The 126,555-nt window shown below is 39.7% G+C and overlaps 2 protein-coding genes across 3 annotated transcripts; one reads left to right on the forward strand and one right to left on the reverse strand.

The window, feature by feature from the left end:
- Positions 1-1,563: 1,563 nt before the first annotated feature.
- Positions 1,564-26,955, reverse strand: MCOLN3 (mucolipin 3). The gene is made up of 13 exons (XM_032870275.1): positions 26,655-26,955; positions 23,147-23,376; positions 19,536-19,703; positions 15,118-15,271; positions 13,683-13,767; positions 13,506-13,602; positions 9,699-9,798; positions 6,602-6,714; positions 6,371-6,520; positions 4,562-4,663; positions 4,346-4,468; positions 3,340-3,546; positions 1,564-1,698 (listed from the first exon to the last, which is right to left on the reverse strand). The coding sequence occupies exons 2-13, from the start codon at positions 23,372-23,374 to the stop codon at positions 1,564-1,566; spliced, it is 1,662 nt and encodes a 553-aa protein (XP_032726166.1). The 5' UTR covers positions 23,375-23,376; positions 26,655-26,955.
- An 11,460-nt stretch (positions 26,956-38,415) lies between these two features.
- Positions 38,416-105,323, forward strand: WDR63 (WD repeat domain 63). 2 transcript variants are annotated; one of them, XM_032870276.1, is made up of 23 exons: positions 38,416-38,611; positions 46,246-46,341; positions 46,756-46,794; positions 51,700-51,881; positions 52,443-52,547; positions 53,113-53,262; positions 54,331-54,530; positions 57,915-58,031; positions 63,199-63,389; positions 63,909-64,033; positions 66,123-66,212; positions 68,607-68,693; positions 69,562-69,690; positions 72,099-72,172; positions 77,517-77,661; positions 79,240-79,327; positions 87,146-87,276; positions 91,312-91,375; positions 96,960-97,090; positions 99,110-99,314; positions 100,788-100,879; positions 101,964-102,086; positions 104,986-105,323. In XM_032870276.1, the coding sequence occupies exons 2-23, from the start codon at positions 46,260-46,262 to the stop codon at positions 105,124-105,126; spliced, it is 2,691 nt and encodes an 896-aa protein (XP_032726167.1). In that variant the 5' UTR covers positions 38,416-38,611; positions 46,246-46,259; the 3' UTR covers positions 105,127-105,323. The 2 variants fall into 2 exon arrangements, with proteins under 2 accessions (XP_032726167.1, XP_032726168.1); XM_032870277.1 differs by lacking the exon at positions 38,416-38,611 and adding an exon at positions 40,796-40,878.
- Positions 105,324-126,555: the final 21,232 nt, after the last annotated feature.

Consider the following 126,555-nt stretch of genomic DNA (forward strand, 5'->3'; position numbering starts at 1 on the left):
ATTCTCACCACACTGACACACTGATGGAGACATAATTAACAGTTACTGCCCTTGAATGGCTTTCCTGATCTGGAGAAGTTTCCTTAGTTTCACCAAGTGGAGAAGAGATACATGGGCCTAAATACCTGTAATTGGTGATACATACAGTATTGATAGGTATAAAGGTATTGTTTTTAATTTTTATAAAGGTATTATTTTTTTAAAAGACAGTAAGTAAATTCTTATCAAACACTGTAGAGGGAGAAATAGTTGCAGTGGGGAACTCCAAGTATCTCAAATTTCAATTTGCAAATGAAACACCAGGGGATCCAGAGACCTAGATTTTCCATTTTTTAAAGGTCATAAGTCCTGGAAGAATAGCTTATACTCATTGTAAAACCTCACATTTCAACACCTGGAGTCATTATTATGATTGTCATTATGTTAAATAGTAAGACTTCAGTATCTCAAGGTAATATGCATTTAGCCCTTAAGCAAAATAAAAAATTAACAAATTGGTTTCCTTTACAAAAAAAAAAAAAGGTGCTTTGAGAAAACCTTTATTGCACATCATTGAATTCATTTCTATTTGAATAAATAGCACACAAAAAGATGCATATTGGAAAAATCCCTGAAATTCCAATCAGCAGTATACAAGGAGTGGAGACTTTGTTTCTGTGTCTTTTTAAGGCATACATTTCCTGCTTATTTTTACATTTTCAGGATGTTTTTCAAAATATATTTAATGTGAGTTTTAGAACCTCTCCCCCTGAAACTGCAGTTCCTGACACTGAAACACTCTCTTCCGTGAGACTGAACGTGCCCGTGAAGGGCACAGTACATCACAGAGTTTGTGCAAGCCCACACAAGCAGTAAATTAATCTTTGCAGAATGGATAAAGTGTGCACTTTAATTTTTATATATATAGAGGATACTCTTTCAACTCTGTACTTTAACACTGAAGGAGAAAAAACTTATACATGAATACTAAGAAAACCTGATCCTTTGCAGAACTAAAAGCAGCATCACATAACAGTTGTCCTTCAGAACCAAATTTTGGACTGTTTGCTGGTGACAGTTGTCTCTTACTCTGTCCTTTAAGACAAGATTTTAAAATACAATGATTACTGATATACAGCAACCATATCCCCTCTCTCTCAGGGATGAATCTCAAGAGAGTGGTCAAGACCAGGGTGAGAGAGTTGTGTGAATTCCGACCAGGCATTGTTCTCCACTCATGATACAATCAACCCAGTCAGAAGAGCTGGAAGCAAGAGGTTAAGAGCTAAAGAGGGGATGAAGACTACATTTTAAAGCTATGGCAAAATAAACAAGAAATAACAAGAACCCAATAGCTTCTCTCATCAAAGTTAGTTTAAAAAAAAACAACACACACAAACCCAACACAAAGCTGCAAAAGACATTAAATATTTCTTTTAAAAATATAAATAGTTCTTGATGAATTACAAGTTTGCTCAAAGTAATAGTCTTTAAACCTATGACACTTGATCTTAAAATATCCATACAGTTTCCCAACTCAGCTACACATTATATTTCCCTCCAGGGCACAGATTAGCCTGATAGCTACTTTTTACAACAGCAGAATATAGATACTGGAGTGTCATCTTCTAATCTGTATTTTCCAGAATTGGGTAGATCTTTGCATTCTGATATAAATGTACGAAGTTCAGTCTCTGGAAAGCCATCTTGTTGGTAATGCTACACAGAAGAATTAGGAAAAAAAAAAAAAAACCTCTCATCAATAAGTCCCTTGAAAACAGCTATATTCCAAATTCAAAATGGATCATTTGGCAAGGGAGGGGGATCTTTCTGGAGGAATAGTTCAGTCACTTCCAAGTATTTTCAAGTAGATAAAGCCTCTAGAGCCATTCTTAAGTCTAGCTAAGGAAAAGTGAGTCTAGAACTCTGCAGTGTCCTCATAGGCTCTTTTGTGGGTCTGGTTCAACACAAAATGGGCATGTTGAGTCTGAGTGGTCTTTCCAGAGAGACTTCAGCTTCCATACCCTTTTGGAGTCTCTCTTCCAGACAGACAGGTTTGTTTAAGGGCCTTGTATTAACCTCAGTTTGGGGTCTAAGGTCTCTAGAACATGCCCTGACCAGAGAAGATCAGCCATCACTTGCCCACCTGACAGGTGCTCTGAGCTCATGGAAAGAGGTAAACATCTAAACTGTGAGTCTCAGACTTGTGTCATCAAGAGTTGTCAACTCATATTACTACTCTTTGAGACCTGGGATATCACCCTTAAATAGCGTATCGTTCTCTGCATGCAAAGCTAAAGGCAGTGAATTTTTAGAGCACAGGGGAGGGATTTGGACAGGTACAACTATACTCTTTCCCAGTGCTCTTGGTGACTCTAAGAACACGTCTGCCAAGCAAGTATTGAGGACACTCAGTTCTTGAAATCCGATTCAGTAAAAATGAAGTCATGGCCCTGGCTTCATTATCAAGGTATGTATAATTATCAACTCATAACCCATTGACCCCTGCTAACCTTTGCTCTATCCGTGGGATCATTTGTATGACATCATCTTTCATTACCCTTCTCATACCCAAAAGAAAGTCCCCAAGTGGAACACCTATGTCAATGGTATACCTAATAGTACAAGTTGTTAGAAATTTAAATGTACATGGATATTTACCCTGCCTTTCCATATTTCAAAGGGCTCAAACTTATTTTTAAAATATCCCATGTGAGTGACAATATAAATAACAGCTTTTCAAATCATATTTCTGACATGTATAAGGCATACATGGCTAGTACTTGATATACTAATCCCTTCATTCTTCTGGAGACTGGCCTCTAGGATGGTCCCAGGCAGGGCTTTGCAAAGAGTATGGGTTCAGTCACAGCACATTCTGAACTAAGAGGTCATTTTTTTCTTTATGAAAATTGGATTTTAAAACTTCACCATAAAATTTTGAAATGTCGTATGTTTTGCTCACTTAAAACCTACTAAATTTTAGAAGTATTTTTTAAGGTGGTTTTTTGTTTGTTTGTTTAAGTAATCTCTCTATACCCACCATGGGCTTGAACTCATGACCCTGAGATCAAGAGTCACACGCTTTCTGACTGAGTCAGCCAGGCACCCTTGATCTTTGTAATTCTAATAAAAGTTTAGAAAGCTTGTGTGAAAAAGCTTACTTGGAGACAAAACTTTGAACATTCTACAAATTCTAATTCTTCCTTTCTGTGTCTCAGTATCTAAAATTGAAGTCTTTTTTTTTCTACCCTGAAAAAATTGACATTCTATCAAGTCTCCTCTCTCTTAGGTACCATATTTTATTGCCATTCTACAAGTTCTGGAAATGTTGCTACTTACCACTCTTGATGAACCTACCTTAATTGTTTCATATGTATCAGTGATCAGTGCAATGAAAAGGCTTAGAATCATATATATAAAGAGGCTGATGAATGAATAGAGGTAAATTCTGCTAAATAGCCAGACCAAGTAACTTTTTTGTTGCATTTTTGCAAACGTGGCAAACATATCATCTCCATTTATCAGAGAGAAAAGGCACTCAGAGACCATGTTCAGAGAACGGAACTGGAAAAAGAAAAGAGAAAGTTTACTTTATTCCATGTTCCTTCATGTTCATGTTCATGACAGCATATTAAAAATAATGGGACCAGATATCCCAAGTTACCTCTGCAAACAATGTGCTTAATTTGACGAAACTGCAAGCATTTGCTGTGTGATCTGTACAGCCTGTATAACGCCTACTATTTTCCTGGGAACAAGCAGCTCTTTCTTGATGCTCCCCTTCATGGGATAGCCTGAACTGAAGCAGAAGGGGCCAGCCAGCACTCTTGGTGCTTTTCTGAGTCAAGTCTTACCATCTGCTTTACCTACATAGAAAGAGATCCTAGAAACACTTCTGTAGAGATACCCAAGTCCTAACCATGCGTGCTTATACTTCTCGTTTTAAAGCTCACTCCACTTAGGTTCATGGCATTATAATCCAGTTTATAACTCTGGTAACAAAATTTTCAAATATTTCTTCAACTTTCTCTCTATACTACCTTTTTAATAAAATCACACTTCCAAAAGTCTTGCCTAAATAGCTTACTCTAATATATATTGATGAATCCAATGGACTAATCTTGACCTCATAGGTGGAAAAAAAAAGATGTAATTATCTGATATATTCCACAAAAGAAGGTGAAGTAGTTGAGTGAATTAATTATTCTCTCCAGTTGGTCACACTGTACCACTTTTTAAACATGGCACTAGATATACTCTACCTTCAACATTTTCAGGCTGATATCACAAAATGGATGAGGCTTATTTTAAAAGGGTAATTAACATAATTAACAGAAACAGGAAAAAAGTTGTTTATCGGTACCTTATCATGGTACGGCCCCAGCACAATCCATCCGCAGAAGCAGTAGCCTAAGTAAATCATAGCAGCGCAGCAACAGAACCTGATGACATTGGGCAGCGCTGCCTGCAGGGTCAGAATGAGGAGCTGGGAAAGGAAGAGAGGCCGTTACAATCCGCTAGTCCCTCAACCAAGGAAAGACAGCAATACCAGCAGCACGGAGATCCACGGAATCCTTACATTGTACTTCTGAAAGAAGCCGAGGTATCGGATGACTCCAAGCCACACGAGCATGGTGGAAGTCCCAAGAAGTATGCTACAGACATCATAACTTGTTAGACTCTAGAAGAGTGGGGGCGGGGGGAAAGCAGATTATTCACTGGGGCCAAAAAATATTTTTTGGGTTGATGTGATTCAAGCACTGTTCTAGGTGCTAAGAACAAAGAAATGAACCAAGAGACAAAATTTCCTTCCCTTGTGAAGCTTGCGTTCTAGTCTGTGTGGGGGAGAGAGAACAGAAATACATTGACAAAACCCTCAGTACATTAGCTGATGGTAGTGCTGAGGAGAAAATTCAGGGGAGGGAAGAGAGAATGGCTATCCGGGTTGCATTTTCAATGGGGTGATTAGGAAGGTCTTCCTGAAAAGGTGGTATTTGAACAAAAAGACTGAGGGCAGTGTGGGAGCAAGCTAAGGAAAAATCTAGGAGAGGAGTGTTCTAGGCACAGAGAATAGCAGGGGCAAATGTCCCACAGCAGGAGGATGCCAGGCAAGACAGCGAGTCAGCCAGAGGGAGGGAGCCATGGGGGAGAGAACAGAATCATAGAGCTAAGGAGGTAGGTAGTTTAGGGCCTTGTGGGTAATTTAACAACTTTGCATTTTGTTCTGATAGGCTGGGGGTGGGGGGCATTGAGAGCTCTGAACAGGAGTGATATGATCCCATTTGGGTTGTTGTTGTTAAGAACAGACTGTCAGGGGTGCCTGGGTGGCTCAGTGGGTTAAGACTCTGCCTTGGGCTCAGGTCAAGATCCCAGAGCCCTGGGATGGAACCATGCCACAGGCTCTCTGCTCAGCAGGGAGCCTGCTTCCCCACCTCTCTCTGCCTACTTGTGATCTCTCTCTCTCTCTCTGTCAAATAAATAAAATCTTAAAAAAAAAAAAAAAAAGAACAGACTGTCAGAAGAGTGAGGCTATTGCAATAATACAGGTGAGAGCTGATGGTGGCTGGGACCAGGCTGGTCATGGTGGAGGTGATGAAACAGTTTCTGAAGATAGATGGATAGGATTTCCTCTTGGTTTAGATGGAGGGCGGAGGGGATTAGTGAAAGAGAAGAGTCAAGGATGCATCCGTGGCTTTTGTCTCCAGCAACTGAGAAGAGTTACCATTAACTGAAGTCAGAAAGGAGAAGCGGGTTTGGACTGTGGAGGTGGAGATTTGGGGAGCTTTGTTTTAGGTATGTTAAATTTGAGAGGCCAAGTAGACATCCAAATGAAAACACGAAATCAACAGTTGGATATCTGAGACTAGAGTTCAGAAAAGAATTCCAAGCTGGAGATAAAGATTTGGAAATGACTGACAGAGAGCTGCTATTCAAAGCCATGGCACAGGAGGAGATCACCAAGACAGTGGCAGAAAAGAGCACATGTTCAAGCACTGCACCTTGAAGCAGTGGCCCTTTAGTCAGTTAGAGATAGAAGGATCTAGCAAAGGGAGTCAGAAGACCAGCCTGTGATTTAGGGTGGAAACCAGGCAAGTGATAGCCTAGTGAAAAAGTGCACCAACAAAGAGGGAGCTCTCGCAGTGTTCAAACCTGCCGATAGGTCAACATGAGGTTCCCACATGATTCTGACGCAGAGGCTTGTGTATCATCTTTGGACAGTTCTGCCCAAGAGATTTCCTGATGAGATCTAAGAACCTTACTTCTATGGATTTTAAGTTTCTTTGATACAACGTTTGAAAGAAATCATTTACTCTGCAAATGTTCACATTCTGGAAAAATGTGAGTGCAAATCTGATACTAATGATGGCATAAGTAGGAAAAAAATTACCTTAGCTTGAATTTCCATTTTCAGAATTGAGCCAATAATTGTCAATATGTCACTAATAATAATCATAATGTACCATCCGTTGACAAATTCCATTCGATCAGAAACAGAAACTTCCTTCTTATAATGGAGGAGGAAGAAATTGACAAATTCCTTTAGGGAAAAGAGGGGAGGCATCGTGAATTTCTCTGTCAATCAGTGTCCGTAGCATTTCTAGAAAGCAGCAAGCCTTACCTGCTGAAGCTGAAGTCCTCTAACCACAGATCGAAGGCACAGGATTAGTGAGGCCAGGCAGGTCAGAATAACCAAGGCATCAAAGATCATCATGTAGTGAGTGTTCTTCTGAACTGGAAGGAAAGAGCGGGCCCTGCTTATGCAATGGGACATTAGTATGGTGAGTGCTACTTCTTTCTTTCTTCTTTTCATTCTTAGCCTCATGTGTTTGAACTGCTGCATTGCATACCACAGGATAGATGTATTAGATTTATAAGGACGCTCCTATTGTAATCTGTCCTCTCTGAGCACAGGTGTAAGTGATTCTTTAGACAAATGAATATCTAGAGATGGAATTGTTGGGGTAAGGCAAATACATGGTTCTAAAAAGAAATCCTAAGGAATTGCCCTCCAAAAAGATCACCCCAATTTATATATCCCCACATCTTCACCGTTGGAAATTAATAACTTTATTTTTGCCAATCAAAAGAGCCAATCTTATTCCCGATGATCTGAAATGCCGTCTCTATCAGCTGCCGAATTACTGTATGTATTTTGAGAACCATCTCTTACCCTTTTGATGTTTTTGTGTATTTTAATGCCTAAGGCAAACACCTCTTATCACTCTTTTCTGGAATTTGTGTTGGCTACTCTTGCTTGTTTATTTTTCCATACATTCTTTAGAATCAGATTGTTAAATTCCAATAAAAATCCTACTGGTAATTTTTTTTTAGGAGGGGAATCATGCTAAATTTATAAATTAATTTAGGGAGAATTGGCATATACATAATGTAAAATCGCTTATCCAAAAAATATGATGTGCCTTTCCACCGACTCGGGTCTTTCTGCATCCTTCAGAAGCATTTTCAAACTTTATCTGAACCCTTTACGCTGCTTTTTAAAATAATTTAGATTATTTAGACATTCTTTCTGCAAAGACAACAGAGTGAAAAGGCCTTGGTTAAGTGTTGTTCATGTGAGTATTTCAAGAAAGTTCAAAGTCCTTCTTTTAAAAATTATTATAGCCATCAATAACAGATCTTTAATTATCAGCCTGTGGTCTTTTGTACTTAATGCAGTTAGCCTTCCTGACATCCTATTAAAATACACTATCTGGATGTAAAATAGTTATTAAGATCCTATTGTGTCTCAAGTGTTTCTCTAGATGCTGAGGATAAAAGTGGTGACCAAGATAGGCCCCCGACTTGTGGAATTTCCACTAACGGCAGCACCGCATGTAGGGAAGTACACAAGTAAATGAACAGAAGACTCCCAGACAGGAGGAAGTGGTATGGAGAAAATAGGCATAATAGCTACCTTGTGTTGCTGTGCCACACACAGTCCTAAGCACTTTATGTGTATTAAGTCATATTATCCTCAGCCCAACCCCAACCAGGGTTGTGTGGTTATCCCCACTTGGCAGGTGAGAAAATGCAGCACAAAGAGGTCAGAGAAACTTGCCCAAGGTGACATAGCCAGTACATGGCCGAGTCAGGATTCAAACCTCTGCAGTCTGTCTCCAGCATCTGTCACTCTGTATGAGTGGTTCTGGGGACCCCTTGGGAATTGTTAGAAATGCACACTTTCTAGGGCTGCCCTAGACCCACTGCATCAGAAACTGCATTTTCACAAGCTTGCTCAGCTGGCATTGAAGTTGAGAATCACTGCCCTAAATGAGAGAGGCTGGTGTGGGGGGAATGGGGTGAAGAGGCTCGTTTATATGGCATAGTAATGGGCAGCAGGTGTCAGGCAAGACCTGAGTGCTAAGACGGAGCCACCCACGCAGAGAGTCTGGAGAATGGCAAGTACAAAGTCATGGCCAGCATGAGTGCAGCCAGGTGAAGGGAGGTGAGCAGAGGTCTCAGCCCTCATATGCTCTCCTACACAGCCTGTCTTTATTTGACAAGGTAGACTGCTCCCCACTGATGAAAAGACAAGCACTTAAGACTATAGTTCTATAGTTGAAAGTTCTATAATGAAGCATCCCATTAATACTGGCCAAGGGGCATCTAATTGTTATCAAAATGCCTGCATCTACTTTAGGAAAATTTTAAAACTAAGAAACAAACATTTGAAAGAAAGCCTCCATGCCAACATACTTTCATATGCTCTCATTTTCTCTATTCCAGAGTTTGTGGAGAAGTATTGTAGGGTTTACAGATGACAAGACAGGCTTGTGTTTCAAATAAGTAATTTTGTATTGAAATAAAATTTGTGATTCATGAGCCTCAAATATGTGAAGTTACCTCTTAATGAAAAGAATTCTAGAATGAAGAAATTTCATTTATCCTCACTATCTCATTACCACTTCTGAAATTTGTGAATCAACTAGTAGGAAGCCCTAAGGCAATGATTTTCCAAGTATTGCGTGATTGAGGGTGACCTGCACATTCCTAGGCCCCACCCCAGACCTACTGACTGCCTTGCAGGGAGCTAGGGAAACTGCATCTAAGCGGAACCTGGGGTGATTCTTCTTCTCACCAGAATCCAAGAACCCCTGACCTAATCCAGCACAACATACCAAAGGGACTAAAAAATGACAGATCAATTCTTTTCCAGTCAATTTCCCCCAAATTTCCAATCGTACTTAGTCTATACTTGAATTCATGTCCGTATTTCCAAAAATGTACCCTTTCCTCATTCCTAAATATAAAAATATTAGTGCAGGATGCTTCAGGGTCCAATCCCACCTGACTCTCCCTGGCTGTATGACCAGAGGCCCCAAGATTCACTTCTAAGCTGTAGTTTCTTCATTTGTGTAAATAGGGGTGCTGCCTATCTCAAGGATATTTTAAAAATATTAAAATGTAGGTGGATGTCCTTATGCAGTAAACACTCAGTAAATATTAGTATGGGCATATGTAACTTTCTTTCCTGGGGGCGTCCTGTGCATTTTTTGGTAAAAACATATAGGGGGTCAGCAAAAGTCATTTCAATTACTAATAACTTACTCATTGCCTGGAACACCAGACACCCACAATGAGCTGATCTATTTGCAGAGAGTTAGGAACTTGGGATTGATCTGATTCTTTCATTTGATGCTCCACATATCCCAGTAATTTAATAACTTATTTTATTTAATAACCATTTTTGAAAACTAGTAAAATTCACCACTTACTTGATCCAGATACATGCCAGTCTTTACATTCTCTGATGGAAATGTCATTATCTAAACTTATCTTAATTCTTCCACTATGGGCCTTATTGTCAAATGTTATCTGTGAAGAATAGGAAAAGGGTCAAAAACATACCTACAGTTCTTGAAACCAAGATGTCTCTATGCATTAATTAGGAGGCATATCTTTCAAGGTAACAGGATATCCACCCAGATTCTCATCCCAGACTCTCATCCTCGAGTTGATGCTAACTCTTTTCAACTTTGGGAAGTGCCCTTTACTTGTCTGTGAAATGAGAAAGTTGGACAAGATCTTCTGTCAAGAACTTTTAGTCTCTAAAACCCTGTATTTCTAGGATAGTATTCCAGCCCTGGACACCTTATAAAGCAAGAGATCTCTCTCCTTCCCACTCTGAGTACCTCCAGATGCCCTCTTGATAAGAGCAAGAGCAGGTACAAATGTGCTTTCCCTCAGCCCATGGGCTCGACTGGGGACAGTTAGTGCTGCTGTACTTCTTACAAACACAGAGATTCATGATCTCAGGCTTACAACATTTCAGGGGAAGCTTCCCTGATTTTTATTCTGGGCCTAGACTTCTTAGTTACTCTAGTACTGTATGTACCAGCAAGGATGGGGTGACAAGGAGTTAACAGCCATGTTTTGCTTCAAGGATCACCATTTCAGACACCAGGCACCAAGCCGGACAAAGCCACCAGAACACCTTCCATAGTCCTACTGTCTCCCTTCTAGCTCTCTCCACTTTGCTCAAGCAGAGACAGGGAAAGCAAGGAAATCAGATGTGGTTTTGTTTGGTTTGTTTTTAGTGCCTTCTCTCTTAAGTTTTAAAGAAAAAACATTCTTTCAAATGCCTGCTCTTTAGGGGTGCCTGGGTGTCTCCATCAGTTAAGTGTCTGCCTTCAGCTCAGGTCATGATCCCAGGGTCCTGGGACTGAGTCCCTCCTCCTCAGTGGGGGTCTGCTTCTCCCTCTGCCTCTGTCTGCCACTCTCCCTGCTTGCAGGCGCTCTCTCTCAAATGAATAAATAAAGTCGTTATAAAAAGAATTTAAAATGAAGGTGGAATAAATACTTTTTTAGGCATATAAAAACCTTTCAGCTGACCTGCACTATAAAAAATGTCAAAGGAAGCCCTTCAGATGGAAGGAAGACGATCCCAGATGGAAGCCTGGAGCTACACTAAAGAATGAAGCATGTTGGAAATGCTTACCTCATGGGCCAATATACTTTTTTTTTCTTATTATTTAAATTGCTTAAAAGATAATTATTTAAACAAAAACTACTAACCATGCATTTTATAGTTTGTATCACATCTGGAAATAAACTGTGTGACAACAATATAAAAACCAAGATACGAGACACAGAAATAGATTGTTATAGGATTCCTGTGCTCTACATGCAGTGGCATAATATCACTTGAAGGCAGATGGTAATAATTTAAATATGTGTACTGGAAACCCTAAAATAATACAAAAAAAGTTATAGCTAACAAACCAACACAGGAGCTAAACTAGGACCCCAAAAATACTCAATCCAGGCAGAAAAAGAGAGGAACTATATTAATAACCACATGTCATTTATATGGTCTACGCACCCCACTTCAAAGGTACAGATTATGAGGCTGGGTAAAAAAGCAAGAGTTAACTCTATGCTGCCTAATAAGAAACCAACTTTAAACATGAGATACAAGCAGGTTAATATCAAAAGGATGGAAAAAGATATACCATCCTAACACTAATTAGAAGAAAGCTGGAGTGGTTATATTAACATCAAACAAAGTAGATTTTAGAGAAAAGAATATTACTGGGGTGAAAAGTACCATTTCATAATGAAGTAAAATTTCCTCAAATGAACGCAAGAATCCTAGATGTTTGTACACCTAATAAAAAAACTTCAAAGTACATGATGCAAGAATATATTAACTTACTATGAATGAATGTTAATGCACTACTTTTACATTATAAATCCAAATTAGAGGCACATACAGGCAGGTTTCATAAATAGCTGTCACATAAATCAAATAACTGCTATAAACCAGATACCGAGGAAGGCCTTTAAATATCTTGTACATATGAAGTATGATAGAGCAGATGTTTTGACAACAACTTTGTTAGGTAGGTGATCATTAATTCCCTTTTACAAATGAGAAAACTGGAACTGAAACCAATTAAGTAATTTGCCTAAAGTTACAAGATACTACCTGGTGAGATGGAATTAAAATCTAGACTTGCCTGACTCCAAAACCCCTGCATTTTCAATCAGGCATATACGGGCCCAGCTCATGTTTACTTATAACCATAGGGTGGCACTAATTGCATTTATTATTAAACCACCCTATAGGGCATCATTTGCACTATAGTTCTGCGAGACACACCACTAAATCCACAAGGCACAGACATAGCTTGGGTGGAATCAGCAATGACAGGAGAAATAGAACATCCACATGCGGCTAACAGTCCAAGTTACTCTCGCCACTGTATCGAGTCACGGGAAAGAGTCTACATTTTATAAACGTTTCATTCTGCAAATATTGATGTCACCTACTATGTTCTTTGAGGGATGCAAAGATTAATAAACTGATTCCTGCCTTCAAGGAGCTTTCAGTCTAGCAGAATTGATGATAAAAGCCTAGAAAATCCTAAAACCAAAGAGAAGGTGGGTGAGTCTATACAAAATATAAAAACAAAACCAAAAATAAAACCCTGGAGTTCAGAGCACAGACTGTGTTCGTAACTGGAGCATCACAAAGAGGGTCTGGGAAGAAGATGTCGGATGAGCTGAGCCCTGAGGATTATAGAACTTCCGAATGGTGTCATTTCTTAGTTTGAGAGTGGTGTAGGCGGTGGTAAGGGAGAGAAGGGAGAAGAGACAAGACTGTGGATAATCGCTCAATTTTTAAAAAATCAATATTGAAAATTCATGACTTCCCAGTTAGTATTAGGATCAAAATTTGTAGCCTAATACAAAATAGTCTTATAGTATTAGTGCCTTTTCCTGCTAAATGATATGCATAATTATTAATTACATTCTATTCTGATCTTTTGAACTTCGACCTCTGAAGACTTGATTTCTCATAGCCAATTAGTTGAATATCATGGACAGGGCTCTGGTGTTAAGTAACAACAATCTGGACTGTGTGAAGGCAAGTTGTATCAAATGCTGTTCCACCTATGCCCCCATGCAGCATTGGATTGCTAACCTTTAGCCTCATGGGGTGAGGAGCTCACATGGGAGGCATCTCGCGCTCTCTAGAGAGCGTTCAGAGCTCCATTTGCAACTGGAATAAAGAGACCAGAGATGTGGCAGGGTGGGCTGAACAGGGAGGAACCAGAGCATCCAGAGGCAGCCCAAGGAAGGCACTGTGAGCAATAACCCAAAGGCTGCACACATCTACACTGAAGAGCCTCATCAGCCAAAACCTTGGCAATGACCATAAGCAGACAGCCACAGACTGGTAAGAGCCAACTAGAGAGGACCTACAAGCCTCTGCCGCCTTTATATTGAACACCTCCCCTATGCCAGGCACTGGTCTGAGCACTAGAGACCCTGCACTGAACCAGGCAAGGTCTCTGTCCTCACAGGACTTACACCGAGGTACAGAGGACAGATAATTAACAAGTAAACAAGTTATCATAACAAAGCAGAGCCAGCTATGCCAATGCTTCCCCTAGGCACAGGCAAATGGAAAGATCCTGTATAGCTGATCATGCTTTAATATGGGTAGGTAAAACATGTAACTAAATCAGACATTTTTCCCTTAGCCTGGGACCAAATTCAGCCCAGCCCACACTTACAGTCAGAGAAAAGTCATAACAGTCAGGGAGCTCATGATGACGAATGGTCTGCAAATTAATGGCCTTCAGTTTAAACTGCAGCTCCACTGTTAGGAGTCTAGGGAACAGAGGAGGCTTTAGTGCAGTGAAAACATACACACAGAGACACACAAGGTACACGCCCATCTGCTTCCTCACCTATGAAAGTCCAGAGTTAAGTTGAGTTTATTTTCTTCCAGTGCTCCAGTGTGAAAAGGTTCATCTGGCTCTACAAAGAAACATTCTGCCATAGAAAGGAAAAAAAAAACAAAAACCCAAAACACATTATGTTTATTGCCTAAAATAAATAAGTGAACGGTGTCTTGAAAGGATAATACATTTAAGACTAGATATTCAGATTCTACTGCTCTTCTGAATTAAGATTTAAAAGCTAAACATCTATATCACTTGGTTACAATGAGTCATTTGTCTTTAAGGCACAAGCGGCTACATTTCTGGAGTGGGTGAAGGGTAGGAGACCTGAACTCTGTCTCATTAGTCTTCTACAGAATGCGATCTTCCTGCCTGCCTTTGTGAGCCTAAACTTTGAGTCCCTTCTCCCTTTTTTGTATCCTAAGCATAAGTGTGAAGTGCTTGCAGTACCTAAGATAAAATTTTCTAAATTTAAAGGATCTATTTTTTTAATTCTATTTTATTTTAAAATTTAAAAAAAAAGGAAGACAGCATTTTAAAAGATTCCACTAATCTGTATTATAATCCTTTTACTATCCCTCTCCAAAAAACGTTCCAGTGACTATTGTTAAAAGTATCTGGATACTTAGTTTTTAACTCAAAGATTTAAGTTAAGGTTTAAGTACACATTGTAAATAGAACTTTGCTAATAAGAATAAGCCACTCAAGGGCACCTGGGTGGTTTAGTTGGTTCAGTGACTGACTCTTGATTTCATCTCAGATCTTGATCTCAGCGTTGTGAGTTCAAGTCCTGCATTGGGCTCCACTCTGGGCATGAAGACTACTTCAAAAAATAAATAAAAATAAAAATATAATAATAATAAGAAGAAGAAGAAGAGGAGGAGAAGGAGGAGGAAGAAGAAGAAAAAGGCATTCTATTCTAATTCTTCCCTGAATCCACCATCAAAGATACTAAGTAGAGAAGTGCAATTGAGGGGAGGGAGTTTTATATACGTGATGAATTCGCAAGTACAACATTTTGTAAGGATAGTGTAAGTTTATGTAACTGGCTTATCCAGCACAAGAGGAACTGGCATATAGAGGCTAACAATGTCATAGGGCTCAGAGCACAGACAGCCTGGGTCAAAGTTCAGCACTGCTTCTTACTAGCTCCGTCTGGACCGTATCACTTAACTCTCTGAGCCATCCTTTAGTCTTCTATAAAGTGAGGATAGCAATATATCTTTCCTTATTGGTTTGTTCTTGCTATTTTTTAAAAATCATGAGTTACAGTGAAGGGCTTGGGACAGTACCTGATACATAATAATAACTCCTACATAGTTTCTTACTATGATCTAAGAGGACAGACCAAATGGATGTTTTTAGAGATGAAATTACTGATTTTAAGAATAAATCAAGGAGTTTAAAAAAAAGGAAGCTCTAGTTTTTTGAAGAACCTCACCAGTTTCAATTTCTGGATCAATGTCAAAGGTATCATTTCCAGGACAGATGTTTCCTTGCCTGTAGAAGCGCTGACAGATCGCCATAGCAGACTGCTCCATACCCTTCTTCTCGTAAGCATGATTCCCAACCGAGGTATTGCGGAGCTGCAAGTACTTCACCCGAAAAGAGAAACAGAAAATGGGAACACCAGCCAGACAGAAATGAAGCCATGGTTCCCTGCCCACCCTGCCTGTGAAATGGGAGGTTCCAACCTGCTCTCTGGGCAGAGATATTCACGTTCACGTTCACATTGATATGCAGAGCACAGGACCTGCTACTGGGTGCCAGGACAGAAAGCACTCCCAAATTAGAGTTCTGGGCTGCAGTCTCATTTCTGTGAGTGTGAACACGTCACAAATTTTCTGAGCTTCCGGTTCCTTGTCTACAAAATGATAAAGCTTACACCGCATCAACTCTGCAATCTTTCCTTCTTTAAAGATCTATATTCAGGAATTGATTTTTGCATTCAGTGTGAATACAAACTTTATGTCTGAACCATTTCCTATAAGGTCAGAGTTCTTCTTTGCTGCTGTAGTATAGAAGAGGGATACAACTGTTCCAAGCTAACTTGCAAAACTTAAAAAAAAAAAAACCAACACTATTTCATCTTTATCATTACAAGAATACAGTTTAGTCACTTTCACAGCAATATTCCCTCATCCTAGGGAGTCCTATAAATAAAATCAAATATAATTTTACAAATGAGGATCTTATGGGACTATTGGAATAATCATCAACTTAAACCCTACATGGACCTCTGTAGAAGAAAATAAAATGCTTCAGAGCTTACCATGAACAATGCTGTTTAGCACAATTAGCGATACAAAGATAGTGCTATGGTATCCATCTCTTGGAATTAATGATTTAGTGGGATGGACACAGAGATAGATAATTCTACCAAACACTGCATGTGAAACATGCTAAATTAAATAAAATAAATCTTTTTATAATCTGAGCCTATGGCACGGATGCTGAGTGGGCCTTGTCCAGGCTGCCAAGAGCATCATTTTACCAGATCTGATGCACGGTTCTCAGCTCTCATTTAACTTAGCCTGCCCACGGTGTCTGATGCAGCCGAGTGCTTTCCCTTGCACGGGATACGTCCTTCACTTGACTTCTGAGACACTGGCTCTCCACCTCAGTCTCCTTTGCTGAATCCTGCTCTTGCCAACCTCTACATCTCAGAGTAACCTTGGATTCAGCCCTCGACTTCTTCATCTGCATTCTCTCCATAAATGATCTCAACCAGTCCCCATATTGAAACACTATCTGTACGCCGATGCCTTCTAAATTTATAGCTGCTGACCCTTCCACTGAATTCCACACCTGGGGAGCCATCTGCCTGCCTGACACCTCTCCCTGGTGTCTAAGAGGTATCTCAAACACAAACGTGCAAACAGAAAAACCAGCTCCTTCCACGAAAATGCCCTTCTCAGTCAGTGAATCCATAAGCCACGCGGCCTCACAGGCCAAAACTTAGAGATGACCCGTTAGCCTCTTTCTCTCACACTCTACTTCTGGTCCATCGGAAAGTCATACATTACTTTCAAATTATATCCCACAGTCCAGTCTCCATATGGAACTCACAGGACTGTTATAGGAGTAAGTGAATTATTGCATGTAATGCCTTAGGACAGTGATTCCCAAAACATGAACCATTCTATGTTCTGCTCATTCCCTCCCTTCTCCCTGAGACGGCTGCCTCCCCACACTCCGGTCTGCCCTGTCACCTGTCTTTAGCAGAGAGGCCTCTCCTGACCACCTCCATTCATTGCATTCATTCACTCTGCCTGTTGCTTCTTCTTCTTTTATTTTTATTTTTGTGTACATTTGTATACTTATGTATACTTATCACCAACTGACAAATGGTATCCTTATCTACTTAATGCTTATTCCTCCTTTTTAGAATATGACTACCTCAACTTTGTCCATTTGTCCACTGTAGTATCCAGGCACCAAAAGCAGTATTTGAGGGGCACCACTGTGACTCAGTTGGTCGAGGATCTAACTCTTAATTTTGGCTCAGGTCATGATCTAGGGGTCCTGGAACTAAGCCCTGCTTTAGGCTCCCTGTTCAGTAGAGAGTCTGCTCATCTCCCTCTCCCTCTGCCCCTCCCCCTCACACTTTCTCTCTCCCTCTCTCTCAAATAAATAAATAAATCTTAAAAAGAAAAAAAAAACAGTATCTGATACACAACAGATATTAACTATTTGAAGGAATAAATATTAGCCTTTGTTAATGTATATTAGCAATTAATGTAATATAATTACATTATATTACAGTCTTTCACCTACTGAAAGCCCTCCCATGGCTTGCAGTGTCTCTCAGAATAAATTTCAAAGTTTCTTTCCAGGGTGTATAAAACCCTGAGAGACCAGACCTAACCCAGCCAAACTCACCCCCTTCATACTTCCTCAAACATACTGAATGTTTTCTGGCTTCAAGAGCCTTTGTTGTTGTTACTCTCTCAGCCTGGAATATTCTTCCCTAGACTTCCAGTCCTCAGAGAGGCCTTTTTGGACCACCCTGAGGCAACTGTTAATGCTCTCAGGCTACTTAACTTTACTTCACAGCAATCCTCACTATCTGAAACCAAATGATTTTGGTTAAACTTATTAAAATCCATCTCCTCTGTTAGAATGTAAATTCCACAGGGCAAGGAATTTATCAAGGCCAATGCTCTAACCCCAGCACTTAAAGCAGTAGTAGGCATAGAGTAGGTACTCAAATATTTGTCAAAATTAAGGTAAGGTAAAAAAATTAAAATGCAATAGTTGGTCTTCATTACTAGAGCTAATCTAGTCACAATGAGATGCTTAAACTGCTGGGATGGGATATGTAATTACAGCACTAAGCTCTCTGTTAGCACTGGGTCTGGGGAAAGGGGCCAGAAATCTATGGTAATAAAAGGAAGCTGTATAAGTTGTTAAGTAGCATTACGTCTTACATGTAGGGGGCAAATAGTATAACAGTGGAGTTATTCGGCTTTGAGGTTTTTCTTCCCTATTCAAGGAAATAAGTGTATTAAGCCTTGCTAAAGCTACTCTGAGCCAAACTGGTAGTTTTATAGTGGAGGTAGGAGGGTGTAAGAGGTAAACTGTCCATTAAATGAAAAGATCTTGAGTTTGGTAAGGTCCCAAAGTAGACCAGTGTGCCTGCAATGGTGTGTGAAGGGAGGTAAAGCTGGAAAGACAGGCAGGGATCATGAGGTAGAGTCATACAAGTATGGGGTCCTATAGCCCTTCTGAGTGCCTACTATTTGTGAAGCAATCCTCACAGGACTTACCTAAAGATCTGAGCCTCCTGACGAACAGAAACTTGTGTGTCTTGAACTTAGTAGGATCTTGAAACATAGAAGATCCAAGGCTCAGGGATGCAAGTAACCTGCTAACATTATGAGAAATGCTCCAGCCAAACTTCCTTGCTGTCTTAATAAGACTCTGTGGAGGTCTGTGTAAGAGCTGGATGGTCAGGGGTAAGTGGTAGGACTATGTCCAACTAAAGGGCAGCCCTGGAGCTTGAGTCAGAGGACTCTGGGACAGGAATGAGGTGTGTGGGACTAGGGCCAGAAGGCAGGTGACCTATGGAACTGACCAATGGGGCCCCCAAGTGGCTGTGTCCTCTGAGGGCTTTAATCAGGCTGGGCATTTCTCCTCACTTGCCTCTGCAGCTCTACCTTGACAGAGGAATCCTTCACACAAATCCATGATTCTGTTTACTAACTTACACAGCTTACTTCCTTCACTGTAAATTTCTGGTCAATTTCACAATCCATGTGTTAACAGAAAGCCTTGGGCCATAAATACAGATGTCATCTTAGCAATTTACTACCTCACTGTGCATAGATTATCTCTTATAATGAAGAGCCATAATTTCACTGTAAGAATTTTTACTTTTTTTGGACAGTTAATCAATGTTACAATAAAATCATTGTCATGTCTGACATAAAGGCCTTCCTTATTTTTTAAATGAACGTTCAGGTTTCAGTTGCTATATATGCTCTCCAGAGTTAACATTCTCATTATTTGTTAAGGGTCCCTGAGCCAATAAACTCTGAAGACTTAATGACTACTTAAAATCAGGTTCATGGTTAATTTTAAATCTTTGAGGAGCTCATGCCAACGCTTAGCTCTGATTCTTTTAATTAAGTCTTTAAAGTTTCTGTCTCTCTGTTATTAGACAAAAGCTTTTCTCAATTTCTAGCTTCATGGAAGTTTGATGGCGTTTTTTTTTTTTTAATTTTAAAACGGTTTTGTACATATCATCACAGAAATGTTCACCCTTCTACAGTGGAATGTTGGTTTCTGTTATGTACATTGCTAATAGTTTTCCAGTCTGTTCTTTCTCCCATGTAAGAACACACATACTTGATTTACCTGGTTCACTGCAAAGATGATCTGATGGTATACGTCACTTTGTGTGTACACTGCGTACGTGTCATCCATTCGGTCCATATATCCTTTTAAGAAGAGGTGTTTGAATGCTATAGTGTTCTCTTCCTTGAAAGCTACAACCATCTGGTTACTTAGCCCAAAAAAGACCAGCTTAAAAGAAGAAAAGGAAAAGGGGTTGAAAAAGCAGTGAAATAAAAGGTCTCCATTTAACAATCAATTTAGCAATTCAAGTATGAATATTAATTAATCCTAAGTTAAGATCTTGACAAAATTCAATAAAAATTAAACTTTTTGTAGCTGTGAATTAATTTGGCCTTAAAGATAAAGTGGGCTTCCAGTTTTAAAATGAAAGAAAGTGGCTTTGCACATTTTCAAGTATGATCTTACTTATATCAGTGCCCCCCTCCAACACCACTTTCAGGGAAGTCCTCCATTAGGAGTTCAGAGAAGCAAGATCGCTTTGGCTAAAGAAATGGGAAGGTTTCCTTAAGAAAGAAATAATGATAGAAAACCCCTGAAGTATGTGCATAACTTAGGTGGGGATACTTGAGGAGCACAGCTAAAAGGCTAAGAAGGTAAAGTTGAACTTAGCACTTGGGGGTGGGAAGCTGAGGATCCCAACACAATCCAACTGAAGGAACAGCAAGAAAAAAAAATGTCAGCGGAAAAACTGGAGGCAGATGGTGCAGGGGCTTAAAAGGCAAGTACAAGATTTTTAAATGAATTGTGCAGGACACCAAGGTTTTGAAGCAGGTGTACAATGCAATATAAGAAGTGCCTTGGAGTGCCTGGAAGGCTCAGTAGGTTAAAGCCTCTGCCTTGGGCTCCAGTCATGATCCCAGGGTCCTGGGATCGAGCTCTGCATTGGGCTCTCTGCTCAGCAGGGAGCCTGCTTACCCCGCACCCCCAGCCTTCTGCCTGCCTCTCTGCCTACTTGTGATCTCTGTCTGTCAAATAAATAAAATCTTTAGGAAAAAAAAAAGTAGTGCCTTAAATAAATCTAAACCTCCAATCAAACCACTATAGTTGTCAGTTTGCCGAAACTGTGACAATAAGACCAAAAATAAAAACATCCTTTCAACTGACTTCTAAATTAAAGAATATTAACATAATATAGCCTTACTATTCATACAGGACTGACCCCAGAGTTTTACACAAAACTCAGTTATTCATGCACAAAAAGTTGTTTAACTGCACTGCTGTCTTATTAACACAAGCTCTTTCAATCACACCTGAGACTTTAGTCCTGGTACCTCTTTCACCTACTCTTCCCTCCAAAACTATCTCAATCTCTTGCTGTTTGCTCCTTTTGTTCCCTCCCTGTCTCTCTCTCTCTCTTGCTCCCTCTCTCTCTGTCTTCACACACACACACACACACACACACACACACACACAAACACACATGCTGTTAAGTTTAGAACATACCATTCCAATTTGGGATCTCAGAGTGAAACAGGGTGTATTTTATATGGAAAAGGGAAACGACACTGAGCACCTATGCGCCATACCAGGAATTTCCTCCCTACCAATCCCACAGTACAGCTCCTTAAATACCCATTTTAAAGATGGGTACAAAAAGGCCCAGAGAAGTTAAATAATTTTTTTCAAGTCACATCACTGCCAAGTGTGTAGTCAAAATCTGAACCCAAGTCTAACAGACTAAATGCAAGCTCTAGCCACCCTATCAAGCTACACAAAGTAGTGCAGAGACTGACTGGGGAAAAACTGAGCATGCAAATCTTTTCTTTTCTCACCTCTCCTTGTGATGTACGCCCTGCACCCTACACATACCAGCACCCACCAGCTAACTGGACTTCTGTTTCTGAAGAGCCTCAGTAAGCCAAGTGTCCTCTTTAAATCCCAAGAAGAAGACAGCTTCATGTTTACATCTGATGAAGCTGATGACCGAAAAGACTCCAGAGAATTCCTAAGGACCAATTACCAATGAGTACCCCCCTCCACGTGACAGCACTGAGCTGGGTCCCAAGGATACAATGCAGAAACAACGGTCCCTGCCCTCAAGGGTGTACCCATGGCAGAGAGAAACTCCCTGTAACTCAGAAACTGCACCAGGCCTTGGGGAAAAGGGACATTTAGCAGGGTGCCTATCATCGGAGACATCGTTCATTTGAGCTGCAGACATAAATTCTCCAAATGAACAGAAAGTCCACCTTCTTTCTCCTGAAAAGAGGGAGGCTGTCACCCAGTCACCCTGTTCTGCTCTGTTACAAAGTCTTTATGTCATATTTGCTTGGTGGCTCTAATACAGATGAAGGAAACATCACAATTAAGAAAAACCCTTGGGGAAACCTGGGTGGCTCGCTTGGTTGAGCAACAGACTCTCGGTTTCATCTCAGGTCATGATCTCAGGGTTGTGGGATTGAGCCCTCTGTCGGGCTTCATGCTTGGCAGTGAGTCTGCTTGAGATTCTCTCTCTTTCTCTTCTACTCTTCCTTCACTCACACACACACACTCTCTATTAACACTCTATCACACACTCTCTCAAATTAAAAAATGAATCTAAAAAAAGAAGAAGAAGAAAAGAAAAGAAAAATCTTCAGATGGGGTGCCTGGCTGACTCAGCCAAAGAGCATACGACTCTCTCGATCTCAGAGTTTTGAGTTCAAGTCTCACATTGGGTGTAGAGATTACTTAAAAATCAAATCTTAAAAAACAAAACAAAACAAAAAACCCCTCAGTTCCTTTTAGGAATGTACCTAAATGCCTTTTATATGCTTATTACTAAAAGGCTTAACATCTTAAACCATTGGTCACTTTTCCTCTTGACCACCCTAGGAAACAGAGGATGGTTAGATGAGCTCCCTAAAAAATGTGGGAGTAATTAGGAACACAGGTCTAAGAGTAAAATCTGAGTTAATTTTCGGCTCCATTCTTATAGTTTCCTGACTATGACAGATTTTTTTTTACCTTACTAAGCCTCAATATTCTCATCTTTGAAATGGGGATAATTACTCTCACCAGTAGGAAAATATATCTTCACAAGAGCAAATCATAATCAATATATACAAAGAATTGCAAAATACGGTTTCCCCCAAAAATGTCCACAGAAGTCAAGGAAATGAGATTCAAATTCTCTTAAAGTGAAATGTCATATTTCACTACCTATGCCACTCTTTTTTAGTTAACTCCACTTTTTTCCCCTGTAGTGTTGTGAGAATCCAAGCACTTGCCTTAACAGAGAATCTTTGAAGTTTCTGAAGAGAGAGAAATTCCCAGGAATCTAGGAAGGAAAAGAATCCTCTGGTTGGGTAACAGCTAGTTTTCACAGCTGATTTAGAAACCTTCAGCTTCTCTATTACAGACCAAATATTAAAATTTTCTTTTCCTAAAAACTGATTCTATTATGTGACTCAAATTGTAATTTAATAAGAGATGAGATGGGGGGGGGGAGTAAGGGGAAAAAAAGACCCAAAGGTTTCATTCACAAATATTAAAGAGAAAGGTTTAAGTTTGTGTGTTTCCTTATTTATTGTTCTCCCTTATACATACAGTTCAAAGATAGAAAAAACGACTGTCCTCACTCCTCTGTTACTAAAAGAGGCCTCATTAAACTCATGATTTGAGATGCTTACCTGTATAGTCACCACTGCAATTTTTAGAATTTGTATGGCAAGCTTCCATGGTTTTCTGCCTCGAGCCCAGAACTTCTCACAAGGATTCATGAAAAAAAATTTGAGTTTTCGCCTCATCTGGTCTTCTAACAGAAGCTCCTCAGAGAGCGATGTGTGCTGGTTAAAAGTGCCACGATTTTCCTCTTCGTGAGAGCTGCAGCTACTTACAACAACCACAGGACTTGCCATCTCTGGGGAGAGGGAAAAAAAGACTGTTTCCATCCTATAACTAAAGGCACAAATCTATATTCTTTGTGATAGTCGGAGAGTTGAGGAAGCCCAAACAAAAGATCTGGTTTCAAATAAGCACCATTGTTCTAAACTGCACTTCAGGTGTAGAATGTGACATGTCATGTTTCTTTTTGAATCAAGTAGAATGTGACATGTCCTGTTTCTTTTTGTTTCAGTTACTAAGGAAATTTTCACCCAATTGAAGGTTACTGAATTCTTGGGCTGCTTCTATTAGTAAAGGGTTATATGTACATATATGCAGTAATGTATACACTTTCTGCCTCATTTGGTAACAGATATAATTACAGCAGGGTGACCTGAAAGCTTATGCAAGGGTTTTAGAGGGTAGGTGGACCCTGGAATTATATGCAAAATCTTATATACATGAAAATATGACCATTTTTCCTGCAGTGATACTTAAAGTTTCATCAGCTTATCAAAATAAGTTTAAAACCACTGAGTTAAAGGTAGTGAAGTGTAGTGTAAAGAGACTAAGGCCGTGTTTGGTCCCTAATCCTGGTTCTACAATTTGACACTTCTGTAACCCTAGGCAAGTCACTCAGCCTCTCTGAGCCTGTCTTTTCTTCTGCAAAATGGTAATAACAATACCTATCCTCATATAATTTTGATCACATAAAAATGCAAAGCAAGCCCTGGCATAGGGTCCAACACTGAGCAAGCAGCCTCACTCTCCCTACAGCCCCAGCAGCCAGGGGACTTTCCTAAACAGGCAACAGGATTCTTAAGGGTCGGTGGAGGCTCAGGAAACTTAACTGTTCAACAAAGGAGAATACAGAAGCTCAGTATAAGCCCAAATCCCAATGAGCTACATCACTTGTATTTGATTTTTATTGGAGGCCTTATATTTATGTAGTACATTTTGCTTTTCAGAGTATATCATATCTGTTATTTCTTTTGTCTCTTTGAAAAGGATGGGGTTAGTTTTATTATCTTTGTAGCAACTTTTCCAAAATGACAAAGATGTCACTCCAGAAGTGGGGATTACCTTGGATTTTCACTCAGATTAATTAATATTATGGAAACCTTTTCAAAATAAAATACCCCAAATCACCTGGGAGAGTGGGGTGCGTCCAGGTAGATTAGAAAGGCTGGCTCTGTCGTGATATTTTTTTGCGGTGACTTCTACTCAGAAGTCAAGGTGGCGATAGGGGAGAATCAACCTATAGTAAAACATCTAACAAGTCACTGTTTAGGTATCACCCTGCTTTCCAAGCATAGAATCCCACATTTAGTTCTGATTCAAACATTCTTAGCAAACACAGCATCTCCAAGTAATTGATACTGGCTATAAAACTAGCTACAGGGAAAGTTTTTACAATATTGAAAAGATTAACAAGGATAGTGCTGAGTCAGTAAAGCATGAAACATATTTACAATGGCATAAAAAATAGCATATGTAGAATCTTCAAAATGAAATCATTATGATAGAACTCATTCAGGTATGGTTCTAATGTCTTAAAATGCCTGTCAAAGTATGAGTACAGAAACTCTTAGGTGAAGACATAAGGGAAAGAAAAAAGTTATTAATCCCTTACGATTTTCACTTAAGAACATTTTACTTCCTTCTTCAAAAACCAGCATTTAAAGAGTCCTTATCTGTGGGATGTAAAATGAAGGTGATTTTATGTTCATCAAAACTGGCCCATGAACACCAGCAATAGCAATGAAGCTGGTAACAATAAAGCATGTTGGTGAATTACAGATTTGAAGACACATCAAGCCCTTTCTATTTCCATACAGTGAAAAGTAAACTTTACCCAGACAAGACACACGCCCTGTAACAGTAACGCACAGGAACAAAGAGAAAATGAGCCAGCCACAATTAATTTATTCAGCACATGGCATCAAGTTGTCTCCGAAGCAAGCATTTCATTCACAAGGACTGACCACTACACTTGCTGTGTTAGCTTTACCAAGTCACAAAAGCCCTTCTGGAGTGCACTTTTTAATTTTATTTTAAAGATTTTATTTATTTATTTGTCAGAGAGAGAGAGAGAGAGAGAGAGAGAGAAAGCACAAGCAGGGGGAGTGGCAGCCAGAGGAGGAAGAAGCAGGCCCCCAGCTGAGCAGGGAGCCAGATGGGGGACTGGATTCCAGGATCCCGGGATCATGACCTGAGAGGAAGGCAGGCGCTTAACCGACTGAGCCACCCAGGCCTCCCGGGGCTGCACGTTAAAAAAAAAAAAAAAGCTGCACAGTGTCCAGACCCCTAGCGGCTGAAGGACTGCCAAGCACCCTTCACACAGGGCGGGAGCCGGGTGCCACGCGCGGTACGCGGAGATGCGGGTCTGGAGAGTCCCTCCACGGTGTTAGGCGCGCTCTTAGGATCTACAGACTGACACACACAGGTTATTTATTGACGGCCACGAGAGGCTTAATTGGACCGAGCAGCAGAAAGTTAGGGAAAACCGGGGAATATGTGTAAATAGAAAAACCTCATGGTTGATAAAGTAACACAACCTAATTTCTTCGGAAGCGCTTTCTCACTTCACCAGACACCAGACTCCTTTCCGTCTTTCCGTCTTTCCTTCCCCTCCTCCCTCCTCGTTTCTCCGGCTTCGGGACCGACTGCCCGGAGCGCGGCCGCGGGTGCCGGGAGGCGGGGAAGCTCTCCGAGAGCGCCGCCGGCCGCAGCGCGCCCCCTCCCCGGCCTCCGCGCCGCCAGCGACTTCGACGGCTCGGGCCGGCTGGAGGCCGCCCCCATTTCCATCCGCCCCCCACCCCCACGCCTCTAATAAAGACCCCTCGAGTCTAGAGAGGCTGGCTGCGCGACTTCAGGGCCATCTCTGAGTCCCCGGCCGCCCCCCGCCTCCCCCCCGCCCAGGTCTTCCGGGGCGAGGCTCTGCCGCAGTTGGCTTCCAGCTCCGGGGGTCCCTGCCCCAGGCTTCCCGATGGGCGACGGGCCGGGCGGGGTTGCGCGGCAGAGGTGCGGGCTGACCCCGGCGGCAGCGCCGACCCACCCCGGGGGCCCCCGCCCGTACCCCGGCCGCCACGAGCCGCCACTGACCTTGTGCGGGCGGCGGAGCGGACGCCGTGCCGAAACGCAGCAGCTCGCACCCTAGTCCCACCTGTGTCCCTTCCATGGCCCCGACGTCCGCGGGCCTGACCCTCCGGCTTTGTGTCTCCGACGGCTCGACACATCGCCCTCCCTCCCTGCACGCCGCGGGCGCCGCTCCCAAGACACCTGATGCTCCGGGCGGCGCCGGGCTCGACTCACCTGCGGCTCCCGGGCAGCGGCCGCGGGGCTGACGGGGGGGTGGGGGTGAGGGGCGCCGGGTCTTCTCAGCGGCAGGGGGCGCGGCAGCTTGGCCCCCAGCTCCAGAAGTCTCTGAGACTGGGCTCAACCCGGTCCAACCAGATCCCCGCGGCCGCGAGTTGCGGCCAGCGGCATCCTCCCCACTTCGGCCGCTTTGACTCGTGACCCGCTTCCCCTTTGCTCCCGCTCCTTTCCACGCCCTTCCTGGTAGACTCCAGCCGGCCAGTGGGAGCGAAGGAGGCCTGCGATAGAGGCCGGCGCTGTCCGAGTCTCCGGGCACCCCTTCACGCCCCTCCCTGTTCGCATGGGCGACCCGCAGAGCCCTACTCGGGTTTCTCCGGTGCTCAGGGGTGAAGCGCCGTGCTGTGCAAGTGCTAGGCTACGCGCTTCCGACCGCCGAGGGGCCACCCTTCCCGGCCCAAGCCTGTGGCAGGCGGGGGGCGGATAGACGCGAGGATGGAGCCTGGAAGGAGCCTGGCTTCGGGGGAGTGTGCAGTCCTCTCAAGCAGCAGTCCTTCTGGTATCTGCGTACAGGGGAAGTCAGCAAGTGTAGACTTTGCAAGCCTGAGTCCTGCGCGCCCTCCAGGCCTTCAGGCTTTGCAGAAATCCTCTGGACCAGGTGCCGGGACAGAAAGCCCTGGAAAGCCTTAGGAGAAATGTGACTGCCTATACTTGAGGTAGTGACAAAGATTCTCTTTACTTGACCAAACATTAGCCAAGCCACTAAACCTCCTAGGCTCATCTCTGCATTTCCTTGTAAAATCCAGTTTTAGCAAGAATCCTGTTAAGTCAGTTTGACCAAAACACTAGCCCCACATACACCCCTCAATATCTGATCCCCCTCAATATGTCATTAGGTTCCTCATCCTCCACGACCCCCCACCCCCCGGCCGCGGCGAAGTTTGATCACCCTGGGCTGCTTTCAGCAAGAATCCTGTTAGGTGGGTTTAGCCGAAACAACCTTGTCATTTTCCTCTCAGTAATTTTCCATTCACTGACCCCTGCCCTGCTCCTGGGCTATCAATTTCCACTTATCCATGCTGTATTGAGGAGTTGAGCCTCATCTCTCTCCCCCACTGTAAACTCCCATTGCAGGGGTTCCTATAACTGTCTTGAAGGTCCTAAACAAGGTCTGCCTTACAATCTTAATCGACTGTCATCCACTCTTCTTTTCCTTAAGAGTAGATCTTCAATTATAACTTTTCCGCCATAAATTCTGCTTAAAAATTAAACATAAGATTACTTCTTATCAGGAATAGATCAGGAACTTTGATTAATTTTAATTACAACCACTTCAGGTTTGTTTTAATTGCTTTTTTTTAATTATTGGGCGGCCACATGTAAGTTTGTAAATGTCACCGAATATCCATAACAGGTAATTCCCCCAAATTATATCAAAGCTGTCAGATCTTTTTTTTTTTTTAAGATTTTATTTATTTGACAGACAGAGATCAAAAGTAGGCAGTGAAGCAGGCAGAGAGAAAGGAGGAAGCAGGCTCCCTGCGGAGCAGAGAGCCGGATGTGGGGCTCTATCTCGATCGCAGGGTCCTGGGATCATGACCCAAGCCAAAGGCAGAAGCTTTAACCCACTGAACCACCCAGGTGCCCCGCTGTCAGATGTTTTATAAGACCTTTTTAAATTCCTAAACCAGTTTACTTGGATAATTTATAAATAGAAATAGATTTTCTTGCAATGGGGTACAGGAATTTTATGTTGTTCATAAACCTGAATTCCAGGTGCTTTGAACATGCTAAATATTAAAAGGCATGCAATTGGCACACTTGATTCTTAAGTGTAATTTGGAACATATAATTTAATCTCTAATGCCTGTATGCCTCCACGTGATTTAACACTATTTCCTTACCATAACAGTGAGGATTCTCACAACAGTGGGAGTTTGAAGTGCTTGATTGTTCAAGAACAATCTGAACTTTGGAGAGGTTCACAGGCATAAATGATGGCCCACAGTCAACCCTTGCTGGAGCCAAGTTAAGCAAACTGAACAAAAAATTGAATCTGACAAATGCGGCTCACATTCTCTTTAATTCCACTTACTGACTGTGCAGAATTACTGAGCCTCTCCCCTCCATATTTCCTTCTGTGTTTAATCTAATGAAAAGAATGACAAATTTTATTTAATAATATACATGTAAAGCACCCACTACTGTGCCTGGCATATTTTACCTGCTTGTAAATATTGATCTTTTTTATTTTTGGAAGATCTAAATTAATGAGAAGATCAACCGTGTTCATAGATTGCAAAGCTCAACACTAGTAATATATCAACTCTCATCAAAATCATTTATATTTTCAACCCAAGCTCAATCAAAATTCCAGAAAACTCTTTTGCAAAAATTAACAATATGTTTCTTAAATTAATATGTATGGGCGCCTGGGTGGCTCAGTCAGTTAAGGGGCTGCCTTGGTCTCAGGTCATGATCCCAGGGCCTAGAGGGATTGAGATCCAGCCCCACATCAAGCTCCCTGCTCAGTGGGGAGCCTGCTTCTTCCTTTGCATCTGCTCCCCCACATACACTCCTGCTCTCATTCTCTCTCTCTCTCTCAAATAAATAAATAAAATTAATATGTGAATGCAAAGAGCCAAGAATAAACGAAGCAATTTTTATTTTTATTTTTTTTAAAGATTTTATTTATTTATTTGACAGAGAGCTAGAAAGCACAAATGGGGGAGTGATGGCAGAGAGAGAGGGAGAGGCAGGTTTCCCACTGAGCAAGGAGACCAGTGTGATGCGGGGGCTGGATCCTAGGACCCTGAGATCATGACCAGAGCCTAAGGCAGGCACTTAACCAACTAAACCACCCTGATACCCCAAAATAATTTTTAAAAATAAAAACAAAATTGGAGAATTTATCTTACTTGATTTCAAGACTTATTATAAAACGTATATAAGGAAGACAGTTTGGTATTCATGAAAAGAGACATAAAATATATATAAACAATGGAACAGACTAGAGAATCCAGAAATAGATCCACACATACATATGGTCAATTTATTTATTTTCTTTCTTCTCTTTTGCTTTTTTAATATGAAATAAATTTTTCCCTTATTTGGTATTTTGTTACGTTTCCCTTTTTATTATTGAGATGTAGTTGACACACAATGTTATGTTAGTTTCAGGTGTACAACCTAATGATTCCACAATTCTATATCTTACTTAGTACTCACCATGGTAAGTGTAGTCACCATCTGTCAGCATACAATGTTATTACAAAATTATTGACTATTTTCCCAATGCTGTACTTTTTATTTTTTATCTCTGTGTACAGTCAATTGATTTTTGACAAAGATGTCAAACAAATGTAGAGGGCAAAATTAAACCTTAACATTCAACATAATAATATTGGTTCAAAAGAATATACTGACATCAAGTCAAAAGGAAGACAGGAAATGCTGACAGGCAGAGTCAAAGATTAAGGTCAACATTTCTGGAAAGCATGACAGGAGCACATCAGAAAGCACCAGTTAGGAGCTAATCAATCTTGCTTGTTATTGTTGTCATATTATAAGGGTGTGCTCATGGCCTTGCCTGGTGAGTACTTCTTGCAAATAAAATTAACATGACTATGCTTAACTGCTTGAGTCAAGCAGAGAGAGTCAATTATCATATGGTTTCACTTATTTGTGGAGCATAACAAATAGCATGGAGGACAAGGGGAGATGGAGAGGAGAAGGAAGTTGAGGGAAATTGGAAGGGGAGGTGAACCATGAGAGACTATGAACTCTGAAAAACAATCTGAGGATTTTGAAGGGGTGGGGGGTGGGAGGTTGGGGGAACCAGGTGGTGGGTATTAGAAAGGGCGCGATTGCATGGAGCACTGGGTGTGGTGCAAAAACAATGAATATTGTTAAGCTGAAAAGAAATTAAAAAAAAAAAACATGACTATGCTTATATACATAGAATACATGGCATGGTATTTCAAGAAATAACGTTTTGCAAGGAAAAATAACTCCCTAACTTGGCAGTGTCAACATATTTCTATTTAAGACTGCTGATCTTGCTAGGAGATCCAAATGTTACATTATTTGACTATTATCTAATCATACTTGCTGCAATTTCCAGTGTTTGACTATTTACTAAAAGATATAGTTCTTTATAGAACAGACAAAATATTTTTATTGCTAATAAAGTAAATGAACTTGTATATGCCCTAATGCCTGATCTGGTAATGTTTTGGAAGTGCTTCTAACAGCTAAACCAGTATCAAACACAAATAAGAGGAATTTTTCCTTATCTGGAATATTTGTCACAAAACAAAGATCAAATCCATTGAATAAGACAATTAGTGTCTTACGTGTTTTAAATTATCACTTGAAGAATAACTTTTTAAGTATTAAATTTTTTTATTTTAAAAATGATTTTTATTTAGAATTTATTTTATTTTATGAAATGTCTGTGATAGTGAACATTGTTGCATGTAACGAAATATACAATCTTGTCCAATATATTGGTTCATAATAATAATAAATCATGCTTTTATTATTATCTTTTTTTAAACAGAAAGAAAGCTCTGGAACTTTTAGTATCACCCTATGCAGGAAAATGATTCATTGTTCATTATAATGGTTACTCATTATATTTAAAAAACATAAAAATAAAGTGTTATGAAAAATACAAAACAACACAATTTTAGGAATTTCTTTTTTGTTTTTGATCCTGAATCCCAAAGGTTAATATTTGTTGGGCATCGGGAAACATTACCACAATAACCAATGAAACTCTACAGCGTTCTTTGCATCTGATGGGTTGAAGAGAGCTCTTTCACACCTTTGTCTTCTCACTGTATAAAAAATTCTGTTTCAGTGTAACAGAGCCTAGCTGAAAGTCTCAGGTAGCCTGAGTGTTAAGTCACACATATGTTAACCCCAAATATTTTTCACCTTTCTCTTTATATCTGTATCACTCATCTTCTTTCCCCCTTAATTCCTTCTTTGTTTTTAAAATTAAAATGTTTACTGATTGGGCACCTGGGTGGCATAGTCAGTTGAGCGTCTGACTCTTGGTTTCAGCTCAGGTCACTGATCTCAGGGTTGTGAGATCAAGCCCCATGTTGAGCTCTGTGCTCAGCACCCAGTCCACTACAGATTCTCTCTCCTTGTCCCTCTGCCCCTCTCCCTCTGCCCCTCACAGCCCCCAAATTCAACACATTTACATGCCATTTGATTTACTTCCAGTCTTTTTGTTTTACAAGAAACAAAACATTATAAAGTTAACCTCTATCCCCACAAGTAACCTTCCGTCATGAATTGGTGGAAATCATCTCAACAGTTCATTTGTGATATGAAATAATTTGTGCATCATGTTTTTGTTCACAACGATGACATTGCTCTGCACATAATCTTTAACGTTTACCTCACCGTTTTGGTTCTGAGCTGTATCCATGCAAGTTTGTTTATTTTGGCAGCTTTATGGTAATTTATGGATTAAAGCAAAACACCTTCCATTATCCTACTGAGGGACATTTAGGTTATTTCTGTCTTTAGCCATTACAAAGAAATTCTGCAGTAAACATCTATGAAGCATTCCCTCACACACATATGTAAGAGTTCCTCTAAGGTGAATATCCAGCAGTAGAATTGCTAGAGTATAGGATATGTACATTTTCAGTTTTAATAGGTACTTCCAAATTATTCCCCAAAGCAGTGTTCCAAGTCATTTATTGAATATTATATGGTGTATCATCTATACGCCAGGCAGAGATTCAGACATTGGGGATTCAGCAGTTTAAAAAAAAAAAAAAGACAAAAATTTCTGCCCTTGCAGAGTTTATATTTCAGTGGACAAAAATAGTCAATGACCATAATAAATTAATTATAGACTGTGTTAGGAGGCAATTAATGTTGTGGGGGGGGAAAATAACTCAGAGAGGAGTACGTGGGTGGCTTAGTCCGTTAAGTCCCTGACTCTTGGTTTCAGCTCAGGTCTTGATCTCAGGGTCATGAGATATCCCTCCTACTCCCCATTGTGAGCTCCATACTCAGTGCAGTAAGTCTGCTTGAGATTCTCTCCCACCCCCTCTATCCCTCCCCTCGCACACACACTCTCTCTCTCTCAAATAAATAAATAAAATCTTAAAAAACAAAACAAAACAAAACAAATCAGAGAAAGGAGAAGGAGGAATGTTGAGAAAATGCCATTATCAATTGGGTGGAGATAGACCTCACTGAGAAGTTAACATTTTAGCAAAAACTTGAAAGCTATCTGCTTTCAGTATTCCAGCAGAGGGAACAGCCAGTGTAAAGCAGATGTGTGCCTGGTCTGTTTGAGCAACTCCAAGGAGGCCAGTGTGTACACAGCAGTGGGAGCCACAGAGGCGACTGGTAGGAAATGAGGCTAGCAACAGGGGCCAGGTTATGCTGGACCACAACCGGAGGCCATTGTGTGGACTTGGGCTTTCATGTAGCATGAAATGGGAGCCAATGGACGGTTTTAAGGAGAGGACGGGCACGATTTGTCTTATGTTTTAAAAGTGTATCCCTCTGGCTGCAGTGAAAAAATATGTCCCCAAAGCATGAAAGATGAAAGCAAAGGAGTCAAGGATGACTCACAGATGTTGGCCTGAGCAGCCATAAAGATGGAATTGCCATCAGTGGAGGAGAAGCTGACTGCAGGACCAACACCTCGGTGGGGGAGAAACAGGAGTTGGTTTTGAAAGTGTTTGAGAGGTCTATTCAGTGCTTTTCAGACTGCTGGAGGCTACTTAATTTTGTTTTGTTTCCATTTCTCTCAAAGACCAATACTTCCATAGTACACAGCACAAATAATTTGCTAGAAAATGAAATAAAGACATTTAAAATATAAACTTCAGTTTTGTTTGTATGCAACATAAGTAGTTACTCTGTCAAATTAAAGTTTTCAAGTACTTTTTATTTCTGTACTTTTGTTGCAGATGGGTGGAAATTTTTCATGGACTAGTGGACTAATAACAAATATTTCCTGGCTGGCTGTGATTGGAGAGGCCATACTTTAGATGACCCTGTATTAGACATTCAAGTAGAACTGTCTATTAGATCATTGAATATCCAAATCTACTTTTAATCATCACCAAAGGGCAGAGGTAGGTAATGTCTATAAATTGAACTGAATTTAAGATTAATTCTGATTCAACAACTATTCATTGAGGATGTACCACATTTGAGTCACTATGTGGCCTTTTTTGTGGCAGTGCCAAAGAGAAGGGACAGATTAAGATCTGTGGGCAGTCTGGACAGGCATCCCTTCATACTAACAATATTCTTTAAAACTTTATTCACCGTATATCTAACGGAATAAAGCAAAAACTGATTTCTGTTAACAAACATGTATATTTTTTTCTTCACATTTGAAATAACTTATTAAACACAATTTTCCAAACCAAATAACTTCTAGAGAGCATCTTTAACTGTTCAAAATCTAAACATTCAAGCTGGGTGAACCCAGAGATGGGAGCTTTACCTTTTGGTTAAACCTTGTAATTTGCACCCAGTGACAAAAATATTCAACACAGATTTTCTTTCAAATCGAAAGCTGTCTTCTTGGTGGAGAGAAGAATCACTTTTCTCTCTCTCCGGGTATGGAAGAAGTCCCTTGTGGAAAGTTAGACTGACAATCTACTTCCAATTCACTACTGTGAAGTGTTATCTCTTTTGGGAAATGCCCCCATATGGCAGTAATGTGTTTGCTCTCAACCTTTATCTGGTTGGTTCTGAGGAAAGATTTGTCATCCCAGAGTTTCCAGAAGGACAAGTGAGCTATACAGAGTTTAATAGTTTGTCTGATGTCACTTATCCAGAAAGTGTCAAATTAAGCCTCCAACATAATTTTTTAACTTCAAGGATGGTATTATTTGAATGATCCCACTTTAAAAAATATTTATAGTGCCCTAACAGTAATACTCATTACACATCTAGAACTGATATTTCACTGGCTCTAGATGCCCGTTGATACTGTAGGACTATTACCACCAAAGACTCTTCCACCACCAACTCTTTCTGGGTGTAGAGAATGGAGTCTCATCTATACCCACAAATAAGACCAGTCTGTTACCACATGGCCTCATATTTTTCTCCTCAGTTCCTGCCTTGGTTCTTCCAGGGACATCTGCTGCCCACAGCCTACCAGCCATTCTGATGGGGATGGGAGGGAGGGGGCTAATCCTCTCTAGTCCCTGTTAGACTCAAGCTATTCTGTGTAGAAGTCATCAGAAATGCCAATCTCCTCACTTTAGTGTGACACATACTCCAATTTCTTTTTGAAGTCTTACCTCATTTTTTTCTAAAATTGCCACAACTGGTCCTCTCCTCCAAAAGCAAAAGCTTTGTGCCCAGGTCAGACTTGTGTTTCTTCATTTTGGAAGCTGAGTAGTCTACTAGGACGCTCCTCAGTTCCTCAGGCAACAGGTTGTGATAGTTTCCTCAAGCATGTTTGGAACATGTTGAATCCCAGTAGTTTAGGATTCAAACCTGGACCCTTCCTTGCCTGCGACCCTTTCTCCCTCCTAGGCATACTGACGCAGGCAAAAAAAAAAAAAAAAAAAAAAGCATAATGACTCCTATTCAGAATCCTCAACCCCTAGTTTCTGAATTAACTTAACTCTTAAAAAAAAAAATTCTTAAAAGGGGTGGGGGAGTAATTCACCAAAATAATAATTAGTAAAGAGCCACCTCATATCTAGTTTGTCAGATTACCTTTCTATAAATCCATTCTGAAACTTATCAAGATGTCCTTAAATAATCAGAGAAGTATTTTCGACTACAAATTCTTGACTCATTACATTTTCCCTCAACTATTAAAACTGAAACTAATTTTTAAATATCTTCAAATTTTAAGCAAATTTAATTCAGCATCCCCTGGAAAGCACATAATTGTTTATCAGCCACCATGGGGATGTTTCATTTCCTGAGCACTCCCATGAAAGAACAGATGTTCAGTCAATCATTTGTAACTTAAATTTGCAACATGAAAAGATTACTAAGTATTTTCCATTTAATTTCTAACTTTCTCAGTGTCATGGCTTATGACTCATTCCCCCAGTGGTCATTCCTTTACGGTGTCTCTAAAGAAAAATGTGACAGAAAGTCTTGATGTCTCATCCAAATCACAAGGTTATAGTCTTTATTTGCTTAAATCTGACTGCCACGGATTATGATTTTAAGAAAAGGAAATTCTTTGGAAGAAAGCAAAGACACTTCTGTTAGGTAGCTTTTTCTAGATGGGTTCTCAAGAACAGTCAATCAATTAAATAATTCTACATATATTTTACTAAATACCCATGTCAGATACTGTGCTAAACAACGGAGATCAGAAGGAAAGGGATACCAACTCCAATGGGGGAGTCCTGAAGCCCAGTGGGGGAGCCATCCATATAAACAAGTCATTGCAACACAGTGTCCTACTTGCTATAGTGGAAAACCAGAGAAAAGAGTGACTCATTCTTTTGGGTACCTGGATGGCTTTGCAGAGAAGGTGATATTTGAGCTGGGTGTTGAACAAAGATGAAGATAGAGGTGGAGATAGAAGTAGAGGGATGAACAGATGCAGCTATTAAAGGGCATGGCAGATCGAGGGAGCAGTAGTAGAGAGCTCTGTGTAACCAGAGCTCTGCCTCTCATCCTGGGACAAGTCCTGGGCCTATGCAGCACTATGCCAGGGGCTATGGAAAACCACGGGACAAGCATGTCCCAGCTGCCTGGGGCTTCTTTGTGTTTATTCAACTTTATGTCAATTTTAGTAAATAGTGATTTTAGACATTTTCCCCAGTTCTATTGGAATATGATTGACATACAACATTGAATAGGGATTTTAGACATCTTAGAAAAGAAAACAAACATGAACACATCTGGGAAGAAGAATGCAAAAACTTCCATGAGTTCTTCATATGAAACAAATATGCCTGAATTTCAGAAGTCTGTTTCAAGCTGTAACTCTCTTACCATCAGCCTATTATCACCAATCCCTGTGTTTTTAAGCCCCTCGGCTCTTAGGGGTTTTACTTGAGGAATCTTTAAGGCATCTTTCAGAACCCTGTATGTACTGGGTTTCACATGCCAAATTGAAAACATTTAAGCAAGCTGATGTCCAGATTGCATCTCTGTTGTAGAATGCTGTGGCAACTTGGCATATAAAGAAGAGGGAAATAAAAAGAATCAAGAGACTATTACCACCATGTAGGTGAGAAATGAGGCCTTCCTGAGATAAGGCAGAGGCAGTGAGGATGGCTAAGAAGAGATTAACTATTTGACAGATAATTTAGGAAAGGAAAATGACAGGACTTAGTGACCTGTTTACTGTGAGCAGTAGGAGTCAGGCATGACTCTCAGATTTCTTGCTTGCAGACCAATGGACAGTGAATATTTTTACCTAAGGTAGAAAATAAAAGAGGAATAAAGTTTCCAAAAATATCTGAATGATATCTGAAAGACAATGAACTGACTTTTGCCTCTGCTGAGTTGTGATGCCTGTGATACAGGAATTATTCATTCAATATCTTCATGTGGCAACTATTAAACATGATGAACTAAGTGAGAGATGCATTTGGAAGTATCCAGTAGTTGATAGAAATTCAGTTCTGAATGAAATCTGAGAGATGTATGAGGCTGAAAATATAGAAATGGACGTCACTGATGTGCTTTGCACGATGGCTAAAGCTAAGGGGACTGACTATGCCACCAGCAAGGTGCAGAATAAGAAAAGAAGACTCGGCACTGAGCCCAGGGAAAACTAACCTTTTGGTGTCAGGGAATAGAAGAGCCTGGGAAAAGGTTGTCACAATGTCAGACTGGTAAGTCCTCCTTCCAGGTTTTTTTTTTTTTTCCTTTTTTAAAAAAATGATTTCTTCAGTAAAATTTATTTGCATTTTGCAAACACAAATTCTTCAGAAATTTTAAAGAATAAACGTGATCTTTCTACACATCATGTCAAGTCATGCTATTTAGGATCATATATTAAATATATCGTGAATCTATAAGCCTCTTCTCAATTAAATATTTTCATTTAAAATGGGTTGTAAAAATTAATTTGGAATAATTGCAGCAGTCAATTGCATACTTTATTAAATTCTGCCAGCTTACAAATTAGGCAGTTTTAATTATTCTTTAGAGGAAACGATAAACAACGTTCAGGGAGATGAGCTTCACTGTATGAATCCCATAGGACCCATAACCACCGATAGAATGAACAACAGAGTTACTAAGGGATTTAATCCTCCTCCCCTGAGACTTCTGGTATGAGTGACACTATACAAAAATTACTTTGGCAAGAGGAAAATGTAACACATCAGAATTCCGGGACACTCACGACATCTAATCCAACTAGATTTTATCTCCTTCACACTGGAATCTAGGACAGGTTTTTGGCATTGTCCCCAGACCCCACTGCCAATGGGTAAGCAGAGCTGTCCCAAGGGATTTTAAGCCAGCGATCCTCTTATCATCCTTCACTCCCTACTGCTAGACACCACGCTCTAGAAAGATTCATCTTTGGGTACTGTTGCTCTGTCGCATCTTTGGGTGCGAAGCGTGGCTGTGGGTCCTGGGGTCAAGCCAAGCCACCGCCCTCTTATACACGAATCTAGATTGCACAACTCCTTCCCTGCCAGTGGAAAACTCCCGGACCTCACCGCGGCTCAAGTTGCATGACGTCAGCATGATAGCAGCCAATCATAAGTATGCTCTTGAAGAGACGGCTGGAGAGTGGACACTGTACTGGTGGTGGTGTTCTGTCAATCTCAGCAGAGGAGCCGCCTCTTTCCTCTTAGCAACGGTTGTGTCATAGCAACAGCTTGCCAGGGCAGCTGCGGTTGGAGCTCTTGGGACCTGTTTTTCTGCGAAGAGAGTCAAACTTTCATCCCCAGCTCCCAGAGGAGCTTTCTCCAGGGTACTGCAAAGAGGCTTCTTTTCCCGTCCGTTAGCAGTCTCAGGTAAGGGAAGGTCTGAATGGGAAAGGAGGCTTGGAAAACAAGTATTTTACTCCTTTTAACGGCATTTAGAACACTCGTGGGGCCAGCGATGTGCTTGATGCAGTGAAGACTGCAAAAAGCTACAAAACTTTCTCTGATTTCAAAGAACGTCCGGCCTTACCAGGGGACACAAATAGCAGGGAGAGAGCCGTTAAAGACCGTCTAGAAATTGTGAGGGCGGGCGCTGTGACCCGTTCACAGGTCGTCCAGTGCATTGCCCAGCGCATTGCCGCGCAACGGTAGGAGCTCAGTAAATGACGGATGGAGGGAGGAGCGGATAGAGGCCTGAGGAGGAAAACAGCATGATTCTGGCACAGAGGATCAAAGAAGAAGAGATTAGCGTGGGCTGAGGTTGTTAGGTGACTTCGGGACTGTTAGAAAAGGGCTGGAGTAGATGAAGAATGAAGATGAATGGGAGAACATTACATCTTTGAAAGTTAAGGGCCTCATCGAATTCCTGTTGACCACCGGTGCCTAACTGCTGCTCAGTAATTTCTCTCTCCTTCTCCACGGTGTACGCCGCATGCTGAACGAATTCACAGCAATGTTCAGGAAGCTCTTGAGTTCGAAGCCTTCTGCTTTTGCAGAGGCCTGGCATAATTACACAGAACGTGATTAGAAAGTGTCAGGGAGAACTAAGGTTGTTTCAGCCAGAGTGAGAAAGCTGGGGAGGCTTCAGAGAGGAGGTCACATTGGAGCTGAGCCTTGAGGAATGAGTAGGATTTAAGCAAGCAGAGAAATGTGCGCAAGGCAGGGAGAAGTGATGGAGAGGAGCAGGGCTCCCCAGAGAGGGAGATGGGAGATGGGGACTGTTTACAGAATGATGGCAATCCTGTGAGGCTGGACTAGAACTGGAAGGGAGAACGTGATGAGGCAGACGGTGAAGGGTGTTCAAGGTGAAGCTTACACTTTTGCACTCTATCCTCTTTACCGAAGTCTCGTCTGTCTACCACTAGCGCAAAGAGGCCTCCTAGTGATTTTTAAAATGCAGCTTCCCAGGCTCACCCCAACATGCAGAATCACCATAGGTCTAGAAACTTTGCTTTTCAAATGAGCTCCATTTGTACAGTTCTGGATGAGAATGCCACTGTGAGCAATTGGGACCCACATTATATCCCACAGTATACACAGAAGTGACTTGTTAAGATCTGTGTTTTAGAAAGAGAACTCTGAAGGCCTGCCCTGTGGGTGACTGTTCCGCTTGGAACAGAGGCAGGGAGGCAAGTTGAATGTTCATAACCTACACAGGGGGTGAGAGGAGGAGAATCTGTGGCTAAAAACAAAATCACCTGTTTCTTTTCCTTAATCCTTAATTGAAATATATGCATTTGGTAACAAACCATAGCAGTATTAGCAGGATGTGTGACTATCACCAAAAGAAGTTACGGTTCTTTTCATATACCTTATGGATATTATAGATGTATTATTTATGCTCATCATTTCTTCAAAATCAAGGTAGTAATTAGAACCACTGCTAGGCCATGTTATTTAATGTGTTAATAAATAAGCACATGAATTGTTATATCATAATTTTAAAAAGAGCTTGATAACTGTCTCCCTTGTAAGCTCATGTTTTTATTTGATGCATGGGTTCGCCAAGCTGCCAAAGGGGTTCTTGGCACAAAGTAGTTAGGAGCTACTGGTATGGGAGGACATGGTGAAGGCCTGAACCAGAGGAGGCAATGGAGAGGAGGGCATGGAATTCAGGAGAAATTTCAAAGGCAGAAGTGAGGGAGAGCATCGACTTAAGTAAGTAAAATATCCAATCTTGGGAAGAGGTAAAAGTTATTTGGAAGGAGAGAGACCAGAGTAGTAGACTAATGGGAAACACTGTAGGAACAGTTCATCTCTGGAGGGTGGGTACTGTGAACTTGTCAGAAAATGTCTGAAGAGCTGAGCAGAATCTTAAAGCTTAGTCAGAGTCTTGGTGGAGATCAACCAGGAAGCAGCAGTTCTTGGAGACACATCTACCAGGCTCCCAAGATGTGAGTCCTGGATCTTATCCCAAATCTCTTTTAAAAGAGATGGGACACAAGCATCATGAGCTTACAAATACTTTGGGAAGAGAAAAAGAAGATCCTGACCACCCAGACAAGTCAGCTAATTGAAGTACACTGGAGAAGTAATACTTTCTAAGGAAGACCCTCGGTGAAGAGAAGGTGCCAGTTCCACAGGCCTTCTCAGAATTAAAAATCTCATGGCTAGGCCTAAGCCACACATCCATCCAGGTAACAAATGAGAATGTGTAAACAGGTGGTGTGTTTTACAGCAAAATAGTGTGAAGAGAGGAAGCTTAATTACTGTTTATATCACTGCTTTATGTCAATCATCATTTGTCACTCATCCCTTCACCTGCAGTAGTTGCCTTCCTGAATAACAGAAGCACCATAAAAAGTCATGAACAAGTCTTGGAAGTTAGTTTGGAACCAGGTCAGAGACGGCTCTGAACGCAGTGCTCTCAAAATCAGTGGCCTGCAGTCACAGCTTTTGAACCATTACATGGAGAGCTGACTCAGTCCTTACTTCTCTTGTCACTCCCTAATGCCTTTGCTCCTAACATGGAAGGTAAAAAAAATGTGTCCTTTGTTACACTGGTAGTAAAAAGATATTCTGGGATGGGTGGATTAATTTACAAAGAATATAAGTGGCTTTAATGTTAAAAATATGTAAATGAAAGGCTTAAATATTTATTAGTATTATAGTTCACACATTCTGTTTTGAAATTCAATCAGCTATAGTGGCTTTGAAAACCATATGTAATACAAGCTACTGGAGTAGTCTAACTTTCTTCTAAGGAGAGATGAAGCGTGTCGTCTGCTCTTAATAATAAGAGTTGAGAACAGGAAAAATGTGGTGAGCATTTCAGAGACATCTCAATAAAGTGATGTCTGGGGGCACCTGGACAGCTCAGTCAGTTAAGCATCTGATCCTTTTTGTTTGTTTAAGATCTTATTTATTTATTTGACAGACAGAGATCACAAGTAGGCAGAGAACCAGGCAGAGAGGGGGGGGGAAGCAGGCCCCCACTGAGGGGCTCCACCCCAGGACCCTGAGATCATTACCTGAGCCGAAGGCAGAGGCTTAACCCACTGAGCCAACCTGGCACCCCTAAGCGTCTGACTCTTGATTTCTGCTCCAGTCATGATCTCAGGGTGGTGGGACCGAGCCCCAAGTCGGGCTCCACAATGGGCATGGAGCCTGCTTGGAATTCTCTCTCCCTCTGCTCTTCTTCCCCTACCCCATGTGCTCTCTCTCTCTTCAATAAAAAAATCTTTATAAATAAACAAACAAACAAACAAACAAATAAATAAAGCGATGTCTGTACTGGAAAATTCTTATGACCTTTTAGTAGGGAAAAGATTTGGAAAATATAGTATAGCACATTCACTGAATGAGATATGGAATTGATTTTATACAAAAAGTCTTAGTAAGACCTGCCATAATTTTAAAGCAACATCTTTTATTTGGGATTTGCTTTTTAAAAGAAAATCTGCATAAAAAATAAACAGTGAATAAAAAGTGGATTTATTGAAATTGTATAGAGTACATTACTCATTTGATCTTGATATCTTCAATTAAAACTGATTTGTTTTCTAGACACAATATTGGTAGGTTTTCTATTATTTGAAGTTACTAAAATAAGCTATGAAATTTTGCCTGTAACACAAATACAATGTAAAGTAGTTACTCCCCTAATCATTTTCTTTTCAGTTGAGAATATAGTTTTTAAATCTACGATGCCTAGCAACTTAAATACTGTGTTTTAAATTAAGAATAAAAGCCTATAGAACAGCCTGGTCTTCCTTTTTCCTTGGTCACTAGTCACCATTTTAGACAGAGGGGTTAACATTTGTGAAAATAGTAAATGAGGGGGTGCCTGGGTGGCTTAGTCATTAGGCGTCTGCCTTTGGCTCAGGTCATGATCCCAGGGTCCTGGGATGGAGCCCCACATCGGGCTCTCTGCTCAGCGGGAAGCCTGCTTCTCCCTCTCCCACTCCTCCTGCTTGTGTTCCCTCTCTCACTGTGTCTCTCTCTGTCAAATAAATAAATAAAATCTTTTAAAAAATAGTAAATGAGCTATTCTGGTAAGGAAGCACACATTTAATGCTTATTCTGTTTTCTAATGTACTGCTGGAAAATGGACTTTGTTTTCCCCTGAATATTGGAAATGGTCCCAGAAATATTGGAAATGGTACCCACAAATCATTTTATAAGCCTTCAAAAAGAACTGAGCATACGTGATTACTTTGACTATTTCTAGGGGTGACTGTCTTAGATTGATACCTATATATTCAAACGGAACACCAATGCTGCACCTCTTAATCCTTGGAAACTGTGAATATGTTAACATATGTAGCAAACAGGAATTAAGGTTGCAGATGAAATTAAAATTACTAATCAGCTGACCATAAAATAGGGAGCATATCCTATATTATCTCTGTGAGCCCAGTGTAATCTCACGTGCCCTTAAAAAGTGGAAGTGGGAATAAGAAGAGAAGGTCAGGATATATTCTGTGAGAAAGATCTAACCCACTGCTGTTGGGTTGTTTGAAGATGGAGGAAGAGGGCCCAGAAGCCGAGAAGTACTGGTGGCTTCGAGTACAAAAAGGCAAAGAACAATTCTCCCTTAGAACTGTAGAAAGAGTGGAACACAGCCTTGCTGACCCTCGCTGATAGCTTGAGTTTTAGCCCAGTGAGAGCCATGTCAGACTTCTGAACTAAAGAACCATTAGATAATGAATATGAGTTAAGACGCTGAACTTCTGCTACTTTGTTAGAGCAGCAGTAGAAAATGAAAACAGCATGCACGCAGGTGATTCCACAGATCTTAAGCAAAAGCCTTTTGTTCAGACTGGAAATGCATAAGCTAAGAATGGCAGAAGGAAAGGGGACATCAAGGAGACATTAATTCATTTTTTTTAAGCACGTATATTCTGCCGGTCCTAGAGTTTACTGCCTACTCTACAGTCTAACTTCACATGCCTTCAGTTGAATTTTTGACGTTCCCTTTCAAGTCTGCTCTTTCCCTGGGACTCCCGTCTCAATAAATAGCAACCCATGCTTTCAAGTCCTCAGGTAAAACCTGCTGAAGTCAGTAAGACTTGAAGCAGCAGCTCCCTCACAGTCATAATACAGAACATAGGAAGAAATAAACACTTGTCATTGTATGTCCCTGAGATGTGTGGGGCACTTATTACCCTCGCAGAGTTGACTACTATACACCCTGGTGTACTAGGGTGTGTCACTTCTCCGATCAGCTTCATCTCCAAGTCTTCCCTTACTCACTCTGCTCCAGCCATCACGACCTTCCTGCTGTCTTCTTAAATATGCCAAGCATATCCCTGCCCCAGAATTGTCTGTCTTCCCTTGTGAATGTAAGCTCTATCAGGGGAAAGGTTTTGTCTATTTTGTTCACTACCATATTCCTAACAGCTAACACCAACAACTTGGGGGCATCAATGTTGCTCAATAAATATTTGTGGGATGGATAGTGCTGATGGTGGTGGTGAAGGTAGGTGTGTATATGCAGGAAGGGTGAGTCCAGCTGGTATCCAGAGTGTTCTGAGCATTTTAAGTCAAATGTAGGTGGAATAGAATATGAAAAGGGGTAAGTTGATAAAGAGTTTTCTGAAAAAAGGACTAGGTCCAAGATTTGAAATTATACTGAGGCTGAGAAGAGGGCTGGAGGATACTTGACAGGCTGGAAGTTGGGTCGGAGCCATTCACTGCTAGATATTTGAGAAGTAGAAATTCCCAAGGTGTCAGAATCTTAAAAATGCTAATTAAATCATAAAATCATTCCTGTTAGGTAAAGCCACTGATTTTAAATAATTTCATTTGTAATGAAACACAGTGACCAGTTGCCACTGAAAGCCAAGGGACAGTCTCGTACGAAGATTAAAAGTGTGGGCATTGGGGCCAGACTGGGTGGGCTCACAGCCTGACTTTACAGCTCACACTTTGTGTACCCCCCTGGCCTCTGTTTTCATGTTATAAAATGGGGATGAAGATAAAAGGATTCATAAAATACTTATCTAAAAGGGTGGCTCAGATTAAATAAAAAATACATGTGAAGTACTTAAGACTGTGCCTGGCACATAGCAAACACTCAACAAACGTGAGCTATCATTATTACCTTTTGAAAAAATACATGCAAACAATCTGAAGTAAAAGATATAAATCACAAACACCCCCCCACACACACATACACACGCTTTGGTCTAGATTTAGTAATCAAGGAATGAGGCATAAAATGAAAGATAGGATATTCTGACTGTGGACTATGAAATAATTTTCAATCTATATTGGTTTGTTAAAATGAAGCAACCAGGGCGCCTGCATGGCACAGCTGGTTGAGCATCTGACTCTTGGTTTCAGCTCAGGTCGTGATCTCTGGGTGGTGAGACTGAGCCCCATGTCGGGCTCAGCACTCAGTGCACAGTCTGCCTGAGATTCTCTCTCCCTTTCCCTCTGTCCCTAGCTTCGTGCTCTCTCTCTCAAATAAATAAATCTTAAAAAAAAAAAAAAATGAGGCAACCAGTCTGACCGACATGACTGAGTTGAGGACGATACAACTTTATTTTTTTTAATTTTTTAAAGATTTTATTTATTTGTCAAAGAGAGAATAAGTGAGCACAAGCAGGGGGGCAGCAGGCAGAGGGAGAAACAGGCTTCCTGCTGAGCAAGGAGCCCGATGCAGGACTCGATCCCAAGCCCCTGGGATCATGACCTGAGTCAAAGGCCGATGCCTAACCGACTGAGCCATCCAGGCGTCCCAAACTTTATTTCATTAAATCATCACGACCATCTTGTGAGGTAGGTTTTATTATTATCATTCCCCTTTAACATGAATAAGCTGAGACCCAGAAGGTATATAATTTGCCAAGGATCACTCAGCTGGTAAAGGGCAGAGTCTATTTTTCAACTTTGCTGCTCAGACTCTGAAATCACGCTCCTAACAATCTAACGAGATGAGACAGGGGTGACCATGGAGATGTTGAGGACTTGATGTACTAGCAAATGACCTCAGCCAAAGCTGATGAAGATTTCCACAGAACACTTTTGGAAGCACTCTCTCACAGCACAAACAAGGAGACAGTGGCTACACATACACACACTAGGACACAAGCACTATTTAAATTATGTTAATTTAAAAAATTCTGTACCTATATGCATGTTATGGGCCTATGCCTGCCTGCGGACTTCCAGACTGTTTTGTTGTTGGGGCAGCTGCTGGGGAGCTGGGCATGGGGCAGCAGACAGCAGCTCCCTGGGATGGGAGCAGCAGCAGGAGGCGGGGGAACCCCATCCTCTGTCCTGCTTCCACCGCAGGGCTTATGGCTGAGACCTCAGAAGGTTGACAGGTGTCTTCCGTGTGCTTCAGCTGAAAGCCTCCACCAGCATGGCAAGATCTTATCAGTAGGACTGTGGTCACAATAAACCCTTGGTCACAGAACACTCAGCCTGTGAAGACACATGTTGCTTTCACCAAAGGCAAAGCTTAGAAAACATATTCTTACATTTTACTGAATGATAATGCTTATTATTTGAAACTATAACACAGAATTTACTAATGACATTATCTCCTTATGCAGCCTAAGTCAGAACCATGGCTCCAAAATCTAGAAAACAAAAGAGCTCTGGCGGCCAAAGAAAATCAAAACGGACCAAAACCAAGCAAATGTTACCTGGTAGGATTGTTTTTTCATTCATGGGATTTTTATGGATCTAGTGTTTGTATATATATTTGCTGCCAAAATGACTGAGGTTTAACATATCAAATAATGACATAGTTTTGCTGTTGTAAAGTCAACCACAAATGGAATTTAAAATATGGAGATTTATTCCTATGCTTGATTCATTTCATTAGAATACCTGTTAAATGTCATATAATGAATGCCATAGCAAATATATCACTAAAAGAGAATTCTGTGAAGAAAGATAATTTTTTCAAATTCTATTTAATCATTCATAAAATAGTTTAAGTCTTCATTGTGTATTTATGTTTGTGCTTTGTGCTTTGATGCTTGGTAAAAGACTGTAATAAACTATTATATTTATTTGATTCAAAAATGCAAATGTGACATCATTTTATTATATTCTAGATAGTGAAGAGAGAGAGCCTATAAATATGGAGAGCATGGGTAAGTGGAAATATAATTTAGAATTTATGACCCCAGTTTTAGAATATTTTAATATGCAATAAGCAAACAAAAATACAAACTGAGGTGATTGATGAAGATGTACATGGGCTAAAATTATGTCACTTAGAATATAAAGTGAAAAAGTATTAAAATTTTAAAGTAATTAAAAATTTTAAGGAGAGAATAAAAAGTAAGAGTGGAAGAGAGAATTTCAAATTGAGAAATAGACTTGAACCGATCAGTCTCTCACAAATCTAACATGGTATGGTTACAGAAGAGAGTAGAAAGTGTGTAAGTCTGTTAGTTATTACTCTCATTAGAATAATATTTTTAAGACTCTGGCCTGTACTTCAAGGTAAGATTCAAGTATTTCAAGTTGAAGAGGCTAATTTTTAAACAAATAAACTAGAACTTAGACAACCAAATTAATGTTGTTCCTACTTTCAGAGGCTAAATAATCTTATTCCATTAGGACCGTTTGTTTTGGCTGTTGTTGAAACTCTTCTCTTAGATTGGACTTAGGTGATGCCCTTCATGTTTAGAAACAGGGAGGAAACAGTGAGGGTTGGGGAAGAAGAAGATCCAAAAGCCTTATAGGCTGCTATAAAGGCTCTGACTTTGAGTCATGTAGGATGGAGGCTACTCAAGTGGTATTTAAGTAGAGGAGTGATGGGATCTGACTTGTTTCTAAAGTGTCACCCTGGCTACCTAGCTGGGAATTTCAGGGACAGAAGCAGAAACCAGTCCAAAAGCTACTGCAGCAACCTACGAAAGAGAAGGTGGTGGCTTGGGCCAGGGTGGTAGAGGGGTAGTGGAGATGGCAGGAGGATGTCAACTGACAGTAAATGGCACTAGAAGAGGGCACAATAAATAATTTACTGAATTAATGAATGTACCACCCCAAAACTTGGAAGTTGTCTTTGACTCCTTTCTTCCCCTCAACACCTCCCTATCCCCATTAAAACCATCCCACCTCTAAAATATATCCCATCCACTTCATGTTATGTCCACATCTGCAGCTTTAGTCCAGACCTCCACATTTTCTATGCAGATTGGTTCCTTGGCCCTCAACTGGTATCACTGCTTCTACTTACTCTCCTTCAATTCATTTTCACACGACCTGGTCATGTGTCTTTCCTGCTTAAACTCTCTTTACTTTGCCATTATAGCAGTCCTGTCTCTGCTTCCCTCTCTTTGTCTCTCTCTTTCTCTCTCCTCTCCCCCCATCCCCCCATCCCAATCTAGATCCCACCCACCTTGCTTAGCAGACAGTACCTCAAAGTTATTTTTGCCTCAGGGCCTTTGTTCTTGCTACTCCTGATACCTGGATAGATCTTCCCCCATATACTTATGCATCTATCTCCTTTTCACCATTCAGATCTAGATCTGATCCAATCCCACCTCTGCAAGAGGACTTCCTTGACCTCTCCTTCACCTGGCACCATTTTATTGCCTACATAGCACTTATCCTAATTCTGAAATTAAAGTACAATCAATTCTTGTTTTTCTTGGAAGTTCTATACAGTTGCTGCTAACACTGGATTAGCAAGTACTGAGCTATTGCTCCTAGGGTAAATACAGAGTTAGGTTCCTATGAGCCTCTAGTCACATTTTCATTAGCCAATCAATACATAAACTTGTTTTATGTGCATTTCTGTTTAAAGACACCTTATTTAATATATATTATCAATTCATTAACATCCAACTCATGGCCAAATGCACTATAACGCATGTCTAAATGATGCTTATCTAAGGCACGAATTTTCCCCACAAGTCACACCCCAGCCTTCTTGCATTAGGAACACTAGAAGGCACTTCAGCACGATGCCTGGGAGCCATTTTAACTGGCAAAATCACTAAAAGAAAAAGTACAAAAAAATTAAAAATTAAATGGCTTAAAAATTAAATGGCCTATTATCTTGCAATTTTGGAAACCAGGAGTCTGACATTACTTTCATTGGGTCAAAGTCAAGGTATTAATAGGACTGGTTCCTTCTGTAGGCTTTGAGAGGAGGATCCACTTCCTTACCTTTTTCAGCTAAAGGCTCTCTGCGTTCATGGACTTTTGGTGCTTTCCTCTATTTCAAAGGCCAGCAGTGTAGCATTTTCTAATCTTTCTGTCTTTGACCTCTGCCTCTTTGTCACATCTTCTTCCTTGACTTTGACCCTCCTGCTTTCCTCTTATAAGGATCATAGTGGTTACCTTGGACCCTGCTCAGGAGCCCAATGATCTCCCCCATCTGAAGTTCCTTAATTTCATCACATCTGCAATTCTCTCTTGTCATATAAGGTAACTTATTCTCAGGTTTCAAGGATTAGGACATAGACAATTTCAGGGGGGCTCTATTCTGTTTACCGCAAGTGATTAGTAGCACAGGTTTGGGAATTAGACTTGGCTCAGTTCATAATTCTGCCACTTAATGATGGTGTGGTCACAAGTGACTTCACCTCCCTGAACATCTACTTCTTGTCTGAAAAACAAGGTAGCATAGGGGCACCTGAGTGGCTCAGGGGTTAAGACCTCTGCCTTTGGCTCAGGTAGTGATCCCAGGGTCCTGGGATCAAGCCCCACATGGAGCCCCACAGGGAGCCCTGCATCAAGCCCCGCATCCGGCTCTCTGCTTGGCGGGAAGCCTGCTTCCCTTCTTCTCTCTCTGCCTGACTCTCTGCCTACTTGTGATCTCTGTCTGTCAAATAAATAAATAAAATCTTAAAAAAAAAAAAAACAAGATAGCATGGCTATCTCATGAGATTATTGTAGGTTAAATTAGACAGTACATGCCCACTTCCTTACGTGGAGCTGTCACAAAGACAGTTCACTTTAACTGTTGTTACTATTTTTAAAAGATACTATAAAGACATAAACCAATGAGTGAGAATACAGAAACACAAAGGTCACATATACATGGTCAATAGATTTCCAAAAAAGTGCAAAGGCAGTTCAGTGGAGAAAGGACAGTCTTTTCAACAAATGATGCTGGAACAATTGTATATCTATATGCAAAAAAAAAAAACCCAAAAAACAAAAAACCTTCAACCCATACTTCACGACATATACAAAAATTAACTCAAAATGGATCATAGACCTCATTATAAAACCAAATACTATAAAACTTCTGGAAGAAAACATAGGAAAAATTCTTCGTGACCTTGTATTAGGCAAAGATTTCCTAGATATGACACCCAAAGTCATGGAATACCAGTCAGAAATGTAAAGGAATGAACCAGGTGCTACATGCAAAAACATGAATGAATCTCAGAATAATTATGCTAAGTAAAAAAAGATAAACAGAAAGACTACAAACTGTGTAACTGCATTTATAAATATTCCATAAAAAGTGAACTAAGCTATAGTAATAGAAAGCAGATCAGTGGTTGCCTAGGGGTGCAGGCAGGGAGGAAGGGACAGGAAGAACCTTTGGGTGATTATGGCTGTGTTCTTTACCTTGATGTGGTGATGGCTTTATCATTTGATGATTTATCAAATCATCAAGTATATCATACACCATCTGATATATTTATCAAAGTGTACACTTTAAATATATACAGTTATTGTTAGCCAATTATATCTCAATAAAAGTGCTTTTAAAAAGGAAATAGCAACCAAAATGTATAAAAAAAAAAAAGTACAGATGAAACACATGGGAGTTATTTAAATTAGTTTGTTTCAAAATGCAGGGGCAGTTGGGGCCCCTGGGTGGCTCAGTGGGTTAGGCATCTGCTTTCAGCTCAGGTCATGATCCCAGGGTCCTAGGATCAAGCCGCACATCAGGCTCCCTACTCAGCGAAGAGCCTGCTTCTTCCTCTTCCTCTGCCTGCCACTTCCCTTGCTAGTGCTTGCGCTCTCTCACTCTGTTACATAAATAAATAAATAAATAAATTTTTAAAAAAATTGTTTTTAAAAATGCAGAGCTATTGATGTATATTGAGGATTCTGGTCTGTAAGGCACAGGACTCTTCCTTGTATGCACAGTAAGATTCTGAGGAGTGAGTTCTGTGGAGCTTGAGTCTGTCTATGGCTCTTGCTCTATCAGCTACTAGGTCAGTAACTGCCATTGACCGCCTCCTATGAAGTGTGATCTGTTACCTCCCTGACCACATGTGTGGAAGGAGGAGGACCCTCTCCCATGCTCTGCTGTGTCCACACATTAGAGAGAAGGTATAGCATGGTAGTAAGAGGGCAGGTACCTTAGTTTGGATCCCAGCTCCCACATTTCCAACTCCCAAGGAGAGAAAAATGGCAGCTTGTCCCTAATTCATGAACAACTTGTATTCCAAATGTTTATTATGCCAACTGATTGTGATTTGGAATATATTTCCACAAATAATCAGCATTATGCATATAGCCATTAACCCCCTCCCCAATTACCTGAATAATTGTGTCATAGAGCCACTAGGGTGGGGGGTAAATATTTCTATAGAAAAATAAACCCCAAATTCCACTTTGAGAAGCCACATGTTCTTCTCCACTGGGAGAAAAGATGTCAGGATGTCTAGGTTTATAGGGTCTGGAGAAGATGGGAGTGGGCTCTGGGACCCTGGAAGGGAGAGTTGGGGGAGGAAGTTTTGGGGTTAGATCCAGAGCTGAAACTGGGATCATAGAAGCTGATGGTGATAAGAAGGGTAAGAAAATGAGAAGATGGCTTGAGGTAGAGGAAATAGAGCATCCTGTGAATAGAGACTCTCTCTTAAGAGGTAGTATTACAGATAATTGTTATTTTCTTCTTTTTATCTTTTTTGACATTTTCTGTAATGCACAGACTTACTTTAAAAATAAGAACAATGATTTTTAAAGTCTTTTAAAATTTTAACCAAGATAATTATTTAAAGCAAACAACTGCATGTTTCCTCTTAATATTTTAAGTGGTTATATTTAATGTCCAAATTCTACTTTGCCTTCCCCAGGTCATCCAGAAATTTACCCTTTAGTATTAACTACCCAGACCCAGGAAATATTCAAATGCCGAATAGACGAAGATATCACAGATGAACAACCTTATAAACTTATCAAAAAAGAAGATATTTTTGCAGACTTTAGGAACAGAGCTGCAGTATCTGACTTCTATCCAGTCAAAAAAGTTATCCAGGTAAGTACAACATCCCTCTTTATTTATTCAGTCCTGTCTCAAGAGGTTTCTGGGACATGATAAAAGATAGATTATTGAGTTTAAATCTGTGGCATGCCCCCCACCAACAAAGGAATTTGCCCACCTTTCCTATGGAATCCTGCTTGATCATCCTCTGTGAAAAGCAAATACCTGTCAGTGACTGATCCTTGCTTTACACCCAGGAAAATTTATCTTTGCCCAGTTTCAACTAGAATAGGAATCGACTCTTACTTTCCTATACCACTTCAATTTTTTACTTCATAATTTTGGTCTGATTTGTCTCCAAACATGCTACTGAGCACCAACACCAAGTAAAAGGAATGCTTCTTTTTTTCCCTGTTAGAAATAAAATCGCATGGTAAACTCCCCCAGACCTACTGAGTTTTAAGTGCTTTGTTAATAGAATAATTTTACAATCTGGGATTATGAGCCATAGGTTAGCACTATGGCTATCTTTTATGACTGATTAGAAAAATACCAATTTTGTGTCTGAATAAATTGAACGAACACTGACCTTCTCTTTTGATTCTATGCCTACAGGAATATCCTGGAGACGAGCTTCTGGTTGTTTGTGACAAAGACTTCAAATATGGACTTAACTTTTATCTTATTGGAACTGAAGAAGGCAAAGAAAACTATTTAAACGTAAGCATATGCCAAGTCCTTGCATCCTGTTGATTGTCAGAAGGAAAGAATAGCTCTGGGAGACAATTACACATGGTTTTGATTATTCTTGTTCAACTCTCTTTCCCTGGGACCTAGACCGGGTCCTTGGGCTTAGAGTAGGTAAGCAGTAAATGCGGGATGACCTAAATCAAACACCTCAGAGTAACAGATACTCTACTTATTTGCCCTTTACTGACTCAATGAGAGCAGAAACAATAAATCTGGAGTAGCATTGCTCTTGGCCACTCTTTGTCTCATATTCCTGGTGCTCCTCTTGCCATCTCCATGACTTTGGGTAAGTTACTGAACCACTTGTCTGCAAAGTGTTAGCACCAATAGTATCTATATCCAGAGCTGCTGTGAAAATTAAATGTTTTTTTTTCTTTTGCTCAGTTTCCTTCTCCTAATTGAAAAATTGAATTAAGAATAAAGAAAATAAGGAAGTGTTTAATTTATACAAACATAAATTTTATTGTGAAATATTCACATGCAGCTATAACTACTTTTGGTCATATATTTTAGAGTGCTGTTTATTTTACTCTAGGCCCCAGAATTACCAGAAGAACAGGAAGAATATAAAGAGTATATTCCAGAAGATGTATATGTTTACAAGCCACCTATCTCTAAACCATGGGTTTCTTTGGGCAGTGAGAAAGAAATTGAGGAAGAATCAGTCAAGGAATCTACAAAGCAGGTCAGAGACTTGGGTATGATCTTCAGCGTGTTACCTCTCTGTAATGCTGAACAACAGTGATTCCTGAGGGATCTGTGAGGTTTTCTATGTTTGCCAATGGGGATGTGGTTTTTCCTTTGATAGAAGAATGGTCATTGTTTGGGGTATTTGAGTATTAAGGGTAGAATTGTATTCCCCAAAAGAGATATGTTGAAGTCCTAACACTCAGTACCTTAGAAGGTGATTTTATTAGGAAATAGGGTTGCTAATCCAATATGACTGGTGTCCTTATAAAAAGATGGCCATGCAAAGACACAGAGACACAGGGAGGACACCATGTGAAGAAGGAAGCAGAAATGGGAGTGATGTATCCACAAGCCAGGGAAGAGCAAGGATTCCTGGCTGTCACCGGGAGCTAGGAGAGAGGAAAGGAACAGATTCTCCCTCAGAACCTTTAAAAGGAACAAACCCTTCAGCACCTTGATCTCGGACTTCCAGCCTCCACAACTATGAGAATAGTTGAAATAAAGTCCTATTGGTTTAAGCCACCCAGGCTGTGCCCCTTGGTTACATCAGCCAGAGGAAACTGACACAGTGGCATTCCCAGGGCAGCCGCTGAGAAGATTTGTATGTGAGTGATTTATTATGAAAGTGTTCCACAGAAGAATAGGGAAAGCAGCAGGACAGGGACATAGCAGAAGTCCTACAAGGATGCAATCTCAGGCAAAAGGCCAGTAGAGGAAATCTTTAGCTTGAACCCCTAGGGGAACTCTGGAGTAGAAATGACACCTGCGTTGTCCCAAACAGAAGCAAAGGAGATGGGCTTACACGTGTCTCCCACCAGTCCAACACTGGTGAGTGCCAGTCACTTCCTATTCTTTTTGTCTTGTACCAAAGTGGTCCCAGTAGCTAGAACAGTGCTCTGTAGAAGAGCAGTAGGAGGTGGCCCTGAAAATGGAAAGCACACAGAACTGGAGGGGCAAACAGTATAGAAAGAGATTTGAGAGGATCCAAGCAGAGCACCTGTACTGTCTACCTGTACTGTCTACTGAACTTGATTGTTACTTTCACTGCTCACATGTGTTGCAGATTACATATATGATTTCTCGAAAACGAAGTGAGTTTGGAGCGCCAATTAAGTTTAGTGACCAAAATGCTTCCAGTGTAAAAGATGCCTATATTGAATGTACAGCCTACCCAGATAATCATTTTACCCTTAAACAACTTGAGAAAGATGTTGGCATGCAAGTAATCCCCAAAGTCAAGGACATAAGTACTCAAACAAGATGGTAAGTATGTGATGGGAGTGTATATATTTGAAGGCAATTGCAGTAAAATCTAGCAACATCCATGCTTATTTTGAAAGATCTTTATAATGAATAGAAATGCATTGACAATGAAGACATAGATCTTCACAGAGCAATTCAGGAAGATCTAATTATACTCAACAAATCTCAATTAAAAATCTCAATAGGAAAAATTAATTAAGTTAAAAAATCTCCATAGGAACAGGATAGACAAGTCTATAAGAATGTAAACACTATGAAGTGGGACAGTAACTGATGCTGTTAATAAGCACACTCCTGCTCTCAGAGCAGGCTCCTGTTGTCTCTCACTTTTGGCTCCTAACCATTCTATTCCACCACCAAAGTGATCATTCTCCCATATTAAAGCAGATTATGTTAGGTCACTGCCTAAATCTCTTTTCTGGCTCCACACTACATCCAGGGCCCTTAGGATGGCATTAGATCCTCCTTCTTCCATGACAAGGCATGGCCTGCCCTCCAGCCTTGGCACCCTGTTCTGGAACAAGCTCTTGTGCTCCAGCCCCATGGGCTGCTTCCAGCTTCCAGAATGTCTGCTTTTCCACATCTTCCTGCTTCTGCCCATGCTGCTCCTTTTACATTAGCCTGCAGTAGGCCATATCATATAACACAAACTTATATTATACTAAAGTGGTGAACATCTCAGATAATATATGAAGTATTGAAAGTGAAAAACAGGATGGTTGTGTACAGAATGGTTGTTAGTGTATGGCTTGTTCACCCTCATGATTGCATGGCTGTCTGGGAGCTCTGGCTCACTGCCACCGCCCAGAATCACGAGAGAGGATAGTACAGCAGATCACTAGCCCAGACAATTCCAAATCCAAAATTCAAAGTGCATTTTCTACTGAATGCATATTGCTTTCACTCCATCCTGAAATAAAAAAATCACAAATGGAAGCATCATAAGTTGGGGGCCATCTATAAAAGCAACAACTCCCATTACTATCTATCCCCTTACTCTATTTCTCTTGATGTTACTTAATATGTGTTTGTCATTGTCATTCTTCTCTTACCTCCTGAGAGTGACATTAGTACCAAAGAAACTTAGACTCTGAAACATTTCTAAGCCAAGTCAGCCAGAGATGACTTCTGTGCTCCTGACAGGGTGCAGAAAAGTGAAGACAATGAGTCAGCCAGGGTAGACTTGGGAGGTAGACAGAAAAGGGACAGGGAACTTCCAACAACAGGAACCCAGACCAGAGGACTCTACATTTAGTAGCCTCTCAATGAATGCTGACTCATACTAAGGACAGTTGTATCTACATAGATGGAGTGAAAAAAGAAGTAAGTGAAGGTCTTGGCGCATAAGATGAAAACAAAATATATGAATCAAAAGGTTCAACTCTAGGTGACTGGGAGAATGCTGGTACTCCTTAATTTCCTGAGAATGCTCAGGAAATCAGGAAGGGTAGCTAGTCTGGGGTAGAGAGGCTACAAGATGCAATTTTGACAGAAATAAGAAAAAAAATCAAAGATGAAGTTCAAAGGGGACTGACAGTGAAAGCAAATGTTCAGTGTTCTTACCACACACTAGGCATTCTTCTAAGCCCTTGGCATACAGCAAGCAATTCTCACAGCTGCCCTCTGAGGTAGGTACTATCCCCATTTTACAAATAAAGAAACTGAGGCAAAACCAGGTTAAAAATGAAAAGTCAATGTTCAGAACATAATTTAAATTGAAGCAATCACAAACAGATCTGCTGAGAAATAACAAAACAGCTCAAATTGAAAAAATAGGAGTAACTCTTAGTCATGTTGCCTCTTGGATGAAACCCATAGGTGTCATGTAATTTCTTACTTAATCCTGCCTAGAGGACACTAATGTGTGCTAAAAATTAAGAGATGAAGCTATGATTTGAACTCAGTCTCTCTGTTTCCAATACTAACATTCTTTCTTTCCAGTACGCTGCTTTGTGTTACTGATACTGGGCTAGCTAGGGGAAAAAAGAATGAATTATTTATTAAACATAAAACTCTGTTTACTCCTTGTTTTTTACTCTTTATTGAGTGTATATATATAAAAATATATATATATATTTATATATATATATATATATTATTTGTCTCTCACAGAGACATTTTACTAACATTTGTTCAACACAGAATAAATACAACCTAATATTTTTTGAACACTTATAATATGCTAGGCACTGTTTTAGAAGCTTTGCTTGTATTAATGTATAAATTTACAACGACTCTATGAGCCAGGTACTTTGAGAATTTCATTTAGAGATGAATAAACAGACACAGAGAAGTTAACTAATTAGCTTGGGTGGGGGTCACAAAGCTTGTTAGTGATAAAATGGGGCTTCAAAACCAGGCAGGGTGTCACCAGAGTACACACTTTTAATGACTGTGCCATTTGACCTTTCTAGAGCCCCATACCCTGAGATCAAGGAGCTCAGCCGGTCTAGTGGGTGAGACTCTCACTGCCCAAACACAACAGGAGATGTGCAAGGGTGGAGGTGAGCACTGAGGGCAGACTAGATGGAAAAAGCTTTCTCCCAGAGATCATGTTGCCATCATTGCTGAAGTGGAAATTGTTTTTATTTTTGTATATAGAGAGCAGAGTTTCTCAGTCTCAACTCTACTGACATTTTGGGCTGGATAATACTTTTTTGTGGGAGGTTATACTGTGCATTGGAAGGTATTAAACAGCATCCCTGGATTCCACTCACTACATGCCAGTAGCACATTCCATTTGTGACAACCAAAAATATTTCTGGATGTGGCCAAAAGTTCTCATGGTGTGGGGGCGGGGTAGGATTGCACTGGTTAAGAAACACTGATTTAATGAAATGAGGAGAGAGAGAATGATGAACAAATACCGCAAAATGTTAATAACGGATGAATCTGGGTGAAGAGTGTATGAGAGTTCCTTAGATCCTTCTTAACAACTTTTCTATCAGTTAAAAATATTTAAAGGGGCGCCTGGGTGGCTCAGTCGGTTAAGTGGCTGCCTTCAGCTCATGTTGTGATCCTAGGGTCCTGGGATCAAGTCCCGCATCAGGGTCCCTGCTCAGTGGGAAGCCTGCTTCTCCCTCACCCTCTGCCTGCTGCTCTGCCTACTTGTGTTCTCTCTCCATCTCGCTAATAAATAAATAAAATCTAAAAAAAATTTTTTTAAATAAAAAATTTAAAAAATAAGAACTTCTTGATTATGTTGGAAACAAATACATAAGTATTCGAAGTATTTTAAAAAGGCAGTCAATATCAATTATCTGGGATAAAGAAAAACATTGAATATATAGAATTTAAATAAAAAATAATATTACTGTCACAGAAAGAAACCTTTACTTTCCTTTGATCTAATTTTTGGTTTTCCATTTTCTTTTAATGTATTAGGACATATCCCAAAAATGCCACTACACAATATTATCCAAGAGAATTATCAGAGGAGGAAAAAGAGACATTTGAACAATCAAAGCCTTTGAGTGACTTTCTGAACAATACGTCTATAAAGTAAGAATTGTATATTAATTTTTTTAAAAAATAAAACATAACATGTGTATGTGTACCTGTAGTGATAGGTCTTTAAAAAGCAACTCAGCCCATTGTGTCTAGTTAGAGAGTATGAAGAGTTATCAGATATGAATGAGCATGTGACACATTCTCAGTCTTTCCTTTCTGTTGCCAGGCAACACTCCTAGACCTCCTAAGCCAGGGCCACACCAGTGTTCACCTGGGAGATGTATACACTTGAGTGTGTGAGGATGTTTTCCTCATTATAATTATGATCTTTCTAAATGATAACCTGAATTGGATTCATATGTACCTTTGTACCTCTTATTCCTTCCCCCTAATTCCTGTCTTGCTGCCACTCTTACTGAATCTGAGAGAGAGGTGTTTTCAGAAACACCCCCCCCAACACACACACACACAGTTACTAGGACCCTGGGGTGTCTAAACTGAAGAGGAGCTGGACAAGGTCTCTTCAAGTCGACATCAGAATTCAGAGAAGGCGAGCCAGTGGTACACAGGTCTGTCAGCTGTACCCTGTAGGTTGGTTTCCTTTTCTTCCCAAAACTAAAAATTTGTTGGTCGAGTTGATATATAGCCCATATGAAGTTTTTTCATTTTTAAGAAAATAACATTAATTCTTTGAGACTTTTAAATATTCTGAAAATTCCCCTATGTCTGGGGGGAATCTGGTTTAAAAATTCACCAGTGATGCAAAGAGAGTGCATTGAACTAGATAAAATACTTTATATACGTATAGTTATGTTACTCTGGGTCAAGACTTCTTATGAAGCTTATTAAAACGTGGAACAGGGCGCCGTGACTCAATTGGTTAGGCGTCTGCCTTCAGCTCAGGTAATGATCCTGGAATCCTGGGATCAGTCCCACTCGGGCTCCCTGCTCATCGGGGAGCCTGCTTCTCCCTCTCGCTCTGTCCCTCCCTTCTGCTCATGTGCACGCACGTGCTCTCTCTCTCTCAAAATAAATAAAATCTTAAAAAAAAAAAACAAAAAACCCAAAATGCAACAAAGAAAGATAGTTGTTCCATCAGTGCCTGATGACTGACAGCTGTTCAACAGGCTGTTCCTTGCTGACTCATCATTCACTGTAGCTAGCTTGCCTGGGGCCAGCCACTGGAATGACTATGGAATCAAAGCCCACACGGCTTTTAACAAAGAGCCAGAAACCCAGAGGCAGGAACACAATCTCTCTTCCCAGGATTTCTGTACTAGTTGGTCCCTGGAGAAGATAATAAACATGCAGAAAAACTGTATATCTAACTCATGGCAAGGGTAGGAAACACACTACAAGGCAGAATTCCATAAAACCTCCAGAAATTGCCAGAGGTTCAGTGTTTTAAGAAGGGGGTTGCTGTTTTGTGGACTCTGCAGTCTGATTAGGGGAAATGAAAACAGGTGAGTTAACTTCAGATTTTGAAGCAAGCCTCATTTTTTTGTCTGGTGACAAAATTAAATGCATTTCTGCTTGGCTACAAAACTAAACAACAAAAACAAAAAGAGGGCATTAACTCTTTGCCACTCATAGGAAGCATGCTACAGTTTTTCCTGTGGGGCAATAAGAAACAAGAGAACCCAAGGTTTCTGTTTCCCTATATCAAAATTTAGTCCTTAAAATTTTTCCTGTTAATAATATTAAGAATGAGAAGTCTATGCACAATCCATTTCAAAGCCATAGATGGCCTATAGCCAATTCTTAATTATCCACAGGGTGTATTATCTTTAGAACTGGGTTTTTATTCTTCCCTTTCAGTTGCCATGCTTATAGAGAGGAATAGTAAACAGCTTTATAATTCCCTGAGATGTGGGAAGGAGAAGCCAGAACTATAAGGGAAAAGAGGAAGAGGAAAATTGGCACAGGAATTATAATAGCACCGGTCAAGAATAAATAAACCTACAAATATATCACTGCCAAAGCAACTAAGAAACATTCGCTTCTGGGTTAAGAAAAAAAAAAAAAACTTAAAAAAAAAAAACAACTTCTTGGGGCGCCTGGGTGGCTCAGCTGGTTAAGCATCTGACTCTTGATTTTACCTCAGGTCACGATCTCAGGGTCCTGGGATTGAGCCCCAAGTCAGGCTCCGTGCTCAGCGGGGAGTCGCTTGAGACTTTCTCCCTCTTCCTCTGCCCCCCACCCACTCTCACTTGATATCTCTCTCTCTCTAAAATAATAAATAAATAAAATCTTAAAAAAAAAAAAAAAGAATACTTACAGACTCTAACTCAGACAACAATTTTGCCAGCCTCGACTTCATCACCCTCAGAAAGTGGAGTGCAGGGAAATCAAGAAACCAGAAACCAGAGAGAAGGTGCTGTCTTCTCTTCTCCCTTGTCAGTCAGTTCCTAGTTCGGGCCGAGAGGGAAGAATCAGGAAATCAGATCAGAGACCTTGGCTTTTAGTTTGTCTCTTGGGAATTTCTTTCTCATTTAGGCTGAAACAGGAAAAAAAACAAGATTTTGAGAATGCTAACAAATGCTTCTGCTTGAAGCTCCAGGCTGGGAAGTTCGCCCTCCTGGGTGTTCAAACATACATAGGCACCACCTGGCGATCTCGTCAACATACAGACTCTGAGTCAGCTGGTTCGGGGTGGAGTCTGCGACTGCATTGTTAGCAAACTCCAAGTTATGGTGGTGCTGGGGGTCCATGGACCACACTTTAAGTAGCAAGGTGCTAGTTTGGAAGGTAAAGTACAAGAAGAATTCAACCAAGAGTAACCAATTAATCGGTGAATGGTAGTGTTCATTCTTAACAACAGAGGTATTAAAGGCCACCCTGTTTAATTACATTCTTAGGAGTATCAATTGTAATATTTCCAGCTTATATTTAATTGTCTAAGTAAAGGAGGTTTCTTTCCTTATTTTAGGAAATTCATAATCAAAATCCCCCTCTTTGAGCTTACTATACCTATTAAAAAACCAAGCTATTTGGACTCCCAATCAGTAGGGTAAAAGTCCGGGTGGCATTCTAATGGCGGGAAAGCTCCAAAGGCCTCGTGAGTGAGCTGAGCTTTCACACCTACCCATATGCAGGGGCAATCAACATGACAGAAACTTACAGTAACTATTTTTTGGTTTTGTTTTTTGTCTGTTACGGTACTGCTTCTTTCAAGAACATACCTCATTTTCATATTATAAGTAAGTGACTGAGTAATGGTGGAGTAAGTTGGTCAAATTCACAGAAAACAGTTATAAGATCTAGAAAACAATATTTATATGCAAACATACACATAATTACTTGAAGGCTCAGGAGAGTAACCAAAAATAAGCAGAAACTGGAGGGGAGAAAGATGAGATTTGCAAGTTTGCAGGTTTTTTTCTATAATTATTGCCTAATCCATAGGAGGCTCAGGTGACAGAAACTTGTAGCCTTACAGGTCTGTAGGGGAGACAGAATAACCAAATAGGAGAAAGTCATGGAAGAAAGGGAATCCCAGATAAGCCAAGACCCCAGATCTACATTAAAAAATCTAATCAGACCCTAGGCTGTAGACTAAAATATTCATTTTTAGGGGGAACTCTAGGGCAGTCCAGAACAACCAGCATCTAGAAGCTGAAAAACTGGCAGAGATTTCAGCTGTTGTTCTACACAGAGAAGATAACATTTGGAGTTCGAGACTAGAACAAATTTCTCATTTTTGAGGAATAAAAGAGAACGCAGGTCTGCACAACATATCATTTATAACAATCAGTTTCATTAAATATGTGAAGTCACTAAACATGTGAAGAAGCAGGAAAATGGGACTCTCAGGTTCTTCCTGGTAAGACCTCTGGTACCAAATGAAGGGTGTTTTTTTCCCCCAACACCGAATATGTATCTTCTCCAACACCAATTCTCTAACTCTCACATGCTATCTGGAGTTAGTACAGACTCAACAAGTTAAGGGGCTTAGTCTCATAAGCCAGCCCCAACTTCAGACGCCAGTCTCAAGTCCCAGGGGGGCTATGCTTCTGACTGACCAGCTATAAATCAGTTTGATAATTCTCCAGAATGACTCATTTAACTCAGGAAAGGGCTCTCCTTACAATTAACAGTTCGTTGTAAAGGATATGACTCAGGAGGAACCAAATGGAAGAGATGCACAGGACAAGTGATTGGGGGTGGGAGATTGGGGGAGACAGGCCAGCCCCCCGCACTGTCGAGTACTTACCGAGTTGCGAGCTCCTATAATAACTTTTAGGACAGGAACTTGTTTAGTCAGGGCCCTAGACTACCAAGAGATGAGCCTAGCACTCGGATTGTTCTTGGAAGGGCAGTATTAGCCTTGTTAGCAGGATGAGTCTTAATTTTAGGGACTGCATCATGCATTGCCGGTTTGGTAATAGAATTAACCACATTATCCCCTCCCAGGCACTGTGATAACTAAAACCACCACCACCACTATCACACACACGCGCACACACGTGCACACACACACATCACACTTCTAACCTCCATATATCGCCCCTTGAGAATCTTTTATTTTAAATTTTATATATATATAATATAAATATATATTCTAATCCTGGTTAATATATAACCCTAAATACATAAGTGTATGTGTGTGTGTGTATCTATATATCCCTAATGATATCTTTGTATAATAATTAGTATATATGAACATTCAGTACTGAATATGGATAAGAAAATTGCCTTTTCTGTCAGTTTGGGGTTTCCAGGAAGTGAACAAGACCAAGTTTAAAGTAGAGGCTTAGAGGGTGCTGCTGTGTGAAAATTCTTTTTAAAGGAAGCAGGACTGGGCAAGGAGAGCTTTGGCAAGGTCTAGGGCAAGCCCAGCAGGGAGCTCCAAGGGCAAGACAACTTGTGGGAGGACTCCTACAGGGGGCAGAGTAGGGGAGGCCCCCTGTCCCTGCAGCTGCCAGCCTGGTCATGGGCCTGGGAGAGCACAGCCTGGGCCTGGAAGCCAGAGAGATCATGAAGGTGCTCCAGGCCATCAGCTAACAGCCTCCTGGCACTAAAAGTTCTGAGTAGCCCACAGCCAGGAGGTATTTTTTTCTCTGAAGTCATTTATTTCACATGGGGTAATCATCAGTTACCAGATATAACTGAGAACATTTTTTTCTTTCCATATAAGTGAAAGAGGACCTGCCGAAAGACATATCATTGAATAGTAAAATCCAACATCTTGTGCTTTTTTTGTTTTTAAACAAAATAGTGTTGAAATAGCCCTGCAGCAAAATGAAATCATGAACACATTTATTGATGACTGGAAGTGCCTGGCAGAAGAAGAAAGCACATTTGGAGACAAAACTGATACCCACTTGAAAGAATACCAGTCCTTTACCGACCTCCATAGCCTAACGGAGAAGATGGTCACCTCTGTCTCATGGCATCCGACCATCTATGGTGAGATGAACATGACTGCAGTTCTCTTTGGTGATGCTCAGAAATAGTCTGTTACTTTTCTAGTAAAATGACAAGCTAGCTCGGTTTCTCAATTGCAGTAAGATGGCTTACAGCCGCGAAGTGCACCTGCCAAGACCTTTCGGCACCGCTCTAGTCCTGTGTTCTCCCAGCATCTCACTGTGGTTTCTACAAGGACAGAACCAGAGCTCAAGCCAGGGAAGTGATGGGCTCAGGTCACCCAGCTGGTGCAGTGCTGAATCTGGATTTGCCTCAACCTGTTGGGACTCCCAAGGCTGGCTCCGTTTCCCCTCCCCCATTCTCTTCCTCTCTGATTACTGGACAAGAGAGAACAGTATTACACAGTAAAACTCTAAGAGAATTCTTGGTGTCTTATTGAATATATTTATTCAAATTTCAGCACAATGGAAATGAATAGTGACTATGTTGAGCAGCAAAACTAAAAATATTTATCTATGTACAGTTGCTGCAGATTTTAACTTCTAATTGTGTTTCAATCAGGCCTAATAGCTGTGTCCGTGGCTGTACGACTCTCCTTTGAAGAGAGAGTCCACTTTTCTGGCAAATTATTACTGCAACCATCACTGATTCTTTTCTGGAGTTTCTCTGATCCCATACATCCTCAGGTAAATTTTTTTTAACATCCTCAGATAATTAAGGAGAGTTGTCCACCTAGTCTAAACATTTCAAAACTATGTTCACATTTATCCCCAGCAGTTTTAATTGCAAAGTACTTTGTAACCACTTAATATGGCGTTTATTAAGTTAGGCTTCTTCAATTCAGAATTTGTCATCAATTTGAAGAAAACATAAGTTTACACTTAGTTTACTGAACAAATCAACATGTTATTTTCAAAAATGATTATAAGAGGACTGTTTAACCAATTTAAAAAAAAAAGCAAACTCTTTCAGGGGGTTTATTTAAATACTGTTTGTTCAAATGCAAATAGATTTTATTTTCACATGAATTCCGTCAGTTCTGAGAATCACCAGTAGGTGACAGTAATGAGTACAAATGCCTGTGTGGGAAACAATGGGGAAGAGTAGGGACTATGGCCCTGGAGAGTGGACAGCCCATCTGTGGGGATATTACTCTTCAGTTTGCTTGTTGCCAGGTGGTCTTACTTGGTTTAAAGTATCCAGATCAGAATTTTTGAGTGAAATTTCCCAATTTTTAAATAGTTCAACTAAAACCAAACCAAACACACAATTCAAATAAAACAGGGCTGAGGGCTGGGTTTGCCCCACAGGGTTCTATTTCTATCAGCTGCTCAAAAAGAGTTTTGCTTAGGGGGAGGGTGCTTTATAGTGTTAGATTAGTTGTTTTTTTTTTTTTAATGTGCTTAAATATAATATTTTGTTTCTATAAAGTATTATATAACTAAGGATTTCCCTAATAAACCCTAGCCTATCCTTCTACCTTCTTCCCTAATTCATCTGAATTCAGGCAGTTTTACTACAATAGATTCTAGCACTTGAATTATTATAGACCTAGAGATCGAAAATGACAGATCTTTAGTTCTTTCTTATCAGCCGAATTACCACAAAAATGGTAAGAAGAGGTTTTCTAACATTTTCTAATGGACTAGGATCACTCTCCAGTCCACATCATGGAAGTGTGGCTGAACTTTCAGGCCAATTAGGAAGAGGAAAAAAAGACCCTTTCCTCTATTTTGAAGAATAGCTTTAAAGATTTTATTTATTTATTTGACAGACAGAGATCACAAGTAGGCAGAGAGGCAGGAGGAAGCAGGCTCCCCGCCAAGCAGAGAGCCTGATGTGGGGCTCGATCCCAGGACCCCGGGATCATGACCTGAGCCGAAGGCAGAAGCCTTAACCCACTGAGCCACCCAGGTGCCCCAAAGAATAGCTTTAAAAAGACAGGCAAATGATTTCTTTTACCTTAGTTCAATCAAAACTATAAGAAAATATTTCTAAAATTTATTTTAAAAGTAGAAATCTCTCTAGAAACCACAGAGTACCAGATAAAGATGATTCACTCCAATCCCAGTCTGAAACTAGCTCAGTGGTGGCTCACCAATGGCCTCTGAAGCCCATATTTTTGATGGTCTTGTTTAAGGAAGAGCAGTAGCCATGCTTGTATTGTGCCTGGTGCCAACACATTAGCACAGGTGCCAGCTGTGATTACTGTACCTATTCCTTCACACTGGAATATTCCTTGCAGGGCTTCCTTCTTACCCCACCCCCAGTACTTGAGTTTGTCCACTTTCTAGGTCCTATATTATTTTAAAATTTGAGATATTATCACTGGCAATATCTCTCTTTTCTCATCTAACACTTTTTTTTTTTTTTTTTTGAGCACTCACTCTGTGCCAGGTTAGCTAGAGAGCAGGGAACAAAACTGGCAAGTAGCTTGTCCTCACAAAGCTAACCTTCACTCTTCCCAGAAACACTAAGCTTAGTCTTTTTGTTTATAAAAAATTGTAACATCTCTCAGCAGTGATCAGTGGAGGGTGGAGGAAGGGGAGACCCGGGCCCCTGGAGAACATACCTCTCTCATACACATAGACAAAGTTCACAAAATTCAGCAGAAGCAATTTCTCATCCACAGTTACAATTCTGGGAATGGACTCTATGTCCATTTTTCTTATAGATGGCTATGAAATTCAACTTGTGACTGTCTTAATATTACATTCTCACTATGATCTTAATAGACTTTCTCATTCTGTCTTGAATTTGGGGCGTTTACTTTAGTTAATGCTGGAGAGCCCAGATGACATCTTTTGCTTCAAGTTCTGTCCAAGTGACCCTAATATCATTGCTGGAGGCTGTATAAATGGGCAGGTAATTATGGATTTTTTCCCAACTATTTATTAATTTGGACAACATCCTGTCATATGTTTTGATTGGTGGTTTTTCTTAAACTTAAGGATTCAATTTGGCAGAAGGAAGTATGCCAGTTGTGTGCCAAGAACTGGGGTATATAGGTGTGTTAGAGGGTATCAGGGCTCAAGGTGTCCACAGGGTAATCTAGTTATAACTGGAACAAAATTGAGTCAAATCTGCTTGTATTCATGGAATAGAGTCACATATTATGCAAGATTCTGTGGAATAACAAAAAACACAAGCATTAATACCTCTTGGTCAAGAGTTTTCTGACTTTTTTCTAGAGGTAGGAGTTGGCAATGATCCAGAATTTGAACAGAAAGTCACTGGGAAAAGATACTTATATTACTGAATTCCTATTCATGAGAGATGGAGAGAGAGAGAGAGGCAGGGCAGAAGCAAACTCCCTAAGGAGCAGGGAGCCCAATGTGGGACTCAATCTTAGGACCCTGGGAACATGATCTGAGCCAAAGGCAGATGCTTACCCATCTAAGCCATCCAGAAGTACATTAAGTTATCTAATCTATATGAGATTTAGATCCTATCCTCCAATAGCCTGTTTCTCCAATAAAGCAAAACAAAAATTTTAAAGCTGTTTTATGATCAGAATTTAAATTTACTGTGACCAGTGAGTTTGACCATTAACAGTATATGGTCCTTTTATGTTTGGCTTTGAAAACTTCCTTGTGATTGAAAATTTAAGTGTCTATAGTGGGGATGCCAGGGTGACTTGGTCGGTTGAGTGTCTGACTCTTGGTTTCAACTAAGGTCACGATCTCAGGGCCGTGAGATTGAGCCCTACATTGGGCTCCACACTCAGCTAGGAGTCTGCTTGAGATCCTTTCTCCCTCCCCCTTGCCCCTGCCCCACACTCTCGTTCTTTCTCTCAAAGTAATACATCTTTTAAAAAAAATAAATGTCTACAGCATCCATGACTATTTATCTGGAACCAAAACAACGAAGAAAATAAATTTTCCCCCTCAGTTTTATTCAACAATAACTGGTAGTCATAATGATGACCCAGAGCCCATCCTCCAAGCCCTGCAAATCCTGAAATGCTTTTTGTTACTCATTATGAAGGTGATACAACTCTAAGAATATTTTAGAAAAGGGGTGCCTGGCTGGCTCATTCAAAGAGCATGTGACTCTTGATCTCGGGGTTGTGAGTTCAAGCCCCATGTTAGGTTGTAGAGATTACATACATATATACATGCATAAATAAATAAATAACTTTTTTAAAAAGAATATTTTAGAAAAGGAAATGATGAAAATAAGATCACTCACAATTCTGTAATTCTGACATCTTGTTAAGAGTATTGAAATGATTTTAAATCATTGAAAATTAATCTAATTTAATGTTGCATATTCTAGTTTATTCTCATTTTTCCAAAAATTGCCATCCATGTATATACAAAGTTGGAGTTGGCTAGAATATTCAATTAAATAGAAATCATCATTTTCCAGCCTTTTGGGACAACTGAGTGTTTGTACTACTTCTGGAGAACAAGCAAAGCAACTCTCCCCACAGTCACAGCACATTCTCAAAGACAGAGGAAGAGATTGTCATGTGGCATATTTCTGCGCATGCAGATGGCATAGAAATTTCCCAAAGCAGAGGAAATTGCATACTGTTTATCCTGGAGTTTAAAAAAAATACTAGCCTTTATTAACATAAGCACAAGCACAAAAATCAACGTGCTAAAAATATTTTATAGAAAAGAAAACATTCTTTGTCATGTCAGCTTTAAAAGTTGCTGACTTAGGGGGCACCTGGGTGGCTCAGTGGGTTAAGCCTCTGCCTTCGGCTCAGGTCATGATCTCAGGGTCCTGGGATCAAGCCCCCCCATCAGGCTCTTTGCTCGACAGGGAGCCTGCTTCCTCCTCTCTCTCTGCTAGCCTCTCTGCCTACTTGTGATCTCTCTCTGTCAAATAAATAAAATTAAAAAAAAACTTTATTAAAAACTTTATTAAAAAAACTTTATTAAAAAAATTGCTGACTCAGGGTGCTGACTCAGTTGTTAAGCATCTGCCTTTGGCCCAGGTCTTGATCCAGGGTCCTGGGATTTAGCCCCACATTGGGCTCCCTGCTCAGCGGGAAGCCTGTTCTTCCTCTCCCACTCCTCCTGCTTATGTTCCCTCTCTTGCTGTCTCTCTCTTTCTCTGTCAAATAAATAAAATCTTTAAAAAAGAAAAAGTTGCTGACTTACTAAAAATGTAGACTAAATTTGATTATCCTTCAAGGTGATTGATTGATCAGAGTGCATGCCAGTACCAATGGGTTTTAAAAAATCCTTAAGACCCAGTGAGCTATTTCCTGAAGATGTGTTGTAATAACATTTATTTCTGTTTTAGATTGTCATGTGGGATATTTCTGCGCATGCAGATCGCATAGAAAACATCAAGACAGGCGGTAGTAGAAGTAAAAAAGCCACGCTCAAGGTTAGCTTTTTATGACTTTTCATTTGCAAGTTTCTTCAATTCAGGGGTTTATCAAAAAGTACATAACAGAACTTCCAAGCTACACAAAGCGTCGAAATAGGGGGGAAAAAAGTATTATTTCCCACACCTTCACATCTGTTTGTGGACTTGTTCTGAATTTCTTTTATGGAGGCCTGTGATTAAAAAATCAATAAAACAAGTCGCTTGACCTACCTGAGGATGTTAAGTTATTTTTTGTTGTTCTTAAATAAAATAAAGGGCCCAACTGACTTGCCTGAAGTGATGTCATGGAAAGACCATGGGACGGAAGGATGATGTGAGTAGGCTCTGGACTGCAGTCCTGTGAGTTGGGACATGTCTCAGCAGGCATCAGTTTTCTCCTGTGTAGAATGAAGGCATTACAATCCTTTCTGATAATCACATCCTATGATTTTGTGAAGCTGTGGATGCTGTCAAGAGGATTAAGGAAAGACTCCTCAGCTCCTGACGCAGTATTCATCCACCATATTGCACACCTCTGGCCCCACTTCTTCAACCTGAACACCAACTGGCCTTCACCAAGACATTGTGGGCGGGCCCTCTATGCATGCACAAAACACTCCTTTAAAAATGGGATCTCACTGATACTTTAGGGAGTAGGTCAATCATTCTTGCTAAGTTTAGAGATGAAACCTTAGACTAAACTGAAGGGAAAATACATAATCTTATTACCTAACTACATTTTGCATTGAAACACTAGTTTCAATGTTTTTCTTTGACCTAGTATTTCTCCAAGTTATTAATTCTAACTGGAATAATGAGTAAAGTGTGAATTCACTCGTTAGCTCTCTGAATTGAGCACACAACTTTCTTTTCACATTTTTTCCAGCCTATGTTCCTCCTCGAACCAGACAGTAATAAAGAAGCAACGTATATCAGACATTGTGCGGTCTCCTCAATAGAAAGTGGTCATAAGAAAGTAATTACAGATATACATTGGCTGTCTGACACATTTGAGGTGAGTCTTGATGGTCTCATAATTTTCTCCTGCTGGATTGTACATTTCAGAAGATTTTATTCAAAGAGCATGTTTCAAGTCAACAGTTCATTTACATTTACATCATAAAATGTTTCCTGAGAATAAGGCCAATGTTTCAACTTCAATGGCTTATAAACCACTAAAAAATGTAGGTGGTGTCAACAATGATAAAATACAATAGTGGAGAAGATAAGACTTTGATATGTAAAAATAGAGTACAAATATTTTACACTGTCAGTGTTTGTGGATTTAAAATTTATGATTTTAGCAAATTGGAGCAGGCAACTCAGAATATCTGTGACATACAGTAATGTGTTATTTTGCCAACGCAATTTTGAACTGACTGCACCGTGAGGCTGGTAGGTGAAAACTAATCCTGCAGTGAATGAGTCCAGCTGAGTGCCCAGCATCTGCAATGTAGTTTGGCTTTGTAGTTCTGTACCTGACTCACTAAGTCTGGTATTAGTGAACTTGGAAACTGGTAAGCTCCCCAAATGCTCCCTACAAGCACACTAAGGGTCCACTGTGTACTTTGAGAATATTAAAGTATATTATGACAAAGTAGAGTTGTAAAGGGTAATTAGCTCTTCAACATACTCAAATGGATTATCCCAAAGCAACAATACTTTTAAAACTTATAATGAACCAAAACAAATAGCCCAGGCGGTTTCTATTACCTCTAAGAGTTTAACATGGGGTAATGGAAGGAACTCTCTGTTCCAACTTCATCTCAGCTCACACAGTACACACAAATTAATTCAGATGATTATAAATTTAAATAAAAATAACAAATACAGGAAAAATATAATAAAGATCAAAATAGAATACCATAGAATGCTATATTCCTGGGTTGGAGATAGTTTTCTAAGCTAATTAATGTTGAAAGAAATTCAAAACATACACATGTAAATTTCTAAGCTAACAAAGAGCAAACAACAAAATGGAGAAAAATATTGGTCTAAAATATGATAAATACAAAATTTCCAGTAAATAAAACATATACTAGAAAACAATGAGTAGATAAACATGAAAATCATTCACGCTTTCTAATATCAAAGAAATTAATAACAAAGCAACAGTAATATACTATTTTGGACCATTTAATTTTTAAATAAAAATTAAATAAATAATAATGCCCTGTGTTAGAAAGGATGCAGTGGTAAAACCAGTAAACTCTAACACTGCTGGTTCCAACATAAAACTTCTGGAATACAATTAGGATAGTTCTTAAATCATCCAAATTTTCAACTTTTTGAACAGTAATTCAAATTTTGGGAATTCATAGTAAGAAATAATCAATTTGTGCCTCAAGAAACAACATTACATGCACATCTTAATAAATTATATCAAAATGATTCATGAAAAAATACTGGAAAAGAATACAGGTAGAATTATATTTGATATTAAACCTATTTTTCAGATTTCTATAATATTACGTTGTTGTTGCTGTTTAAATCATTAAAATGTGAAAGTTCAGAGCAAGCATACTTCTGGGGTCTCTCACTTCATACAGCAGAGAAGACTCAGTAGAGGTAGAGGCAACATGGACTCTGGATTGCTTATCAGATGAGTAGAAGTTGGCAGCATTTGAGAACCAGAGAGCATTTGGGCTCCTGTGGCCTCCACCAAATTTCCAGGGTCTTAGTTCCTGGGACACCTACCAGCCTTAGCAGTGCAGCACCTGCATCCCTCCTCCCACCCACTACTTTCACTGTTTATTTGCTGCTGGAACCCCTACCTTTGATTACTATCTTGCTCATCAGTCCTACCAGGAAGGTAGGGAGTTAGGGAGTCATGTTTCCCTACTGATTCAAGAGTGGCATCTTCATAGATTGCCACAAAACCTTTCATCTTGTTTCAAAGCGAACTCGTTGGAACTTGGGACCTTCTAGGACCCTGAGGAGCAAACCATTTACTCTCCATGGACTCTTGCCTGTGCTAGGTGACTCTTGGTATCTAAAGTAACACTAAATGTCTTCTCTACTAACCTTATCTGCTTAATAATCTCATAAAAACTCCTATGTTCTATTCCACCATTAATAGTAAAATACAAGAGTTGGGATACACCATTGATAATTATAAAACTGTTAAAATGACTTATGAGTACACAGGTTTAAGTGTTCAAATAACATCAACTGAAAAATCTAAGGATAGAAATTTTTACGCATGCTAGTTTAAACTACATAAAAACATTTCTGTGAAAAAAGACTGGAAAAATACCTTGTAGAATTCCACTTTATGTTAAAACTTATTCTTCAATTTCCGTGTTATTATTATATTCTTTTAATAAAATTAAAGAAAAAATATTAAAAGAGTAAAACACTATGAGAAAAGTTATTACATCCTAGGTACAAAGAACTTACTTCTTGTGTCTTTAAAAAAAACAGATTAACAGATTGGGGGCTGTCTTTGAGAATCGAAATGGAATATGCTGTCAGCTTGTCACGTGTTCAGCTGATTGGTATGTCTTTGTTAGTGTTCTTGGGTCAATTTCAAAGTCGGAGTGGGTGGGGAGGAAGGTTTCCCCCCCTCCTGCCAAGCAATACTCTGGACACCAGCTGGGTGTCTCACAACTCCACTTAATTCTGACACTATCCACCAGGATTCACAGGTGAAGGTTCAGTCCTACAGGACTGCTCTCTGGAACTCCTCCCCCTACCACTACCCACTCCCCTGCCAGCCACCTCAGATGCCAGTCACAAACCCACGTCATTAGCTGTACTTCTGACTGACTGGCTGTAGATTGGAGGTTCTGAAGATTCCTCCTCAGGTTGGATTAACCTGCTAGAGTGGCTCACAGAACTCAGAGAAATATTTTACTTACTAGATTACTGGCTTATTATAAAAGGATGTAACTCGGAAACAGCCAGATGGAAGAGATGCAGAGGGCAAGCTATGGGGAAAGGGTGAGGAGCCTCCAAAAATCTCCACTTGTTCACCATCCAGGAAGCTCCATGAACCTTGTCCTTCTGGGGGTGTTGGGGGACTTTATTTCACAGGTACAATTGATTAAATCTTTGATCATTGGTGACTGAACCCAATCTCCAGCACCTCTCCCCCTGCTGGAGGTCAGGGGTTGGAACTGAAAATTCCAACTCTCTAATTGCAGGGTTGGCTCAATTGGCAATCCACCCCCATCCTTAGGTGCTTTCCAAAATTAGCCCCATTAACATAACAAAAGGCATCTTTGGGGCTCTCTACATCTAGGAAATTCCAAAGGTTTTAGAAGCTCTCTTCTAGAATCCTGGAGGAAGAACAGATTTATATAACTTGTAATTCACAACATCACAGTCTTATTTTAAACACTACCTAAGTGTTTTCATACAATATATTCTTTTTTCTTAGATGCTTCTAAAATCATTATCTTCTGTTCCTTAAATAATCTTTATTGTAACAATTAAACCTGATATTAACAATAGGACAGATATTATAGACTGTTGCTGGTTGAAAAAATATTTTTATGATGATGCAAATATGTTGTAAAAAGAATACATATGCGTGTACACACCCACCCACACACAACTATATCCTATACTATAGGTAATAAGTAATAAAGTTGCTGAATCAAAGAAAGAGCTGACTAAGGCCTTAGAAACAGCCCGAGGGATCTGGGTAGCAGGAATGAATGGCCAGCCCCTTCCATCTGAATGAATCAGTTCGAACCTGACTTCCGTTAAATCACAAAATCACCCCCTTTGGCCAAGGAGGGAATGGCAAGACACCTTGAGTGACAGTTCCAACCTGACTGCGTGGAATAGGGAACAGTTCCCCAAAAAACAAAACTATTAGAGTGCTCTAGCTAAAAAATGAAAGAGCATGAGGGTCAGGGTGACAAGCAACAAAAGGGCCACCAATAGGTCCATATGGAATATTATACAACAATTAAAATTGTAATGATTCATGGAGCAATATTTATAGTATGATGTTGATTATAAACAACAGAATGCAAAGCTCTACTCTTCTTCAATAGCCTTGGAAAACGTTTAGAAACACTGAACAGATGTGAAATTTTATATTTGTTTTATTTGAGACACAGGTCCTTGACAGTGAATATTACTCAGCCATTTAAAAAAAAAAAGAATGAAATCTTGCCATTTACGTCAACATGGATGGATCTAGAAGGTATGATGCTAAGTGAAATAAGTCAGTCAGAGAAAGGTAAATGCCATACAATTTCACTCATATGTGGAATTTAAAACAACCAACCAACCAACTAAACAAACAAGAAAGAGACAAACAAAAAACACTCTTAAGTATAGAGAACAAACTGGTGGTTACCAGAAGGGAGGTAGATGAGGGAGATGAATGAATTAGGTGAAGAGGATTAAGAGTACACTCATCATGATAAGCACTGAGAATGTATAGAATTGTGAACCACCATTTGAATACCTGAGACTAATATAACACTACATGCTAATTATACTGGAATTAACCAATCAATTTTTAAAACCCCCCAAAAGAATATGCCACATTCTTTTTATTAATTTATTAATAAAATTATTGATTATTATTAATAAAATTTATTAATTAATATTAATTTATTGGTTAATAAATTATTAATTTATGCAGAAAGTTCAAGTGAAGTTATCTGTATTTAGCAAAATCTTTTTTTTTCCAAAAAATTTTAGAAGATTTTAATTATTTGAGAGAGAGAGAGAACACAAGCAGGGGAGAGGCAGAGGGAGAGGGAGAAGCAGACTCTCTGCTGAGCAGGGATCCTGATGTGGGGCTCTATCCCACAACCCCAGGATCATGATCTGAGCCAAAGGCAGATGGCTCAATCAACTGAGCTACCCAGGGGCCCCTAGCAAAATCATTTCATGAATAATGCAAATTAATGCTATAAATGAGATTCAAGGAGATCTTTCTAATTTGGAAAAATAGTTTTAAATCAACTATAATTAGAGTTTAAAACAGCTCTTTTTGTGTCATTTGTGATGTTTTCCCCAAGGATTTAGATTTTGACAACATAAAAATGATTAATACTTTCAACAATTCATTATTAAGATGAATAAATGACTAATATTTAAGTCACATAAATGAAAAGTTTTCTTAGTCTTACTTGAGCTACTATCTGTTTATCTACATACTTTAACTTACAGATCTAAATTCTTTAATGACATCTTAAGTTTATTAATCAGGTTATTCATAACCTCAGAGATAGAAATAATGGCGCTAGTATGGCATATTCTTTGCCATCCTCATTGTATGTTTTCACATAATTAACACAAAGTCACTTATACTAAAATACTATACAAGTATCATTATAAATGTGTTACCAATTTTATCACACTTAAAATTATACTCTATAGATGTGTGGAGGTTTATAAAGAATTTTCATAGACATTATCTCATTTGATTTTTATAATCAACCTGTAAGGAAGGAGAAATAAGAGGAGAAATAACCTTTATTGGCTGCTTACTGTGGGCAAAGCACATTAAATCCAACATTGCCTGTGTATTTATTGTTTCCCCAGTGAATATACATGTATTTATGTTATACATATTATATATTTATATTATATATTATATTTGCATTATATTATTATATATTTATAATATATGTTATATGTAGTTATATACCATGTCTCTTAAATATGACACCAAAAACACAAACAATAAAATAAAAAAGTTGAAATTCATCAAAATTTTTGTGCTTCAAAAGGCACAAACAAAAAATTAAAAAGACAGCCCATGGTATGGAAGAAAATATTTGCAAGTCATATATCTGATTTAAAATTTCTATCCAGGGGTGCCTGGGTGCATTCATTAAGTGTCTGCTTTTGGATCAGGTCAGGATCCCAGGGTCCTGGGATTGAGCCCCGCATCGGGCTCCCTGCTCAGCAGGAAGCTTGTGTCTCCCTTCCCCACTCCCCCTGCTTGTGTTCCCTCTCTCACTGTGTCCCTTTCTGTCAAATAAATAAGTAAAATCTTAAGAAAAAAATTTCTATCCAGAATATATAAAACTCTTACAACTCAACAATTAAAAAGACAACCCAATGTAAAAAAGGAGCAGAGATTATCAATAGACATTTCCTCCCCCCCAAAATACACAAATGGCCAAAAAGCACATGGAAAGATGTTCAACATCAGCTGTGAGGGAAATGCAAATCAAAACCACAATGAGGGGCACCTGGGTGGCTCAGTGGGTTAGAGCCTCTGCTTTCGGCTCAGGTCATGATCCCAGGGTCCTGGGATCAAGCCATGCATTGGGCTCTCTGCGAGGCAGGGAGCCTGCCCTTCCACCTCTCTCTCTGCCTACCTCTCTGCCTACTTGTGATCTCTGTCAAATAAATAAATAAAATCTTAAAAACAAAACAAAACAAAACACAATGAGACCTAAAATAACCAAATCAGCAATCTTGACAAAGAGCAACAAAGCTGGAGGACTCCCACTTCCTGAACTTTAAACTTTTTACAAAGTTACAGCTAGAGACAGAGGTACTGACACTGGCAGGAGAATAAACATAGAAATCATAGAGTTCAGAAATAAACCCATATGTCTATGGATGACTGATTTTCAACAAGGGTATGAAGACAATTTAATGAAGAAAGACTAGCAACAAATGGTGCTGGGAGATCTGGATATCTGCAAGCAAAAGAATGAAGTTGGACCTTTACCTCACCCTGTACACAAAAATGAACTGAAAATGGCATAAAGACCTAAATGGAAGATCTAAAACTATGCAACTTTTAGGCAAAAACATAAAACTATGCAACTTTTAGACAAAAACATAAACAAAAGCATAAATGTTCATGATCTTGGATTACATAGTGATTTCCTACATATTACATCCAAAGCACAAGCAAATGCAAATCTCAATCAATTTTGATGAGACACCACTAGGATGGCTATGATAAAAAAAGACAAAAAGTAGCAAGCTTTAGCAAGGATGTGGAGAAACTGGAGTCCTCACACATTGCTGATGGGAATGTAAAAATGATGTAGCTGCTTTGGAAAACAATCTAGCAGTTCCTCAAAAGATCAAACACAGAAATTACCATATAACCCAGCAATTACACTCCTCAACGTATACCCAAGAGAAATGAAGCCAGGCATCCACACAAAACTTATGCACAAATGTTCATAACAGCATTATTCCTAGTCCACTAACTGACAAATGGATAGACAATGAAATATTATGTGGCAATACAAAGAAATGATATACTGACATATACTACCACATAGATGAACTCTGAAAATATGCTAACTGAAAGAAGCCAGTAACCAAAAGTCACATATTGTCTGTTTATATGAATTGTTCAGAATAGACAAATATCTACAGACAGGAAGTAGATTAGTATTGTCTAGGGCTGGGGGCAATGAGGAGTGACTGCCAATCTGTACAAGGTTTCATTTTGGGGTGATAGAAATCTAAAATTAACTGTGGTGTTGGTTGCACAGCTCTGTGACTATATCAAAAACCATTGAATTGTGTACTTTCAGTGGTGAATTTTGTGCTATTGAGTTATATCTTAATAAAGTTGTTAAAAAGACGATGCTTTAAAAATGCTTTAAAAATGTGAAGAAAGATAACTTAAAAAAAAGTTGGTGTTAATCTCCAAACTCAGATCTCATATATGATAATATCAGTGTCAATACCAGCAAAGTCATCAAATAACCCTATAAACTGTTTAATTCCCTAAAATATAAAATGCAAAACAGTCCCATATCATAAAAATCTTAGTTTCAGAGATACTAATATAGTAGTGATCACATTGCTAATGTGTGGAAGCAGCAAAGTATGGTAGTTCTAAGGCTACATCTTTTACTTGTACTAAATAAGATGTGAATTTTTTTAAAGCACAATATGTTTCTGGGATATCAGACCACAGAAATCTTTAACTCCACAACCAATAGAGAAAAAGAAAGAAGAACATATTGAAATTCCTTTGGATGTACCATCTACTTTTTTGCATCTCGATCTCTCCTGGAAACCTCTCACTAAGGTTAGTAACATGCAATCTTGTCCATTCTATTTGCTTGTGTATACTCTGTAATATATATGCATATAAATACATGTATACACACACTCTAGAAAGCTCAAGTTAACAAAGGACTTCATTCATTTAAACAATAAATTCTTTCATTGAGAATTATTGTGATGCTTGGCTAGGTCAATCCAGAAATCACAATTTTTGTGACCTCAGGATTGATATTTGTTCATGTGTAAGCATGCCCCAACTTACTGATGGTTTATATAATAATTATTCATTTGCATAAACAGTTGCTTGTAAATCAGTAAGCTCTGGAAAGCTAATTTTTCTCTGGAAAGCTAATTTTAATCCCTAATATAGGCAAAATTCGATATATTTTGCATGTAGTAGGAAAGAGTATTTTATTTATTTTTTAAGAGTATTTTAATATCTATGACCAAACAAAACTGAAAGTAATTGAAAGAGAAATTATTTATACTTTTCTTGAAAGGCAGAGCTTTGAAGAAAAACAATTTTAATTAAAGAACAATACGGCTGTGGATTGTGGAAAGTATGAATGGGCTTCAGCAATTTGATGACTCTCTTTTTTTCAGAATGTCTAGTTTCAAATCCAAACTTAATATTTATTCCCTATCCTATAACTATCACTAGAATTACATTAATATGTATTTGCAACAAATGTAAGAGAGAACAGAGAGGGGTAAGAATATTCCAGAAGGAGCTGGGATTAGAAATTAGAAATTAGAAAAAGAGGATTAGGAATTTTCTGGGTTAGGATTTACCGAGCTATAAATCATTTAAAAAGAAATGAACAAACAGAAACTTGTCAGGGAATCATTGTCAGCATGGGACAAATATCCTGATGGAGAAATGTGGGGCAAAAACTGTGAGGGAAAAATATGAGATGTGGCAGCTTCTCATTCTGGTGCAGATCCAAGCCATTTCTGGAACTCAGGGGTACATGTGTCCCCAAGGGGACTCAACAGTGCCTGGCAGATGAAAAGACCCCACACAACTTTCTAGAGCTTCATTTAAGTGAAAGGCGTAGGAACCAGGAGACTAAACCATTATTTTTTATTAAAACCAAAAAGGATGTATTATGAATTAGAATACACAATATTTTCAGAAATTCAACACATGAGATTGGAATTTGGAAATGAGCCCCTGGGCAAGCTCCCTTTAGTTGCAGGGTTATTTATCTATTTATAAAAATCTTATTTATGTATTTGACAGAGAGAGAGAGCACATGAGTGCATAAGCAGGAGGAAGGGCAGAGGAAGAGGGAGAAGCAGGCTCCCTCTGGAACAGGGAGTTTGACTCGGGATTCAATCCCAGGACCCTGGTATCATAATCCCCGTCAAAGGCAGACACCAACTGACTGAGCCACCCAGACAGCCCGAGTTGCAGGGTTTTACAAACTGTGGTTTAGGCACTGTCTGTGGGGAAAAGCAACTAGGAATCTGAAAGAGAATGGAAAAGGCACAAAGGGAGGGAGGTGGGACACAGCCATCTGGGGGTGGAAAGAAAAAGCAAGAATAAATCACCCACAGGATATATGGAAATAATTTTTCTTCTTTATTCTCCCAAAAGTTAAGGCTGTCTAAAGGCGAAACAAGTTTAGACCACTGTCCAACCAAGATCAGCCTGAGTGAAGACGATCTCCTTTACAACACACAAGGTAACTGCATTTGCTTATTGAAATGGCATGTAATAGTTTGAGAATTAGTGATTCTTTACATCCAGGGTGAGTTACTTGCTAAGATAGTCTGATTTGTAAAAAGATTACAGAAAACCAAACCCTCCAATATGGGACTTTATAATGGCTATAATAACTATAGGGGTACCTGGGTGCCTCTGTTGGGTTAAGCGTCCATCTCTAGATTTAGGCTCAGGTCATGATGTCAAGAGTTGTGAGATAGAGCCCTGCCTCAGGCTCTGCACTGAATGTTGGAGTCTGCTTAAGATTCTCTCTCTCCCCTTCCCCATCACTCCCTCTCAAAAAACAAACACATACACACACACACACACAAAACTGTGGCCAACACATTAAAACTGCCTATACATACACGCAAAGATTTGACGATAGAATTCAGTTGAGTCTCATAAATATTTGAGTATATTTTGAGAATTCATTACATTAAAAAATTTTACAAAGCTGTGTTTATAAGTACGTATGTGCTCAAAGAATAATTCTATAGAACAGAACATATCTTGAGTCTAACAAAGTGAGTTATGAAGTATAAGAAATAAATATCCATTCCCAGTCAGACTATAATAGAAAAATTAATATTTGTACAGCACCATGATAAAATAGAGAAATAACAATTGCCTTTTAAATCTATCTCAACTCAACCCTTACACCTTTGTTGAAGTAATTGAAGGGTACACATACAAATGCCGAAACTATTAAAATAAAGGTGTGCCTGAATATCCCACCCTGAGAGCAATGCACAGTGAAACTGTAGAAGAATCACTAGAAACTGAAGTATTTTCCAAATATTTGTCTTGTCAAATGGATTTCCATTTATAAATTGTTGAATGTTCAGTTAAGTGACAGAGTATCTTGGAAAAAACATAATATGTATATAACGCCCTGCTTGGGCAAAACTCACTTTGAAGATACAACCCAAGATCTCATGCTAAAAAATAAATAAATAAATAAATAAATAAATAAATAAATAAAATCACTAAATGTTTATAGACCTTTTCTAAGCAATTTTAAAACATTGCTTGTTTTTTATGTATTTGGGCCTGCTTCATTCCAGAAAGAATGGAAGGTGAGTTCTCTCCTCCACTTCTTTGTATTCAACTGTAAGCTACAATTTATTGAATTCCAGCCCTGAGTTGGGTTCTGTCCTAGCTAATACTGCACCTGCTTTCATCCATTTACCGGCTATTTATAAAGTGCTTATTTTATGCTAGACCCTGGGGGTGCAATGGTGTGTGAAACAGATTCTCATGATCATGACAATCCTGCAAACTGGGAATTTTCATTACCATTTTACGATTAAGGAAACCAAGACTGTGAGGTTATTGTAACTTGTAAAGAGTAACTCATTAGGGGCACCTGGGTGGTTCAGTTGGTTGAGCCGCGACCTTTGGCTCCGAGTCCTGGGACTGAGCCCATGCTGGGCTCCCTGCTCACCCGGGAACCTGTGTCTCCTCTCCCCTCCTCCCTCCCCTACCCTTCCTGCGTTCTCTCTCTCTCTCTCAAATAAATCAAGTCTTAAAAAGTAACTCATTAGATGCTCTACTCTTACTTTTCAAACTAATGAAAAAAGATGATCACAAGGATCTTACTGCTTTGATCTGGTTGATAGTAAGGATATCACTATATCTTTTAAAAGTGTTTTTTTTTCCTTATTCACTTTCAGCATGTTTATTGAGGTATAATTGACATATAATAAAACATGATGTTTTCAACACAAGGCTATTACATATACATATGCATGTACATGTACATGTACATGTACATGTACATATACATATACATGTCTTTGTATGGACATGTGCTCTTATTTGCCTGGGTAAATACCTAGGAATGGGATAATTAAATCATATGGCAGGTGTATGTTTAACTTTTTAAGAGACTGCCAAAGTGTTTTACAAAACAGTTATACCATTTTACATTCCAACAAGCAGTGCAGGAGAGTTCCATAGCTGGTATGGCTAGTCTTTTTAACTGAACTATTCTAAAACGGGTGTAATGATATCTCATTTACATTTACCTAATGACTAAAGATGTTGAGTTTATTTGCATGTATTTTTTTTGCCACTCATATATGTATCTTTTTTGGTGAAGTGTCCATAAATTTTACCCACTTTTTAGTTGTGCTGTTTGTTTTCTTATTGTTGAGTTTTTAGAGCTCTTAACGTATGGCATACTAGCCCTTTATCAGATATATGATTTGCAAGTATTTTCTCCCAGTCTGTGACTTACACTCTATTAAAATATTAAAATGTTGGGTTCCTGGGTAGCTCAGTGGTTTAAGCATCTGCCTTCGGCTCAAGTCATGATCCCAGAGTCCTGGGGTCAAGCCCCTCATTGGGCTCCCTGCTCAGTAGGGAGCCTGCTTCTCCCTCTCCCTCTGCCTACTTGTGCTCCCTCTCCATCTCTCTGTCAACTAAGTAAATAAAATCTTTAAAAAAATATATTAAGTGTCCTTCTCCTAACACTGTCTTTTGAGAAGCAGAACTTTTTAATTTTGAGAAGTCCAGTGCATTGGTTTGTTCTTTTGAGGGTCATGATTCTGGTTTTGAATATAATTGAAGGTTGGGTTTTTTTTCCTAGGAGTTTTACAGTTTTATAACTATGATCTTCATTGAGATGATTTTTTTCTATGCACAAATTATGGATCAGAGTTGATTCGTGTGTGGTGTTCCAGCACCAGTGGTTGAAAACACATCCTTTTTCCACTGGGTTGCTTTTGAAACTTTGTCAAAAATCACTTGTGCAAATATGTGAGAGTCCATTTCTGAACTCTCTGTTTTGTTCTGTTGATCTCTGTTTATCTTTACACCAATAGCACACTGTCTTGGTTACTGTAGCTTTATAATTAGTCTTGAAATTAGTGCTAGTCCTTCAACTTTTTTCTTTTTCAAAGTAGTTTTTGTGACCAACCTAGGTTTCTTGCTTCCCCATGGGCATTTTGTATGTTTTGTCTTACATAAACCAGCTTTGATTTTGATTGGCAATTCAGTGTTACAAGATCAATGTCACAAGAATTTGATGTCTGCACAATAGTCTTTCAAGTCATTAGTACAGTATAGCTCCCCATCTACTTAGGTCATTAGTTTCTCAGTGATGTTTTATAGTTTTGAGTGTAGAGGTCTTTCACTTCTTTTGACAGATTTGTCTCTAAGTCTTTCACATTTTTTTTTTTTTGGTGCTCTAGTAAATGGTACTTTCAAATTTTAAATTTCTGATTGTTCATTACCAGTGTAAAAAAACACAATTGATTTTTGAGTATTGACTTTGTATCCTACAATCTTCCTAAAATCACATTAGTTATAGTAGCTTATTTGTAGATTTATTTGGGCTCTCTATGTAGATGACAATGTCATCTATAATAAGGACAGTTTTACTTGTCTTCTGATCTGTATGACTTTTTTCTTAAGTGATTACACTGGCTAGAAAGCTCAGGAGGCAAAGTGGTTAGAGAGCATTCCTGTTTTATGCCAGATCTTAGGCAGAAAGCATTTAGTCTTCCCCCCATTAAGTATGATGTTAACTGTAGGGTTTTTGTAGAGTCCTTTATCACGTTGAAGAATTTCCCTTCTATAATACCAATTAATGTTGGATTTTGTCAAAAGATTTTTCTGCATTTTGGGAGACGATCACATGCTTTTTTTCTTTTTAAACTTATTAATATGGAGAATTACTTTGATTAATATCTGAATGTTAAACTAGTCCTGGATTCCTGGGAGAAACTTCACTTGGTTGTGATTTAGGAATTGTTATCCCTGAATTTTTTAAAGAACAATTTTTACACTGTTATCTCTATGCTTATATCTTCATTTATTCAAGACATGTATTAACTCTTGCAAAGTGCTAGGCTCTGAGGACATAGCTGTGAAAAGATAATTCCCTGTTTCCGTGGAGCTTACCTTCTGGTGTGATAGATACGTATCTTATATTCACTTAAGGAAGGACCTATCTAAAATGAATCTTGGAGCATGACCCAAATGTCATCCAACAGGAGTATTCCCCATCAAACGAATGTTCTCTTTCCAGACGAGGTCATTTTGTGGATATTTCTCAGAGAAAGGTATACTGGCTAAATCGGTTCATAAAGGGAATGGACAGATAATTTTTTTGACTCTCAGCCGAGGCTGTGGTTGGCTATGTCCCTTTATGTGTGTTCAGAAGTCCACGCTGCAGACAATCCCACAAGTCCTGGAGAAAATTAAATTTCTTGGTAATCTCAGTGTATCTTGCTAACACATGCCTCCGATCACTAAAGGCAGTTACTGCGGTCTTGACCTGACTCCTGTAAATGGCCAGCTCTCAGAACTTTATTTGAAATCTCATTATGGTATTTTGAATCCCCTTAGGACACATTGCCAGCTATGCACCTACTCTGACCAGACTTGAACCTGTTGCCTAGAATGCACTCGTATGTTTGTTGAGCACATTATGTTTATTGAGCCTACATTGGTTTTCCTTCAGCCTTCCACCAAGAATCCCAAATTCACGCTATCCCACCTTCACGACCAGGGTCTGGCTCACTGTCCGGCGCTGTGTTGCCACCTAGTGGCTGCCGGCCACATGGCTCTCACCTGCCCTGTTAGATCTAAAGTAGTCCGTGCCCTTCTGCGCGCTCACTTTCACATGTTCTTTTTGTTTATTCTGTTACAGAAGACTTTTCTCTAAATGTTTTTGGAATTCCTAATTTGGAATTGCTTTCAGATCCTCCGTCATATTCTTCTGAACACCGTGGCATAGTAGTTAAATGTGGATTCTGGAGTTTGGGTTTAAATTCCAAAGCCACCATTTATTATTTGACCAGGTCAAATTACTATACCTCTCTGTGCCTTCCTTTTTAAAATAAACCTTCCTTTTTTAATAAAGCTGTTTGAGAAGAGAGATGTGAAGATAAGGGAAGTAAATAGTGAAGGTAATACCTCATGGAGTATTGTAAAGATAAAATGAGTTAATACATAGACAGCTCTAAGAAGAGCTCTTTGTCATCCTTGAAGGAGAATTAGTGCTTGACCCCCTCAGGAGTTACTGCGAGGACTGAGTGAACCGGCGCACGGCCAGCACACAGTTGAGTACACGGCATGTAGTCACATAGTAAGCATTTAGTAAATGTTAGCTGCTGTTAGTGTCCCATGCCCTGGCGATGGAAATCCATGGACGGATGCTATGAGGATGAGGTAGGATATTCCTGTCAAGTCTGAGTAAACACAGTTTACTCACAGATGATCCCACATTTCTCCGGCCTCGTTCTCTTTAACTCCATCGCAATAAACACTATCAACTAAGCCCCTTTTCTCGGAGCCCGTGCCCTGGCTTTTTTGGTTTTCCTGATACTTACTCAGTTTCTCTCCTCAGCCTTCTTACCCTGCTGCCTTCTCATCATGAATGTCCCTCAGACTCTTAACTTCAGCAGTGTGCTTTCCTCATTGTTCACCTCTTTTGGTAACTCAGTCCCCTCTTACTCTGTTGAGAATCCTCCACTCCTCTTGCTATCCCCTGGGTTTGAACCCAGTCTAGTCCCTCAATGTCAGTGTGACCAGTACAGAACTTGAGTCATCCCTGTCTCTCTCCTCAGGTCCCTACATACAGTCTCTCTCTTAGGATAACTAGGTCTTCCTTTACAGCACATCTCACATTTGCCTCTTCTTTTGCATCACCTGTACTGACCCCTGGATCAGGCTCTTGGTTCCTGTTGTTAGACCAGAGGGCTCCAAACTCTTCCATCTTGCACCCCTCAGGAAACAGAAAATTTTTAACACATATTCCCAACGAGCATGTATTTATTTACAAATTATATGCATGTTCTACCCTACTATGATATACTCTACTGATACTAATATATTAATGTATATCATTTAAAAAGAGAAAAACATATTGAAATGAGTGTGAAGAATTTGACATAAATAATATCATTTTGTAAGAACAATATTGCAATGCCTGGGTGGCTCAGATGGTTAAGGCTCTTTCAGCTCAGGTCATGATCTGCAGGTCCTGGGAGTCTGCATCTGCCTCTTCTCCCCTGCTTGTGCTCTGTCTCTCTCTCTCTCAAATGAATAAATAAAATATATTAAAAAAAAAAAGGAACAACATGATTAAATGTACCTAGTTATTTTTTGAAATGTTGATTGACACTTTGTAATACAGCTATTTAGACGTCTGGTTTCATGTTGACTTATTTCAATACTTGTTTTTGATTATCTTATTTATTGGGAAAGGATCTACAGGCCCAAAGCATGTAGATCTCTAATAAAGGAAGTGCTGGTTGATTGTACCAACAAAGTCATAATTGGTTGTTTCTTTTTTTAAGAGTTTATCTATCTATCTGAGAGAGAGAGAGCTCAAGCAGGGCGAGTAGCAGGCAGAGAGAGAGGGAGAAGCAGGCTCCTTGCTGAGCAGGAAGCCCAATGAGGGGCTCAACCCCAAGACCCTGGGATCATGACATGAACTGAAAGCAGAAGCTTAACTGACTGAAACACCCAGGTGCAACTCATAATTGTTTTTTTTTTACTTTTGTCCATAATTATGCTATATTTAAAAAAAATTGAATGTATATTTTTAGTAGACCTGAGGGGGTTTTTTCTATTTTAGTTTTCCTTTATATATTTGTTTGTTGGTTTTTACATTTGTTTGTTTGTTTTCCCATGGGTGATATAACCTAGATGATGAAATATTGAAATGTGGTGAGTAGGGTTCCCAGAAATTTAATATCACATTTTTTTAAAACTAATAAGTGACCTGGGAATATGCCCAAGATAATATCTTTAAGAGAACAGAAAAGCAGGACGCAAAGCTATAAGACTCAATTAAAAGAAAATCTTTATATATTCACAGAATATATATATATATATATATATGTATACACACACACATATGCATACAGAAATGTAATTATAGGGAAATATTTCAATAGTAGTTACCTCTGAGAAATATGATAATGATTTTTGTTATTTTCCTCATGCTTTTCACTATTTTCCAAAGCTTCAGTAAATAACATTGATTAATTTTAGCTCATAAAGAGACTTTTGTTTTAAAACAAGATGACATCAGATACTTTTAAAAACAAAAGAATTTCCAGATGGTGTTTGAAATGTAACTCCCAGATGAACTATGCTCTGTCTGCATGGCTAGTTACAGCTACAGTATCGTACAGTCACTGGTGTTCTTAAGGAATAAACCTGAGCTAATCAGAAAACTTTAAATTATAGTCCATGCACGTGCTGTGCTTATGAAAAACAAGTAATACATTTTAGATGGATTTATTTTTTTAGAAATTAGATCATTTTTGACACTTAAAAGGCTAATCTTGATTTGAAAAATTTGCATATGATGCCAACTGAATAAAAATGACACAAGTTTCTAATTTGAGAATCTTACTGAGACTATCAAGAGTAATGTAATCCAGAGGATATATTTCATGTCCAATTTTTACTGTCAATAATTCTGAAGTGATATAAATAATGTAGAACTGGTTTTTAAACTGTGTGCCATGGACCTTTTTGGAGCCCCTGAAAGTAGTAGGTAGAGGGGTCTCCCCCTTCCCACCAGGGAACGCTTTAATCACAGCAAGGCAGGTTTTGATCAATTTTACATGCAAGTGTTACTGCATATGCTTTGGTTTGAAAGCCAGTGTTCTACTGCTAAATTAGAAGTCTAAAGATGTTTATACTTATGCCTACCACACTGGGGAGGGAATGGAGCAGATGTGTGTAGCAAGGGACAGAAAAAATAAGCTAACCATATTTTAAAAGGTCTTTCACTGTAAATATGTTTCTTCTATTCATACCCCTCTGAAAGACAAAATATTAACCCAGAGCAAAGCAGTGAATGCAGGAGAGATGAACCCATACCACAATCTGGAAGCTGGGTTGGCCAATCAACTCAAGCCAATAGAGGACTTTTGCACAAAGTTCTTTGCGGGAACAGAGGTGAGTTAGAATTATTGCTGTTTTATATATACATTATATATACAGTCTTCATATATATGTGTGTATACATATATGTGTATATATATATATACTATCTAGGTTGTATCACCCATGGGAAAACAAATAAACATAAAAACCAACAAACATATATATATATAGAGAGAGAGAGTCTTCATTATATATATGTTCTTAATTTCAGCTTTATTGAGACATATATGATGTATAAAGTTGTAAAATATTTAAAGTGTACATCATGGTGATTTCATGCCTGTGTGCATTGTGAAAGACTTTCCCCATCTAGTTAATTAACACATCCATCACCTCACATATTTATCTGTGTGCACGTGTGTGTGATAACATTTAAGTTATACACTCTTAGCAAATTTCAATCACATAGTGTTATACTGTAGTCACCATGTTTTCTATTCTGTCCTCAGAACTCACTAATCTTACAACTGAATGTCTATACCCTTTTACCAACCTCTTCCTATTTCTCCCACCCCCACCGCCACCCTGGCAACCACTTTTCTATTCTGTTTCATTACAACCTCTACTGTATATTTGCTTTATGAAGATTTATAATATTTATACCCCTTCCCATATTTTAATATACTCATTTACATTGGATTTTTTAATCCTGATGATTCAGATTCAAATTTAAAATATTCCTAATGAATGTGAAAAAAATCTATAAAATTCAGTATGACCCTCTTTACTAATGATTTATTGATCAACCTGCAAATATTTATTGAACACCCACACCATATAGAAGAAACCATGCTGAATATTAGAGATCTACTAAGAAAATATATTGTTTTGTTAGTTAGCAAAAGGTAGTAGCAAAACTCACTCAATTCAAAAGTTAGGTAACAACTGGTTATAATAATGATAATGGCTGCCATTTGGGGGCACCTACTGAAATAACCAAAGGGAGCTTACACTTCTAGGACATTTTCTATATAGCAAGGTCTGTGCCAGGTGTTTGTTCCAAATTATATCTCACTTAATCCTAATAGTCTGGGGCACCTGGGTAGCTCAGTTATTGGACATCTGCTTTCAGCTCAGGTCATGATCCCAAGGTCCTGGGATCTAGTCCCGCATTGGGCTCCCTGCTCAGCTGGAAGCCTACTTCTCCCTCTCCCACTCCCTCTGCTTGTGTTCCCTCTCTTGCTGTGTTTCTCTTTGTCAAATAAATGAATAAAATCTTTTACAAAATCCTAATAATCTTGTAGGGATTAATCATCACTTTACAGATGAAAAAATGAGGCTCAGAACTTTATCTACAGACATACAGAGGCAGAGATGCCCTTTCACTCATAACTCTTTTTCTCTAAAAATAAAGGGCTTTCCCCCCAAGCCATTCAACCATTCGAAGATGCCTAGCTTAGTCTCACTGGAATGCACTCTGCATTCACACTTTCTTTATGAAGGGATTAGCTGATTACACCAGTTCTCAGGAGCATACTGGCCACGAGGCACAGCACCAGACCCCAGATCAGACATGAATCAACAGCACAGCCCCTGTGCTCAGGGCGCTCACTGCCTAGTTAAGGAGCAGATATATTAAGAGCATTATCCAGCCAATGCCTATCCAGAAGCCACAGAGACAAGACAGGGAGGTTGGGGAATGCAGACTGTTAGCAGGTTGGACTTCAGAGGTCAAGGAGGCATCTGAAAGATCAGAGCACAATTCCCAGCAGAAGTAACAGCCTGAACGATACTTTGGAATTACGGAAGCCTGGGATTTGCCTGGAGATCATGAAATCATTTGTGCAGGAGGGAACACTGTACCTTCGATGCCAGATTGGGATCCAACCAAAGAGCCTTTTCTGCCATGTTAGGGAATGTGAAATACATTTGATAAGCAATGAGGCACTGACCAAACAGATACTTGTTTTGTAACTTGGGCTTTTAATTTTTTATAACTTAGGCTTCTAATATTTTTTTTAATTCTGGAAAAATATAAATAACAAGTTACATTCTTAACAAATTTGAAGTGTATAATCCAATGCTATTAGATACAGCCATGTGGTTGAGCAACTCTCCCAGCCATCTATCTCCAAAACATTTTCATCATTCCAAACTGAAGTTCTGTACCCATTAAAACAATAACTCACCATTCCCTCCTTCCCTCAGCCCATGGCAACCACCATTCTACCTTCTGTCTCTGTAAATTTGACTACTCTAGGTACCTCATGTAAGTAGAATCATATATTATTTGTCTCTGTCACACCAGAGTTTTTAAAGCAGGGACGTGACAGATTTAGAAAGCTGAATGATCACAAGATCTTAAAAAAGAAATTTAAGTATGACACCTTGTGCTTAAACTCTTCAGTGAGAACTCAGTCATACATGAATAAAATCTAGACTCCATATTGTGGGCTAAAAGGTTCTGCATAATTTGGCTTTCTTATCTCTCCATCCCTATCTGCCCCAATCTCCCTCTCTCCTTCTAGCTGCTCTGATTTTTGTCTTTCTTTTTTTTTTAAAGATTTTATTTATTTATTTGACAGAGATCAGAAGTAGGCAGAGAAGCAGGCAGAGAGAGAGAGAGGAGGAAGCAGGCTCCCTGCTGAGCAGAGAGCCCGATGTAGGGCTTGATCCCAGGACCCTAGGATCATGATCTGAGCTGAAGGCAGAGGCTTTAACCCACTGAGCCACCGAGGCGCCCCTGTCTTTCGCTTTCTACCCCAAACTCTCCCTGCTGTTTGAGCCCTTGCCCTCCTTAGAGTTAATTTCATCCATCATTCAACAGGTATTTATTGAGCATGTAGTGTATGCCAGGCACTGTTTGGCCCAGGGAACAGAGACAAAAATCTCTGGGCTGACATTCCAGTGGAATGCTCTTCTACCAACACCTGACATGGCTGATCCATCTCCTTTGGTTAGAGAGAATAAGGTTTCCCTTATTCTCTCTAAGGCAAACACCGTGCGCTCACTAAGTGATAAGGGCGGGAGAGGTGCCACAGTCAAAGGCAAGGTGTGAGCACTGAATGCGGGCCCGGTCTGTCTGAGCCCTCCGAGACTCTGGGCACATGAGTGGAGAGTGGAGGGAGGGCTTGCCCTCCGACTCTGAATTTCCAACACCAAACACAGTCCTCATTTGCTCTGTGTGTTCATGAATAAAAGCACAAATGAGTGAATGAGTGGGCACCGGCCAGATGTGTTCCCTTGGCCTCTTCCTTGCCTACACATCCTAAGCCATACTCCTAGGCCTCCCAACTCCTCTTTTTATACATCCTGCTCTGTGTTTTCCTTTTATTACCCAGAGAGAAAAACACTGGAATTAGGAGTCAGCATCTGGGTGACCCTGAAGAAGTCATTTAACCTCTCCGAGTCTCTGTGTTCCCTCTATTAGTTGGGTCGTGGGTCCAAACCTCTAAACCTCTCCTACCTCTGCTGTTCACGGGTTCTGAGTCTTTTCCCTGTGTGTGGCTGCTTCTGCCTTTTTACACCAGGTCCCGCTGCCTTCCCATCTCCTTACCATGGCCATAAGGAGAGGGAGAATATATATTACTAGTTATGTTACTTAAATGGAACTTGGTTTCCTGTTCTCAACTTTAAAAATAATGCTACCATATTATCAATTCACATTCCCCTTCTCTCTCTTACTCCACAAATATTTTTAAGTACTGACTTTGTATCATGCTGAGAACAAATCACTGAAGAAGTAGGATGGGTTCCTTTCCTGGAGCTTTTAGTCCATTGGGACAATTTCCTATTAACAAAAAATTTAGGAACCCAGCAGTTGGAACTTGTGTACATAGATTTTCTCCATAAATGCCTGTGTTTTCCACATTACTATGTGTACATAAAAATTCAACAACTTCATTTTCTTGTTCAATATAAAATCAAGTAATCATTTTGAGCCTTCCCTGCCTTCCCCCTCCCCACCACTGTATCAAGTTATAATTTGACTGAGTTAACCTGTTGCTTTGTGCTTGTTTGGGTTATAGTCAGTCTTAGTACACACATATGAGGTCTTTAGTCCCTTAAGCTGTCATTGTACTCATCAGAAACCTGTAATATTTTTAGGAAGGTGGAGTGATATACACAGATTGGAAAATGGAAAGAGACCCTGAAACTGGCCGATTGATGAGTAAGTTTTGATGATTGCTCTGTTATGAGTAAGTTATTCCTCTTTTTTTTTTTTTTTTAAGATTTTACCTACTTGAGAGAGAAAAAGAAGAATGAGAAGGGGGGAGGAGCAGAGAGAGAGAGAGAAGCAGACTCCCCCACCAAACAGGAAGGAGTCCTGAGGGAGCCTGACATGGGGCTTGATCCCAGGACCCTGAGATCATGACCTGAGCCACAGACATTTAAATGACTGAGCTACCCAGGTGTACCTAAGTTAATCCTTTTTAGAAAGTGCTGAGTAACCCTGTCCTTGCTGATAGGAGGGAAGGCACTTATTCAAAGTACTTATTCAAGGTACTTATTCAAAGTGAGGGCCTCAAACAGCAGCACTTGGGAACCCGTTAGAAATGCAGAACCTTGGACCTGCTGAATATTAGAATACGGATTTTCAATAAGATTCACCTGGTGATTTGTTTTCTACCTCCACCCCCAATTTGAGGAGTACTGATCTACTGATGCTTAAATGACTAAGATAGTTGGACAATTAAATTTAAAAAAATGTGTTTCATAATTCAACAATTTGGTAATTCAGCTAAATGAAAAATATTAATACGAATTATAAAGTAAATTTACAATGACCTTGATGACATCAGAACAGTATGAAGAAGTAACTACAGGACCCTCCTCTTGGGCTGGGGACTGATGTCCAGACTCTGGGCAGCTGAGAAGAGGTGTGGGGACAACACCTGGCTGGGAGCAGGAATCAAGAGTTCAGGCTCCCTAACAAGCTAAGCTCCCTGTCAAAGCTTGGAGCCCTGAGGTTCGCTATGATTACAGCTGCTCACTCTCAAGCTTTGGATTTGATCATGGCATGAAAATGTATTTGAGCCACATTTCACAATGCGGAATGATGGTGAGCACAGGAAGAGGCCACAGCTAGGACAGCTGGGACAGCTAGCACTCCGTGGAGCAGTGAGGTGGAGGGGCCAGGCTAGGTCTGCAGAAGGGGAGCTGATCTTAGGACAAGCGGGCATGGGATTGACTGAGGGGGTCAGAGGTCAGAGATACAGCCTTCAGGGGAATGCTGCTGGGTCTCAGGTATCTGCCTCAAACCTCACCCCCTCCACTTCTATCTACTGAGTCTGGCTCTGCAGACTGGAGTCTGCCTTAGGCCTGGGAAGGTGTGCTTTCTGGGCATTGCCTCCAGGGTAGCCATATTAATCCGAAAATGAAAGCACTCCTAGTTTTCTGACATAGGACCTCTGACCAGAAACCCAAATGTGTGTTATTGCTAAGAGGAGGGCATCGAGAGAGAATTAGATGTGACCCAAAGTAAGGCCAAGTGCTTGCAGAACTGAGACTGATTTTATACTTTCCACTTATTTTAAATTCCAGGATTTAAAGTGGAACTCAAATTATATATTGGATATAATGAATTACATTCAGCTACTTTTATGCTTATTCATGTGTCTGTTTATTCGATAATTCATGAGTAATAATTGTGCATGGACTGCATGCACCTGGCAGCTTTCTCCACTGTACCACTGGGACACAAGTTGAGACCCTGATGCCACTTCTTGCTTACACTAGTTCTTCCTGGACTCAGAGGTGTTCTTGGGGCCTTACCATGGTGCCAGCTTCCTAAACTGCTTTTGAGGCAGACCCTGACAAACAGGTTTAGTTATTTATTTTAAATTGTATTTCATTTGTAGAATAACCAATGACAATAAACTTAAAAACCAAGAGCTTTATGATTGAAATTCACTAATGTTTGTTCTTCTTTCTTTCTTTCTTTCTTTCTTTTTTTTTTTTTTTTTTGAGAGAGAGCAAGAGAGATTGAGCAGGGGGTGGAGAGAGGCAGAAGGAAAGGGAGAGAATCTTAAGCAGGCCCCACGCGTAGCTCATGGGCCAATATCATGACCTGAGCCGAAATCAAGAGTTGGATGCTTAACTGACTGAGCCACCAAGATGACCCTTATTCTTTTTTACTTGCATTCATTCATCAAATCATTATTGAGAATCTATTCTGTGCCAGGCACTAGGGATATAAAGATGAACAAGATATTATCCTCCCCCAAAGGATTTCTGTGATCTATTAGAAAAGTCTAACACATGAACAAATGAGGACATTACACTGTCCGTGCTATGGCTAGAAGCAAACACAAAGTGACATAGGAAACCAGGAAGGGACCAACTCTCTTGTGTTATTAAGAAAGGGCCCTACTGAAGAGAGAGACAGTTGAGCTTGGTGTTGAAGGGCAGAATGTAATATCCAATTGGAGAAAGACATGCCAGATAGAAGGAATAATAAATGCAAAAACATGGAAACCCAAAAGAGCAGTGGACAATTAAGAAACAGGGAGCTCTCCTAACTAAAGTATAGCAATAGAGAGGGCAGCAGGAAGGTGCCAGGTTGCCTGGAAGACAATTGGGTCCAAATGGCTAAGAGTCTTGAGTACTTACTAAGCTTTGACCTTTATCCTAGTGCCACCAGTATAATCAGAATATCATTCTGGCTCGAGAGCAGGGGCTGGATTAATTTATTGGTGGGATTTACAATGGAAGTAGGATGACCACTACTTGCAAGAATCTAGATGAGGGATGGAGAGGACTCAGTGTAGGCATGGTGAAGCAGAGGAAATAAGAGAGAGACTTAGCAGTCAACATGCCAGGATTCTGTGACGAATGGGGTGTAGGTTGGAAAAGAAGAAGTGTTGCTTTTATTTTCTTGGCATTTGGTTCATTGCCAAAAAAAAAAAAAAAAGGAAATAGCTATAACCACTTACTAAAAGGATACTTTGAAATCCTTATAACAATTTAAAATACTTTAAAATAATCAATCAAGCATTTTGCCACATGGAAAACCATACAATACTGTTATTCCCATTGGATAATGGCTGAAGCTCAGAGAAAGTTGATGTTCAGACCCTCTAAACTGTGCACTGCTTATCCTAATCACATCCGTGAACTGGCATTGTTTTCCTTGAGAGCTACCAGTCTGATGTTTTTCATCAACACCATGGAGGGTACCTGAGTCAAGATGAGGCAATTACTGGGACGCAATCCTTCTTGATTTCCTAGAGACCCCATGTGCTTATTGACAACAAGGCAGGAAGGAGAATTTCCTCCCTCTAGGAAAGAGCTTCTGAAAGACAGTACCCTGAATGAGATCTGTGTGATAAAGAAGGCTAAATCAATCAAAATTTCCAGATGATCTACGTGACAAGCCAAGAAATGAGAGTTGAATGATAACAACTGACATAATTATTTCATATATTCTGCTCACAGATCAGCAGATGCCCTGCAGCATGCACTCTTCCAAGTACTTTCCATGGATTAGCTCATTTAATCCTCACAGCAACCCTAAGGGGTAGCTATCAGCATCGCCAGGGTTTGAACCTAGGCCATCTGCACTCTTAATCACATCAGTATACTGAATCCTCGGTTAGATAATGATTCTGGAAACTACTTCTTTGTTTATTGTAACTTTCTCATAGCAACTTGGCCTGGGGCCTCTGCTACTCCATTTAATAACTTAAAGACCGCTCTATCCATTACTAGATGGAACTAAAGGTCCCTAAAAGGACATAAGGAAGGAAAAGATATGGGCTGAGAACATCTGTTAAAGTATAAATCTTGGTGGTTGTTGATCTTGCTATCACCGGTAATCATTACATTCTGTAGAGGGCTTCCAGACTCATGGATGGCCCTGCCCACCAGAGTGAGGTGGTGTCTAGGGATGTTCACTATAGAAAGGGAAAACCAGGCTCTGAGAAACAACAGTGGAAACAAGAAGGAAGCTGCTGGTTTCCAGGGCTTTCCTGACTTCCCAGGAATCTTCCAGATTGTTTCAAGATGGCCTTAGACATAAGTCTCCTATGCTATCTTCAGGATAGGACTTCAGTTGGAGAAAAATTAGTCTTTTTTTTTTTTAATCCAGGACAGCTACATTTAAATTTTTTATTTTTACTTTATATAAAATTTTTAAATTGTGATAAAATACACATAAATGTGAAATGTACCATCTTAACCATTTTTAAGTGTATAATTCTGAACTATTAAAGTACATTCACATTGTCATGCAACCTATCTCCAAGACTGTTTCCATTTTGCAAAACTGAAACTCTGCACGCATTAAACACTAGCTCCCTATTCCCCTCTACTCTCAGCATCTGGCAACCACTATTTACTTTCTTTCTCTCTGAATGTGATTACTGTAGATACCTCATATGAGTGGATTTTTTCTGCTTAATATCTCATTGGGGTTCTGAGAGGGAAAAAAAATCCAGCTTTTCATAGCTATGAAAATGATGGGATTCACCGTTAAGTTCACGGTTTGGACATAAGGTAGCCAGATATTTTCTTTATGGCCATCCCTGAGGTGGACGTGGGCAGCAAAAAATAGGGAGCAGCCAGGTCTGGGGTAAAGGAGACCCAAACAATGGTGAGGTAGGCAGCCTAAGGGAAAGGAGGACCCACAGGCTGGAGCAGAGACTAAAGAGAACTCTTGAACTTAACATCCAAACCTGATTCCAGTTGCAATAAATGGAAACTCCATGGAGTCAGCTGGTCCTACCAGAAACCTATCATTCTCAACCTTCCTATTCAAGCCATTTGTAAGTTTTGTCAATTCAGCTTGCAAATATTTCATGATCATCTACTTTTGTCCATTCTACCTTCAACCCAGCTACCATGCTCTCTTACCAGAACTACCTCCTAGGGTGTCTCCTCTTTCCTTTTACCTCTCTCTAATTTGTTCTCTTCACAGCAGCCAGAGAATCTTTAGAAATCAGTCAGATTGTCTCCTGGACTAAAGGACTCATTGAAACACCTCATGTGGAGAATATAATCTAAACTCCTTTCCTACAAGTCCCTGTGTGGTCTGGGCCCTCCTGGTCCCCATCTGTTTCATATGTCTCATGCTGGGATTACCAGACTTCGGTCTTATTGCCTTCCTCAAATTTACAAAGGCACTAAGCACTTCTCTCCCCAGGACTTTGATTTGTATTGTTCCCTCTGTGTGGAATACTTTGCCACATTAAAATCTTCCCACATCAAAGTGCTACTTAGAACTAAATGTCTCATCTTCAGAGAAGCCTTTTCTGACCATTCGGTCTAAATTATGGACATCTTTTTTGCTCTTTCTTGTAATTTTTCCTACCATAACATTTTTAACATGTTTTATTACATACTTTGGGATTTGCTTATTGGATTTTGGATTGTTTATCAGGTATCTCTCTTTCCCATTAAACTGTAAGCTCCATGGGGGCAGCATCATGTTCATTTATTAGCCAATGCTTACCCTATAGATACTTATAGGCAATCCACAAATATTTTTTGACCAACCAAGTGAGTTAATGAATGAGTAAATGAATAAGAACATGAAGTATTCCTTTGAGCTAGAAAAACAGCCTTGATGGAAAGTCCCTGTACTTTCCATAAAAAGAGGAAGAGCTATCCCTTGACAGATTCATTTACCCCAACTGACCTCTTGTTGTCTACGCTTGGATCCCATTAATCATCCATCCACTGGAATTCTGCCCATTCTTCATGTAGGAATATAAGCACTATTATTAAAGATGAAATGGCCTTTTCCATCCCAGCAGCAAAGAAGCCAGTGAGCCTCTACACTGTCCATGATGGAGCCGTCCACACTGTTCAGAGGTCACCTTTTTACAAGGACATTATCCTCACCATTGGGGGATGGAACGTGGCCATCTGGAAAGAAGGTGTTATGGTGAGTTGCCTGAAAAATGGAGGAGTGGGTGTGTGGTCCTTTGTTACTGAGGAAGACAATGGGAACAACAGGCTGTTCTGACATAACAGTGTTGTGGGGACACTTTTTAGAGAAATTAGAACAGATGGCTTGGGTTCCGGCTTGCCAGCAGACTGTATGCCTTTTGAAAACAACTATTTGCCTTTCTTCCCTGAGGGAAGGAAATAGTATTTACAAGTCTCTTGCTCTCTAACACTCTCTAACTCTCTAACAGTCTTTTCTTTAAAATCAGTCTTGTGGGAGTTGATTTGCTTTATGTTTTTTCCTCCCCTTAAAATACACGATAGGTTTTACTGTGAAGCCCAAGGAGAAGCTCTGGGTCTGTCACCTTTGCTTCTGCACCAGGAATATGTCTGCAGCTTCAGAAAGTGGGAGTAAGAAAGCTAAGGGGTCCATTGCCAAGAGACCAGAGAGAGGCATGGGCCACAGTTAGGCGGTGGTGGGACTCTGGCAGTCAGGATTAGGAGAGGACCAGGTTCCAGGCAAATAGAAGCTAAACTGCCCAAAACTGGAAAGACTGGAAAGACTGATAAAATCCAATGAAGCAAGGGTGGGGAGAAATCAGCATGACAGGTCCCTTTGGTGTGCAATTTAAGATTACCAAAATCTGAAATATATATCTATTTCATAGCTGTCATACATTCTTTGAAAAAGTAATATGTATATTATAAAAGTAATATGTATATTTGTATATATAGCATTTATATGAATATATATTCTTTGAATAAAATGAATAAAAATATACATATATTCTTCAATAAAGAATATATAATTCTTTAAATAAAATTATAAAATTATATATATACATTGTATATATACAATGAAAAAATGTGTGTGTATATATATATATATATATATACACTTTGACCTAACACTTTCACTTCTGGGACTTTGACTTACATAAATACTTGTGTGAATTTATGTACGAGTTTGCCATTGAAACAATTGGAAACTACTTAAAGTGCCCATCCACAAAAGGACTTCTACTTTATACCAATGTACTTCAGTATGTCCAATTTTTTTTTTAGAGTGAATAGGTATGAGTTTTGTTCTGAAAGAAAAATAAAATTCGGCAAGATCATCTGTAGACTACTCAGGGACCAAGAACCTGGTTATCCACAGAAATGGAAGGAGCTGGGCAAGGTGTGCAAGAACAGGACAAGGAGTCCATGAATCTGAGATATTCTTCATTCCCCACAGGGAAGTTTCTCATGCATGTCTCAGAGGGCAGGAAATAGCTCCATGGCTTAGTTTAATCTCTACAGCTATAAGTAGATAAATGAGTACACCTGCTTGTCAGGTAGGGCATGACAGTAAGAAGAGAGCACATTTTGTGAAGTGTGTAAGCCTGACAATTCACAGACCTGTACCTCTGGGTCAAATAATACATTATATGTAATTAAAAAAATAATTAAAAAATAAATTCAGGCACATGTAAACACACAAAAGAAAACAAAAAACACCTCCCAAAGAGGGCAAATTACCCACATGGTAAAGAAAAGAGAAGCTGATCTTGTAATGCTTTGCTGGTCTAAACTCTCTTCCAAACAATATTTACAAGCCATTGGATGCAGCTCACAGCTGGAACTGACTTTTTATTTCCTTTTTTTCTTGGCTGCTAGAGTTATCTCCATGGGAAATAGACACCTGACAGCAAAATGAAAGTATGGGTAGAATTTCCTTTTAATCTTTGCTTATATAACATCTACCAATCTCCAGCTCAACTAGAAAGTCTGATCTTTTCAGCAACTAAAATAAGGGGGAAAGGGTTATAAAACACACACACATACACACACACAGGAAAGAAAAGAGTTGGCATTAAATAAAATCCTACAAGAAAAAGAATTAAGACTTCAGAGTGGACATATTGTGCTGGTCCATGATTGTAGCCATCTGAGTTGTACTTGAAGGAAATCATTGTGAATACACCTCAGGTAATAACAAAAGTTTTCATGTGTCCTTTTAACAATTTATTTAAAGATTGGACCCCTCCTTCAGTCATCCTGTGCACCAAAAAGGTACACCGCAGGACACTGGTCCCTGACAAGGCCTGGAGTTTTCTACGTTGGCCGAGAAGATGGATACATCGACATCTGGGACCTTCTGGAGAAAACTCATGAGCCAGCCCTGTCACAAAGCATCTGCATAACTATGATCACCTACATCAACCCCTGGACCTTTTCTGGTATGTTAATTCTAATTAACTGACCTAAGTTATTTTATTGGGGCGGGGGGTAACTCAGGCACATTTTGACATTCATCTGGTCTTTTTTTTTTTTTTTAAGAAATTTTGAAGAAAAGTCTCCAATATTTTTTTCCTCAAGTTTTGCACATCCTATCCCATCCTTTCTCTTCCCTTCCTTCTTGCATGCAAACTTTGGGTACAACTTGAATTTCTCTCATTATTTTCTTTATCGACAATTATTTCTGAGGTATAATTAGTATGACAAGAAAAAGCTGATTTTGAACAAACTACACAATGAAAAGCACCCTTCTTATCTTCTCCAAGTCAGAGGGTGATCCCCAAATCTTTGGTACCTTTTGCTGCTTCTTTCCCAAATAGAGTAATTCTTGTATCTTTAATTTTTTGTTATGTCACAAATTTTCAATATTTTATCATTTTTGTGGCTTTTCCCTGGACAGTGTCAAGCAATTCTTTTCATGAGATCAAATGACTCTCTGGAGTCATTTATCAATTGAAACTTTTAACTTTTGAGCTAATTATGAGGAAAAAACAACATAAAGCAAGCAGAAATTCAAGGATGTGGTCCCTGGAAAAGTAATTTATATCTTTCGTCCCAATTTCTCTGTTTTACCCAAGCACTACTTCCTATGTAAACCCAGTATATTTGCCTCTTTTAAAAGAAGTTAGCCTTTGTTTCCAAAGGCATGCAGGCATAAAATTGTCTTTCTATCCTTTTGTCTCATAAACATTATGTTTAGAAATTCAGTCTTCAGAATTTCTAGAGTATCAGTCTGGCTATCGTTTAAACTTATGGGTCACCAAATGTGAGTTTTTCCATCTTTGCTATGAAACATTGCTTTTGTATACAAGGATTATGAGTCTAGGATTTAACAATTTAAACTAAACCTTCTGAAAATGAGAAAAAGAAAAAATATGATAAACTAGAAAATGAAAATTCTTAAACACATTTGTGTTTTACATCCATTTTCAATGATCAAAAGAAGCGATCTGTTTTTATAATAAGAAACCTGGTTCTGGCTGTGTCTGTGAAATTCATCTGAATAACAGTATCCTTCAGCCCTTGTTGAGTCTTTGGTGAAAACTGGCTTCATGATTTTTCTTTGAAAATCTTTCCCTGTGCTATCCCCCTTTCTTCTCCAATCTGCCCAGCAGCCCAGCCACACACACGGTCAACCTCAGCTAGGAGCCACATTCCTTACGTGTGCACCAAGAAGACAAGATTTGAGTTGGGCAGGGTGGTTGACAAAGGCTCAGGGTCTCAGCTTTCATTTCATCAACTGGAAAAAATGATTTTTTATATATTAGCTAATATTGTCATCAGTCATGAATGTCTGATGAAGATGCCAAGATTATCGTAACCACAGCAGGTCTTTTGGGAGAAGAAAAGCCACATTTCTTGTTTAACCTCCAGGGTGACTTTCTGTTTTCTCCCCCATTTTTTGGATCTTTCAGCTAAGCAGCAATTTATAGCCATAGGTGATTATTATGGAACACTGCATATATTGGAAATTCCTTGGACATTAAGTCACCCTTCCACCAATGAGGTCAGTACCTTTTGGCTCTGAGAATTTATGTGACCAGAAATTGCTGAGGCGTGTTTTAAAAGTATGTTCAGAAATGACAGCATTTTTGCTCTGTAAGAAAACAAAAGAATCCTACAATCCCAAATAAGGAATGTATTTCTGTTTTATGAGTAAAGTAGCTTGAAACCACAGAAAAACAAATGTGCTGAGAGAGACAGCCAAGGAGTAAATGAAGCCCAGAGTCAGAAGAGAATGGATTTAGGGATTTGTAAGATGTTATTTTCAGATTGTAACCAAAGCATGGGACTCCTATTTCAGTGATGCCCTTCCCAGAGGCCCAGATGACATTTTGATATATCTCTCCATTGCCCACCTCCACCCCATCTTTCCCCAACTTGGTGGACTGTAGGCAGATGGCCAGTGGGGCGGGGGGAGGAATATTCTGCCTTTCCATGGGTGCCACCCACAGGTTTCAGGTAATGTTAATAATAAGGTGATAAAAAGAAAATCAGTGAATAGAAATATGTAAATATATATACAACCGACATTAAATATATAGATTTCAATCTGCCACAAGTCCCAGTGTTAGCCTACATATGGCAAGCAGAAAGGTTTCCATCCCCTGACCGCTTTGCCAAAGGTCCCTGCTGACTTTGCTGCTTCTGTTCTTCTGTGTACACACAAAGTCCTCCAGGACTCGGCTCCCCTTCCTGTCCCTCTAGGGTTTACACTGATCTTCTCATCTGGGTTTTCCAAATCTCGTTGATGATATGAGACTTTCCTCAGGCTTAGAAGTGAGAAGCAAGAAAAAGGAAAAAGCCATCCCTGAGTATTTTTTTATAAAATTATATATATATATATATTTTTTTTTTTCTACTCTCTCCTTCCAATCCCACTCCCTTCATGGAATCCTCCAATTTGCAGGGCCCTGCACCTTAGCACAGTAGCCCCACATTGAGCCTAGCTCCCCTGGTAGTGGGCCTGCAAGTGGTACCCCAAAGCAGATAGCCAGCTAGCGAATTACAGCAGAAATTCTTCCAGAGCCTTGTGAAGAATATGGGGTTTCTACATGGGTACCCCTCTCACTGGCCTGGGATTTTAACAGGTATCCAGCATGAACCACTACTTCGAAAGAGAAGTTAAGCATCTGGAATATGTAGAGCAACGCAAGAAAATCCGTGAACAAGAAAAGAAGGAAATGGAGCTGGAACTTGAGAAGAAAAAAGTTGTAAGTGAAATTTCCAAAACAAAAGCTGTTGCCTTCTTCTAACCCCAGTGGAAATATGTATATTTGGCTTATTCCACAGTTTGCATGGGAAAATTATGGCTTTCCACATTCTTCTCTTGTTCTCATGACAGTCAAGAGGGCATATCTCTCATTTCCTAGATTACCATGAGTGACAACTGTCAGTTGGACACCTAGTAGATTCTATCCAACTTCACTTTCTGAAGTTTTCCATAACTTCAAAGTCCTTTAGATACAAAGGCATCTGAATATCATTCATAGATACAATGATTCAAAATTTGGAATCTTCCATTGCACAGAATTTTAGCATCTGGTGAATAACAACTTAAAACAGGTAGTATAAGGGGCACCTGGATGGCTCAGTCCAGAGAGATTCTGACTCCTGATCTTGGAGAAGTGAGTTTGAACTCCACAGTAGGTGGAGAGATTACTTTTTAAAAAACTTCTTTTAAAGAAAAGCAGGTAGTGCAAAAAAAGTGGAATATAGAGTCAAGACACACGGGCTCAAATTTCAACTCCACTGACCACTACTAACTATGAGATCTGGAGCAGGGCTCACGTCCCTGCTGAGCTTCAGTTCTTGTCTTTAAAATGGGAATACTGATAGCTACCTTTTAGGATTAGTCTTTCAGTTCTGTAACCTGACAAAGAGTAGGCTTTCAATAAATGGGAACTAGTATGCAGACAGATGGATAGGAACTTTACTATAGTATAATATTAGGGAACTATAAGATTTGAGATAGAGGAGAATTTGGTAGAGGACACACCTTTCTACCAGAAAGGAACCTAAAGTTCTGAAGGCCCTCACCTTCTTGTCTCCCAGCCTCTGTTTGATATGAACCCTGTCGGCCTTCCCTTGCCCACTGGGATTGGGGCCTTTGGATATTCTGTGAATTCAGTTGCTCTCTCTCTCTCAGCAGAGGTCCCCTCAGTCCACGTTTCTGCTTCTCTCTTGCGCATTCCCTACCTAGGCCTTTTGTCACCAGCAATTTCACCACTGGTCCCATTTATAGATTTCTTACAGGCAAATATATAACTTCCTCCAACAGTTATTCATGTGGGAGCATGAGCATGTGGAATTCTTAATGTTAACATTATCACTTATTGATAGATACACATTAGTGTAATACAAGCAGAAGACCTCATTCCAAAAGCATTGTTTAGTGGTGACAAGGTACAAAGAATACCAATCAATTAACTTTTCATCATTTTCCCTCCTACAAAAAACTGGTCTTGGTCTGTTCTTTTGTATACTCACAAACACTGGTTGAAATTCTGTGGTGGGAGGTAAACTGACACCTTTCCTTTACGCCTGCAATTACCCATGATTATTGTGAGTGTTTAAATACCACAACGACAGTTCCTAATCATCCACATCAGTTGGAAGCCAGTAGACTTGTGGAAAATAATTTGCATATTAAATACTTCTAAAACACCTGAATAATATAATAATCATATCTTGAAATTCTATCACATACTTGAGTTTCCAGAACATCTCCAATTTCTTTCTGTAGCTTCATTTCCATTTGACATATTACCCTCTTTATTTTTTTTTTTTAAGATTTTTAATTTGTTTTTAATTTGTGAGAGAGAGCACAGGCAGGGGAAGGTGCATAAGGAGAAGCAGACAACCCGCTGAGCAGGAACCCATCATGGGACTCAATCCCAAAACCCCAGGATCATGACCTGGGCCAAAAGCAGATGCTTAACCAACTGAGCCTCCCTGGCGCCCTGACATGGTACCCTCTTTAAATTAGAGCTACCACTTCTCACGTTTTCTCTGGAACTAGATTGGGGATAAGTGAATGGATTTAAAATGGCTCCTCTGTCACATTTAGAACATGGAAAGCGTCACCAAGGAAAAACAACTAATATCAGTGAGAAATACCTTCCAATGATCAACTGCTGATAAAAGGGAAAATGGGAAAAACTGTAATAACCTCAGAGGACTGTAGTGGAGATTAAGTGAGTTAAAACATTTCCAGCACTTAGCCAGTAAGCGGCACATAGAAAATGGTAGGAAGCATCTACTCTTATGATTACAGAAGGCAGGGGAAGATCACACAACCATCCAGCAAGGCTGGCCTTCACGAGTGTCCTGGAATTGCCAGGGATGAGGCTGTATGTGTCAACCCCACATCAGAAGGAAACCATACACCTACCTTTTTGCAAATATCAAGTCTGGATACAGCTCGCTTCCTGAAAAATAATATTAATTACAGCTCTAACAGCACATGAAATTGGAGTTTTTCTAACTAGAATTTCAGCTGGCAACCCAAAGCTAGAAAAAGTAGCAGCTTCTGTGTGATATCTAAGCCCATCTAAATAGGACTTAGTAGAGGGAGGAATTCAAAGGAATTCTGTAAACTCTAGTCAATTATCCACACTCCAGGCCACACAAGGGAGACAAGAACCATGGGGGAAAAAGGAAGTCTAAAAGAGGTAGAAGAAGGGATTCCTTTTTTCTTTCTTTCGTCCTACCCTTCTTTCTTTCTTTCTTTTTGAGAAAGAGGTGTCAAAGAGCCATGTATTCCCTACCTCCCAATTCTGCAAAAGCAGACTCCATGAGGAGACCTTCAAGGGACTCCTGCTAGAGAAGGGTTGCTGGCCAGGATGGACATCTGGACTCTTCTCCTCTGGCAGGAGGCTTCCCAAGCCACAGAGATCTGCACACACTTCTCCACTCTATCTCTGCCACTCCCCTTCAGAGCCAGCCACCCCTCTCCCTCCCAGAGCCAGAGATGCCCTCCTGCCCTCTGCCTTCCTGAAAAATGCTCCCAGAGGGCAGTGGCTAGGCCAACTGCTCAAAATCAGCCCCTTCTTTTCTTTGGTATTTCTAACTATCAGTGCATTATCGGGATGATTTGGCTTTCCCCCCTAGAAAACGTATCAGAAGTCAAAGGAACAGTTGGAGGCTGAATTGAAAATGGACTACGAGAGTTACTTAGAACTGGAAAAGAGCATCCTCACCAGCCTTGGCTTCATCAAAGTGAGAGAGACAATGTCGTTCTTGGACTTGTAGAAAAGCTTCCTGCAGGGGTGTTTTGGGGCCTTTGTAGGACTTTCTTTTCTTTTTATTCATTATTTTTTATGTAAGGATTTTTATGTAAGAACTAGCAAACTAAACATTAAATAGGTTTACTTATAAATATTTATTTCACGGCTATTAAAACTTGATTTATAACAATAAGATCTGTTTTGATTTTTGGATTGAATGTGTCCTAAACTTTCTACTGAATATGAAGTTTACCAATAACAAAATTTCATTTTCCTATAGTAATCCCTTCACCCCCAGTTCTTGACATCTATTTGGAGCATTTAGAGCCCCTATTCCTAGAAAGAAGTGGAAATCAAACTTTGTTCCAATTATCATGTTGCTTTTGGTTTTCCCTCCAAACAGTGCTTCCCCCCCACCATAGGACCCTATACAGATTGTAGGGCTATGTGCTAAATACAGTAGTAGAAAATTGAATCCAAGAATATATGTATAAAGAAAGGATACCTAAAGAACGTGTTGGATTTACCCAGAGAATACAAGGTAAATGTAACTGTAGAAAATAATGACTGATTAAAGGAGAGAATTTATGATACCAAATGGATGCAAAAAAAAAAAAAGGATAAAATTTGACATCTGAGAAGGAGTAGGAGACTGAGATGACATCAGGTTCAACTAGATAGTTATCAAACCATTCTGAACACCTACAAATCCAAGAGGACACTGAAGAGAAGAAGAGCAGCAATTCTAGAAAGAGAAAATTGACCACTTTCTGAAAGGTAGGACATGTGGAGAAGTGAATCCAAAGTAACAGGAAGATAGACTGTGGTGGGAGGGGCTGGCTCCTGGCAAATGGTGGAGAAGTGGAGCACAAAATTTGAACTTTTAGAAGTCTGCTCCACTGAGGGACATCACTCCAGAGGCTAAGCGGGGGTGGGGCCCTCACAAGGACAGTGTGGTCTCGGGTCCCGTGGGGTCACTGAAAGATTGGGGTGTCTGAGTGTAGCAGAGCTCACAGGTATTAGAGTAGGGAAGCCAACTACAGAGATGGAGCCAAGGAGTGAGCTCTCAGTTCAGGGCTACCTTAAACCATGATCCAAGGCACAGTTAGACCACTGCTTTTTGAGCAGGGCCCCCACAAGTGGTAAACCTGGGGAGACCCACCTTCCTCTGTTAGAAAAGCAGAGCAACAGGAATTTGCTGGGTTTGGAGACTCCAAGCAGGGCTGTGTGCCAGAGACAGAAATGCTTGGCCACAGGCTGGGTGAGCTCAGAGCGTGGCTAGAGACCAGGGAGACAAGTGTGATTGCTTTTCTCCAACGGCTCACTGAGGACTGGGGCCCCAAGCTCTCGGCTCCTTTGGGCCAGAGATTAGGAGGCTGCCATTTTCATTCCTGTCCTCTAGAGCTCTATGGAAAGCATTCGGGGAACAAAAGCTCCCAAGAGCAAACCTGAGCCTATTACTTCACCCAGCCCCTGGCAAGGGCAGCACAATTCCACATTGGGCAAAGACATTTGAGAATCACTACAACAGGCCCCTCCCCCAGAAGATCAGCAAGAATATCCAGCCAAGACCAAGCTCACTGATCAAGGAGAACAGTGGAATTCCAGAGGAGGGGAAAGCAAAGCATGGAATTCATGGCTTTCTCCCCATGATTCTTTAGTCTTGCAAAGTTAATTATATTTTTTTAATTGTATTTTTTCCCTCTTCTTCTTTTAATGTTTTTTCACTAGTTTATCTTAACAATAACTTTCTAAAAAAAATCTTTTTAAACCATTATTATAGTCATATTTTACCCTTCATTGTATCTAACTTTATTTTTTTGTGTGTATATATATATAGGGATTTTCTTCTAAAAAATTTTGGCGTACAATTTCTTCTAATAGATCAAAGTACACCCTAAATCTAGCACAGGGCTTTGTTCTAGTCTCCAGCCTGAGCAAATACTCTCCACTTTCTTTTTCTTTCTTATTCCAACCAACTTATCAATCCTTTTTTTAGAATTTTTTTTAAATTTTCATCTTTATAGTCATATTCATTCCCTTCATCATGCTTACCCTTATTTTTGTAAAAATATATGTTTTTCTTTCTTTAAAATTTTGGGAGGTAGTTTCTTTTAAGAGACCAAAATACACCCAAAATACACCCAAATTTCTGGGATCTTTGCCACCCTTTTAGTATTTTATTCTCTCAATCATATATTCCTATCTGGATAAAATGACAAGGTGGAAAAACTCACCACAAAAAAAAGAACAAGAGGCAGTACTGAAGGCTAGGGACCTATTCAATATGGACATTGGTAGTATGTCAGATCTAGAGTTCAGACTGATGACTCTCAAGGTGCTAGCTGGGCTCAAAAAAGGCATGGAAGATATTAGAGAAACCCTGTTTGGAGAAATAAAAGCCCTTTCTGGAGAAATAAAAGAACTAAAATCTAACCAAGCTGAAATCAAAAAAGCTATTAATGAGGTGTAATAAAAAATGAAGTCTCTTACTGCTAGGATAAATGAAGCAGAAGAGATATAGAGTGATATAGAGGACCAAATGATGGAGAATAAAGAAGCTGAGCAAAAGAGAGACAAACAACTACTGGACCACAAGGGGAGAACTCAAGAGATAAGTGATACCATAATATGAAGCAATATTACAATAATTGGGATTCCAGAAGAAGAAGAAAGAGAGAGGGGGGGAATAAGGTATATTAGAGCTAATTATAGTAGAGAATTTCCCTAACAGGCAAAGGAAACAAGCATCAAAATCCAGGGGGCACAGAGAACACCCCTCAAAATCAATAAAAATAGGTCCATACCCTGTCATCTAATAGTAAAACTTACAAGTCTTAGTGACAAAGAGAAAATCCTGAAAGCAGCCCGGGAAAAGAAGTCTGTAACATACAACGGTAAAATATTAGATTGGCAACAGACTTATCCACAGAGACCTGGCAGGCCAGAAAGAACTGGCATGATATATTCAGAGCACTAAATGAGAAAAACATGCAGCCAAGAATACTATATCCAGCTAGGCTATCATTGAAAATAGGAGAGATAAAAAGCTTCCAGGACAAACAAAAACTAAAAGAATTTGTAAACACCAAGCCAGCTCTAAAGGAAATATTGAAAAGGGTCCTCTAAGCAAAGAGAGAGCCTAAAAGTAGCAGACCAGAAAGGAACAGAGACAATATACAATAACAGTCACCTTACAGGCAATACAATGGCACTAAATTCATATCTCTCAATAGTTACCCTGAATGTTAATGGCCTAAATGCCCCAATCAAAAGACACAGGGTATCAGAATGGATAAAAAAACAAAACCCATCAATATACTGTCTACAAGAAACTCATTTTAGACCCAAAGACACCTCCAGATTTAAAGTGAGGGGGTGGAAAACAATTTACCATGCTAATGGACATCAGAAGAAAGCTGGGGTGGCAATCCTTATATCAGATCAATTAGATTTTAAGCCAAAGACTATAATAAGAGATGAGGAAGGACACTGTATCATACTCAAAGGATCTGTCCAACAAGAAGATCTAACAATTTTAAATATCTATGCCCCTAACATGGAGCAGCCGACTATATAAACTAATTAATAACAAAATCAAAGAAACATATGAAAATAATACAATAATAGTAGGGGATTTAACACCCCCCTCACTGAAGTGGACAGATCATCCAAGCAAAAGATCAACAAGGACATAAAGGCCTTAAATGACACACTGGACCAGATGGACATCACAGATATAGTTAGAACATTCCATCCCAAAGCAACAGAATATACATTCTTCTCTAGTGCACATGGAACATTCTCCAGAATAGATCATATCCTGGGTCACAAATCAGGTTTCAACCGATACCAAAAGATTGGGATCATTCCCTGCATATTTTCAGACCACAATGCTCTCAATCACAAGAGGAAAGTTGGAAAGAACTCAAATACATGGAGGCTAAAGAGCATTCTACTAAAGAATGAATGGGTCAACCAGGAAATTAAAGAAGAACTGAAAAAATTCATGGAAATGAATGATAATGAAAACACAACTGTTCAAAATCTGTGGACACAGCAAAGGCAGTCCTGAGAGGAAAGTATATAGTGATACAAGCCTTTCTCAAGAAACAAGAAAGGTCTCAAATACACAACCTAACCCTACACCTAAAGGAGCTGGAGAAAGAACAGCAAAGAAAGCCTAAACCCAGCAGGAGAAGAGAAATAATAAAGATCAGAGCAGAAATCAATGAAATAGAAACAAACAAACAAACAAACAAACAAAAAAACAGTAGAACAAATCAACGGAACTAGGAGCTAGGAGCTAGTTCTTTGAAAGAATTAATAAGATTGATAAGCCCCTGGCCAGACTTATCAAAAAGAAAAGAGAAAGGACCCAAATAAATAAAAACATGATTGAAAGAGGAGAGATCACAACCAACACCAAAGAAATACAAACAGTTATAAGAACATATTATGAGTAACTATACACCAGCAAATTTGGCAATCTGGAAAAAATGGATGCATTCCTAGAGATGTATAAACTACCAAAACTGAACCAGGAAGAAACAGAAAACCTGAACAAACCTATAACCAGTAAGGAGATTGAAGCAGTCATCAAAAATCTCCCAACAAACAAGAGCCCAGGGCCAGACGGCTTCCCAGGGGAATTCTACCAAACATTCAAAGAATTAATACCTGTTCTTCTGAAACTGTTCCAAAAAAACAGAAATGGAAGGAAAACTTCCAAACTCATTTTATGAAGCCATCATTACCTTGATCCCGAAACCAGACAAAGACCCCATCAAAAAAAGAGAACTACAGACCAATATCCTTGATGAACACAGATGTGAAAATTCTCACCAAAATACTAGCCTATAGGACCCAACAGTACCTTAAAAGGATTATTCACCACGACCAAGTAGGATTTATTCCAGGGCTGTAAGTTTGGTTCAACAGCCACAAATCAGTCAATGTGATACAATACATTAATAAAAGAAAAAACAAGAACCATATGATACTCTCAATAGATGTTGAAAAAGCATTTGACAAAGTACAGCATCCCTTATCAAAACTCTTCAAAGTGTAGGGATAGAGGATACATACCTCAATATCATCAAAGCCATCTATGAAAAACCCACAGCGAATATCATTCTCAATGGAGAAAAACTGAGAATTTTTCTGCTAAGGTCAGGAACAAGGCAGGGATGTCCATTATCACCACTGCTATTCAACATAGTACTAGAAGTCCTAGCCTCAGCAATCAGACAACAAAAAGTAATTAAAGGCATCCAAATCGGCAAAGAAGAAGCCAAACTATCACTCTTTGCAGATGATATGATACTTTATGTGGAAAACCCAGAAGACTCCACTCCAAATCTGCTAGAACTTGTACAGGATTTCAGTAAAATGTCAGGATATAAAAATCAATGCACAGAAATTAGTTGCATTTCTATATACCAACAAGACAGAAGAAAGAGAACTTAAAAGGAGTAGATCCCATTTACAACTGTACCCCAAACCATAAGATACCTAGGAATAAACCTAACCAAAGAGGCAAAGAATTTGTACTCAGAAAACTACAAAGTACTCATGAAAGAAATTGAGGAAGACACAAAGAAATGGAAAAATGTTCCATGCTCATGGATTGGAAGAACAAATATTATGAAAATGTCTATGATACCTAAAGAATCTACACATTTAATGCAATCCCTATCAAAATACAATCCATCTTTTTCAAAGAAATGGAACAAATAATCCTAAAATTTATATGGAACCAGAAAAGACCTCAAATAGCCAGAGGAATGTTGAAAAAGAAAGCCCAAGTTGGTGGCATCACAATTCCGGACTTCAAGCTCTATTACAAAGCTGTCCTCATCAAGACAGCATGGTACTGGCACGGAAACAGATACATAGATCAATGGAACAGAATAGAGAGCCCAGAAATAGACCCTCAACTCTATGGTCAACTAATCTTCGACAAAGCAGGAAAGAAAGTCCAATGGAAAAAAGACAGCCTCTTCAATAAATGGTGTTGGGAAAATTGGACAGTCACATGCAGAAAAATGACCATTTTCTTACACCACACACAAAAATAGACTCAAAATGGATGAAAGACCTCAATGTGAGAAAGGAATCCATCAAAATCCTTGAGGAGAACACAGGCAGTAACCTCTTCAACCTCAGCCGCAGCAACTTCTTCCTAGAAATATCACCAAAGGCAAGGGAAGCAAGAGCAAAAATGAACTACTAGGACTTCATTAAGATCAAAAGCTTTTGCACAGCAAAGGAGACAGTCAACAAAACCAAAGACAACTGACAGAATGGGAGAAGATATTTGCAAACGACATATCAGATAAAGGGCTAGTATCCAAAATCTATAAAGAGCTTATCAAACTCAACACCCAAAGAACAAATAATCCAATCAAGAAATGGGCAGAGGACAAGAACAGATTTCTGCAAAGAAGACATCCAGATGGCCAACAGACACATGAAAAAGTGCTCCACATCACTCAGCATCAGGGAAATACAAATCAAAACCACAATGAGGGGCACCTGGGTGTTTCAGTGGGTTAAAGCCTCTGCCTTCAGCTCAGGTCGTGGTCTCAGGGTCCTGGGATTGAGCCCCACATCGGGCTCTCTGCGCAGCGGGGAGCCTGCTTCCTCCTCTCTGCCTGCCTCTCTGCCTACTTGTAATCTCTCTCTCTGTTAAATAAATAAACAAATAACCACAATGAGATACCACCTCAAACCAGTCAGAATGGCTAAAATTCACAAGTCACGGAATGACAGAATCTGGCAAGGATGTGGAGAAAGGATAACCTTCCTACACTGTTGGTAGGAATGCAAGCTGGTGCAGCCACTTAGGAAAATAGCATGGAGGTTCCTCAAAAAGTTGAAAATAGAGCTGCCCTATGACCCAGCAATCACACTACAGGGTATTTGCCCTGAAGATACAAATGTAGTGATCCAAAGGGGCACATGCACCCAAATGTTTATAGCAGCAATGTCCACAATAGCCAAACTATGGAAAGAACCTAGATATCCATTAACAGATGAATGGATAAAGAAGAGGTGGTGTATATATATACAATGGAATACTATGCAGCCATCAAAAGAAATGAAATCTTGCCATTTGCAACAATGTGGATGGAACTAGAGGGTATTATGCTGAGCGAAATAAGTCAATCAGAGAAAGACAATTATCATATGATCTCCTGATATGAGAAATTTGAGAGGCAAAGTATGGGGTTTGGAGGGTAGGGAAGGAAAAAATGAAACAAGATGGGATCGGGAGGGAGACAAACCATAAGAGAGACTTAATCTCACAAAACAAACTGAGCGTTGCTGGGGGGAGGGGAGTATGGAGAGGGTGGTTGGGTTATGAACATTGGGGAGGGTATGTGCTATGGTGAGTGCTGTGAACTGTATAAGCCTGACGATTCACAGACCTGTACCCCTGGGGCAAATAGTACATTATATGTTAATTAAAATAAATAAATAAATAAATAACTTAAGAAACTTGACACCTGTTCATGATAAAACAACAACAAGTTTTTATCAATTACAAAAAGAAGGGGACTTCCTTCCTGTGACATGAAGTGTTTAAAACAATCCTATAATAACATTGTACATATGGTGAAAATTTGAAAGGTTTCTTCTGAGATGTGGAGCAACACAGTGACCCCCAACATGTCTTCTAGTTAATGTTGTACTGTGGGGTTAACCAACATGGACACAGGAAGGAAAGAGCATGTGAAGCAGTTGCCCAAGGGCTTGGCATGTCTCAACCAGAGGTTCAATGTCACAGGAAAAGTGACTGGCATGGGAGTTGGGGTTATGGAGAGAGTAGTAGGAGATGAGACTTGGAAAGTAGCTTGCAGCCAGATTGTGAAGGCTCTGGGAAACCCATCTAAAGACGCTGGGTTAAAGGTTACAGATAATGGGGAATTAATAGAAGCGGCTAAGCGGGAAGGTGACACAATCAGCTTTAACTTTAGGAAGATAAGGGAAGGAGACAGGAAATCCTATTAGGAGGCAGTACTAGTGGTTCAAGTTAAGAGATTTTAACACATGCTCTACAGAAGCTTAATGTGAAAATGAACATGAAAGGCTGGTTGGATGGGGAATGCAAGACACAGGATGACGCCAAGGTTTATAAGTTAAGTTGCTGGAGCACATTAAACTCAAAGTTATTTACCTCAAGTTAGGTAGATATCAGCACTTAGATATTAGCCTCTGTGCCTTTGGACAGATGAATTTTCCTGTGAAACAGATTCCCCTACTATCCCACCAGGTGAGAGTATTTACCTTGCAAAGTTTTACAAGGGGTAAATGAGCACCTGTGTATAAGGTAGCAGCACCCCACACATATTAGTACCATTGTTAATGAATTGCCCCAGGACTCAGCCTTGCCCTGGAAGTAATTTTCCTTCCTTCCTTCCTTCCTTCCTTCCTTCCTTCCTTCCTTCCTTCCTCCCTCCCTCCCTCCCTCCCTTCCTTCCTCTCTCTCCCTATATTTACGTCTTATATAAATACACCCAGTCTCATAGCTTTAAATACTACATATATCCCTGGCATGAACTCCTCCCACAAAATCGAGAGCTGTACATCCATTTGACTGCTTAATATCTCCACATGGATATATAGTAGGCATCTCAAATTTAAACATATCCAAAATTGAATGCCTAGATTTCCCTCCAAAACCCATTCTCACTGCATTCCTCCCAATCACCTTGCTTTCAGTTAGTTGCTCAAGCAAAAGCCTTGATGTCATCCATCATTTTTCTCTTTCTTTCACAATCTATACCCTCTCTGTGAGCAAATCGTGTTGACCACAGCTTCAAAATACAACCAGAACCTGGTCTTCTCTCCTTCCTCACTGCTACTGCCTTGGTCCAAGCTATCGCCATCACCAGCTTGGATTTTTGCAGTAGCCTCCTAACTGTTCCCCTTGCTTCCATTGGCCCCCTTCAGTCTCTCTCTCAGCAGCAGCCAGATAGTACTTTTTTTTTTTTTTTTTAAAGTATTGGGGAGGGAGAGCAGAGGGAGAGGAAGAATCTTAGACAGACTCCATGCTGAGCACAGAGCCTGACAGAGGGCTCAATCTCACAACCCTAAGCTCGTGACCTAAGCCAAAACCCAAAGTTCCATGCTCAACCCAGGCTCCCCCCACAATGCTTTTAAAGGGAAGGCAGAAGCTGTCCTTCTCAGAGCTCCTCCTTGGCTTCCAACCTCACTTAGATTATGAGCCAAAGGCTTTCTTGGGACATACAAGCCCTCATCTGATCAGGCTATCGTTGTCACCCTGGTTTCATCCCTCTCTCCTCCCCTACATCATGACACTGCAGTCCTGCTGGCCTCCTCCAATTAACCAAACATACCAGGCATATTCCTGTCCCAGGACATTTGTGCTTTCTGTTCTGCACTCTGTCCAGTAATTTTCCCTATTTTTTTTCATGCATTCTCCCAAAGGGGGGGAAAAATATTTTGAGTGCCTACATACTGATCCTGGCTCTACAGTTTTAAATAGGGTGTTCAGGGTATGTGTTACTGAGAAGGCAACATTTAAGCAAAGACCTAAAGAGGGTGAGGGATTTGCCCTGTATTCAGTCTTCCAGGAGAAGCATTTTCATAGCTCAGTCTTCCATTCCCACCTCAACAGACTTCTGCTTAGGTCTCCTGGACAGAACTGTGTTGTATGGAGACCTCTTAGTGCAGAAGAAGCTGGGACCATGAAGAACAGCGATGTCATGATTGCGTGACAGAAGCCCTTACCTGAGGCTGGCTCATTGTGGTCTCAAACAAAAGCAGGGTTCTATTAACATAGAAGAAGAGAGTAATGAATATTGATTATCAAATAAAGAGCTTCGTATAGTGCCTGGCATTTGGCAAGCAGTAAATTTTGCTTCCATGTTACCTAATCTACAAATACAACACAATTATAATAATCTTGCTTTAGAAACTAAACATGGGGTTCATCTGGCTTATGATAGCAGTTACTGTCATTTCAGTGCGATATTTGTGTCATGTATTTATAATCTTAGTTTTCCTCATCATCTCACCAGCCTGTGGCCACCAGTGGGATTACATAAATAGCCACAGCCCAAGTTTCATAGGATCTTGCCCCACCTGCTTATCTGGTATCTCATCCTTCTGCAAAGCACCCCCAGGTATGTCTTATAGCTCCTGGGATGAAGATTGACTCACGTACATTTAAAAGCAAGCCTACAACCATCAGGCCCTCAAGGCTCCCTTCTCTCAATATGCTAGAGCTGCCTAATGGCCTGTAACATGGCAGAAGGTGCTGGGACAATGCCTTTGTGTCGGCGTAGGTTCTGCATGAAGCTAACGCCAAAGCAAGACTAGAGGTACCAGAGATTTATTGGGGGAGAGAGCAGAAGAAACCAGGGAGGGCCTTTAGACCTCAGTACAAGTCTGGTGCATGTGGAAGGAGAGAGGGAAGGAAAAAGATTGGGGTGGAATGATTCAGATCACTCAGAATGCTCACCTTTCTTGGACGCCAAGGCTTTGGAGCTCAGGCCAATGCGCCACACTGCTTCCCCCTTCTCTGGGAGGAGTTCTCTCGGAGGCTCTTCAACTCACACTGGGAGGCTCCAGCTGAGAAGCTAACTTCCTATAATGGAAGATGGGGGAATACTGGGCGTGAATGAAAATGTAGTTAACTGGTGTGCCTCCTTCTGGTTCCCATTGTTTCGGCCCTTTCTGCCATTGCCCATTCCTTCCCAACTGCCCTGTTGGGTCAATTCGGGCTTCTTTTCCAGCCCTTCAGTCTTTTGATCTGGCGTGCAGTGTAGTGGAAAGAAAGAGGGCTTTGGGATCCAGGCAGACCTGATTCTGAATCCCAACTTCATCCCCCAGGCAAGGGGAACTGTCTCGTAGGTCTTAGTTACATCATCTGTAAACTGGGGATTATAATTAAACCTACCTCACCCAAAGGTAATGTATGTATAATATCTGGCATTTAGTGGGTGTTTAATAAGTGTTGCCTTCTTGCTTAGTCTCAGATACTCTGCCCCCTCCATATGCCCCAGAGAAAACATAGGGTTTCCCCTTTGCCCTATGTAATAATATCTGATCTTAACATTTTTGTTATTATTAACAATAATGCGAATGTCTCTCTCTCTCTCAAATATGACTTGAGCAGTGGCTCTGCATACATAGTTTAATAATAGCCTTGATCATTTTTTTTAAAGATTTTATTTATTTATTTCATAGAGAGAGAGATCACAAGTAGACAGAGAAGCAGGCAGAGAGAGGAGGAAGCAGGCAGACAGAGGGGGAAGCAGGCTCCCTGCTGAGCAGAGAGCCAGACGTGGGGCTCAATCCCAGGACCCTGAGATCATGACCTGAGCTGAAGGCAGAGGCTTAAACCACTGAGCCACCCAGGCGCCCCAGCCTTGATCATTTTAATGTGAGACCCGGTACGTTGGACATAGTATTTAAAATTTAAACAGTAGCTTTATTTTTTGCAGAACTTAAAATGTTATGGCTACCTAGAAAATTACTCATTCTAATAATACTTGATTTATTTAAGTTAAATTTAATTATCATTCCACTTTATAAGCTGCTTTTTGACCCAACTAGAAATGTTGCATAATTAAATGCGCCTATTTTCAGGTCCTCAGATAGCCATATCATCTGGATGCACTTTAGATGAAAAGGCAATTGACTCCAGGAGATGGTGGTCGGTGGCCTGGGTACACTTCCACAGCTTCACTAATCCACCACTGTCAATGATTAACATTTCCCTGTGCCCTCTACCCCCAAGCGTTGCTTGGGTTAGGTGATCTTCCACCCAGTTGCTAGGATGTTATTGCCAGGTCAGATACCATGTAACTGAGCAAGGATCCCGGGGCGGAAATTAAATATCTCGGTGAAGGGCAAATTGAACCGTGTGTGATGAGTCCACTCCTTCCGTGACTGATGAGCTATTTGAGGGTCACAGGCCATGAAAAAACAACTACACACACTATCAGAGTAGAATCCCAAACACCAAAAAATCCAACCTCAACAGTTTATTGGGGAAATGATGGTTAAAAAGGAATTAAGTGTAATTGCTTCCAAATGTTCTCTTATTCACAAATATGACAGTAAAATAGATGCAGTGAGTATGGTAAATAATTTACCAACATACCAGGTTGTGTTTCCCTGCAGTCACGCCAGTGTTCCAAACTTCAAAGGACAGAAAATAAGATTTCTGTAAGTCACCTGTACAAGTAATATTCTGGGCTGTTTTTGTTCTTTTTTCTTAAAGAGGAGAAGGAAAGAAGATGTAAAATATTGGATTTCACATTCTTCCTTGTCATTAAAGATAGTTCTTCTAGCCTGAGTCTGTATTTTTTAAGAAGAATAATTCCCTTTAAAAATTTTCTTAAAAAAAGGAAGCAACACTAAATCAAGTCTAAAATATGGCAAGTGTTTCTGCTTTATTTTGACCTTAGTAAACAAGCTAAATTAACAATTAAAATTGAAAATGACTTTTCACTTTTAATGAAGTTTCCAGACTGAATGGATCTAAATCAACAAAAAACCCATAATGATCTCCCAGATATACAAAATCTAAGTAGAGGTCATCCTGGTAATGGGGCTGTTCATCCAAGAGACCTAGTCCTCAGAAATAATACACTACAGGCAGAATTTGAAATAAAAAAGATTTTGCCTCGGTTCTTTATGAGGATCTTAACTTCAACTGATTGAGAATACCAGAAAATCTGGGTAGGGAGGGAGGTGATAGAAACCACCAATGCTTGTCAAATACCTATGTGCACGCCTACATTTTCCAGCCTCCTTGGTAGCTAGATTAGAGCCTGTAACTGAATTCTGGCCAAGAGGATGTGGGTAGAAATGAAAGAAGCCACTTCCGGACCTGGCTTTAACTCACCTTGTAATATCCTCTAACTGCTATGTGTTTCAGATGACATGTTTATAAAATAAAGTTTCTCAACCGGTTTCAGACTTTCAGATAGGCAGGAAATAAACCTTTATTGTGTTAAACCACGGATACATCAGGGTTTATTTGTCACCACTGCATAGCCTTGTCCATCCTGATGAATTCGAGTGGTTTAGAAAATAATCAGTCTCACTGAAACACATGTGCACATCTGTTAGTTGGGAATCAGGAATTGGACTTAAATCTGTGTACATTCAATAAGACACTAGAAATGCTTAAAAACCATAGCTGCAGATATCAAAAGAAAAAACAGCTTTCTTATATTAGAAAATACCTCTATCGTCAGGTTGAAGAGTACACTATATTCCAAGCAAATCCTAGTTTATTCAGTAAGTACGTAGATTGGGATTGACATATTACCCCAAATCCCGTGCTTTTAAATGCTCAACACTGAAGCCAAAATGGTCATTTAAAAATCAGATCCGGGGCGCCTGGGTGGCTCAGTGGGTTGAGCTGCTGCCTTCGGCTCAGGTCATGATCTCGGGGTCCTGGGATCGAGTCCCGCATCGGGCTCTCTGCTCAGCGGGGAGCCTGCTTCCCTCTCACTCTCTCAGCCTGCCTCTCTGCCTACTTGTGATTGCTCTCTGTCATATAAATAAATAAAATCTTTAAAAAAATATATTAAAAAAAATCAGATCTGAACCCCATATCACTTCCTTCCTTAAGACCTCTCAGTGGCTTTTGTTGGCCTCAGGGTAGGGTCTAAGTTCTTCACCAGCTTCTGACACAGTCCTACTTGCTTTTTTTTAAAAAAAATATTTTGTTTATTTATTTGACAGAGATCACAAGTAGGCAGAGAGGCAGGCAGAGAGAGAGGAGGAAGCAGGCTCCCTGCTGAGCAGAAAGCCCGATGCAGGGCTCGATCCCAGGACCCTGGGATCATGACTGGAGCCAAAGGCAGAGGCTTTAACCCACTGAGCCACCCAGGCGCCCCCCCTGCTTGCTTTTTGAGCCCATTTTTTCCAGCTTTGGCTTCCCTGCTTCCCCTTCAGACGCTGCAGTCCATGCTGTTCTCCACACATCTTACGCTCTCATCTCTGCTTCCTGGAAAATGCTATTCCCTTTTCATAGGTAAAAAGCTACCAAGAATTCTTAAAATGCCGTAAAATGAATTAATATCTAATGCATTACAACAGTTCTACATACATTCAAAAAACAATTCCTATGTAGTCCTCCTTTGGGAAATGAACAGTGCTCACAAGAATTTGTTTCAAAGGGGCGCCTGGTGGCTCAACCAGTTAAGCATCTGCCTTCTGCTCAGGTCATGATCTCAGGGGCCTGGGATAGAGCCTGACCTGGAGACCCACGTTGAGCCCCCAACTGCCCCATTGAACCCCAAGCTGGGCTCCCTGTTCAGGTGGGAATCTGCTTCTCCCTCCTCGCCTCCCACCCTGCTCGTGCTCTCTCTCTCTCTCAAATAAAATCTTAAAAAAAAAAAAATTTTTTGAGAGACTATAACAGGAATTGACAATGTAATATTAACAGTTTCCAAAGTCACAAAGTAAGATAACTATCTGGATCATAATCAGAGCTTTGGAGTCACAGACAATTCTGAATACTCAGTCACTTACAAGTTTTCGTAATTTAATCATGACACGTTTCTGCTGTGGCTAAATAAATTTTCAGAAGCGGCCACAGCAGTATTTCCCATCCCACATGCTCTTCAAAACCATTGTCACACCCCCATCAAGAGGAAGACTCAATTTCCCCTCTCCTTGAAATGGAGTGTGACTTTGGGGTTGCCTCAAAGCACAGAATGCAGCAGAAATGACACTGAAGCCATGTCAGAAAGAGTGACGCAGACACAAGTCCCACCTGGCTCTCTCACTGAAAACTCAGCCTGGGAACACAGCCACCATGTTGTAAGGAAGACCAGGCTACACAGAGAGGGCACACGGAGGTATTCTGGTTGAAAGCCCAAGTAAGATTTTAGTCAGTGATGGGCATCAACCGCCATATGTGTGCAAGGAACAAGCCTGCAGGTAAGTCCAGGCCTGACCTCTCGAGCTACTCCAGCTGTTGCTGATTGAAGCCAGGATGAGCTCTCCCTGCCAAGACTTGCCTAAACCCAGGTTTGTGAGCATGTGAGCAAAGTAAATTCTGTCCTTATTTCAAGCCATTAAGTTTTGGTATGGTTTGTTATGTAGTAGTAGATAATTGGGAAAACCACCATATTTGGTTCTCATGAGGATTAAATGAAATACAACATCGAAGATTTCTGGTACTGTATCTGAAACACAGTGAATGTGAGTTATCTGTAATGTGTTCATGACTATGGCAATTGCCTCAAAATAGCATATTTATTTACTTCTATCCCTACTTTAAGAATTATAAAGAGACATACTATAAATTTCTGCTCTTAATACATATAATCCAGTAAGACAATCAGCTATGTACTCAAATAATTACAGCACAAAACAGAAGAAAATTAACACTACATATCTTAAAAGTTGAAAAAGATCTCTTGTAAATATCAAACTCTGAATAATGGAAACCTCCTGTGAGTGGGATTGTATTTACGTAGGAGATAAGGAAAAGACAAGAGGAGCATAGAAGAATGGACTTTCAACTACACACTCTTCTGCATTGTTGGAATTGCTACAGGAAACATGCATTTCTTTATTATTATTTTTTTACTGAACTATTATTTATAAACAATGACATGTACAAATTGTAAGTGTGCAACTAACTTAATTTTTAATCATGTATATGCCCATGTAACTATGTAACCATCACCCAAGTATACATTAGTTCACTAAGAACTCTCTATTACATAGGTTCATTTACATTTTATAGAATTTTATATAAATGGAATCATATGGTATGTACTTGTTTTTGTCTTATTCTTTCATTTTTGAGATCCATTTTTCTTGTGTATATTAATATTTCATTATTTTTTATTGCTAAGTAATATGTCATCCCATGGATATACCATGATTTGTTTGATAGATATTTGGGTTAATGGTTTCCAGCTTGGGGTTATTACAAATTACTCTTCTGTGATCATTTCTGCATAAGTTTTATGGAAATGTGTTTTCATTTCTCTTAGATAAATACCTAGGAGTAGAATGTCTGATTCATATGTGTGTATATGTTCAACTTTTTAAGACAGTGCCAAACGTTTCCAAAGTAGTTGTGATATTTTACATTCCCATCCCCAGTGTATGAAAGCTCTAGTTCCTCCATATTCTTGCTAGTATGGTCAGTCTTTCAAAATTTAGCCATTCTAATTAGAGTGTAGTGGTATCTCATTGTAGTTTTCATTAGCATTTTCCTGATGACTAATGACACCAAGTTCATTTTCACATATTTACTTTCTTTCCATAAGTCTTCTTTCATGAAGTGTTTATTTATATATTTGCTCATTACTCTTGGAGGGTTTTTTTTTAACTTATTGAGATTTTAGAGTTCCTTATATATTCTGGATACAAGTCTTTTACCAGATACATGCAAATATTTACTTTCTGTCTGTGGTTTATCTTCTCATTCCCTTAACAGTGGCTTTCAAAGGGCAGAAAATTTTAATTTTGTTGAAGCTCAATTAACCAGTTTGTTTTTTTATAGATGTTTTTGTTGACTTATCTAAGAAGTCTTTGCATAACCAAGGTTTTCTTCTAGAAGATGTATACTTTTAGGCCTTACATTTAGGCCTATGATCCATTTCAAGTTGATTTTTACAAATGATAGAAGGTATGGATCAAAACATTCTTTTTTTTTTAAGATTTTATTTATTTATTTATTTGAGAGAGAGGGGGAGACAGAGTAAGAGAGCATGAGAGGGAAGGTCAGAGGGAGAAGGAGTTGGGACCTTGATGTGGGACTTGATCCCAGGACTCCAGATTCATGACCTGAGCCGAAGGCAGTCACTTAACCAACTGAGCCACCCAAGTGCCCCAAGGATCAAAATATTCTTTTGGTTTCAAGGGGATGGGATTTGCATATAAATATCCAGTTATTCCAGCACTACTTATTGAAAAGACTATCCTTTCTCCACTGGATTGCTGTTGTCAAAATTCAGTTGTGCATCAGAGATAGACAAATATCATATGATTTCATTTATATGTGGAATCTAAAAAATCAACACAAACTAAGAAATAAATGATTCAAACACAGGGAACAAATTGGTGGTTGCCAGAGGTGAGGTTGGTGGGCGGGAATGGGCACAATTGAAGACAGGGATTGAGAGGTACAAACTTCCAGTTATAAAATAAATAAATCAGGGAGATGTAAAGTACAACATAGGAAATATAGTCTATAATATTGTAATAACATTGGTGACAGATGGTGACTTACTGAGGTGAGTACTGAGTAATGTATAGAATTGTTGAATTGGGTTACCTGGGTGACTCAGTCGGTTAAGCAGCTGCCTTTGGCTCAGGTCATGATCCCAGAGTCCTGGGATTGAGTCCCGCATCAGGAGGCTTGCTTGGTGAGGAGCCTACTTCGTCCTTGGCCTGCCACTCCCCCTGTTTCCCCTGCTTGTGTTCTCTCTCTTTCTGACAAATAGATAAAATCTTAAAAAAAAAAAAAAAAAGAATTGTTGAACCAATATGTTGTACACCTGCAACTAATATAACATGGCATTCCAATTATTCTTCAATAATTTTTTAAAATTTTTATAAAAATATTTTATATTTTATATATATAAATTATATATAAAATTATATTTATATAAACTAAATTATATAAATATAAAATATAAATATAAAGTCAGTTGTCCATATATGTAGGGCCTATTTCTGAACTCTATTATGTTCTATAGATTTGTCTATTCTGATACTAATACCATACTCTTTTGATCACTGTCATTTTAAAAATCATCTTAAAATCAGATAGTCTGGGGCCTCCATAGTCATTCTTTTTTTTTTTTCTTCAAGGTTGTTTTGGCCTTCGTATGTATATTTATGCCAATTTACAAATGCAATTCCGACTTTCACAAAATTTCCACTATGTGACTTGCTAGAGGTCCCATCCCATTGTGACTCGGGCCTTGTGTAAATGTACTGAGGATATAGCTGATAATGGCTTACGTGATCCTGTGGGTGTAAAGATATAAGCAGATGTGGGAAGTTGAGGTGGCTAATAAAAAAGCTGGCAGGCTTTCAGAAGCAAATGTGACATGCCCCTGTAGCAGCACCAGCCATGGAGCAGAGAGTTAACAGAAAGAACAGAGAGAAACCAGAGGAGCTCCTCTGATATTTTCTTATACCTATTCTTTATGAGAGGCTTAATAAACTGCTATTTTAAAATAAAATATAAATAAACCCTACCATCATTAACACCCTGGTGTTTTACTCAGATGATGAGACTGCACGCTTCCAGGTAAGACTACAGAACCGAATGGAAGGTAACATTTACTTAACAGACAGACTTGGAGGCAGACTCTGCTGCTGGGCACAGTGGGGAAAGGTGAGATTTGTTGGGGTATCCAAGGCTCAAGGCACCAGAACTGGCACATGGCTACAGGGGCTAGAGGAGGAAATATTTTATCAAGAGAGGCAAGAATACGCCCAATTTTGGCCACTTTGCTGGTTAACAGGATGCCCAATGGCAGCCATCGCCTAGCAATTACCTGGGAAATCTTTGCATGTTGATTCTGGCTGCCAATGCACACTTCCATTTCCTGCTCCATTTGACAAAGGGTCCCAAAGTTCATCCTGTGACACTTGGTCACTAGAGGAGGAAGCAATAGGAGGTCATCGTTAAGGGATAACATCCTGTGCTTCTCATGTTTCCATAAAAGGGAGGGAACTCGACTTCTCAGGAGGAAGTATGGGAGGGTCACTTCCAGCTTCTCTCTGACTCCCTCACTTAACTGTTCTTCAGGTCACAAAGACTGACTCATCTGACTGGTGAATTGAGCAGGACTTGAGCTTGCTTGCCTGGGAACCTTCTGGGTTCTCACTTACAGAGCCAGCCTGTCTGTAACAGGCATTTTTTTTTTTTCTTTTTTGTAGGGCTGACAGGCTATACCCCTCCCAGGAGAGGCTTGTTTTTAACTAAATGTGCCAGTGACTGGTTGGGAATGATCAGATCACAGGGAATGTAGGAAGAAGTCTACTTGGCCATAGACCGTAGCCCTTTTCTCCAGCTTACCTTCATCAGTAGCAAATCTGGTATTTCGATTGCTATATGTCTGGCTCCTAGGTCTTGGTTCTAATTTCAGGAGGGAAAGATAGGTGTGCTATTAGTCTCCTACCACACCTATGTTAACACAGATAGAGCCTGGAGGAAGATAGGTTGGTAGGAGAGGGTTAAAACTGTAAGAGGAAACAAAATGAAAAAGAAAGTAGAGTCAGAGTCATTGCTCTGAGAGGTCCCAAAACCTCAGGCTGCAAAGATTTGGCTTCACCCCTGTTCCTGCCAGTGTGGAGTCTTCAGGGCAGGTTGACAACACAGGGCTCGTGAGGCATGTGCGCCTCTCAGGACACAATCTCTGGCTGCAGACAGACCCTTTCTCAGTCTGCCTTCTTTCTTCATTGCCAGCTCAAGGCAGATTCAGGCAAGTTTGGAGGTGGTCCTTTTGTCTCTTAAAAAGAGAACAGCCTGGTATCATCTATGTGTCCAATTTCCAATGCAGATTTGACTTTTCTTGTGCCCCAATATTTGTGAAAGGAAAAGGGGGAAGGATGGAGGCTATATAACTCAGTATTGCCCAGAGTATGCATGCCAAGTATACATTATGGATTTATTATTGTGCATAGAAAAAAAATATGGTCAACTAATTTATAACAAATGATACCAGTTTTGCATTTATGGTAGCAATATAAAGTTGTACTCTAAAAGTAAATTTAATTGAAAATAAAAATTTTTAGAGAAAATAAGAAAACAATATAACATGGTATTTAAATATGGTAGAGATTGTGAGGTTATCTGTGAATGAGAGAAGTCTGGGAGGCTAAAATTTATGTGGAAATGATCACAAGATGCCCAAAATATGCATTATTTTTTAGAGGTTATTAGTAGCAATGTTAGATCTCTCTAACTATGATGAAATCTAGGATTTGTAGTGAATTCACATGTACAGTGACCCTTTTAGGAGTTAATTATAATCACAGAAAGTTCACCTCCAATTCTTTTTTTTTTTTTTTTTTGGCTTCCAAAGTGACACTGACTGCAACGTATACTGAAATCTGTGACTTACTTTAAAATGTACCAAAAATTAAGACAAATAAGATGGCTATGAAACTAATATAACAAAATGCTTACAATTATATAGAATCTAACATGAAGATATACGGGTGAATTCACTGTATAATTTTCAACTTTTCTTTATATTTGAAAACGTAATGAAATGTCAATGGAAAAAGATACTAATATGCCTTCTTTTATGTATGGTTTAGTTGAATTTACAGGTGAGTTTTGACATTGAGTACAGATCAAACATAAATTCATAACGTTGGACAGATGGGCCTTTATGCTCTGACATTTCTTATCAACCAGCTTAGACAAGCTATTTTCACTTCTAATGATTCAGATTTGCCCTTAGGTTAAAACGTGAGTTTTACAATGGCTACAGGGGAAAGTCAGTCAAAAAAGAGACCCAAATGCTGGCAAGCTGCATCTCTTTTCTTGAACAAAGGTCAAGAACAAGGGGTCACTGTTCACTAACTGCAGCTGTGAAAACATGTGAGCGGCAGGCTTGCTGTCTCTAACTTTCACAAAAATGTCTTGAATGCGAGACTTTCCCTTTTCTTAATTAATATTCATTGTGTTTTTCTAAAGTTGGAATTTTAAACTCTCCTTAGAGGAGTTTCTAGTCAAAGAAGTATGTAGAATGTTGAGGACAACGCCCAAGTTTCCACTCCATAAATACCTCCAGTAAGCAAAACAACAATAAAAAAAGAAAGATTAACTCAAATGACTTGAAAGCATGCTAGGGACCTCATCAAACAGATAAGGATTAAGTTAACCCAACCCGGGGGGCAATATCTAGGCATTTTCTCATTTGCTTAGAACAATCACTTGATGTTGAGAAAGATAGAAAACATTAAATGTAGTGCCTGTTCCCTAAAGTGGTCCTTGCTACTCCTTCTAATAAGAGTTCTATTTGGGGGGTGGGGGAAAGCATTCTATTTGTAGGAGTCATTCAACTTTATGAAAATATTTTAATAAAATGAAAATAGGTTCTTTTCAGTTCTAGCAAAAATGTACACTAAAATCAATCAGGATGTTTTTTGTTCATGATTTCTCTAAAGAAACAAATGCCACATTTTAACAAAAGTTCTCTCAGAGACCTCCCTTTCTTATGGTGAGAAATACTTTTTCATACACATATTATTTAAATAATTGTTTCTACTGAAACAATTGCTATTCTACATCAAAAAAATACCCCAAATTTATGAACCCACTAACCTTTTAAGTCACGAATATTCCCAAGGCTGTTTTAATTCCAAAAGAAACACACGTCATTAAAAAAGAGAGAGAGAACAGTTTGTTAACTACAAGGAATTATTACTCAGTGAATTTTTTTTTAAGATTTTATCTATTTATTTGTCA

Source organism: Lontra canadensis, unplaced genomic scaffold, assembly GCF_010015895.1.
Source record: "Lontra canadensis isolate GAN:19392208 unplaced genomic scaffold, GSC_riverotter_1.0 scaffold40, whole genome shotgun sequence".
NCBI classification, from domain to species: Eukaryota; Metazoa; Chordata; class Mammalia; order Carnivora; family Mustelidae; genus Lontra; species Lontra canadensis.

Excerpts from the sequence above, each read along its gene's own strand:
- MCOLN3 (XM_032870275.1), bottom strand. The coding sequence starts at position 23,374 with ATGGCAAGTCCTGTGGTTGTTGTAAGTAGCTGCAGCTCTCACGAAGAG. Across the intron at positions 6,715-9,698 it reads CTGGCATGTATCTGGATCAA|TTCAGAAGAACACTCACTAC; the intron begins GTAAGTGGTGAA and ends CTTTCCTTCCAG. Across the intron at positions 4,469-4,561 it reads GCTTCTTTCAGAAGTACAAT|CTCCTCATTCTGACCCTGCA; the intron begins GTAAGGATTCCG and ends TTCCTTTCCCAG.
- WDR63 (XM_032870276.1), top strand. The coding sequence starts at position 46,260 with ATGGCTCCAAAATCTAGAAAACAAAAGAGCTCTGGCGGCCAAAGAAAA. Across the intron at positions 46,342-46,755 it reads AACCAAGCAAATGTTACCTG|ATAGTGAAGAGAGAGAGCCT; the intron begins GTAGGATTGTTT and ends ATTATATTCTAG. Across the intron at positions 46,795-51,699 it reads TATAAATATGGAGAGCATGG|GTCATCCAGAAATTTACCCT; the intron begins GTAAGTGGAAAT and ends TGCCTTCCCCAG.